The sequence below is a fragment of the Streptopelia decaocto genome (assembly GCF_964273445.1).
Source record: "Streptopelia decaocto genome assembly, chromosome: 3".
Classification (NCBI taxonomy): Eukaryota; Metazoa; Chordata; class Aves; order Columbiformes; family Columbidae; genus Streptopelia; species Streptopelia decaocto.
Genome location: NC_138656.1, coordinates 79,601,534 through 79,745,712, shown reverse-complemented (window position 1 = coordinate 79,745,712; position 144,179 = coordinate 79,601,534). Strand labels below are relative to the sequence as shown.

Below are 144,179 nucleotides of genomic sequence, written 5' to 3'. Positions count from 1 at the left end.
CAAACCAGCATATAATACATATATATATAAAATCCATCTAATTCTTATATTCAGTTGGCTCTTTTTTCAACTTTTACCACAATACAAGAGGTCAACATCACATTAAACCCATAATCTGCCAATAAAGCATAGTTTCTGGGTCAGAATTGGAAAAAAGAGAGACTGAATTAGATGCCAAGGAGGAACGATGTTATTGTCCAAGAGAAAAAGAAAGAAAATAGAAAGAGAGGGAGTGAAACCGTCTCCCAGTGGTGGTAATGATTCCATATGAAGAACAATGTGTGCTAACCTTGGATGGAAAATGTTAAGTGCATCTTCCTAGTTTATATTAAATTATCACATTATGAAGCTTTAAAAATTTGACTTTTCTGTCCCTGGAGTTACAGATACTCAGCTGTTTAAACATCTGGAAAGCTGTTTTCAAGAAAACTTAAACAGAATCCAGATGAAGGCATATTACTTGAGAGGAATATATTAGAGATAAGGATTCATCTCGCTATTCTGCTTTCGATGATCCTGAATGGCAAATCAAATTTGGGTCAAATTTGGTGCTAATTTCATATGGTTGGACATACCTTAAAAAATAAGGTTCTTTAGTTCATACCATGCTTGACACTACAGCAAGAATATCAGTAGGATATCTTTTTAAACATATACTTGAAAACTGTATTGAATTCAGTGTTATTAGCAATGAAAAACTCAATAAAAAGACAAACTGAAAATTTGCAAAACATCAACAACTTTAGCTTAGAAGAGAATGAGCCAACATATTCTTTGTGGCTGTTAATCATCCTTTTGCCTCAGCAATCTTTAATAGCAATCTGTCACTGGCGATACTTGGCATAGAAGAGTATACCACACAGTTGTACGAAGTTCTGACTATGCACACGCATACATCAGCATGCGTGGGCAGGTATCTCTTACCCTCAAACACACACACAGAGGTACTCTGAAGTGGTTTAGAAGACTGTAAATAGAGAAAGTGGCATTTTCATTTTCTTCCCAGGAAAGAAAGAGTGGGAGAGTTCCAGGCCCAGAAGAGTCTCTCTCATTGTGCTTTGTCTTTCGGTGAAAGTCTACCAAAGAGCAAAGGAAATGATATTTTCATCCACTTCTCAATTGCCTTTTTCTCACAGCATGCTTTGCAACCTGGGCTAGCCCATCCTCAGATTTCTCCTCTTTAGGCAGGTATTATCAGTTTCTTCCCGTCAAAGGTCTCATGATAATCATCACTCTGCTATTGCAATTATTCCCATCCTAATGATCTGTCTCTAAGAGTGGATTTTTCCTTTGCACCAAGATTCATCCATTTTTCAGCTTCATTTTCAGAGGAAAAGAGACTTATGTGATCTTGTCTCTTTGTGCCAATCCATGTATCTATCCTTGAAAGTATTTGAACTCAGAGGCCAGTTTCTACCAAACTTGACAAAGAGGTAAAAGCTCAAAGATACTTCTGACATGCTTGGGGGTTGGGTTGAAGACAAAGCCAGCAGAGAAGACATCTCCCTTTTGTGTTTCCACAGCAATGAAGCTCACCCTTTATTAAATGTCGAAACAAAGAAACAAATCCATAGGAAATTGTGACACGGTTCTCATGACAGAAGCTTCTGTCACCAGCAAAAGATAATTGATTTTTTTCACCATGGGGCAGAGGCTGTGACAATTTAGTGCTGAGTACGTAACAAAAGAGATATGTGAGATTGTAGCCTTTATCATCATGGTGATAAAACTTTGTTTATATTTTCCAACCTCTGCAACAGGAATCTCAAAGCATGAATTCTGCAAAAATCAAGGACCCTACAGTAAAATTCAAGTCCAGCCTTCTTTAGAGTGGTCAGGATTTTGTTTTATGAAGATACAGAAGATACTACATAAAGAAGTGGCTGGAAGACAGGAGTTCACTGCTTATTCCTTTGAAAGCTAACATTTCCTGGCTATATACCACTATATTTGTCAGTAATGTATTTTAGAAAATAGGAATAAAACCATATTTTGCATTGCATTACAGTTCATGTTTTTATATACGCAAGCAATGGCTTAACTATGGAGTGTACAGGTCCTGACAGAGAAATATGGGCTGGAAAAGTCTTGACAGAAAGGCAGGGACAGGTCAGAGGCAGCTGAAGAAAAACAAGATTTGGTTCATTCCCTGTACCAGCATGCAATGACAGTTCATAAGAAAGACTATGACTGGCTTTACATCGTATGTCAAATTCCCATGCCTGCTCAGTCTTTATTTGTGTCAAAATCTTATTGTTCAGACTGACAGACAATTGAACGTGACTTTAAAAGGTTAGGGCATTGTATTCTAGTGAAGTTCTAGCCAATGTAAATCGGGGAGTTGAAGTACCCCCTGATTCTCCAACTTGTCATCCCCCCAACCCTTACACTGGCATTCATGAAACCAAGGAGACAGATCAATGAGCTGTTCTAACTCAGCCTGTTTTTATATAGGTATATATTGTGGGGGAAAACCAGATATATACTCAGTTTAACACACAGCTTCACAAGCACCGGTGGCAGCAGAGGGAAATATGGGAACTACGTGCCTGCGGGCAGAAGACAGGGCCCTGGCATCGCTACTATGGCAAGTTGAAATTCTGGTGAAGGTACTTCCTGAGAGCATGTTCCAACACAGCTAAATACAACAGAAGAAAACTATATACAACATGCAAGGGCAATATTAGGCGCACAAGCAATTATGCTAAGCAGTGTTCGTGTCCACTGACCATGCTCGGAGAATAACTGCTTTCCATCACAGATTTTTTTTAAAGGGTGTCTTATTCTCTTCCTGCTATTAATATAGCCATGCTCCTGGTTGTACAACTGAGGTCTTTCCCTAAGAAACCCCTGCAATAGATCCTTTGTTCCTTTGTTCTATCTGCATGATCACAAGGTCTGGAAACAAGAGTGATACTCTTGTATTGCCAGTCACACTCAGAGGTACAGTGAAAAAGATTTTTCTTACATTTAAATGGAACCTCATGTGTTTTGGTTTGTGCCCATCACCTCTGATACTGTCATTGAGCACCACTGAGAAGAGTCTGGCTTTCCGTTCTTATGCTGTCCCATCAGGTATTTATACACACTCATCAGATTCCCTAGAGCGTTCCCTTCCTCAGGCTGAACAACCTCTGCTCCCTCAGCCTCTCCCCACTGGAAAGATGCTTCAGTCTCTTAATCATCTTCCTGGCCCCTTGCTGAACTCTCTCTTGTCTGTCCCTTGTAATGGAGAGTCCACACCTGGACCCAGCACTCCAGATATTTCACTGGTGCTAGGCAGAGAGGAAGGATTTCCTCCCTTGACCTGCTGGTAACCCAGGGGCTGTTGGTGCTCTTTGCTGCAAGGGTACATTGCTGTCTTGTGTTCAAGCTGTTATGCACCAGAACCCTCAGGTCCTTCTCTGTAGAGCTGCTTTCCAGCTGGTCAGCCTCCAGCATATACTGAGAGATGGGGTTATTCCTCCCCAGGTGCAGGACTTCGCATTTCCCATCAAAGCATGTAAAAGAACATTAGATGTGAAAATCACTCATATGGCTGCATTACGTATCTCAGAATATTAAGCATTTGAGTCGGCAGACACTTTCTGACCACGTGCTGATAATTTTCATACTTTTAAATAAATTTGAAGTTAAGTCTTTTTATGTGTCAGGACTTCTCACCTCTTGCAGAAAATCACAAGAAGGAGAAGAAATCAGAAGAAACTGGTAAAAGCTGCCTGTCTGGTCTGAGCTCTATTGCTTCCCTAATGTAAATCGGAAGGAAGGAAGGAAGGAAGGAAGGAAGGAAGGAAGGAAGGAAGGAAGGAAGGAAGGAAGGAAGGAAGGAAGGAAGGAAGGAAGGAAGGAAGGAAGGGCTGTGTGCCAAACTCCCAGTTGAGTTACACAGGTGAAAAAAAGTGATAATAGGTGCAAATAAAAAAAATTTAAAAAGGAAAAGAAAAAATGTTCTATTTATTGATAATTTCAGTTTCCAAGGCTTCTCCTTTAACAGAGCTAAATGAAAAGATAATTAAATAATTTTCCTGTTGCACTTTCCCAGAGTAAAAGAAGCAGAAACAAATACCTGATTTGCTGAGATGCTGAGTGCTCTCAACAACCCCTAAAATGAGCTTCAAACTAGGAGTCCTAATTGTTTTACATAAAACACCACAGAGGCAAGCCTAACACATTTTGCTTTCCATATGGGAAGCCACAGACAGGACACTGGAAGAATGTGATATACAGGATTCATGTGGCTTCAGTGTTTGTTTGGTTTTGGGATTTTTCAAAATGAGGATATGCACTTCCAGTCCTTGTAGATGTCTGCAGGCAGTTGCAGGGTTTTTTGGAGAGAAGCTTTAATTTCAACTCTATTTCCATCTCTGGTGCTTGATTTAGGAATGATATATCCACAGCTCTGTGTCATAGAGATGTGTAGTGTGCAAAGACTAGATAAGATAATATAGATGGGATAAAACACCTTGAAGGCTTTTCACTTTTATGTTGATGCCTGTACAACAAGCCTTGGAAAATCAGCTCTCAGCACCTTAGATCACAGCTGCTGAGCAACTGTCGTCCTCTTGGGCAGCTCGTGTGAAAGGTCTCAAGTTTAATCAGCCTTTTAAAATGACATAAGAAAGTTGTTTGTAACCATGGGGACCCCCTGTAGCATGGTGTTCTTGCCATACAGATCCATTCCTCCTTCCCCCCATAATACCAAGCCACTGACCAGGACATGCTACAAAACACTTGCTGCATCACTCCTTGGCCTCAGAGAATGCGGAACTTCTATGCAGTGATAACTCTATACAGCAATAACTTTATACAGCAAAATTTCTAACAGCTGTCCCAAAAATCTGAGTAGAATTTTACCAGCTCTTCCCATGTCATGACCAACATGAAGCGATAATGAGTAGATCTGAGCACCGTGGCTTCATCCCTGTCCTTGCACGAACCAACATGTCCTGAAAATGTGAATTCTGGTAAAAGCCTTTCCTGCTGTTAATTCCCACCTTCTTCTCCCATGCAGATCCTTTGGTGTCTTTAATAAAATTGATCTTTGGCTTTACCCTTTCCTTCAGTGGAAAACTAATCTGGTTCACTTTCTTCTTATCTATTTCAAGACAATTACAGGAAACAAATACCTTTCAGACCTTTACCCGTCTGTCAAATTTAGTTAAAAATTTGCCACTGAGATTACAATTTTGGTTTTGTGGGGGAGGCCAAGAACAGCTGACAGCTCAGCATTTCCTGTATGGAATCTGGATAGCAACACCTAAAAATACATAATACTCTCAGGAACTCTAAAGCTTTACATATGCTAGGTGATGGAATTAACTACATTTCAACTTTTTAAAATAGCATTAAGAAAAAAATCCTGCTCCAAATTCCATACAAAAATACAATTTCTCTTATATGATGCCTGAAACTTTTGAGTGAAGCCACAATGGTACACCAATTTTAAAGAGTTTTTCCCCTTCTTAACCCAAGCCATAGAAAGCTACTCTTGTCAGGCACCTCTATCTTTTTAACTTAAGGCCTGATCCAGCAGCCAAAACTGCAAATTGCAGTTCAGCTACAAAACCAGAACTGTAGACTACGCAAGTGTTGAGCTTTTTAATCTCTGCAATGTCACACTCTAGTTCATGTTACTATTCATTAAACAGGAGCCGTTAATGCTATTTGTTGACAGCAAGAGTTATCACTATTTGACAGTCATTATCCTGCAGCAAAGCTCTTCAGACCTTTTTGCACCCTTTCTCTGTGATTATGCTGTACTAAATTCTTTCTGTTTGGAGTAGCTCATTTATCATTTCAATTGGGAATTACCACAGAAGCCCAATTTCCCACCAAGAGTTATTGGTTAGGAAGCAAAAGGGAAGTAGTAGTTTTAAATTAAGTTTGGAAAAAAATTTATGTTCTCCATCTAGACTGGTAGTTTCCCTTAACAGTGTTTCAAATGTGGCTGTGTTATTTTCACTGACCAAATCTTTTTTGTAAAGGGAAGTAGGAAAGGAAGAAAGGCATGACTTCCATTGCCCGCAAAATTCATCACTTAAGCAGTAGGAGGAATATAATGAAAAAAAAAACAAAAAAAAAAAAGGAAAAAGGAAAAATAAAGATTTAGTGGGATGATAGAGAAGGAGGGAATAAGATGATCTAAGGGAGTCTGTGAGTCAGATTGCCCATTTAGTAGGATTTTGTAGCCCTTGGAGTATCACATTATACTGAGAAAAGTAATATAAGCAAAAGTTTGAATTTCTAATCCTTTGGAAAAGCATCTTCTCATTCCAAATCAATGTCAAAATATTGAGGTTTTTCTTTCATCAAAAAGTTCAGAAAATCTCTGATTCAGAAATATCTAAATATTTTGTTATGAGTCAGTTTGACATTAAATTGGATTATCTGCCATCCCACATGGTCTCACAGGAGCTGTATCATCACCACCTCATAATCTATTTAATAAGCAGTGCTCAATGTCAGGACTTCATTTTTCACAATGTACTGACACTTATGAATCTTCACATGTTTCAATCAAAAGGCTCCTATATGGCACCATGAGAGTTATAATCCATCTGGGGAACATAGATTAGAGACAGCCTAGAGGCAGGACTCTAAGAACCTAATCTACAGATGTTATGAAATTTCAGTGACAGGAGAAGATTCAGGTTAATGCTGAACTGAAGCTAACATATCAAATTCAGCAAAAAGGAGTGTCTAAGTATCCTAATTGAACTTTTTTTTCTTTTTAAATCACCAACATAAAAACATGTTATGAAAAGTTTATGTTGCATAGCAGTTGGCCTCCTTTACCTAATAGAAGCAAAACAAAAATTTCATGGCCATCTCCTGGCACAATGCGAGCTGATCATTTTAGACTTTGCAGGAGAATGGGACATAGTTATAAAGAAAGAAAGAAAGTACTTGTTCCCTTTGATTCTGGCACAAAATAATTGTGTACAGTTTCTACATGAAGCCCTGTCTCAGAAAGGCAGGAAGAGTGTTAATAGCCTGACTACTACAAAAAGTCAGGATGTAACACAACATGGCTGGTTTATTTTGATGCTTGATAACTCTGGAATTGGAATGACCTATTTCAGGCTTGATTACTGACTGAGATAAAGCAGCCAATTCATCTGAGCAATTAATTTATCTGAGCTATCCAGAATCACATCAGCAAAGCACTGTTAGTATCAAAGCATAATAAAACTGAGGTTATGTTGAGAATCAAAGGTCACTGAGGTGTTGCTTTATGATTTATCCCTGCTTAAAAAAAAAGCCATAGAAAGATAATCATCTAATCAGTCCAATATGAAAACTGGAGATGAGAGGTCTTTTTATCCTCTTTGGTACATTTCCTATGCATTTGCCTTTTCAACATCAGAGTTCTTTCTCAAAAATTAGATGATTCCTCAAAAACTTTCAACAATGTTCTAATTATTAAAAAATATACTTCACGGGATATTTTTTTGCTCATGGTTTGTTGTGGGTTTTGGTTTAGTTGTTTGTTTATTTGTTTTTGTTTGGGGTTTTCTGTGATCTTGTTTTGTAAGGAAGAGATAAAAGAGTCGTGTCCTTTTCTTAATCATGCTACTTGCCTTTGCTGTTACAAAGAGATTGGAACAAGATGCAGGTATTGCCACAAAATATTACACGGAGGCACCCCGAGGTTAATTTAAGGGACAACAGAGCCCACAACAACTTTTATTAAACCAGTGAGAAACAGGGTTTTAGCACTCCACAAGTGACTTAAATACAGGTTCGGATATCAGTTGAGGAAATAATTTGAAGGGGCAGCAACTAATACAACAGGCGGTCCACAGTGTGCATGCACGTGGCTGCACCAAAACAATGCCGGAGCCGTCCCTGGGTCCCGGAGAAGCACGCACTTGCCAAACACAGTGCAGGATTATTTTTTAAAAGAGATGCACGTACTCGTAGTGAGTACGGGAAGTGTGCACTCGCAATTCCGCGAGGGTAAATTTATAATACACTCGCAATTGTGCGAGGAAATAATTTGAAGTGCACGGAATCCTACACGTGCTTATGTGAAAGCACGGGAGGAAAATACACTCGCGATTGTGCGAGGGGCTCTCAGCGGCCACTCGCGACTGTGCGAGGATTAATTTAAAGTACCCGTGCAAATGTGCACGAAAAGTATAAATGTACTCTCAATCCTGCGAGACGTTTTACTTACACACGTGGCGGCAAGGCAAGCGGAGTCTCCATCCCGGGGAGCGGGGGGGGCCCGTGGCTCCCGGCGGCAGTGGCCAAGCTCATGCTCCGAGGGACCCGCACAATGGGCAGAGTCGCTGACGAGAATCCCGTTTTTATACTGGCTGATCAGATCTGACCTGTAGGCATTCTAGAAGCTTCTCTGCACCCCCACACTGGAGTGGGTGCCCCTGAAGCCTCCAAAACATCCCCCACACTGGCTCCTTGACACTCCCTTCTCATAATGGCCCTGACCAGGGTGCTCTGGGGCCAAACAAAAGAAGCTGTTAGCCTCAAGTACCAGAGAAAGAGGGAGATGTGCCCACTCCTTCCAAACTGAAGGAGGGAGGGGGGTTGCATTCCACCACAGGTATTAAAGAATTAAAGGATAAGAGTGCATTTAATGTTACTTGTTGTGACTAGACAGAATATAGGTCTTGTCAAACAAATAAGATTTCATTTTGGTTGAGATTACAGGTTTGATTGATAAAGATAACTGCAGAGGTATAACTGAATAGTTAATTATTGACATTTCAATACTGACTTAGAAATTATCTGTCTATATGATCAATGATCATATGATCATTTTTTCTCAATCCCCAAAAGTCAGTGGAGATCAGCACTTAGTGTTTTTACGGAGTAGAAAAGGCTTTGCCACCTCTGACAATCGTGATGTAAAAAGCATTAGTATTTTGTGGTAGGAACCCTTACAAAATTAGACAGAACTGTTCACCAGAGAGGACTTTCTCCCTCTCACACAGTGAATATTTAGCTAAATATATAAAGCAAAGAAGAGGTATTGAGACCCTCTAAGATATGTCAAGAGATTTCATTTGGGAGATGGGTAATCTGGGTAATCCAATCCTTAGACTGACTCAAGAAAAAGAGAAATCTGCACTTGGACTTTCCAAATTCCTAAGAGCTGTATTCCTCGTACTTCTGGAACAGAGTTCTGTTATCTTTAGCTTTGATTTCACATTCCTAAATCTGAGAAATCTCTCTGTAAAATTCTCATTGAAACCAGCACAATCTATGAAGGATTATTAATTCAAATATATTGACCTAATCCAGTGAAAAAGACCTTTAGGAATAACAGCTCAGGCCTATTTTCTGTGGAAATTCTGCAGGGTCATACAATACAGCTGACACTAATTAGTATCTTCTTCAGTGGTATGGAAATAACATAAAACCACTGCTGAAAAAATCATATCAAATGATGCAAAGATAAATAATGATGAAGAAACACCATCACACTGACTAAATCGCTCAGTAAACTGAGACCATTCAGGTGGGATATGTTACACTAACATGTAGGAGGTAGAATACACACAGTACAGAAGGAGGGAGTATTTTGTGGACACAGCAGCTGTGAACAGGGTTTAGGATTCCCACTAAGTCAACCACTGCAGCAGAGGGTGGACACAGATCCTATTTAGATGGCAGGTGACTATTTCAGGCTATATATGTGTTTCTGAATGATACTGATTACTAAAGATCTCTCAAATCTAACAGAAAGAGACAGTCACATTCAAATAAGAAAAAGACTTACATTTGTAACAATTGAAACACCAGGAGAATGATTAATTCATCTTCCTCCCCTTTCTTCAAGTGAGGAGTTGATGTCTTCAAGAGAAATAATGTTTTGGTCCAACAAATTACAAAGCTTTATTAGGTAACCTTGCTTCTGTGTTCATGATCTCATCTTCGATTACAATCCTGTAGCCTGGGAACAGTGACATAGATAAAAATAAGTTATTAGCCTTCAACATCGCCAGCAAAATGAAATGTATTAGTTTGTAAAATACAGAAGGTTTGATGAGGTTCGGTTCTTTGAAGTGTAACAGACATTTCGAGTATACCATGTGCTTTTGCAGTCAGTTCAAGGAACAAATGTAGCACCTCAAGCTGCTCCACACAATAGGTACTTTCCCATTACTGATATGTGTAATTCTTCCATGCTCCTTCATCAGTGTCAACTAAATTATGGATCAGTCTTATTACAAAGTAAAAAAAACCACCCCAAACAGGCATGTAGTTGCATGGGCTCCAGCACTGAGGAAACCTGGCTTCCCATGACCTTCTAAGCTACTGGAAATTCAATCTCCTTCCCACATGGATTGTCCAGTGGTTCCACTGGGTGAGCTCCCAGAGGTGCTTTTGGCTCACATGTTGCATATGCAAAGTATTTTTCCTTCATTTATCCACCTTTTCTCATGAAACTGGAGAAGTAGCCTGCAGCCAAGTCAAGCAAATTCAAACCTGCTATTTGCACCTCAGTTTATAGGTACCTAATGATGTTGTTTAAGCGCTTTAGCACAATAATCACTGAATGAAAAGAAGCAGGTGTTTCTGAAGGCTTATAGAAGCACTTCTTGTCCAAGTAACTTTCACGCTTAAACTAGGGTCATCAAGACCTCTCCTCATGGAGAGCTCTTAAGGCACCTACTCCTCTGTCTTTACAGGGAATTTAGCCAGCTGCTTTAAGAGCACTTCTTTGCTAGGAGTGAAAACATAAACATATTATGGGTCTTCAGTTGAGGAGACTTTACTCTGAATGCTAATCATTATCAACTATATAAAAAATTATCAGAGAAGAGCAGAATCCCAAAGGCTATATTAGCACACAAACATGAATATATTGTATGATACCAAGTCTTTTTTCCATAGAAAGCATATTGAACATAAAATGTTTGATTTTTAATTTATCTTTTATTTCTATCCCTAAAAGAAAAGCTTCATCATATTTTAAGGTAGCTGATATGCATTTTTTAACAAATTTCTACTGTAACTAAATTTGAATAAAAAGGTTTTCCCAAAGTCTAGCAATTTTTTTTTAATTATATGAGATTCTTATTGACATTTTTATTTTTGTACAAAGAACAGTGCTTTACAAACATCAACAGCACTCCATCACATTTTTCAAAGCTAACATTACCACTTACCATTATCATCAAGACAATGTTATAGCTGGCTGAGCTATCCAGCAAGAGTCTAACCAACCACTGAACTGGTCTTAAATACATCAGTAGAATTGCTAGCAGCAAAGTCTGTGTACTTAGAACATATAGATCTGCTACACACGCACTTTTGTGCATTGTAAAGCTCAAAATTTTCAGTTAGTGTACATGGAGAATTTTTTATCCTTGGGCTACCTGCAGTTTAGGATTTGACTTGGATATTTTTCCCTCCTTCCCTTCTCTGTGTGACAGCCCACAGGATAGTTCTTTGCTTCCTGACTTTTTTGTTGCTCTTTCCAGCATGCCTATGAGGGTTATTTTCTCCATTATTCTGTCTTTGTCTTATTTCTTGTCTTCCTTTAGTTTGATACACTTGTTCCAAACTGATGGCTATTTTACTTCAGTGCTCCCTCTGAAATTCAGTAGGAGACATTTTTATAGAGATAAAGCTGTCCCTCTCATAAATCTCCCTAGTAAGCTGGATTCACACACTCCACAAGATTCATCCTTTGATTAAGGATTCCTTTCTCTGAAATCATATGGGAAAGGAAACATTCTTAACTGCACAAGTTTTTGGAACATCTCTTGATGTGCAGTTTTTGTCTCAGAACTCCTCAAATTGCTCTCTCATGTGTTCAGACACCATTTCTAAAAATCATGTCCCATTTATTTGCTTTGTTTTTTCTCTCATCAATCTTTTCTCTCAAATCTTTTTTCTCAAATCTTTTTCATGGGAAGCTCTGTATACAGACTCAACTCTCGCATTCATTGCTTTTATGCATAGAGATTTGGTGGTACAGCCTGAAGCTGCCTTTTTTTTCCCCTCAGGACTGTAATGTTAATGTGTTAATCACAGTCTCTTCCTCAGTATGAGTATCACAAAACTGAATATTGCTACTGTTTTACTTGAATCACATGTTAAGTAATGAATAAGAAGATTTTTTTATCATTGCACATTCTCTGTTTACTTAGAGATATTCTTCAATTATATCCAGAAATCTAGCCACAGGTTGGCTTCTCAGCCTCCCTTTCAACAGCTTACTCTGCAAGCTGGATGGACTCTTTCTCTAAGAATTTTCCAGAATTTTTAGTTAATGTAAAGTTTACTAGAGAGTAAACAAGCAATGTTACCCATGTTCAGCAGCTCTGGTTCTCCTTCTGGACCAATATATTAAACCCCTGCACATTACCTGTACATGACTTCCCCTCTGTAGTAGCAGCTGAATAGCAGGTGATAGGAAAAAATTCGTTGAACCTTCCTGGAAATGCCACAAACCCATTTGGAACTATGAATCTCCAAAATAAGACATCTATGAAAATTATGATGTGAGAATCTACCACAAATCAGTCTCTCAATATCAGTTAGTGGATCTACAATTTCCTTTGCTATCTCTGCACTTGGGACACAGATATTATGGACTGATTCATAAACCAACTCTAAACCACAAAACAAGCAGAAGACATGAGAATACGATGATCTATGATTACAGCAAACAGTTGTGAGGTTGTTATGTGTAAGGTAATTAATTATCATACGAGTGTTTAAAACTCATGCGACTGTTTGAAACTGCCAACATTTTGAACCTTTACTATTTGTAGTGTCAATTAATAATTACAAGGTACCCCAAGCCACTATAAATAAGTGCAAGGCATTTTCAGTACTTTCTCAGTCCCTGTCTCAAACTGACAAAACAAAGCATTCAGATACATGAATAAAATAAACAGTAAGAACAAATGATTAGTAGTACCAAGCCACAATGGTACCAGAGATGAGTGGAAGAAGGTAAAATACTAAGAGTAGCTCAGGAACAGTGTTGTTTCTTTCAAAGATAGGATCTCATTCAAGCTCAAAAATTTGTACTCACAGTTAGGAGGAATATGCAGCTCCCATTGGCAAAAAAATGTTTCATTGAATGCAACAAGCAGTCATATGTGCAAATTGCTGCTTCAGCACATCAGTACCCTTCCTCATGCTGATGTCACCCATTTGGGTGTACAGCTGTGAGACAGCAATATATATCTTCAAATTGATCACTGAACTTTTAAAACACTAATGCAGCAAGTCCGTTCCTCAGCTGGGATGGGCCACTGATGGTCATTCTCTGAGATCCTGTTTTCAAACTAGTGGCTGGAAGGCCTGAAACTCTTCCATATCCAGAAGTTGAAAAATACTGGGCTTCTTTTCCATACCTCAACTTTACACACTCCCCTGTTTGAAGATGGGCAGAGTAGAGGTAGTGGCAAGAACTTGCCCCATCTCTTTTATTTCTGCCTTTACTCTCTTTAAGTTTGCTCAACAATTATATTTTTTGTTCAGTAAGTGAAACCACAACATGACCTTTGTTCAACAACAACCGCCAAACTTATTAGCACTGGTGACAGAAACAGAGCCTTAGATATAGGTTTTAGAAAAATATCAAGATGTATTGTTTGTTCGGTTTCTCTTTACTCCATTTTTTATCACGAAATTGTCACTTCATATGTCTTTCCTTAAAAATATTGCTTTTCGCCTCCAGCAACCCACAAATCACAAACATAGATTGCTAATGATGTTACTGTCTTCCTTTCTTCCCCTCAGAAGTAAACTTTTTGTATGATATTCTCCTTTCAAGATAAATGATCTTTTAACAAGTGTGGTATGTAATTATTCTGAGACAGTCTTATCCTATCATTCCACATCTCCCATGACTGATTTTCCACTTTGTTGACATTGGTTTTTTATGTCTTCTAGGACTTCCGTATGCTGATGGCAAGCATTAGGACTCTTGCATGAGCCGAGATTCTGGTGGCATAAATTACATTCAAATCCTCCCACCCTGCATTTTCTGTTCCCCATTGGTAGGTCCTCAAAGATGAGAAGCACTGTACAATGAGACTGAAGTGGAATTCAGGTTGTCAGAACCTGCATCTTTATCCTTACAAACCTGAAGTCTCAAGAAGACTTTCTTATGTCTGAATTGAGAGGGCTTTGTACTGAAATACAATAGCTACAATTCTTCAGATCTAAAGTTATCTTTACATGGGTTAGTAACATTCATTACACGCTATGCCTTTCCAGGTTTCTCAGGGCAGATTAGCAAGGAGGAGTAGACAACTGGCTGTCTTTTGTAATGTCAGTAACTCATCAAGGGCCAGTTCCATTACCACCACATAGACCTGTGTGCAGCATGCTGAAATCTTACAATTAAGCAGACATTTTGCATGCATTTGTTTAGAAATGTAAAATATAAATGTGGTCCAAGTAAGGCAGGGGTATGAATTTTTATTTACTGTCTTGTGCTCCTGACTGGACTTACTGCAACTTATAAAAAGAAGGTCAGGAATCCAGCCATATTTTTGGTTATCAAATCATCCCTAATAGTAGAACAAGTCATTTTCCTCAAGGGCTCTCAGCAAACCAGATTCTTTTACAACATTCTGGTTTTAAAGGATATTAGACTCACTGCAGCAGTTAAATTGGGTGGAATTTGTAGCTCAGGAAGCTTTGCAGAACTACAGACTGAGAGAAGACATAAAGAAGATACATTCTTTGGTAATTTTTTCTTTAGTCGTACACTACTGGATAGCAGAAACATGACTCCAGATAGCTGGTCCTTTGTTTTAACCACTACATTCATTGTTACTGTGAGCTACCTCTATACTTGGGCATCCTTTCAGCTTCTTAAAGCTTTCAATGTATGAACAGTGATGAAGCTATTCTGCTATGAACTGATTTAGTCAGGCTACTGACTACTATATGAATGTTTTGGGCAGGATTTACAATGGAAGAGAAACAGGGAGCAAATATTAATAGAAGAGTGCCAATTCTATCAGCTAGACACAGCAGGTGGTTGAATCTATTTTTGATACACAGCAGCGTACCTGTTGTTGGGATTTTTACTTTTCATTCCTTGATTGGTGAAAGAGAAGAAAGTAAACAGAAGAGTTTCAGTTAATGAAAGGACAGTGCATACATGAATACTTGTAAAATTAATGAAATTAGTGGGATCTACAAGACTTCACACATACTGGAGATTCCTCATTTCTCACTAATATTTAACACTTAACAAATATCAACACTTAACATTTTATTCTTTGAAGTATCTGTGACTTTCTTTTTAGAGGACCAGAAGGCAAATATATCTATCATTTCTGGGTAGAAGTCTCTTGTAACTCTTCCGAAATCCCTCACAACTACCAGCTTAGCTTAACCACAGAATCACAGAATGGCTGAGGTTGGAAGGGACCTCTGTAGATCATATTATCCAGCCGTCCTGCTCAAGCAGTGCCACCTAAAGCCAGTTGTCCAGGACAATGTCCAGATGGCTTTTGAATACTTCCAAGGATGAAGACTGCACAACTGCTTAGGGCAGTCTATGTCAGTGCTTGGTCATCCTCACAGTGGAAAAGTGTGTTTCCTGATGTTCAGGGGAAAACTCCTGTGTTTCTGTCTATGCTCATTGCCCCTGGTCTTGTCACTGGGCACCACAGAAAAGAGCCTGGCTCTGTCCTCTTTGCACTCTACCTACAGGTATTTATATCCATTGATAAGATCCCCCTGAGCCTACTCTGCTGGAGGCTGAACAGTCCCACCTCTCTCAGCTTTTCCTCATAGAAGAGAAGCTCCAGTCCCTCCATCATCTTAACAGAACTTCACTGGTTCCTCTCCAGTATGTCCATGTCTCTCTTTTAATGGGAAGACCAGAACTGGACACAGTACAGCAGATGTTGCTTCACCAGTGCTGAGTGGAAGGATCACCTCCTTTAACCTGCTGAAAATGTTCTGCCTACCACAGTACAGGACACAATTCACCTTCTTGTGTGCACGTACTGAGTAATACAGGAAGGGAATAAAGTCCTTGTGTTTTCTCCATAGAATACAAAGTGTCAGGTACTTAAATCTTCTTATAAAAGAGGAAGCATTAAGGAAAAACAGCTCATCAGTGGTCATTACAAGTGAATTAATCTTCTTTATTACCATCCATAAATATTGCTAATGCGTTAGTGTTTCACACATTGAACTCAGAGATGAGAAAATATAAATCATTAATACATCCAGTACCTTCCAGCCACTTCATAACACAAATCCTGATGTATCTGTTCAGTACCTTGTAAAAAGTGTGAGACTCTCCATGTCCTACAGAGCTGAGAGACCTATGTAAGGTTATTTGCAGCAGGCAGCTGGTTGTAGGAGTACTTCTTAGTAAATTCAGTTCTGAAAGTGTTCATAAGCCACCGGGCAACAAAAGCAGCCCAGTTTGCTCCTCTGTGCATGGTATGGATGTATGAATCTGAGATGTATTCTTAGGCATGGTACCACACAGGTGTGCTTAACAGGGACGCATGTCTCAGTCCTCCAGCAATGCCATGCAGCTATATATTTTGTACTTTCATCTGAGGTCTCACTCTGCTTCTGCCTTTGTTTTTCTTTCTATTCCCTTCTATAGCTTTCCAAAACACGACGTAATGCAGAAATCCGCTCTCCCTAGGAATTTTCAATGACTCCTTTACAGTGCTGTTTTCTTGCCTCTGTGCAGCTGATGCATGAGACAGATGCAGCAATCAAAGATCTAGCTCTCCATTTTGACTATAAGCAACACGCCAAAGGTCTGGAATTTATAAGAAATGAAACTTTATTAGGAACTCCTGCGTGTATTTCACACATATTCATAGTAACAGAGCTCACAGCAGATTTTTCATTTGGTCAGCTACCCTGACCATGGTTACTATGCATGTTTTTGTGATCTCTTTCTGACTACTTGGCAATTTAAATGTTTTGTAGAAACTGATATCTTGGAGAGTATATATTTTTCTGAGGTGAATTTCACATTTGACTAAATGCTTTGCTGGCATTCCTTTAAGTACTGCACAAATCATTGCGCATACAGACATACATAGGCACAAATCAAATAGCAGAACGTGTTTGTTTCACTCAGGATGCTTCCAGCACATAGTTAACAAAAACACTCCACATGCAGATAATAACCAAAAGTGAATATGGGCAGTCTAGTTCAATGTAATTGTGACCCTTCTTCACTGTAATCACTGTCTGCATGGCAACAAGGCATCATACAGTCTTTCAGTAGGTCAGAACGCAAACTATGCCTCTAAAGATTTTTTTTTAAAATGCTTATAGCATCTGATATCATTTCCACATTATTGTATAGCATAATGAGACATTTCGTGGCTTTTCATTCCAGCACCAAAATTAAACTGGGGAATGCTAGTACCAAGTGATGTGTTGCAGATTTGGAGCACATACAGATGAAAAACAGCCTGTGTGGCTTTTGGATGAAATGAAGCTGCAGAATACTATCACAAAAAGGTTGGTACGCTAACAGATTAATTAAAATTTGACTTTACAGGAAAGATACATTTTATTAGTTCAAACCTCACCTGTCTCTATTCACCTCTATGTATCCAATTAAAATAATATGAGCAATTCATATTAATCAAAGACTTGAATTACTCAGTCAAATAAATCTTCTGCTTTTTTCGTCCTTCTAGGAAGTTCCTTATATTATAGGTGCTCCAGCTGAAGAGCACAGGAATGAATTTGCATTCAACCTTTGTCTCACTTAAATGTCACGGGAAAAAGTGATTTTTTATAATAAATTTTTAAAATTACCATTCCCAGATAAACAAAAAGCAACAACCAGTCATTCACATTATTATGCAAATCAGATTATTTCCTCCAGATTTATCTTTTAATCATCCAAGAATAACTACAAACATATAGCACAATGGATACTTCGGACACAGAAGATATTTCCTGCAGAACCCAGGAATTTCATCATCTCTTGTATAAAGAGTAATAATGAAGATAATAAATAATTGCCAACTTCCATTTTTGGTTTCCATTATTGTACTCATCTTACTATCCTTCAGACACGTATTTACAAACCAGATATGGAACCCAGAGCACATGTAAAACACTCAGGGATGAAATTGAGATGTACTCTGTACCATCCACAGCCCATGCTGGAAGAGAGGCACACCGCTGGTATCAGCAGACAGGTATGGAATGGTTTCATTCATACTTGGAAATGAGAAAAAATATAAGGAAAAAAAAATTGCTTTGAGGAATCATTCAAATTGGAAAGTGTAAAAATGGTTATCATGTGAGTTAACAGATCCTAAATGGGGTGAAAGGTAATGGCCTAGTTATCAGCCTTGGAAATCAGTGAGTGCTGGTTTCAGGTAGCTCTTCAGGGATGATCAAGTAGGTAAAGTGAAAAGGACAGTAATTTGAAAACAGTCCTATTGAACGGAGCTGTGAAAAGCAATGAGTTAGATGACATGACACAAAGAAACCAAGAGAGACTAGAAATCTGTGCTAAAAGGAGCAAAAAGAGTTTCCTCTTCTGAAAAAGATGCAACCTAACATATCTGGGGAAATCCAATTAGAAAAGGATACAAAAATAGCCAGCCTGGTGGAGAGGTCTGGGTAAGATTAATAATACAAAAGTCCCAAGGGTAAAAGCTGAAAGTGAATGAGACACGGTTTGGAAATGTGACATGGCTGCAAAACCGACCTATACATTATAGGGTTGTATTCACAAATGCAGCACATTATGGAACAACAAGGCACAGGATTTTGATAGCACATGCTCCTCTCCGAGGACTCTACCAGAAGAGATGATGATAAACTTCAAGGAGTTCATAGAAAAGCAAGAGCATTTGAAATTAAATTAAAAATTTAAAGAGCATAAGGTATGTTGCTGTGGAAACAGGAAACTGTAAAGACCTTTGGCATTGGGGTTGAAAGGACAGCAGTGGCCATTCGTTCTTATTTAATGAGAGGTAACTCAACCTAAGAGAATTACATGCAGAACTTAACACTGTTAGGAGACAATGCTCCCACATGATCATGCAAGGTCCTTTTTTATGACAGTTCTCCAGCAAGTTTTAGAAACAGAAATAAATCATGAACTCTACTTGTGAACTATTATAACTTGATAAGTAACAAAAATACATTATTGTTGCTCAAATGTATGTTCATATGTGTACGTCATAGAAACATACAATACATACCTCTTGTGTAACAGGAGATAAGAATTTACGCCAAAGCCTTGTGACAAAAATTCTCTATACACATTCTTTGCAAATATAGCCCTCAAATGGGAATATATATATTTTTAATAGGTACAGAGGTATCATTGGAAATCTATTATCTAAAACTATTTAAGAATTCTAGTCATCTTATGTGTGAACTGTAACTCTACAAATATGATCTAATTAGTATTTCAGGACATGAAAAGCACAGTAAATATTACTATATGAACATAATTAGTGCCATAATTCCCCATATTCTGCCAGAAATTAAGAATTTACATCCATTTTGATGACTAAACCTTTTGTATTACCAGAAGTGACAGAATACAGGTAATTCAAATGTATAAAGTTATACCAATCTTTGGGAAAAATTGAGGATCAAAAGGGAATGTAGAGAAGGCTGAAATCCCCTTTTGCCACTTATAATAGTGATCTGTGCAAAAAGCATTTCACAAATATATTCTCAAATAAATTAAAATAAAGAAGCAAGCTTTCCCGAATGCAACCATTGCTAATCAAAAGCAGCTTAAGTCTTCATCTCCAGGTACTGCACAAAATTCATAGTGTAAATCTTTTATAACAAGTGTATGAATGTGCCACAGTGATATGGAAGTTTCATTAAAATGTTGAAACATTTTATAATCGGAAACAATATACAGTTCTAGTTCGTTTCCCTGAACAATGATTCAATAGACAGCAAGTTTTCATTAAGTTATTTCTATTCTGTGATGAAATCATAACTAATATCAAAAGTATCACAGCAAACATTCTGATGAAAGCATGAGATTGTCCCTGTTGTTTCTCAGGTTCTCAATTCAGTTTCTAAATAATCTTTGAGATAATTAAGAACACAGATATATGTGTTTTATTTTAAGTTAGATTTCATTTTCATTTGAAAATCCTTAAATAAGATGATATGCAAAAGTAACATGGAGAAAAGATAGACAGCATTCCCAGTTTCCAATGACAAAAGTACAGGTTTCTTTCACATTCCTTGAACTAGCTTTCTTCAGATAAACATTGAAATATTTTTCCATATTTCCTGTACCTGCTAACAAGGAAAAATCAACTCTGTTTTATCATAGTTGAGAAATTGTACACAGTGTATAGTACTTGCAAGGACTCAAAATAATCACCTCTGGCAAGAAGCTAACAGCACCTCGGAAGAATAACATGCATGAAAATATGCAGGTAGCCAAACAAGTTATCCAAGCTTAGGCATGGTGAAATGACAACTAATTTATAAGTCACCTCACAGCTCCTGAAATGCTGACTCTCTTACAACTCTGGCAGTGGAGCACTGCACTTCCAGGTAGAAAGATTGTATTTCGAAGGACTCTGAAGGGATAGGGATGAGATGGGGAAGAGACGCAGGAAAAGGGAAAATATTCCTTGTTTTAATTAGCTATATTTTCTTAAGGGTTTTGAACGAAAGAAGGCTCAAACACAGACAAAACAAAATCCTTTCTTCAGTAAATTTTAACTGAATGTTTTTCCTGCCACTGACTTTATCCAATGGTTAAAAGGAAAGTTTCTTCAAATATGCCATCTAGCACTGACAACAGCCACAGTCCAACCCAGATTTCTCTCATAAGCTTCAAAATAGTAATTTAAACAAATTATGACATTCTAGTTCATTATGTAGCAAAAGAATAAAAATAAAATGCAAATACTATCAATGAGGTGCCTAACCAGAGAAAAGTGCTTTGTATAACATTACTTCTATGCAGTTTAGAGGAAAAAAAAAATGTGTGGTTCTTTACTCCATAAAAAACTCATCCCCTCAAGTCAAATTGAAAATATCACAGATTCAAATTTATGGATACTTAATTTTGTTCTATAGTGACAGCCCTACAGGTCTGGACTTTCCTATGGATGTGCATGTAACTTGCTGGGAGTTAAATGAAAAATGCTATTAACCAATAACGTAGTGGAAAACTACTCATAAGCAGACAAAAAAAGAAGCAAAAAGAAAAGAACAGGTTTTTTATTGTAAGAAAAAAAATTTTGCATATTCTCTATGTGTATATCAAGGCAGCAAGTAGTGCTAATATTACTCAAAAAGTAGTATCACTTTCCACATCTCAAAGATGGTCCTTGAGAGTACTGTGGCATGCTGGCCTCACAACTGATGGATTTCAGGACCTGGCTGGAGCCACTGAGGTCCACCAAAACTCCCACATGCATGATCATCTATCTTATGGAGTACAGCCCATTGTGGAATTCAAAGATAGTTTTGCCTTATGGGCAAAGACACCAAAGCTAAACAGAAATCTATGCATCTCTCCCAAGTGTTCTTTTATCAGTCAGGTTTATTAATGACATACAATGCTGTGACAGAGCAATTTAAAACAGAAGTAACACCTTGAGAGAAAGGAACACTAAACACCTAGAGATAACACTGTAGGATGGTCAGCGGTGGGGCTGGAGAAAGCAATTACGAACACATATAGAATTCACAGCTACAAACACTGTACACAGGGACAGAACAAGCTCACTGGCTAGCTGGTACACACAAAAGAAAAATACAAAATAAGAAATTCTAGTTCAAGGAGTCTGGAAAGGAGCTGACAAAGAAAAGCATGATCTGCAAAGAGTTCTCTGTACTGAGAAATTTTTTCTGGACAAGGGTTGAATTTCCTTGCTTAAACTCTCTGCATTCTTAGGGTTATGGTTGGAGTTGAGACAAAGAGAACACTCAAAGCTACATTGGTAAGAAAAGAACCTGCAATTCAAAGTAAGAGCCAAGGCTGAACAGACACAACAGTCCTCAGATGAATAAAGCACCTGTGATGGGACTGATGTCTCTGTCCATAAGAGTGAGGAAAGAGACAAACAGAAACCCTAAAGGCACAGCTTTGAGGGCTCTGGAAAGGTTCCAGCAAACTAAAAAGGACAGATTATTGCAAGAATTCTGATTCTAATAGTTGAGTCTGGGATGGGAGTGCAAGCAGTGGCAAAAATGTCAGAACTTGGTGGGGCTGTAACTTGTGAGAAAGCTAATACTACCACCAAGTGCAAGAGGTTAGGTCTGAGAAAGAGAGGAAACCTAGAGCACTGGTTGTATTATAAAGAAGCTACAAAGAAAAAGCCAAGAGAAAAGGAGGGAAAGGGCAGAGTGGTAAAAGAATTAGTAAGTCCCCTGAAAACTTTCTCAGTTCAGCCTGGTCTGGGAATATGGATATAAAGCACAGCATGTGCCTAGGTTAGGATTTGGATTAGGATTCCCTTGGGTTTAGGGGAAAAGGAAAGCCTAGAGCTCCAGTTGGACTGAGGCTGCACACAGGTTGAAAAAGCGAGGGCAAAGCTGTAAAAAGTAGTGTCCCCTGAGAACCTGTCCCAGGGCACTGGGTCTTGGACAAAGGCTCAACTAAGGCCAGGACCACTATCAAGGGTCAGTGTATCAATTAGGAAAGGGACAAGCCTACAGCTGTGCTTAGAGAGAGGCTGCAGAGAGGCTGACAAAACATGACCGCCAAGACTGTCCAGTCATAACTTGCTCATCCCTGCTGTGGCACTAGGCACTGAGCTAGAGTTCAGCCAAGGATGAGGCCAAGGAAGAGAGTTAGGGTCAGGCAAGGGAGGAATCTTACAGCTGGAGCTGGAGTGGGGCTGCAAAGGGGCTGCCCCAGGAAGGTGTAGGTTGCAGATGGGGCCAAGGCCTAGGGCTAGGGTTAAGGTTCATGCTAGAAAAGAAACAAAGCCTTGAGCTGCACTTGCAGTAGGTCTACAGAGGCACTGCCAGGAAAAGGTGTATATTACATAAAAATTTCTCCCTAGATAACCTGCTCGATCTGGTCATGGCACTGGGCCTTGGCATAGAGTTCTTCTTAGCTGCATAGTATAGTTTTATTGTTTGTCTCTTTCCTAGCCCTAGTCCTAGTACCAGTTGAATCTTTGCTGAAGATCCTTCAAATGAGAAAGTTCTCTGAGACAACACTTTTACCAGCCCGTACCTTCCTTTGGCAGACCCTCTGCACCACACCAACCACAGAACTAAGTTTTCTCTTTCCTAACCATAACCCTAAGGTTAAGCCTTGACACTGGTCTTGCCTGGATCCTATCCCAAGCCAGAGTCCAGGTGAACAGCTTCCCAGAGCTGTTCAGCTGAACAGCTTCTGTTTGCAGCCTACACCTTCCTTGGGTAGACCCTTTGTAGCTGCACTCCAGCTGGGACTTTCTCCCCTTCCAAACCCTTGGCCTTGGCCTTTTTCTTGGCTGAGCCCCACCCCCAGAACAAGTGCCATGGCCTAGATGAAAAAGTATTCCAGGGGACAAGTCTATCTGCAACCTACATCTTTCTTGTGGCAGTCCCTTTGCAGCTCTGATCCACCTGGACGTCTGTGATTATTTTTCTTGAACCCTAAGAATCCCAAGTGATAGGCTGACTGCCCTAGCCTGGATTCTTGATTCCATCAGAGCCTCCACATTCCTGAAAGTAAAAGTCAATTATTAGCTGTTCCTTTTCTTAGAAGATTTTCCAGACTCCTAAACATAGTTATCCCACAGTTTCTCTTTTTCTCTTAACTATAATTTTATTCTTAAATAGCAACCATAAAATAAGCCTAGACACTGTCCTCCTTCATCTTACCCAGAAAAGGATTTACTCAAGGGGGAAATCTAGCCTACAGGATTTTTTTTCAGACAGCCCTTCTTCTGCACCACTTAAGCTGTAGCTCTAGGCTCTTTCTCTCAACCATTAGAGAGCTGTTAAAGGAACTGAATAGTACAAAAATAATTGTTTCCTTAGGAATTTTTCATCTCAACTGGCATGTTTTTCCTAAGTTTCATTTTAGGGTCTGGGTTAAGGTTATTTTTGACTGAAAGTCCACAGCCAAGTTTGTTTGCATCTGGACAGCAGCTGACAAAGAAATCTATGGGCATACTCCAATATCCTCCATGCAAGAACACTGAATCTTTGTGTGGAGCACCATCTTTGGCATATGCATCAGCCAAGTGTTTGTGTTAGAGCTAGAGGAGGTTTAGAGAAAAAGGGAACCCAGAGATGAAGTTGGTGTGGGGCTGCAACGTATCCTCCTCTGTCAAGTAAGAGCTGTTGCTACAACTGGAGAATTGCATTGCATTTATCGAAGCATACTTCTGAACGAAGAGGCTTTCCCCTCCTATGACCCAAGGTAGGCTTAGGGTACACAGTTAAGTTTAGGTTTGTTGAGGAAAAAGAGAAGCCCAGAGCTTCAGGGATACAAGGTCTGGCAAGAGGGTGCTTAAAAAACCTCAGAGTTCCAAAAAAAAGAATTATTTTGGCCAGTTTTCAGTATGGATAAAGTCCATCTGCCCTTTTGTGACACTCAGCTGAGGTGTAGGATTTGGTGTTAGGGCTTTGGTTACTGTTGTGAGAAAAAGAAATCCTAGAATGACAGTTTGGAGGCATCTTCTAAAGTTAAGACAAATGTGAAATTTATTTTCTTAGGAATAGTGATTCTTTTTGGTTGGAGTGTTAGCCCTGTCCTATAGATCAAATTAGAGTTACTGCCTGAGGCTGGGGCTGAGAGGAAGAAATTTCAAAACTGCCCTTGCAGGGTGACTGGGAATGGACCATCAAAAGAAACTGAAGTTCTCCCATTAGGAACTTTTTGTCATGATTGGGCTGGCATGCTTTGTTCTGAGGCTCACCTTGCATTAGGGTTTGTGTTGAAAGAAACATAATAATTTGTTTGAACATGTGAAATGATTCCATGCATACATTTTTACTAGCCTTAAATGACTTGCAGAGTAGTGATGCATTCATGTGCTTGCATGGTACCATCAGTAAGGATTCCTTGTGCTAACCACAAACTTGTAGAGTAGGCATATGTTCACTTAGGCTAAGTGCAAAAAGTGTGGAGGAGAAAGTTACAAGGTCCTTTGTAAAGGAATGGACATTTTTTTCCCATTTTCCAACATACAGCAGTGAATACTCTCATCTTGTTAACAGTATTTTGACAATGAAAAACCTACATGTTCTTGTTTTGTATGATACTGTTTTCTTGACCCTCTGTTGCACCTTCCAGTGGAAGGTGTCCCTACCCATGGCAGTGAATCTGGAACTAGATGATCTTTAAGGTGCCTTCCAACCCAAACCATTCTATGATTCTGTGATTATATGCATGCTCACACACACACAACTGTGCTCCAAAATTTTCTGTTGAGATCTGTAACAACTAAAAAGCCTTAGAACCAACAGCAGTGGTTAGAAGCAACTGAATGTTTTTTCTGTGACTTTCAAGGAAATAAATACATTCTCTAAATTATTCTACATAATTATTTAATTGTATAATTTTGTGCATGCTCACCGTCACAGTATCTATGTGTTTGTGTGTGTTATATGCTACAGCAAAGCATGAAAGCAACTGTAGGACTGTAAATCTAGCACACACGACATAGTTTATATTTGAGAGAACATAAATATAACTTTTATTTTTTTTCCTTTTGGCTGCATGGATAATCTTCCATAAACAAATCGAGGATGACAGAGCAATGTTAGCCTAAGCGTGTCTATTCAGGAGATCTTTTGTAATAAAACCCTCCTTTCTCAGGGAGAAGCTTATGCCTTAGGCTCTCCTCAGTGAGAATGAGAACCTAATTTTCATAACTTAAGAGAGCTCAGATTCAGATTTTGGTTTAGTTCATTAAGAACAACAGAGACCCATACCCAGATATGGCCAAACAGGTTAGTGCATTCATACTAGGACTTGATTGAGACCTATCTCACCTTCTGGTGTAAGCAAAATAAGGAACCTCTCTGAAAGGCTCTGATATAAATAAGGATGGCTATGGCAGTAACAGTTATGGGAATAATCCTAACAGTATTGCACTGACAGCTCGTATTTGGCTTGCTTCTTTGGACTAACTTCTTCCCGGGAAGCTGACCCAGTTTATGCCTCTGTTGCTCACTGCTTCCTTGAGCATAGCATCCATTTATTAAATCAGAATTCAGACCACTGGTTTGCATTCTGCATCAGGAATCAATTGAAATCTTCTTCTATCTTCTGCATGACAGTCTTTAGAGCTTGAAAACAATATTTTGAGTAAAGTACATGACCTCATTACTTCCTAAGAAATGACTGTTGTTAACCTCTCCATTTAACCTCTTTTTCATTATTATTTAAATGTCTGTATATGTGTATAAAAAATATTTAACATCCTTATAGCATAATGTATATATGCTGTGGTCCATGTAAAAAATAATCCTATCCTTGCATAGTATCACTGGCCATATCACTAATGATTACAATGAAGATATTACAGAACAAGAAAATCTGATTCTGCAGCATTCATCTTGGGTTGTCGGACACTGGAACAGGCTGCCCAGGGAAGTGCTTGAGTCACCATCCCCCATCCCTGGATATGCTTAAAAGACGCATACGTGAGGTTCTTAGGGACATGGTTTAGTGACAGTGTCAGCTAATGGTTGGACTCGATGATCTTGGGGGTGTCTTCCAACCAAAATGATTCAATTATTCTATTCTATGACACTGAAAAATTCTTCAGATTATTTGCTTATTGCCTAGAGTGTAAGACTGAAGCAAATGTAGGCATGTGGTAAATTTTGTTGTTCTTCCTGCATAGGAATCCTGGAGATTGTAGTCTGTAAATCGATGCACATGTAGCCATGTGGTAATCACAGAAGCAAGAGTACCACAATCGAAAGTCTAGACAGCTGTTAACAGCTGGAAAAAAAATATCTGTGCCATTTTCAGGTGCTTGCCTGTTCGATATTAATGAGAAGTAGAGATATATCCTGACATTTTTAAGGACAAATATGAATTTCAGCAGATGCTACGTTTCATATTTTATAGGTTACAGAGTAACTTTCTATTTACATAGATGTGGAGGAAGGTAAGCAGGAGTGTCAGCTCAGGGTAATCAAAGTTTAACAGATTTTTCTCCCATATCAAGCTCACTTCCTTCTCAGTGCCCATTCTGGAACATCAACCAACTAAATTTAATCCTCTGTTTTAATTTATGTGGCTGTATGTTCAGACTGGTGTCCTATCTACACCATTTTTTCCTTTTTTTTTTTTTTCCCCCTGAATGCCAGTAGCGCTGTGTAGTATTATAACACCAGATTGCTACAGAAAAGCTATTTTGGGGCTGTGCTTATTGCACCCAGGGATCCAATTGTCCAGGCCTAAGGCAATATCTGTACAAATGCGCTAAAGAAGTGATTTAATCACTACACAGTATCACTGGAAACAACCCAAAAGAGATTTATCCAGGTAGTGAGAGTGGTCATGTTTATACTATATCAGGGTACAGGCTTGTCCATGTATTTGTCCTATGGCCACAGGATTATAATTAGAGCTGTAGCTGCTGAAATGAAAGAGATGCTGTCACACTCAAACTCTTGCCATGGGCAAAAGGGACCATAACATATAAATTGAGCTAAAAAGGTATTTTTATTCCAGTTATAGTTTTAGTAGTCTAGCAGTCTGAATTAGATAATTGTCAGAGCCTTCAGTGCATCAACAGGATTTAATTGCCTTGACCTCCAGCCATGCCCATTGGTCCAGGAACTGCAGTCAAGCTCCTTGCCTGAATTATGCTGTAGATATGTTTGTGGTCAGTTCTGTTCCTGGCTTGGTTTTCTTGTTGCTTTGTGTACCTCAGATAATCACTAGACTGTAAATGGGTCTTCTAATTGTCACCATCCCTACACATATCAAGTCCATGCCCCTGTTGGAACAGATGCTGCTCCTCTTTGCACTGTTGTTCCTGGCCTGTTTTTCCTTGTGAAGAAGCCCCACTCTTGCTATTCCCCAGCTGTAATACATCAGCCTTTTTCATAATAGACCTAAAATTATTTTAGACAAAATAAATTTCTAGTATCTAATACTCTTCTCTTCTGCTATGCTCAGCCTTCTGATGGTATCCCAGAACCCGGAGGAAAGGAGTGAGTGACTGGATGAGTGCCCAGCTGCTGGCTGGGGTTGACCCGCAAAAGGCAGAAAGGGAAGGTCATGTACCCCAAGCACAATACATTAATACTGGTCTAGTTTCACCATGTGTCTTTAAAAGTGTTTCTCACCTCGTTTGTTAGTTGCTGATACACAAGTACACCTTCCACTAGTCAGACCTCGTTCTATATCAGATAAGACAGATAGAGAGCTAAGATAAATGGAGACTTTCTTCTCATCCCAGGAAAAGCTTTGCATACTGGATGGAAAGAATGAGCACAGAATAAGATCCTGGTTTCCACGGTGCCAATCAGCTTAATCCTTTCATATTCCCTAAGGCTCTTTCTTAGAGGAGATCAATATCTACCTGCCCAATCTGACATCAGGATGTAACTGTAGGTTATACTGTGCAAAAAAACAGTCTACAGACATTCTCTAACCCTCTTTCATTTCCACACTGGAACAAGGACATCTACAAAATCCCCTGAGTATTAGTTTGTGTGGAAGAAAAAGAGCTGTATAGCTATGCCCCCCAGACAAGGCATCGTCTGTTACAGCTACCGAAGAGTCACAGCACAGAGATGGACCTTGCCTTCTATGACAGCAGTAAAAATGGACATTTTCTACCCAAGCATTGTTCATTCTGTTCCTCGGATGGCTAGGATGGCTGCGTGCCCTGTGCTGCCCTCCCTCATCTGTGCCTCAAGTCACAGTAAAGAAGGGGAGTCTGCTCTGAACCATCATGAAAGCTCTGCTGACACACCAATCTGAACTCTTTTAATGATTCTACATTAAGTACATTACTAGGTTTTATAGCATGAAAATAAAGACTAAGAGGAGTAAAAAAATAAATGCTTTTAAGGAAGACTAGTCTACAATGGCTATCGATTGAGACAGGTTTGAAATCAGTAGTTTAGCGCAAACATCTAATATTCATTCATATATGCTGCCACCTAGGGCCCAACACTGTGACATTATGAAAACATGGATAATAGCTTTCAAGCAAAATTATTGTATTTGTGTGGTTATTTTAAGAAATAGAGGAAGGTGGAGGTGTTCATATTCAGGGGACTATGTCCAGGAAAAGGAGAAAGAGCAGACAAGCAAGCAGCTGGTAATCTCAAACATGAATTTTGTGTGTTCCTTATAAAATCTATAATGGACAAATTCAGATCTTACACTGAAAGATGGAATGGTGGAACTTAGCATGGGAAAGCAAGTCAGAGCTGCTATTCTGTACATTTACCAGAATATTTTAAAAACATATTTATTTCCAGTTCAATTTCAAGGTCTGCAAAATAATAGTCAGCAGACAGAGATGTTCTACTTGAGCAGCCTTGCCTTCAGTTTTGATGAAAAAGCCTGCCAGTTTTCAAGGAAATCTTAAAAAAAGCATATTTAAGCTTCTCTCTCTCCACCAGTAGAATATTGCAGAAGACAAAATATCCCCATGAGGTAGCCTAACTGGAAATCCAAGGCAGCCTGGAAAATGAGTTATCCTGCTATGCTTTAGAAATTGCAAACAGCAGCAATCCAGTTTCTCAGTTAACCTGAAGTAGCTGGCAGCATTTGCTACAAGATGCCTAATTCAGTGCCTGGACTCCCATACTGTGTGTAATTTGTTTAGAAATGACCTATGAACCTGGATCTCAATTTGCACAACAGGATATGGTTTGATTAAATGTGTCTGGATGCATTTGTAATGGGATTATAGATTTCAATTAGGAGTAAGCAATGATCATTACAAGGTAATACTTTCTCATACATGTTCTAACAAGCTGAATTGGGGCAAGAAATAGGAATATTATGGAAAAGCCTCCTATTTCTTTCTCCTTCACAGCACTGGTACTCCTGCTTCACACTCAAGGACTGTTTTTTTCCAACATAACCTTAACTTTCTTTGCTTTCCCTTTGCTGGTCTCTTGTCAAAACAATGGCTCTTATTTCCTCTGAGCTCTGAACGTGTCCGTGCTCCCACTAACAGGTTGATCTGCAACTCTTCTCCCTGCTAGTGAATGACAGTGACTAGATCTTTACTATATTTGATTGCTGAGCCAGGAGGGCTGAGCAAGCTGTTTCCAGGTTGTTACCATGTTGGGGTACTGTTTGACTGAACTAGCCACCATTCCTTTACCTGGGCTTCTGTCTATACTGTGGGGTAGAGAACAGGCTCGAAAAGAAAGTGTCTGTTTACTGAGTACTGTGATCCTCACAGTTGGTGGTAGGTGGAGAACTCCCAATACTTCCCGTTCAATAGGTGATTAAGCCTCACTCATACCTCCTCTTTTAAACTGCACCTAAAAGAGTCATTTTGCAGAACCACCCACAGTTGGATTCTCCAGGAAGCTCCAAAGCAGAGGTGTCAAATTCATTTTAACCAGGGGCCACATTGGCCTCTCAGTTGCCTTCAAAGGGCCCTTTGAAGGCAACCACAAGGCTGATGCTGAAAACAAGTTTGACACCCCTGTTTCTATACCTTGGATTGGTTTGGCCCCTTAGTGTAAAACAGTGGGTTTACAGCATGGATTGTTGTCAACTCTCTTCTAATGAGTGGACTCAAGCCTCTGTACCTGATCTAGATGAAGATGTTCCTGCTCATTGCAGGGAGGTTGGACTAGATGACCTTTGAAGGTCCCTTCCAACCCAAACCATTCTATGAATTCTTATGGGACCTGGGTGAAGAGGGAATGTCAGAGTTAGCAGTTATTCCTTTATCCCTTCTTCCTAAGATCTTGAAAAATTAAGCTCCTTAAGAATACTAAATGTAAGAAATCATACACTATGATATATACATATGTTTATATATACTTATACTCCTGACAAAAGCGATATTGCCACTGTCATTACAGTTACATCCCACTTTGAAGGATACATAAACCCCGAAGCGCAACAGATGTGTCTTCTCAGTTATATCGCTTACCTGAACCACTCTTCTCCTTGCTACCAGAAGGTGAGCAGCTAACTGTGTCATTTCCTTCCTTACAAAATGTATAAATACACATGAGAAACTTTAAAGGACATGACAAAGAGTCTTAGTCTAGCAGACTCCATCCTAAGTAATAGGCACCCCAGAGAATGGAGAGCAGACACAGTGAATGAAAACAGGTTTGACTGGGCAATGATTAATGCACATATCTGGGTAGAGTTATCTTTTTTCCTCCTGTATCACTGTGACGGCTGGTAATGTTTATTATTATATAGACACCTGGCCTGGTCATGACATAATCAGTCAACGGATTGCACATGCTTAGACTCTATTCCAACCTACAGAACCAGTCTGCATCATTTTGCAATGTACTGGAAAATGCCAGTTGTGTACACTGCCAATATATTGGTGCAAACAGTACGGAAATGACCCACAGATAATGCACCAGTTATATTTGTGCCAAATGGGGCAATGGATTGGCAATATTGTTGCATCTGACATAATATTCAGGACAGCTTTCTCTTCTGCAAAGTAAAGCAAACAGCCTTCCAGATCAGATTAATTTAAAAGGAAATACAACAAATTCTGCCCATTCATTCCATTCCCATATTTCTGTTCACTAGTTATACTGCGTTCAACACTATTTTATTTATATCCTGTAGACTAAGGGAAGATCTGGTGCCTGTTTGCAGCAGTGTTCTGGATAGCTATTACCAACCTACAGAATTGAGCAGACTACTAAGATCGAACCCCTTTTCTAAAAGAACAGCATAAAAATATGCAGTCACTTAGCCAGGACTGATCAGCTAGTCTCTTGTTAATCCTCTGTTTGATGGAGTCCTAGTCTGAGTATATATTTCATTCCTTGAAATGTACAGAAGAGCACTGGGAAAAAAAAAGTTGGAGTTTAGAGTATAGGTACAGAAATGGAAAGCCAAGTAAGGAAAGAAGAACAAGAGAAAGCGAGACACACAGGTAACATTTCCAAAGCCTCACAGCAGATTCACAGGAGGAATTATCATTAACCGTGGCAGGAAGGAACCAACTTTATCCCAGAGACATCTCTGATTACTTCAGCAAATAAGAAGATGGAAGGGAGGACAAAGGGCTGATAAGTTGCAGTGACAAGAGAGAGTGATGAGATTTACTTATCCTGAAACTTGGTCCATAGGGGAAATAAACTTTTAAAGATATAGATATATTTCTGAAAAGCACCTGCCCATACGCCATCTTCCAGGATCACAGCGTACATGATATTAAAGGTACTTGAGACGCGATTGTCAGAGGCCATATGCAAAACAAGTCTTAGTTATTTTTACAGTTATTAGACCAGATGATATCATTGGAGGTATTTCCTTCGGAGGATATTTCCTTCATGTCTGAAACTGAAACCGAACCTGCAGATCCCTCCATTCTACCCAACTTCCTGACCTCCCTGTAGCCCACTCTGCATCCTGCTGACCACTCAATGAAACCCTCCAGAAGGGTGTCAGACACTCATAGACCAGAAGCAAGGCTGAGTGTTTGATATGTAGTGTGGCAAATAAGTTCAGAGCACCTCAAGCAACCAGCAGACTGATAGAGAATGCCTTAAATAGCCTGTGAGGTGTTTCCATTCGATTAAAATTAAGCTGTCTGCCTTAGCACTGACACAACATCAGGCAAAGATGAGAGGCAGTGGAGCCAATGAAACAGTTTTGAAAGAGACCACTTTTCCACTCCCCTTCCTCTCCATCATCCCCCCAAACTCATATTTCCTATTTAGCATCTTCTGAAGACTTTAATTTATATTACAATACTGTTTATAACAGATGCTCTTGCACACTGTTTATAATGGATTCTCCATATATAAACCTTTTCTACAGAGTAAAAACTAAGAAACAGGGAAGTATAAATATGACGTAATACACACAGTGATAGAATTAACAGGTAAAATCCAAAAGGAAGCTGCCTGGGAGAACTAAATGCGAGCAGTCAAGAGCAGTGGTAAATTCTTAAAACATGCAGACAAGCTTTAATGCTTTAAATCAGAGTACACTGTAGTTTTAGGTGCCTGGGGGAGGGGGGACTTGGCAGGGGAAGGTATTTGTTTAAAGAAAATACAAAGTATTTATAAGATTGCATATCGGAAGGAATATTAATTTCCCTTCATCTTACAGGATCAGAGAAGAGAGTATTTGGTCTGTGTCCCCAGTAACTCATGTCTGCTTCCACTGAGCAATGCCAGTGCCAATATATTGCATGTGACAATATAATGAAGTTCTTTAGAAACTCAGATGGCCCATATTTATTTCAGCGCATCGTTTTTTTAGTGCTGTTCTAGATAACAGTTTTGATCTATAATTCCCTGTGTGGTTAAAAGCCATTGCTGTTCTCATATTTCTCACCAGCAGTTGAAATCATCTAAACCAACAGCCACTTTGGTGAGTTCATCTGGATGCACAACTGGGGTTTTTCAGCAGTTTGCCTTTGGAACTTGCCCTTGATTTGATGCAGCTGAAAGTCATCTGACTTTCAGTTAATAGGGTGAGGCAGAGAGCATTTTTCATGGGATTGGAAGGCAATTTCAGTGGGATAGCAAGTATACAACAAAAAAACATCGCTGTGTTTTCTGCAGAAGGATAATTAACACGTTATGTGAGAGGACATTTCATGGACATATACTCCCCCTGCACCTTATCCTCAAGGAAAGAGTTTCACTGCCCATCTGGCTAGAAAAGCAGAGGCAAATTCCGCTCTGGGTTTATAGAGCCATTAGCTCCCCAGTAAGTCTGCACCTGTAAGACTGTGCTTAACATGGGCATATTTAAACTAACTATAAAAAGGGCTGTTTTCTAAACATGTCCTTATTAAAGCATTTGAATTGCTCTTTACCTCATATGCCAGCTACTTCCAAAGGTTACAAGATTTTAGCATGCTTATTCTTTGTTCATATTCACCTTTGGTTTGATTTTTTTTTCAAGAGAGAACTAGAACAGTGTTAGTGCTTTTGGGGCTTGCCATAAGGGAATTGAGATGGTCAGTATAATATTCCTGATAAGCACTCTAAAGAACTGAAATACATAAAAAAGTATGACCAGCTTTCTGTTCTAGGTCAGCTGTGCCTGTTCAACACTCACAGCTTTGCTAATTCCGATAACTAACAGGAAACAAACAGCACTTACATGTGGAGCATCTCTTACACATCTTGGGTAACTGTAGACTGTAAGATCCAGACCAGTTCACTCCCACTAGGAAGCACGGACAAAATACACCATTGCAGGAATTACAAATTCTGAGTTTTGATCCAAAGAAACTTCCGTGACAGATCTTGCATTTTAAAAGATTAAAGAAAATTCTCAGCTGTTTTCTGGGGTTGTAAATCTTTCTGTCATATCAATATATGATTTTGTCCAACATCTGTGATGTCTCAGATTTCCCTTTCTATTCCTCTTATACAATGTTAGTCCACTTGATTTGCCAGTCATATTACTTATCTCCAAAGTCATTCTACTAAGGTAACTGGTTGGCTACAGAAAAGATACAAAAAATAAAAACGGCAAACAAAAACCTGGAAGGGTTCAGTACCTCAGGGAACTTCCATTTTATATAAATAACCAATGCAATTTAGATTCATAGAATGTGAGAATTCAAATTTGGCTCAAATTTGCAGAAGTTACTTCATGCAGAAAAGCAAACTTGTTTAAGTGCATAACTCTTGATTTGAAAAGTAACTTACAAATTTATAAATTGTGTCAATTTTCTTCTACTTTTAATCAGTCTTCTCTACTGTGAATTTATTTTCTACAATACAGATGTTTGAGTTTCTGAAAAGTTGTGGATAAAAAGCTGCACTATCAGTGTTGAGCTGCAACAACTCAAATTCCTTGGCATTTAAATTACAGCTTTCTTCTGTGAAAAATCCAGGAGAAAAATAGTGGAACTTGTTTATAAACCATCCAACCTGCCTTCGGTTGGATAGTTACAAACCATGCCTTTGATTTCTGTGCACTATGCTTTCCAGCCTTTTAAAAGATTATTACCTCAGCTATCTGCGAGCTGCATTCTTGTCATGTAACCTACACATCTCATAGCCCACTGTAGAATAATCGGTTTTATAAAAGCATATTTAATCCATCAGCACACTCATTTTCCTTCATTAGGTATTTCATAGTTTGTGCCATGAGGTTTTTTTTGCTATATGAAACTATAGTGCCTGCCCTAAAAAATGTCTGAATTCATTAAATAAAGTTTGTTAATAGGACAGGAAAAATGTTTTAAAGAAGCCACAGCTGACTTCTGAAATTTCAAAGAAGCAGTAAACAGATCTGGGTTTGTTATAGGGCACTTGAAGTGAAATATCATATTTTGCCTCTATAATTAGGCTTCTGTGAAATCCACTTCACTTTTTTTCCCTTCATTTATTTTTTTTAATTCCATTTCATAAGAGTTCTGCCACAAGATAGTTTTTGCCTCCATATATAGCTCCTTTTCCTACAGGAAAAGTTGCTACCAACACTACAGGAAATCTTGTGCTGTCTCAACAAGCTTTTCCTATTACTACATGGTGAGGCAGCTCAGGATAAGGAATAGAATAGGGAAAAGAAACACTGAGGACCTCGCTCCATCTCTTCACCTAAGATGGCCTGTTCCAGATTTGACTTGTGTAAGACAACTGTACAATGACATAAATGTCCCTCCTACTCAACCTCTACTCAACCTTGGTGCGGCCACACCTGAAATACTGTGTCCCATTCTGGGTTGCCCAGTACAAAAGATACGGAACTACTGGAAGTGAAAGGCCATGAAGATGATGAAGGGACTGGAACATCTGACATATGAAGAGAGGCTGAAAGAGCTGGGCTTTTTCAGCCTGGAGAAGGCTCAGAGAGGATCTAATCAGTGTACATAAATACCTGCAAGGTGGGAATGAAGAAGAGGGAACCAGGCTCTTCTCAGTGGTGCCCACTGACAGGATAGACTATTACAGAATACAAGGTATTCTATTTAAACAAAAGAAAAATCTTTTTACTCTGAGAGTGGTCAAACTATTATAGATGATCTCAAGAGGTCTCTTCCAACCTCAACTATTCTGTGATTTTGTGAAGACACCTGCCACTGAGATGGAAGAAGCTGTCTTTAAAAAGCAGTCAGGGAGTTCCTCTGTTGCTTCTGGTTTTAGAGTCCAGAATGATGAATTCCATGAAATCTGGCATCTTACCTAGACCTTAACTGTGTGAGTTTAAATTTTTATTCTTAGAAGAATATCTTAATAGCTCCAACCTCCAGAGCCTCCGAGAAAACACAAGGATTGAACTAAAAAGAACTGTAAATCAAGAAGGCAAATAAAGAACTCAAAAAACCCCCATTATTTTAATTAAAAAAAGAGAAAAATATAGATAGACAGTTAAAACTCATAATTTTGGGGCTAAGCTCAGTTTTTGCTGAACATCGTGGACAACTACTGCTCGCCTGTTTGCCAAGGAAGTTAACTGCCCAGGCTCTGTTTGTGGCTCCTGTCTGCAGCACCCCAGCAGGTCATTGCACTCCTGAAATTCCAGTTAAAAAGCAAACCACAGTCAGGCACAGGCAAGGCCTGTGCAAGGCCTCCCCTCAGCAAGTCCTTTCTTCTAAAATTAAATGTGCTGCCCACGTGCCTGCTGGCTATAGCTCACCTAGCTCATGGACACCATTACCACCACCACATGCTCCTGCCCATACTGACCTCACAGCAAACCCCAGTATAATAATATGGTATTTCAAAGGAACAAAGATATCAGTTATAAATTAAATGGACACTTCTCAATTTTACCTGGTGTGACAGTCTCAGTAAGTGTCAAATAGTCAAATGTGATATATATATATATATATATATTTTTTTTTCCAGAATGCATTTAAGCTGTTCTAAGCAGCTCTGTTATGGATTCTCATGGCTGAGTAATGGGCAACATGAATAATTTCCTGCGATACTGCTTTGGAGACAATACCAAAAGACCAATAGAAACATCTACCATCTGTAAGATAAACCTGAGTGTTCAGTGTCAGTGCAGTTTTGATGAAAAGCCCAAGAGCTTGTTAGCACATTCTCAGCTGGTGCACATTCCTATTACAAATGGGAAGATTAATATCATCAACTTCAGTCACAGGAAAGTTAGTTCACTACTTCAAAACAAGTAACCTTAAGCCCTATATGTATCAGGGGAATGAATAAGACACCTCCTGAGGGTAATTCATCTCATCCTAAATCTGGTGTTTTAGACAAGATGAATCTCTCCCTCCAGACACTTGATTCATTTCACTGACTACAAAACTCAAGAGTTTAAACTCAAAACGACTTCCAAGATTATAAGTCAGGTAGGATAAAGGTTGCATAAAATGTCTATTATCTGAACTCTGCTATATCAGACATCTACATAGGCGTTTTCACTGGGAATATAAATCCAGAAATACTGAAAAAAGCAGGTTCCATAATGACAGGCAGGTTCTGGGTACAAATCTTTCAGAATCCAGCACAGTTATTATACAGCCAGTAGCTACTAGTATCTGAAGACATTAAGTAATGCTATGTAATACATATGAGCCTTCAGTAAAAAAGCACAAGTTTGCAGAATTCTGCTACTGGAGTTTTCAGATATCCTGTTTCAGACACTACAAAATCAGCAAACATAAATTTCCAAGGAGAGGAATCGTTGACAAGGCTTCAGTAGTTATAGAAACTAAACAAAACACAAACTGTAAATTTAAAGCACCCAATTTATTTGTGGTTTTGTTATTCAAAATGCATTATTCATTTTAGTATCAAAATGCTTGGAATTCTGCATATACAAGGTAACACAAGGTAATTTCCCAGTTTTCTTACACAGCAAATGTCAAAAGTACTGATACCTGTGTCGTAAGAGAGGGAAGTAGCATGCAGCAGAACAAAAGAGCACAGAGGTGTTACAGAAATAGGGAGGTGGCTCATGAACACCTCAGATTTACATTAACAGGTGTTATCCTTTCTGTCAAAAGATGGACCATCCCTCCCAGTATTTTTTTCACTGCACACTGACAGGAACTGGAAATTTACTTCTGATTGCAATATTTTGGGTCCATCTTAGGAAACATTTTTCTTCTTGTCCCTGCATATAAAGTTGAGATAACAGCTGGGATTCAGCTTGAGGTCAAAAAAGCTGGAGGGGAATTCAGTTGCCCAAGTGCAGACATCTAGTGCATATACAATGCTTTCAGCTACTCTAAACATCTGCATAGCCCTGGTAAATATGACACAATGCTTCGTGAAGACACATGCTTTTACAGTGGCAGTGAGAGAGCAGAAGAAATATCCCACAGAGCCTAAATGACACTAGGGATCTACATAGATGCAACCGAATCCTTCCAAAAGGTCGGTGCCTACAAGCCTGCTGTTTCCTTAAGCTCTCATTGCAACCAATAAAGATCTAATCAGCATAATCAAAGGAGCCTAGCAAACATCTCACTGAGTAGATATTGACAGCTTGGTTTAGGTGCCCATCTGTAGACACCTAGTGTTATTTCAGATGTTGTAAGGTATTTTAAGACTCAGGGCTGCCAAACATGATACAGGACTTGAGGAAGATCACTTTCCTTCCGGAGTGGTGGCTGGAGGCCAGTCAGGTAGCTCTTTGGGATCTCAAATATCCCTAAATACCCATGCAGCCACCCCTCATGGCTGGTCACGTGAAGCTTGCTCTGGGTTCCACCAGCTGTATTGACTAGCTGCTCATTATAGTTGCATAAGCATAAGAACCTAGCACCAATTTAGATGTCTAAAGGTCTTCCATGTGACTTCCAGAAATGTTTAGGCCTCCCTTAGGCCTTCTGTCATACTTACCAGATTCATGCGTATAGTCTGGATACTTTATAGCATCTCTAATGGCTCTTCTTCCCCTTATTTAGGTAGCTGAATCAAGCCCTAGCTCTCCATTGACTATAGAAGTAGCTTGGCCATCTAGTATACCTACAGGTACCTGCACGTGACAAATTTAGGTATGTTAATCTCAAACTGAATCCTATGTAAGGCTCCTTTTCTAATACTTAAAATTAACTACCTCAAATGCTGTTAGAAGAGAGAAAAGAAAAAGCATCAAATGCTTGGGACCTTTCAGTTGAGGGCATTATGCAAGAATGTTGTGTTGTCACTAGTAAGAAGAGAGAAATTTGTACTTGTGTTGTGGAAGCCAACATTATGCATGGAGCTTCAATTGCACATAAATGTAACTGTTGACTCTTCCATAGACAAGAGTGCATTTGCATTCCTCCATTTCTGAAACCTGAGTAACACCACTTTGCTGCTTTGCACCATCACAGCTATTAGGTACTCTTTTCTCAGACTGAGCCTCCACTTTATTATGAGATACATATAGATATATAGATATAGTCAACAAAAGGACAAACCTCTGCCCTAGGAACTTACAATCTATTAATAAGACAGGAGATAGCAGATGGCGACTGGCTGGCACATAGAGGAAGCACAGTGAGACCATGACACAGCTTTACAATGTCAAGTTCTCTCTGTATACTGACAGTCTAACCATTAGGTTCTGTGAGAAAACATTATTTCTTTGAGAAGTTCTTAGTTCTTAAACTGATCTAAAAGCTTTTTCCTTATTTTAAAGTAAATTAAAAAAAACCAAACCACAACAAACAACACACATTCAGAAACAAAGACACAGAGTTAAACAGTTGTTTTTTTAATTGTAGATTTTATCTAGTTTGTACCAGAAAACCCACTACTCTTGACATGATTTCCCACTCCAGAATAAAGGAATAGGTAAAATGAACTCATGAATTATAAGATTTTTTTTTTCCCTTTGTTTTTGGCTTTTAATCCTCCTATCACCCTCCAGCAGCAGTTTCCTCTGTGCTCTTTCATTAGACTGACACTATAGTAAAAGAAGTAAGGGAAGAGTTAATAATGTAATATCCAAAATACTGCGAGGATGTGACATATGGAGAAAACAGAAGCAGAAAATCTCTACAAATTAATTTTCTGAGATTTAAAGTTTACATCAGTCCTAAAAAAAAAAATAATAATAATAATAAACATATTGTGCAGAAGACCAAAATCTAAGCGATATTTTTCCTACCTAAATATCTGACTCTTTAGCTTCAGTGATTATCATTTGAGTACTTAGGAAGAATTTTTTATTCTTACATTTAATAATTGCAGCTGCAAATTTAGTAGAAGAAGGTTTGGACTTATTTTTATTTCCCTTTTTTGCTGTGTTTATTTCTAATAAAAGGATGAATTTTCTTCTCAGCATGCATTGCCATTTCATAAAGATCCATCTTAAAGATACTGGAGTTTTTTTATCCTTGCACATCTGTGCTATTTGCAGTGTGTGCAACATGAAGGCATCCTCTAACAAAATGATACAGAATGGAATGGATTAATATGTTGAACTAAAATAGAACACAGTTGTTCTGCTTGAGCATGCCTATAATTTCAGAGGCTTGGTGCAGTACTGATTCGAAACAAAAAAAAATATGTGACATTCACATTAACCATTTGAATGCTTTCTCCACAAACTTTTTTACTTCTTTGAGTCTGTTTAAACAGTTTTCTAGAAAGATGTTAAAATTAACTTTTTTCAAAGAATTTTATTGTTCAGCTCATAAAAGATAAGCCAAAGAGTAGGACTGTTTAATTAACTTGAAAATGTAAATGAAATTTTGCTAAGACCAGTTATGAAATGGATTTACAAATCGTATGAAAGAACACAATCAAGAGCATTTGGGCTACAGCAACTTGGCAAGTTACCACACATTAGCTGAGATCTAATGATTGACCACTGCAAGCTCTTGGCCTGTCCCAACTGCAACATAAGATACAGTTGCTCTAACTCTTAGTTTGCTTTATTTCAGTTGGAGAGAGTGGGAGCACATTCATCTTCAGATATTATAAGGCTTTTTGACTGTGTCTCCACTCATAGAACATGATTTAAATATAGCATGAATCTATGTAACTTATTAATGTCATTAGACTGATTTACTAGGGAGTTCAGAGTCACATACATTTCAAATCATCGTATTAGGTCAGATCTGGAAATGTGTTGATCACCTTCAATTTCCTTCACTCACACTTACAAAATTACCAGCTCTCTGAATCAACTGAGCTCTGAATCATTTGTGATTTCATTTTTCCTACAAAACCAGATAACCACATATAAGAACACATGTAAGAGAGGGATCTCCAACAGTGATCCAGACCTGGGTATTTTAGATAACCAAGTCTCATAATTCTCCCTTAGAAAATTCCAACTGAAAACCAGTTCAGTTGTTTGCCTCATAACTCACATCTTGAGGTAGTTCCAGAACCTCATTGCACCAATTTTGTCTCTATCTTAATTATAGCTCTTCTCTCTATCTCAGTTGTTTACCTTCTGATTAAAGGCCCAACCATATTTCAGCCTTTTTAAATTCAACAAGACAGATCCTTCTTGTAAAACAGACCCTCCATTGCTCCTGTCCTCATAAACTGTATTATACTTAGAGATCTTATAAGCTATTTTTTTTTTCTTTGTAACTTGGACACTTAGAACTGTACATGATTCTGATAACCAGTGTTCCCATCTCTAGCAGAAATATCTTACCCCAAGCATCCTTGCATCATCCTTTTCACAAATATTACACATCTTTAGCCCACACTGAATCTGTGATTGACTAATTCAACTAAAGTGCTATGGTGACATGAACACAAATGCTTATTAATTAATTCAGTGTGGAAATTAGATTATTTCTAACCATCTAGATAGACTGACTCCAAAACAGCTTTCCAGAGGGAAGAGAGCATGAGAGAACAACCCAGTTACTATTTGTACTTTGAAATTAGAAGCATACCATGGTCACCTATGAAGTGATAAGAGAGAAGGCAAACCACTGATCTGAAGTCCCCATTCTCATTCCTCCCAAGGAGGACAGAAGCTGCAGTCAATATCCTGCTCCTTTGTAAAGTGATGGAAACTACATGGTTCAAAGAGGCAATTTCAGAGGTCAGGAGGTGACAGAGAGGCAGACAGGCTTGAAACCTGGTTCTTCCCTTCCCATTAAAATTCTCCCCCCAACAAGAAATTCAGAATGCTCTACCTGTATGAAGTGCTCTTTTATCTTACAGCAATGGACCTCCTGCACCTCTAGTCCTTGAACACACACTGTGCCCTGAGGTGGCATCTCTGCTGATGCTTCAGTGCCTGCCACAAATACGCAAAACCCCTGTTCACTGCCTTAGGATGGGACTGATGACATCTCAGCTGCAACATAAGCTTAATACAGAGGAAGTATTTGAAAATATACCACAGTGAAAAAATTATTCCGAGAATGAAAATATCATGTTTCATTTTCATTTGCATGTTTGTTAATACTGAATTTTGAAATTATATTAAAATAAAATCTGTACTTCCCTTCTATCTTTAAGTGCTTTTAATTTATTTCTCCAATCTTAATTGCTACTCATGTCTTTGGATTTTGAGAATTTCTGTAGACAGACCCCTTAAAAGTTTCTCTGTTGCCTTTGATAGTATAAATGCTTGTTTATTTATGCAACAGCATATATTTTATATTGCTTGCAATATTTTACAAGTGCTTCTGGCTTACTATGAATAAAAATTTTATATACTACTTCAATGCTCTGTTCCATGACAGCTCAGTATATCAGAGTAAGATACACTTGATGTTTGCAGTGCAGTAGCTCATTATGACATGCTACGCTATACAGACAAATTGGTCTTCTAGTTAGCATTAATCAAGATATTCAGTTGAATAACAAAATATGGGTACTTACAGTGGCTTTTGTTCTTTTCCATTTGTTCTACAAACATAGCAGTACGTTGGATTTTTAAGTGGACATATGGCTGAAAACCTGCAGAAATATGTTTCTCTTCCCCTAAATATTCTGTGTTATGTTTGAAGACAAAGTGAAACAAACAGTTACTCTAAATTCTGTATATTATGTTTAAACATTCCTCAAAAAAAGATCAAACAATGTGGGAATTTGCTCCTTTAAACACTTCTGTACATTTAGTCTTCTAATCAAAATTGAGAAAACAACCTTGCCAAACAAGGAACTCCACTTAATATTTTGAGGCTGATAAAATTTCATTAGCTCTACACATACCATAACAAAAAGAAAACAGTTACTTAAAATACCTCTGTATCTATATGAATACAATTTTCTGAACATGTCTGAACCACATGCACTAATTATATGAACAAGGCAGCTGCTGATGCATTTAGTATTCAGTTTTACTTGTGGGGCTTTCCACATACATGTGCTGTTTCATGCTCTGTACGTCTATAAATATTTTACTCAGGGAAAGCTTCGTTATTGATATGAACATTCACTGCAAAAGAAGAACCAAATGAATACCAAATTTCTCCTATCTACAGTTAGGTAGGTAGTCACACTAATTAACTGAAAGTATGGTGTTTCATAACTAAACCAATTATGTAGAAAAGGCTGCCTGAGATTGAACTAAGCACCCTCCCATTAGCAAACAGCCACTGTGCAACAGGACAGGAAATGAGAAAAGAGGACGGTGAAAAGCAAAACACTATGTTATTTATAACTGTGCATTAGAGGACTGTGAAAAAGAAAAAAGACAAAAATCCCCATGGCATACGCAGCCAAGAGGTGAAAACCCTGCCCTTCTAATATATGTCTAATATCCAGTTATTTTTAAAAAGTTTGTGCTTTATCTTGCCAGCTTGCACTGATAAAAGGAACAGCTTGTGAGGCACCTGTTCCCTCATCGGAGTAATCCCTCTGAATCACCATATCAAAATTGTTACTTAAATGTTGTATACCAGCACAATGAAACCCAAACGAGATGTGATCTTTTCAGTTTCTAAAATCTAAGTAAGTACATGAATGAGCAAAATCTGACAGCAAAACCTTTTAAGTTCACAAACTCAGCTGTTTGGCAGGAAAAGATGACCAGCAAGTGACGAAGATAATGTGATGACATTTGTGGAATGAAAGAACCATTTAATAAAATTCTAATTTATACTCCATTTCATCCAGTTTGTAAACTATTTTTAGACATTCTGGTAGACAATTATTTACTCATTTCCACTTGCATTATTTCTACTTTTTCATCATTACAGTGGTTATACTGTTATCTCCTGTCTTCACAGGTATCTTAACAAAATGCCCCATATCGAAAACATATGGTCTTATCACAGTCCAGTCTACCAAATAACCACATCTTTATGCTTTATTCCCCTTGTTTAACATGGGAGACCTGACTACACCTTTACATTCTCTTTTTTCCTAAATAAATACTAACAATTTCAGACGGGATCATCAAAGTTTGAAGAATCTGCTTTGCAGTAAAGGAAGATCTACCGGGGGCATTTTTGCTGGATCAGTAATTACTTCACACAGGCACTGTATTAATGTCTGCGTTCATTTTTTTCTTTAAATTAATTGAACTCTTTTTCAGGATAATTGCTATAAAACAACAGACAGATACCAAAAAATATGCAACCAAAGTATGTGTGCACACAGAAATCACAATGGAAAATAGAAAACCACAGATTTTTCAGAGCTCTTGTGTTCTTCCAGGAAGGCTTCTAGAGTTGAAAGGTGAGTTCTCAAAAAATTAAAGGACACTCCTATTCAACCTTAGGAGCCAACGCTACAGACAATGGAAATACATGTGCCTGGAGTCTTTTGATTCTGAAGCAGAACTAGGTGTTTCTACACAAAGAATAACAGAAGTTTGTGTACTTGAATGTCATGATTGTCTCCTGCTCTAAATATTGCAATGATAGTATGAACCTTTACTGGTCTTTTAGCTGAAAGATGGTATCTTCAGCTGACAGGAATGGGGAACCATTAGATCTAACTTTCTGTAATACCTGGCAGTGATTCAGTCCATTTGTTCAAGTTTTGCTCTTTTGGTGGTTAATGCATCCGCAACTAGGAGTAACCACAAAACAGAAAACCCATTCCTTTAACTCATGCACCTTCAGTGGTGCATGGTAGAAATTCCAGGTTTCCCAAGAAGAGTTCAGAATAGTATGTTTGAAGATACATGAATATTAAAATATGGACTTTTATAATGTACTTTATGTCATACAGACAGCATTGATTCATTTTGACAGGACTAATAACCTCACAATTTTCTTTTATTGTCCCCAATTAAGACAGGGTAATTGATACTCCCAGAGTGAATCAATGCAATGTTGTACATGGCCTTCATAAGAAATTATTTGCTTTATTTTGTGTTAACGAAATGGGGCCATCAATCCATATTATAATTGTTATATAAATGTTTATTTAAACCTTTGCTGTCATTAGAAAATCTTCGCACTTAGTCTATATACCTGCAACAACAAAAGAAGAACATTTTTGTTACCTTGATGGCTCTGGAATCAGTAAACTTTGGTGTACTATACTAATATAAATTGTATCAACTTAATTTATAAGCAACATACTTATTGCATAAAATATATGCTAATAACAGTTAACAGTTAACTGTGCATTTATAGTAAAATGAATCAGTTACTATATTTTTAACAGATTTAATTTATAAATTGTCTAAAGAAAACACTGATTTCTACAGAAAAAAATCTGAATTATTACTTGAATAACAATTAGGTAGAAAATAGTAACACACACACATCTGTATGTGTACCTACCTCTCAAAAGAAATGGGTCCTTATAAAGTCTCTTTGATGATAGACTCAAAACAGAATCTGCAATTCAGAAATAGTCATATACTTATCTGTTGTGTCTTTATATGATCCATCTGCCCCTTTGCACACTGGTAAAACACAACTCTAAACTTTAAAATAAACCCAAACAAAAACAAACAAAACCCAAACAAAAACAAACAAGACAAAAAACACACACACAAAAAAAACACAAAGAAAAAATCAAACACACACACACAAAAAAAAAAACCACCAAAAACAAAAACAAAACAAAACAAAACAAACAACCCAGTTCTATTTACACATTACTACTTCCACAGATATTGCAACTGCAGCTTTTCCTCTTTCCTTGTTTTGTTTTCATAATTCCCACGGGTGCGGCGAGCCCCGGCAGCACAGGGACGCCTCCCGCCCGACAGGCGGCGCTTGTGGGCGACGGCCGCGGCGAGGCTGTTTGTCCCCACGCGCTGCCCGTAGCGCGCCCGGCAGGGCTGACGTGTAGCGGCGCTTCGGCCATGGCGGCCGCCTGGGAGGAGATCCGGCGCCTGGCGGCCGATTTCCAGCGGGCGCAGTTTGCTGAGGTGGCTCACAGGTGAGCAGGGCGGCGCCGGTACCCGCCGCGGCCTCCGCAGCCCCGCGCCAGCCGCTGCGGACCCGCCTGTTGGTGCCCTCTCCCCGAGCCGGGGCCAGTCCTGCCCCCCTCTACCGCGGGCTGTGCCGCGGCCCTCGGTCGTGACAGGCCCGGGGGGTTCAGCCAGACCCTGCCCCGAGCCCTGCCCCAGGCCCTGCCCCCCTGCTGCCCCCCGTTGCGTGGCGCTGGCCGGTGTGTCGGTGCATCTGGAGTCTCCAGAGAGTGTATGGGGGTGCATGAAAGTGCCTGGGTGTGTAGTCACCGTTCAGATCAAGCTGCTGTACGTTGGCTCCAGTGCTGTCTGTTTGTTTCCATATGTGTTATGTGTTGTTGAGCACTTGAGGCTGTTGCCCAGAACTTTTTTCTGTTAAAAAAAAAAAAAATCCCAAACCAACAAAAAACACCACGTAAAATAAAGAAGTAAATAAAGAAGTACAGAAGGATCAGAGACACAAATTCTGTAAGCACAACTGTTCCTAAATTCGCAGGCAGGTGCATTCTTAGAGCAAAAGGGGCTGACAGCTGTTAAGGAGAAGAGTAAAAGTCATTTTAGAGAGATGACCCACATAAGCAAAGCCATATGGATGATTCAGGGGACTATGAGAAAAGTAGGATCCTGAAATTATTTTTTTGTTGCTAAAAGTATTTACACAGAACAGCAAGTAATTTTCATTTTATTTCCTGTGTTTATTATTTTGTAACATCAATTTAAAGATCATTTTAGCAAGTACTTGCTTAGAATAACTGATTATTCTGTATGCTGTTGATAGATTGTCAGAACGGAACTGTATAGAAATTGTCACTAAACTGATTGCAGAAAAGCAATTGGAAGTAGTGCACACTCTTGATGGAAAAGAGTATGTCACTCCAGCACAGATTTGTAAGGAGATCCGGGATGAGCTTCAAGTTTGTGGTGGTAAGTGTGGCATTTGCTTTCTTTTTCTGGATTTGGAAGTTAATTTTGAAGACTACAGAAATAATTTAAGTTTTCTTCAGTGCCCTTAATCTTGCAAAAAGACTGAGCTTGCTTACTATTGCTTCATCTAGATATGAATTCATGTACTATAATTTTATTTTCAGATCTCTCTATTAAGCTTTTAGATAAGCATGTCAATATATGTTATGTGGTTCATTTTTACCCATGCAGAATTTCTGAGGTAGAAGTGGTCTCAATCCTTTTGAAGGAAATTTGGTATTTTAGTATGGTTAAGTATCTTGCTCAGATGTTTGGCCTTAACTCAGAATTTCAAAATGATTGTCCTTTCACATCGTTAATTATAATAATATTTTTTAATTGTTATTGACAGATCTTTTATTGTACCAGTATGAAGAGCCATTAGCTTTCTAAAATCTGACTTAGATATATAAGGAAGCAAATATGGTTCAAACTGCTTTTTGTAAATGGTTTTAATGAGGAGACAGTATATTGAACTTTTAGTTATATTTAACGGTGAATTTCATGGCATCGTATGTTTTGGAAAATTAACTTCCTTACCATGTTCATACAGACTAGTCATTTTATTACGATTACCACAAGTATGCTTCAGTTTGTGTTATACCATCGTATATCATATCAGTATGATAGCTTGAAATGAATTTAAAGTTGCTGCGTTTTGTTAGTAGCATTGTGCAAAAGTAGAAGGTTTTGGCAATCTTTGTTTTAATACTCACGGGCAAGTGGTCAAATCCAGATCAGCATCAAGGCAAAAACTAATTGGGAGGGAGTTTGAAGAATGATTTTTCCTTCTATGGTTTCTGTATTGGATTGTCCACAAGGCCATAGGGTAGAACAATATGGGGTTTCTTGCACTGACCACCTGTGATTTCTGTAATTTGACAATATATAAATCTGAAGTTGGTTTACAATACAAAAAAGTAATGAAGAAATATTTTGTACACGGTGCACTATGCTATATTCTAAATCTGTTCAAACATGTTTTATATACTAAAAGTGTATTTGTACTTTTTTTGAAGGTCGAATAAACATTGTTGACTTACAACAGGTAACTTTTTAGTAATGAAAAAAATATATACTTCTTTCTTTCCTTCACCATGTATATTGTAAATATGGAGTCCATGAGCTATACTCCAGCAAAGTTATCTATTTAAAAGAGGCCAGTGTTTATGATGAGCTGGTAGCTCATGTCAGAGTACTGCCCATTACTTAATCTGTCCGTTTATTGCTTTATGGAAAGCTTCTCTCTGCTTAATGATGATCTAGGACCTCTGCAATCACCACTGAAATATACTGATTTTCTTTATTAAGTATTTCTTTGTAAACTAAGGAAAACAGAAAATAAATACGTTTTCCATTTAAATTAAAAGCTGCAGGAGCATGCATAATTAACTTCGCATGCCTCTCTGGATCTTCCCTCTTCTTTCATCTATCTCTTGTCTCCACTAATCTTTATCCTCCAGTAGTCTTCCTCTGTGACTAATGTTCACTTCTGGCTTGAGGAAAATTACTTGGAATCAGAAAACCTTTCTGAAACACAATTTAGTATTTTCTGCTCTTAGCTTTCTGGAATTTTTTACGATATATGTTTCTTTTAACCTTGTCACAGCTGCAGAGAGCTTTTTCGTCCTAAAGCATCGCTATTTTATTCTAAAGCACAGACTAACTGCCTATCTCTGCAATAGTAGAAAAAAATAAAAGCAGCTTTCCTCAAGGCATAAGAATGTGTAACTATAATATCTTTATGTTTGAGGATTAATTTAAATTTAAAGTTCCAATAATAGATTTCATTGGGGGTTTTTTTTAGGTAATAAATGTGGACCTTCTGCACATTGAAAACAGAGCTAACGACATTGTTAAATCTGAAAAAACTATTCAGCTTGTACTGGGACAGCTTATAAATGAGTGAGTACTTTGAGGAGCAATATGTATAATTCACATCTCTCTTGTTTTTTAAAATGCAGACTAAAACTGGCGAGTGAGGCCTCTCAGCAGAGCATCCAGTGAATCTGTGGGGCAAAGGCCTTACTGAATGTCTCAGCCCAGTATCCTGCACTTAAGAGGCTTCATTTCTTACCCAGTGTCTTTGTGTACAGTTGCCAGATCTCATTTGCTCTGTGGCTTTACTATCTGCCTCAGCTATTGACAAACATCATTTTTTCCTACCTCTTGCTTTACCTACCTCAGAAACCCAAGATGTATGAGCAAGTTATTTCATGGTATTCAGCACACTAACGGCCACTGAAGTAATACTCTTATGGGGTTGTCTCTGTTATTGATTGTGCTGCAAGATATATTCTTGGCAAAGAATGTGAATTTCCTGGCTCTCTTGAAATAATTAAGACCTATCTAAAGCACTTTTCTAAGTCTCATTGACATATAATGTTTTCCTGTTCCTGCTTTTTGACAGCTTAATACAAGCAGATAAATGGCCAGTTTTATTACTAGCTACCTGGTTAGCAGGCTTTTAAAAAAACTCCACATTTTCACTGGCATTGTTCTCCTTTATGAATTTCAAATAACTTTACGTTTAATTTTGCAAAGATGCAACAGAAGGACGCATAGTGCCAGGTCAGTTAGTAATTCAGCACGTAGCTAACAGGTTGATCTTGAATTTAGCACTTAATGTGTTGGGGTTTTTTTTCTTATTTTTAAATAAGGACTTACCTGGATCAATTGGCAGAAGAAATAAATGATAAACTACAGGAAACGGGCCAGGTGACAATATCGGAACTCTGCAAGGCATACGACCTTCCAGGAGACTTCCTGATACAGGTGATGCAAGACACCAATCCAGCAAATGTAGAATTGTGTTCACCTTCTTTTGTCATCTTTGCAATATCCATGGCTTTAATTGTGATGAGCTGCTTGTCGTTCTAAGATGAGAAGTCTTAGATCCCTGAAGGCTGCAGTATAATGGCTATTCACAGATTGAGGTTGATGTTCACCTTTTCACTTTTGGGCAAAATTTCTTCAGAATCTTTATGACTTTTAGGAACAGATTAGGATTAGGAATGTTAGCAACATGTTAGATTAGTGGAAGATCTGAAAACAACTTTGAAATATTAGAGAAAAGATGTAATGATAATTTCATCAGTCTCATTAGCTACCCAGGAAGCAGAAATACAATGATAGAGACCTTTCATTTTATTCAGAAAAGGTAATATAAGCATTCATTTCTAGAAACCAAAGCCAGACATTGAGAGTTGAAACAAAAAAATGTTTGCCTTTGTTAGTGACTATTGTAGTGTTTAAAAGAATTAGAGAGAATTATCTTATCATTGTTGACCTTCTGTCAAGGTTGGATTTTGTTCTGAAGATACTTTTTTCAAAGGGTAATCCTGTGGAGTGTGTTAGGTGAACAATCAAATCTGGTACTGCAGACAATTTTATTGACTCTCAATTTATGAATTTCCTGTAATATTTGCTGCATGATCAGCTTCTACAAAAAAAAAAATACATACAAATATTATTACATGGTTTCTCTTTGTTTCCTGGGCAATATTTCCTGAGTTTAGTTCGCTTTGCAAGGATGCACATTTATAAACCATTTTCACCTCTTCCTTTTGTGTTTATTGTTGCTAATTTTTGTCTTGATTGTTTAAAAAAATGGATAGTGAATTCCTTTGCCACTGTTTCATATTAAATTAATACAAAGATTAAATCTTAGTTTTCATACTTATTTCTTTTGCAGTTTTCTTTCATCATTAGACACAGATATATCTGATAAAAGTGACTATTGTTAGGAAAGCTGAATTCTCTGTGTGGGCCATGATGGCACCAACTCGCATTAGTAAGACACATTCTCAGTATACCTAAATATTAGTTTTCACTTGTAGTCCTCATTTCTGAATATTTTGTTTGTCCTAGCAAAACTAATTTGCTGATCTGCTAATAGATATTTTTAAAATTAATTTTTGTTTAATATTTTAAATATACAATTTTAGCAGTCATCCCAGCTTTTATTTACAGGCATTATCCAGGCGTTTGGGTAGAATTATTCATGGACAACTAGACCAGGAAAACCGTGGGGTGATTTTTACAGAAGCATTTGTGTCCCGCCATCGAGCACGCATTCGTGGTCTCTTCACTGCAATTACTCGGTAAATTGTGACACCTGCAACCACATATTAAAATATTTTTACATAGGCCTTTCTGGACTAAATTCACTCATGACTTAGAAGGAAAATAAAGACCTCTGAATTGATTTCTTTAAGTGTAGTTCAGTTCCTGGGCTGAAATACCTAGTTATATTAAACTCACTTTTTTAAATGGGAACCTTCTATTGGAAAGGAGAACAACGAAAGTGTTAATGGTACAATATACAGCATACTTTCATTTTTTGGCTGAAGAAAATGTTAATCAGCAGTTCCTGTATTTGTCTGGAGATTATCTGTCTTCAGTGTCATTCCACTTCTCCCCAGTCAATTACATATTGATGTCTACCCACTGCATGTGATTACAGAGAATTTTTTCTTACTAAATCAATAATATTCCATGTCAATTTGTATGAAGAGAAAAACTTGGGACAGCAAAAGTTTCCTTATGATAATTATTGTAGCTTTGTTGTAAGATATTATTTCATAGTAATTAAAAATTAAAACTTTGTGAGGAATGTTAAACATCAGTGTAGCACCCCAGGACTAAGATGTTATGTAGTTTTGTCAGTCTGGAGTAACCTCTTATTTCTATATTCTACATATCAATTTCAGATCATTAACTTCTTTGTTATGTTGTTTGTTTGTTTTTCTCCAAGGCCTACACCTGTGAGTAACTTGATCACTCGGTATGGATTTCAAGAACATTTACTTTACTGTGAGTTTCATTCAGACTGGTTTGTATTTATATTAGTTAAATCATAGATTCTTCATTGCTAGAAGTATGCTTTCAAATAAGTATTTTAGTATATAGCCTTAATTCTGGAATAAAGAACAATATGTTTCTCTCTAGTGTATAAAGTGTTAAACCTTTTGTGCTATACATAACTGAAGAGATGGTCTCTGTATCTAAAGCAATGAAAGCATATGTTGATGAAATGCCTCTGGAGGCAGAGTGATGCAAGAAGTACAGTACTCATTTTGTCATCTGTTTCGTTACTTGCCCTTAGCTACTGGCAGTTTTATCAGTGAAGCACACAAAAGGGGACAGATTTTATGTATCCAAATGGCATTAACGGCTCTGGATTTTATTTATTGACTTTGCTCTGTGATAGCAGAGGCAGAGCTTTTGTTACACTCCTGGTTAAATGTCTTTATATGCTGAGAGAGAAAGCATATCCCTAAACTGTTTGCTTTTATTTTCTGCAGTTCCTTTTTTAAATAGAAATACATAAATATTTCCTATCCAACTGCTGCGACTTGTTGGCAATACTTAATTGTTTCTCACTTCTAATGCTGCAGCTTTTCTCTGAATCCCCTCCTATCTGTCCAAAATGCTGCTTCAAGCATCATTAGTCTTGTATGCTGGCTGCACAAGTGCTGCTGGTCCTCAGAATCCTTTAATGGTTTTCGATCTCTTCTCATCAAGTTAATATTTCTCTCTTGTTTGATCTGGTCTTTTTGCCTTCAGGGTATTGCACACTTTAGCTCCACTATAGTATCCTTCTGCTTCCCTTCTTGTTCTTTGCAGCAAACTTATTCGTTAAAAATGAAAATCTTAGCATTGAAGTAAAGTCATATAAAAACTCTACTTTCACATAATCAATATAAGGTTTCCTCTTTTTTTGAAATGTGTTATCCAGGTATTCATAGATTAAAATGAAAATCTACCCAACAAATTTCAGTATGCAGTTACAGTCTTTTTCAAACAGGTCCTCCAAGTACTTGATCATGTATTGCTCGTGTACAATGTTAATGTGAATTGAAGTTCTAGTCACCAGTAATCATCACGATGGCTAAGTGTATTTCTAGCACTTTCTTCTTCTTGAGGTTTCTTTGTTTGGTTCGTTTTGTTTTGTTTGGTTGGTTTTTTGAGTTTGTTAATCTTTTTCTTTTCATTTTCCTTACTGTGTTTCATTTGCTCTGCAGTTTCATAAGTTTCAAAGAGGTTTTTACTCGCTGCCAAAGTGCATTTGATTTTATTTTGTCTGTTATCCGAGATACCATTTCAATTCCACAAATGCTGAAAACTTGAAAAATGTGGTTTTTAGTTATGTTAGTTATGCTCTTCGCTTTTTACGTTCATTATTAGCAATGTGTTTTAAAGTGGTCTTTGTCAGTTTTGTGTCTCTTCCAGAAAAGAACGAAAGTTCAGTGTACTGTTTGTATAATTTGCAAGCAGGTACTTATTTAATCTACACTTCCTATTAGAGAAGAGAAACAATAGTCTTTGGTTCTGTCACATAGCTGGGCTGCTATTCATGTTAAGCTGATGTGAATTTATGATAGAAAATAAATAATTTTAGAAATGAGAAGCTGGTTAAGTTATAACGCTAATTACAAAGCCTAATGAAAGCACAGACGTTCTTCACTTCTAAATATTGTGTTGCTGACATAGGACAGACATAGAGGGATGCTTATTGTCTTGCCAGACTTTGACAGAGACCTAATAGGACACTACAAACTACTCAGTCACCTTTAAAAATACATGTGAGATTACACTAGTTCTGCAAAGGTTGTGTTTTCTTTTAAAACAAAAGACTGTCAAGGCCAGGGGTGTCAAATTCATTTTCACCGGGGGCCACATCACCTTCGTGGTTGCCTTCAAAGGGCCGAATGTAATTTTAGGACTGTATAAATGTAAACAGTCCTACTACCGGTGAAAATGAGTTTGACACCCCTGATCTAGGCATAATTGTAGTAGGGGCTGTGAAACTCCTCGGAAAGCACCTTCTCTTCCCTGGAGTTTTAGAACTGGCATTTGAAATAATACAAAAATTAATTGTTATCTTCATTTCTCCCTCTTTGTTTAGAAAGAATCTGGTTTATTGCTAGTGCTCCATAATATGATTTAAAATACCTATAAAAGGTTTACTCGTTTTTCCAAAAACTTTGAATAAAAAACAGTTGAGATTGCAAACTGTATTGTCTGACGATTGTTTAAGTAGAATTGACTCTATTTTCTAGTGTAACTAAACTATTCGTAAGTATAAAAATATAATTTCATTTTCTGAATCTGTCTTATAAGTTCCATTTTACATAAGGTAACTGAACCATGGCAGAACCTAATTTCTAGCTCTTAGATTACATAAAACTATATCTTCTTTGAATGAGTTTCTTCTTCATTTTTTTCAGTGTAACTGCTGTTCAGCTTTGTTAGTGGCAGTCGTGTTCAATAGGTGCTAGCTTATAGAAATTTATCTACACCATGGACATATCTGATAAAAAAAAGAAAAAAAAAAGTAATAATTTAAAATGTAGTATTTCTTCTGGAACCAGGTTTTCCTGTGTGAGCTAAATTTCCATATGCTGTACTAAGCATGTTGAAATGTTGAGTACTCCTCGTGTTTCATGAGTAAAGAGCCATACCATGTGATACCATTTAGTGTTTTGTTCCAGGGTAAAATCTGTGTTTTAGTTAAATAGAAATCAACACCAACTGAAGGTAGAAAAAACATTTAGCAAAGCTGTGGAAGTCAGCAGAGCGTGGCAGGTGATGTCACTGATTTTTTCTAATGTATCTAGTGACTTACGAAAGCACAAAAGCAGAACATAAAAGGCAAATTGGATATTCCCGTGCACCTTTAATGGGTTGAAAATAACTTACTTAGCTTCAGGAAAGGCTTAGTACTTTGGTACTACCAGTGACCAATACATTCTTTGTCAGCAATAATTGTGCATTATCGGGAGGTTATTACTGGCAAGTGTGAACATTGTAGAGCATGATGATGGTCACCAGTAGGAGGTGCTCACATTTATACAGCCTAGGTAGCAATTTTTCATGTGATTTTAGTGCGTTCAAATCTCTCTTTTTTCCGTTTTGATTATCACGCAAGCAGTGTATTCAAAAATAACATTATTAACAAAATGATCATATATTTTATTGTCTGGCCAAAGAAAGATTCTGTTATGACTACCTTTTTTAAATTGTCCAGGTATATGTTCAATAAAGTGGTTTGACCCTGCCATTGTGGCTCTATCTTTTAAAACATTGTATGATTTCCAGAGCTTTTATCAAGACATTCTCAAAAGTGTTAAAAATTATTGATAGAATTCAGAAATGTTTCACTAGAACAAGCACTTGTAGTTTGGTCTTCAGTTTCTTTTAATTAATAGGAAAAAGAATCAATAGGTGGGAAAAAAAGAAGGAAAAAAACAGGGAAAATAATTTCTATGTTTTGATTAATGCATATATCAAAGTGGGAAATGTTGCTTCATTTATTTTCTTCTTGTAGCTGTGCTAGAAGAACTTGTTAACTCTGGTCGTCTAAAAGGCACCGTGGTTGGTGGGAGACAAGATAAGGCTGTGTTTGTTCCAGACATCTATGCTAGAACGCAGAGCAACTGGGTGGATTCATTTTTCAAGCAGAATGGTTACTTAGGTAATTAATCTTTAATCTTGTAGATAACATATCTTTCTAAAACAAGTTTAGGTAGTTGGTCACAGCCTAATATAGCTGGTGTCTAGAGTGAAGCCTCACAAGAATAAGTGGAAATCAATACAATAGTTGTTACTTTGTCACAAAGAACCATATTTCAGCAGAGAGAACCATACTGCTAAACAGTAACTTTATTTCTCACAGTCAGAGTTACAAATACTAGTTTTATTACTGTTCTGAAAACATTTCTTAGCCTACTTATTGTGGGCTTTTCTGATGATCATGTTTGACCCATATGGTTGGCATTTCAGACCCAGAGTCCAGATTACAACCACACTTTGGCTGTTAATAGTCCAGATAGCCAAGTGTACAGTACACAGGAAGAACCTTTTCCAAAGTAAGAACTGGAGTGGGTAGCACTAATGTCCTGATTTGAATCCAAACAAGTCTGCCTTACTTAAAGCTGAGTGATGCAGACGATGGTGTTTTAAAACAGGAGCTATGGGAAAATGTGGACCTGAATAAACAGAGGAATGTACCCTTATGGTCCTAAAAGACCAGTTCCTAAATAACAGTTAGTCTTGCAGTTTGAAAAGGTTCAGCATAAGTTACTGTAGTAGTATTGTTTCTGTAATCTTGCTTGACTGATACAGTATCTGTCGAAGTCTTTGAACCTTTTCAGAATGTCTAAGTATAAACTGCCAAACAGTAGAAATGCTTTGCTTGTGAGGTATTGCATGGTACTCCGAGTATCTTGGAGTAACTTTTGAAAACAAAAGATTTTAACATTGTACGTATTGTAAATATTGTTCATGTTCTGTTAGAATACTTCAGAAAGGTACTTGCAAAGATAAACTTAATGGTATAAGAATCTGAAAAAAAACCATTTTTTTCCAGAACTCAGACCAAAGTCATGTCCTTGATTTATTCTTAATATTTCTATTAACTATGTTTAGATGTAGCTTGAACTAAGTTTTAGGTCAGCATCAGCTTAAGGCTGCATTTACTTGTTGAAAAATTATATGTAATTCTTCATCTCCTGCTTTCAAAAAAAAGTTAACACATAATTTCCTGTATATATATGAAGGTACTTACATGTAAAAGACATATAACTATTTTTATAGAATTTGATGCATTGTCCAGACTTGGCATCCCTGACCCAACAGGCTACATTAAAAAAAGATACAAGTCCACACAGCTCTTATTTCTAAGAGCAGCTTGTGTTGGTCAAGAAATTGTGGATCAAGTTGAAGCCTCTGTAGAAGAAGCCATCAGCTCGGGAACCTGGATAGATGTAGCAGTAAGCAATCCTTTCCATTGTTGTTGTTGTTGTATTTGTTTATTTTGTCTTATTTTTGTGTCAAATGATACCTTTTTGAAACTACATATATGTATAATGGAAATTCCATGTTGTCAAAGAAGAATATTCAGTTTAAGTAAAATAACAAGGAAAAGGGCATTATTTCACTTTAAGTTGGTCTGAACAAAAACAGATGAAGGACATAGCACAGAATCTCAGAATAGCTGGGGTTGGAAGGGACCTCTGGAGATCATCTAGTCCAACCCACTTGCTAAAGCAGGTTCACCCAGAACAGATCACACAGGAATGTGTCCAGGTGGGTTTTGAATGTCTCCAGAGGATGAGACTCCACAGCCACCCTGGGCAGCCTGTTCCAGTACTCTGGCACCCTCAAAGCAAAGAAGTTTCTCCTCATGTTTGGATGGGACCTCCTATGCTTCAGTCTCTGCCCGTTACCCCTCATCCTATCATTGGCACCACTGAAGGGAGTCTGGTCCCACCCTTGAGATATTTATAAGCATTGATAAGATCCCCACTCAGCCTTGTGTTCTCCAGATACTTAAGACTAACTTTCAAAATTAGTGCTAATGAATTCTGCTAGAGAGCAAAATATTTCTGTGGGGTTTTTTTTGGAAACAAGTTTAAAACTCACATGACAGTTTTGGTAGGCAGGGGAATATTAGCCATTTTGTACTGGCTAAATCCTAAGTTTAAGCCTTACAGCACTACTTTGTCACTTGTCAGGAGTCCTAATATTGTTGAAGGTGCCATGTGTTTTCCCAAAGGTAACACATATTCTAGAGCAATATTGATTTGGGGTGTTAGAAGATGTAAAATAGTGTTTACTCTCAAATTACTAGTTTAATTTTAAAAGTGCAATTTAATTTAAAAATGCAAAATATATCAAATGGAGTGTCTGGATTCTTTTTATCCACATACAAGTATGTCCATTCTAGAACAGATTATTGTATGTAAATTATTTTTGTTTTCTTTCCCCTAGACTCTTCTGCCCAGTTCATTGTCAGTAGAAGATGTTGGGATTTTGCTTCAGCAAGTGATGAGATCTTTAAACAAAAATTCTTCAGGTTTAGTCTTCAGTGACACCATTGTGGTCAGTGAGAAATTCCTGAGCAGCTGTGCTGACCTGTTCTCTGATATGATGCAACAGAAAGCTGAAAAGGTACGATATTTTTTATTTGTCAAGATGCGATATACATTGAGTGTTGGAGTATAGTTAACATTACTTTCTATTTGCTGTTACCATCTCTTTACATCTCATCTGAAATACATCTTGAGGAGAAGGGCAGAAAAATTTTATATGTATAATCAGTGTAATTTAATATATATTCAGCTGCAGTCAGGGAACAACATCTTACAATATGATCAGGTGCTGAATTTTGAAGTAAAGAATAAATATATTTTCATGTGTTGGACTTGGAAAACATGTTGTCAGATTAGTATACTTAAAAATGGCTTAAATGTTTTGTATGTTTCTTTTCTTGCTGTGTGTATCTTTTTGCTATTAAGTGCATATTCTTCATTTTAGGAAATGAAAAATAACCCTGTTAATTTAATCACTGAAGAAGACTTAAAACAGGCTTCTGGTTTAGAGAATGCATTTGCTAATAAAAAAGACAAAAAGGATGAAAGAAGAAAAAAAGCAACAGGTAAGGCATCAATAGTTAGCTGAAGGAAAAAAAACAAACAAAACCCTCTTGAGGCTTGTTTAGCCTTGGAAACATTTTAATATAAAGTTATTATATTTTGTGGTCCACTAGTTGCCTCCAATCCATTGCTGAAGATGCTTAAGAAATAATACAACCACTTTTCGTCATTATACTGTAGGTCTAGATGTATCTGAGATATGTCCATGAGAACTAATTTCAGATTAAGTTGCACAATGAAGACTGAGCAAACCAGTATTAGCTTGAGGACCTCTGCACCCTTTTTTATTACACAGTGTAGATACAGTCTTACTCTGCACTTTTCAGGGATCCAGGAAAATGAAAGTATTTCTTAATGGTCTTTAGAACTTATTTCCAAAATCACTCTAAGTTGAGAAATGAGGTATTAAGATGGGTTTTTTTGAGAATATAGTACATCTTTTCTGAGAATCCCATGCCAGACAATTTTCTGTTGTTTGCACACATAAAAATTATTTGGAGATTCACACAATTTAACATATATTCCGGGATAAATTAATCCCAAGCCTTTCTCTATTTGTGTGGTCACTGTTTGGAATAGATCTTAATCCAAGGACAAAAAAAAATGTGTGGGTTTAACGCTTTCAAGTCTTTCTGGTTTTTTAAACATTATTCAGATGAAAGACTGTATTTTCAGTCCCCAAAACTTTATGTTGCTCTTGTACTGCTACAGCACAGCTGAGAAACCTATGTTGAATTCATGTACAGAGTTTCATGTGCTGCAGAAAGTAACAGAATTAGAGCACTGATGCATCTAGCTTAATTAAATATACTCATCTGAAAAATAAAACATTATATTCTACTCTTGAAAAGGCCACAACTGAGTTAGTACGGAATCTAAACTTATTCAAGCCACAAGAGACAGCAGATTTTTCTAGGCCAAAGCTGAAGCAGAGAAGCTTAAACTTTAATTGAACTGTTGTAAATAGAATTACTTCAGTTTTGTAGCCTTCTGAGGAGTGAGACTCTACTGAGCATGTACCACGTGTCTAGACACATTCATATCCACAGGTAACCTGGGCTGCACCATCAATAGGCGCTACCCTGAAGTATATATTTTATGGACTGTTGGATGTATTGCCTTAAAGCAGTCAACATCACAGTTTAAGGGTTAGATGTTGTTATTGCATAATGGCGGAACGTGGCCACGTTGCACATCTTAAGGTCTGCCTGTGTCTGTATCAAAATCTACTGTGTAAGTGTAACTAGACGTGGTGTAGTGTTAGTGCAGTCCATACAAATATGGATTCTGTCATGTATTGGATTAATGGAAATTTTCAAGATAAATTTTGTATTGTCTATTTCTAACAACATTTGCAATGGTCTGTTACAAACAAATATCTGTAGAGGCATGCACTCTTGTAATCCTTTCTGTACATTACAGTCCATGTATCCTATTGTCATAAAATACTGCTTTTCTGGCAGTCATCTCTCCTGCTTTATCCTCTCTGGATAAGATCTTGACTGCAGATTGCAGCTTTTCTTGTATGGCTGGGGTTTTTTTCGTTTGGTTTTTTTTTTGAGAGGTGACAAACTCAAAATGTCTCACAAGTACACCATCCACTGCTACTTGCAAGTGAGCTAGTTTGCTGTTCCTGCAAACTAATGCTTAAAAATCCATCTATAGCAGTTACCTCTGAGTAGTAGCATCTTGTCTTCATTGTTTCCTTTTCTTAAATGATAGTACTGTTACATGATGTTACTTGAAATCTTGGACCTTATATTTAAATGGAGAAATAACTACTTTCTCAAGACTTGGTGCATGTGTAGAACCAATTATTCAGCTTAACTTGTGGAGAGGGACTCTATTGCAAATTCTCTGCAGTGTGAATACATGGATAATGGGACCTGCGAACTAAGTAATTTGTTATTTTTGTCAGAATTGGAACATTTCATTGCTTTATAGTCATCTAGGAATAGTTGAAAAAGAATTAGTGTTCTAGTTAATTGAATGCATGCTTCCAAGAATATTTTGGATAAATGCCTACTACATAGGATTCCTTCTCTGAAAGTTAGCGAAGTTATATTATCTGGAATATTTTTGAGTAGCTCAGTTATTCAGCGTCACTGAATAAAAACACTTACTAAGATGTTATTTTCAGATGACAGAAACTCACCCATTACATTATGGACACAGATATCTCCTCTCTTTTCACCTGGAAAAAGAAAAGGCTATTTTTTCTAATGATATGTACATTTGATGTGATGAGTATTTGTGTTTATTAATGACATAAACTTCAACAAATCTTTAACTCAGTTGCTTTTTTGTCTTAAGAATTAAACTATGGCCCTAATATTGTGGTAAATGTATTTTAGGTTATGTTTAGAATCAGGCTGTGTTTTTTTTAATTCAGAATTAACAAGTAATGCAAATAAATTACTATAATACTATACACTTCTAAGTGCCAGAACTTTAGTGTGCAAATAATTCTCCACCAGAGGGCAGTGGAAGCGTGAGAGGAGGAGGAGGTGGTAACGCTAGAGAGATCAAGATCAAGAAAACCAAGAAGAAAGGAAGAAAGGATGCTGACAGCGATGAAGAGTCGCAAGCAACTAGCACAGGTTTGTCATTTTATTTTGGGCACTATCTACTCATACTGACATGTTTTTGTCACTTGCTTTTCCACGTCTCTGGTTTTCCCCATTGTATTGGTGAAGGTAAGTGAGATATCAAAGAATTTGAGAATATTGTTATGTTAGAATTGTGCCAATGGATACGATATCTAAATGAATGGACATGCCATAATAACTTGGTCTTTAAAAAAGAAATTTAAGTGAGGGAAATGAGAGCAGGTGGTTTGTTTTTTGTTTGATTTCTTATTTGATTTTATGCAGGAAATGCCTTAGACTTTGGGGCAAATGTTATACTTGTTTTCTTAACACCTGCTGAACAGTGTATGAGAAATGGAGAAGTTCTCATCCAGTTCCAAAGTGTAATTACCTTAAATTAACACATCCTAGCAATGAAATAGTACATAGATGTTTTTCCTCATAAGGATTAAAATATATATTCAAAATAAAGTTTTAATATTTTAAATAAGATTCATCTTGCTTAACTGAGACTTCTACTTAAGAGCTCTTTACCTTTATAACTATTGACTTTGTGATGGAGAAAATTAAGTACTTTGAAGGCCTAGTCTGTCTCGCTTGTGTTAAATGTGTATTACAGGATGAGTTCCAATGGCGCCCATTTCTCTACTGTTAGGAGAAAGAGCATGGATAGCTTCCTCAGACTTTTAGCAAACAGTGGTTGCAAATAAAACTGTGTGAAATCTCTCACCAAAAATGCATGTCCTCATATGTTACTTAAGTTTTGTATTACAGAGAGTGACTTCTAAGTAATCAAAAAGAGAAATTTTGTCAGTTTTTCGTTTGTGTAAAATTTAACAGTTGTGTGTAGCCATCCCTTTTTTTGCATTGTTTGTAATGGAATTGCATTGGAGGTTTGAACTTTGAGGCATTTCAGTGTCTCATGTCACAGAGTAACTGCAGCAAAACTAAATATAATGTTTTCTCAATGAATGTCGCTCATGGCTGCTACAGGTAGGAATAAACAGCCGGAGTTCCATTTCATGTCACAAGAGGAAATTCAGGATGTTTTAAAGACCCACATGCAGGATTGCCCTGAAGAGCTTATTACAGAACTTGCTGAATATCTAATAAGGTAATTTCAGTAATTCAACTGGAGTTAGAAAGTCAGTGATTCATGTTAGATGGATCTTCTCTTCAATCTGTTTACTTGCTTAGAAAAAATGTTTTGTTGTTGTGGGAAGTGAACCACAATATTCTTTTTCTATACAGCTCCATGTTACATACTTGCTTATGTATTAGAATGCCATGCTGACATGGTAATGAGAAATAATGCTTCTGCTTAGCAGTAGGTGGTTCTGCGTCCTTTGTCAGCAGGCATATTTTCAGGTTCAAGGATGTATTTCCAATGTGTTAGCTGATCCCTTTTGGGGTTTCACCAGTTCCAACTTCTGTATGGCCCTTGGTGTGATAATATGTGTTAATGTTCCCTGTCTTTTCTGGCTCTGCTGGTACCTGTGTGGACTGGCTAGTAAGCCAGGTCACCAAACTGATCTAAGCAAAGAGGAATAACTTCTTTTAAAAGACACCTCATACAAGAAAGAGGCTGTGAATATGTGTGTTCAGGGCAAAAAGGAGATAATAGGACTATAGTAGCCCAAGCTTGAATAAACTTGGAGTGCAGTGGTCACTGCATCTTTAGAAGGTCCTGTGCTATTTTAATGCAACTTAAGTTTTCCCCTCTTCCAGCTCTCATTGATCTGAAATTTGTCTACAGACCCCTGGCACAGTTTGTGAATAGTGTTACTTCTGGGAATCTTTTATCTTTCATCTTGTTCCCATTTAGGAGTCGTTATGAGTTAAAACCTTGGCAAGCACTTACATACCATGCAAACTGTAACCAATATTACTACAGCAATTACAAAAGTACATTTTAATTTCCTAGTGCTTTTTTTCTTATTTCAATTATTTGCTTTTTATTTATCTCACCGTTCTGTGGCATTCATGTCCCATTCATTTACTGTGTAATGAGGCATCTTTCTCTATTGCAAATATATTGGAAAAACCTTCTACAGTTTTACACTTTTCTTAATGTTCCATTTTTCTCCTCTCTTCTTCCCTGTTCTAAGACCTTTAACAAAAACTTATCAGGAAGTTGTGCGTTCTGTTTTTACATCTTCAACATCTTCCTCTGGAGCTAGCAGAAGACAGACTATGAAGGACTTGCAGGAGGAATTCTCAAACTTGTACAACAACATTCGGTTATTTGAAAAGGGAATAAAGCATTTCACAGGTACAATAGATATATACTTTAAAAAATGAATATGATTCTTCAAGGATGTTGAATTTATTACAGAGTCTGCATTCAACGTCAAAGAAGATCAGCAGTTTAATAAGGAAGAACTTAGAGATGTGTTTACACTGCCTAACACTGACCTTATGCTGGAGTGCATTGGTCTGCACACAATGAAATCCATTCTTTTTATTTCATGTCCGTGGTCTGTCATATCTTCTGTCAAGATAACTGTGGGTTCCTCTCCTTCCTTTCAAAGTGTTTGCATCTCTTCACATTTTCTATCGTTTGGGGAAAAAGAAAGGAAAACAAAACAAACCACAACAAGTAGAGTAGGAAATGGAGGGGAGGGAAAAAAAAAAAAAGAGGGGGGGAAATATTAGTAAGCTTACTTCTTTCTGTCACCTGTGCCACTAATGAAAGAATTGAACTCTACCTGATTCTAAGAAGCCCTTGAAAACCTCTGTTAGGTTTGAAACTGCAAGTTTCTACCTTGAGGGTAGATTTTCAAAAAGGTGTAGATGAATTTTGCAGTGGGTTACTTTGTAAGATGGCATCTTTAGCTAACTGTATGTTGTGACGGAAAAGTACCATTAGGAAAATACTGTAGATATTTCCAAGATTCTCTGCTGTATTCAGCTTTCTTACAGAAATTTTCTCCAGAAAACTTATAACAAAAGCAAACACTAGCAAAAAACTCCAATATTCCTATGTTTGGAAACAAATGGAGTTATTTCACATTAGCCTCTGCTCTTGTACATGTGCGCTGTAGTCTCTTTTTTCTAAAATTCTACTGTTTCAGTCTTATGTCATGTACCTGCTCTTCTTTTTAGCTGGTTATTCTGTAGACTTTACCTGTACATACTTTTTACTTCTTGATGAATAGCAGTGTTTTTTTCATAAGTGGTTTGGGAGGATTGTACAGGGACTAGTTTACTACTCATACAGATACAACTTTGAAATACTACTAGTGCATTTAAATGCACTTACAGACCTCAGGGCTCACATTTTTTACTGTAGAATGTTCCATAAGCAACTGCATACTACTCATGGTTGATAGAGTCCAGAATTAAAGAACTGCTGTGTTAACTGTCATAGGAGTCAGATAACTATAGTAAGTTACTTTTAATCACTTATTTCTTTTGACAGATGAGACTCAGACTAACCTTGCCAAACATCTGTTGAAGACTGTCTGCACAGACATTGCAAATCTTATTTTCAACTTCCTAGCATCTGATTCAATGATGACAACAGAAAATCATTCTACTATGACAAGTGAGGTACACAGATAACACTTCTTTTTAGCAGTCTCAAGTAATTCAGTGATGTTTATTTAATATTTAATTACCTTGTATTTAAATATGCCTACAGCTAAAATGGTAGGTTATTAATAGTACAGATTATTTCCCTTTTTGTCTTATACAGGTCCGGACTAAGATTTTAGGTAAATTGCCGGAAGACACCAAAGGTCCTTTAGCTAAACTACATACTTCTCTGAATGGCAAGGTAGAGTGATCCAAAAATCTTTGAGTTCAGATTTTCTGTTCTCTGATACAATGCTAATAAATAGCTGACATACATAATAGTACATAAGTGCTGCTGCTGTGAAACCTGAAGGCAAAGTAATCTTTTGAATTTGTGTAGGTCAGTGAAAATAAGTGTATTTTCATATCTATGAATTATAAGAGATGAAAAGGTGATCTTACATTTTGATACTGATAGTCACCTAGCTCTTTGCTTCCAGATGAGAGAGAATCTGCAGTTTAAATTGGTTGATGTTTCTTGTATTTCATTCCTGAAGTTTCTGATTATTCTCCCATGTATTTCTTACCTGGTAAAATCCTGGATATTAAAAAAAAAAAAAAACGAAACTTCAGATTGTGACAGTGTGAGTACAAAGGAAAGTAATTTACTAATTCTTTTATGCAAAAGGCCACACTGATATGATTCTTAAGGAAAAAAAAACGTAAATAATTGTAGAACAGGTATTCGTCTGTTTAATTCCATTTTTAAGACTAACAATGAGTTTTAGTATTTAAGTATATGAGCTATTGAAACATGAATTAAGTTAATTTCTACTAAATACTTTTTATTTTCTTCCATAGTTTATTCCACATGGTTTTTGCAGTTGTCTGTTTATGTGTTTATTTGTGAACAGTAGTTAACCTTTTTTATAATCTGTTAACACAGATAAAATATTTATATAATTTTTTAATAGACTGTGGAAGATTTTCTTTCATGCCTTGATTCTGCAGTGGATGTTTGTGGTATTATGGTGAAAAAAGGAGACAAAAAGAAGGAAAGGTACCTTAATTTCGTTTATTCTATGCACAGTATGTGAAATGTAGCTCTGTTGCTGCACAGGTATCAGATGGTTAGTTTGGTAGCAGTCATACAGAATGTGTAAGTATGAGGCAGTCTTTCTTTCCAAACTCTTTAACTTAAGAAAACCAAAGCCAAGCAGCCCTAATTCCATGGGGGGAGGAGGAGGAGAGGAGGGTTCCTACTTAGCTAATTTTAGCTGCTACTTTTTTTTTTTTTCTTAATGTGGAGTTTCACATAAAGAGCTGGTCAGTCAGAGGAGAAAACTAAGATTAATTTAAGTTAGGTATGTCTTAGAGTCTGTTATCAACTACTGTAAGACAGAACAAGAAACATATTTTTATATAACATATTCTTGTTCCTTAGGCAAGTCCTATTTCAGCATAGACAAGCTCTGATTGAACAGCTAAAAGTCACAGAAGATCCAGCTCTTGTTCTGCACCTGACATCAGTACTGTTATTTCAGTTTTCAACCCACTGTATGCTCCATGCACCAGGAAGATCAGTACCACAGATCATTAGTTTCCTAAGCAGCAAGATCCCAGAGGTATTCCTTTCTAGCTTTTTAAGGGGAAAGTACCTTTTTTATAAGACAACATGAAAGTTGTGCTGCATGAGCTGCCACCTTTGTGTTTCATGTCTAATCATTATTTTATGGACACAATATACGATTTCTCTGGTCTGTATTGTATTTCAAACCTATCATTTCAGGGATCTGTCTTCGGAGGCTTTTAATAAAATTAAAAATCAATCTGTTATTAGTAATGCAGCTTTTGCCTTTATCCATAGAGGCAGCTGTATATTGGGGTTATGTTGTAAGATAATTCTTGTAACTGAAATTTTTTGCACTCTTTTACCTCCCAGCTAGAGCACGGTTGCTTTTTAAACTTCCTAATTCAGTTTTAAAGAAATATGCCTCTTCAAAAATAAAGATATTGAAATTCTATATTATAATCTGCCAAAACTGATGTTGTTTACTAATTGCATTGCTTTCCTGTTTCAGTGGTGAATTTTCCTGTTCTTGCAAGATGGATGCACTTTCATTTTTCTGCTTATTTGATTGTCTCTCAGAATTTAGATTACAAAATACTTCAATGGAAATATTTATGTATCACTAACCCTCTTTAGACAAGAAAGGGAGAATACTTTTTAAAAAATTTAATCTTTAATTAAAGATCTGTATACCTTCTCTGTAACATTGACGTTCCTTTGTTGTTTTCCCTCAGGATCAGCATTCTCTGTTAGTCAAATACCAGGGATTAGTAGTGAAACAATTGATCAGCCAGACTAAGAAAACTGAACGGGGAGACAGCGACACAACAGATAACGTGGAAGAAGAGGAAGGAGCAGATGCCATTCGAAAAGAGCTCCAGGAAATCACTGCCTCTGTCAAGGATCTTGTTCTCAGACCTAGGAAATCTTCTGTAACAGAGGAATAAAATTATTATTCAGTGTATCCTCATCCATGATACAGTCAGAATTATTTTTTTTTTTATCCTGAAGGGAAGGATAGCAGAAAATGCTTGACAGACCTTAAAATTTGGCTTTTAACAATTGCAAATCACAACCAGGGAGCACAGTTGTTGTGTGATTGGGGGCAAATGGAGTTTTGTTATGCACTACTACAGTGTATGTGCAGAACACATTAAATGTAGATGTCACAGAGCACAATTGCAGACACTTTAGGTATGCAATCGGTGGTTTTTAATAGCCATCTTTGTGTGAGGCCTCAAGAAACGGTTATTCTTCAAATATCAAAGTATTCTGTTCCATACATGCACAGGCTTACGGTTTTACTTTTCTGATTCGGATTTATAGTGATCTAAGGATTGCTTATAGCTGTATTTAAGCCTGTATATCTTCATTTCAAAGAGCAGTTTTGAAACATACACTGATACCTAATAATATACCAATGAGAGGCCATCTTTGCTTTTTAATATCATTAGTGGATGTTTTCAGCTTCTCTTCACTGGACCACAACAGTAAAAACATTGAGTACAAGTGTATATTGCTGAACTTAAGGAAAGTGACCCAGTACTAATGTGAGTTTCTGAATGTACTGAAAGCTTATGAAAATCAGCAGACCCATGCTATTATTGTGTTCTCTTAATGTCCATAATGGCGGTTCATTTAAAACTTGACAAGACAGAGGAGGTGATACCCTTTTGCACTGGTATTTTGGGAGTGGATGAATACTGTTTCACCTGCTGTGTTTGATGTTCTGTATGTTCATTCTGTATGTTCATTCAGCACGCTTGTTGAGTTCTTAGTCCAGTTCCCACAGCAGTCAGAAGGGCTTGCATTCCGTCGGCTCCTTGAGAGAACTTCTGGTATTCTGTTTATCCTGAGTTTCTTGAAAAGAATTTAGTTTATGATCTTTCTGCATAAACTTTATAGACTGAAATATTGGCTAAAGTATTTCCTGCAAGTTTTTTACCAGCCTTATTTTTACATGTCTTCAGGAAAGTGGAAAAATGTGTGAAGTAGAGTTCTGCCACTGTTAGTGACATAATTATTGTTTGTCAAATATAACTTCTAACTTATTTTTCATACAGTATATACAAATATACTTCTAAGTATTTTTGCAGATAATTTTCAAAACGGAAATATTTTAATTGTATTACTTCAGTAGTGCCCATTGATTTCATGTGTGTAATTTCAGGTTTTTCCATAAAAATTAAGTTCGAATAGTAAGACAAGAAATGGAGTTCTTTTCACTAAAAATGTCATGCAGCCATTCTTGCCAAAATTTTTTGATGCTGAAAGAAGGTAAATACTCTGCAAGCCCTATGCTGTTCAAGTATTTCTGTTTTCCAACAGTTCACATATTCTGTAAGCTTAATCACAAATTTACACAAGCCTGCAATTGCAACAAATGAAAGTTGAAGAGGCCAAGTACAGAAGCTCAGTAACAGATTAACCAAGGTTAAGTTAATTTTGGTAAGATAAAAAAAGGAGTTTTATACATATATAAAAGGCAGTAATGTTTAATAGTGTTCACATTAATGCTGGTCGTTTACCAACCGTAAGGCAAAACGGTTTGCCAGTTGTAAGGCAGAAGCAAAGGTAGTTGTTTTTATAGCTGAAAATAAAGAATAATGAGGAGTAAGAGCTTAAAAATATTCAGGCTGTTTAACTTTATTAAAGAAAGTTTGCATACAGGGAATATGTTTGATTTCTTGTTATTTAGCCAGAATAATGAAGTTCCTATACTGAATGTAAACATTTTTATGTGACACTGAGCTATTTTGTAAATAATACTCCATATGACATTCTGTATGCAAATATGAAATTATTTTAATAACATTAAATGATTAAGTATTTAAAATGCATTCTGTTGACAACCAATGGTTGATTGTCTTGCAACTCGCTGCTTTCAAACAGCAATTTGATTTTTTTTTGATTTCTCAGTATTTTTGTTTGATACTGTTTTATGGTGGAATAATAATGAACTTACTATGAAATTTACTATGTTGTATGTTGAACTTGCTATATTGTAGCCAATGTTAAGGATAAAAAAAAACTTTCTTCAAAGTAGATACAAGGGAAACACTACAATGCCGATACATCTGCTGGCTACTAATAGAATTCAAGGAGAAACTGGTTGGAAAACCTTTGCCGATATTTTTGTTGTCTCTTACATGTGGAAAATCAGTCTTTAGTTTATGAAGTATTTTGAAAGAAAAAGAATATCCACAATTTCCTGAATATTTTGCTAATTCTTGGATTTTCTCCTCTCCCTGCGAGGAATATATGCAGGAGGAAGAGTAATCTTGTAGAAATCAGAGGTTCATTGTACAAAACAAAACTTCCCTTTGGAATATCTGGGAAAATAAAAGGCAAAAGTATACATATTATTAATAACACTTTTACTATGGTTTTAAGTATTTAGTGTCAGCCCCTCACACCCTTCACCTATGGTATTTAAAGATCCCCCATTAGATTTTTATAGACATAAAAGCTGAAGTGTGTGTAGGCATGTATGTATATATTCACAAATATTTATAAATATGCATCTCACAGTCTCATTTGCTGCTACTGTCAGCAAATTGGAATGGGTGCATCAACCATCAGTGGAAAAACCTTTCTCAGCAAGAACCTTTCCCTGTCTTTAAGTGGCGAAATGTGACTTTTGGAGCTGGTTATTTGCAGGTCTGCTGGAAATAAGCAAAATGTTGCTTTGTTAGAACTTGGAGCCCTCTTTGGAATTCTTAAAAAAAAAAAAACAAAAAACACTTGGCACAAGTTTCTAAGTAATAGCACTGGGATTTGTTGTCTGCTTGAATCCATCTTACAGCTTGTTCAGATAAAACTACAGGATTTCTGTCCTCTGTAGGCTCATGAGTAGGCTACTTGTGCAGTGGTGGCTCCTTGAATTTGATTTCTTTTTTCTTTTTAATAAGTAACAGTTACATATTCCATAGGCCAGGAAAATGAAAATTTCTGTAAAACTGGATAGATTTTGCTGGTGGTTTTTGTTGTTGGTTTTGTTGGGGTTTTTTTAATAGGAAGTTCAGTACTCTTGCAGAAGACACAAGAGTGTACTGAGTCGCATCAAGGTCTACGTAGCTCAATGTTGTGTCTCCAGCAGGGGCCAAAAGTTGGTGCCTGGGGAGGAATAGAAGAACAAGGCATGTAGTGGTTTTTCCCTTGAGTGCTTTTTGAGCCTCCAAATATGTGCTGCTCAAACTTTTGGAATGATGATTGTACTTTAAACATAGAAAATCGTAATTATCTGAAGCTTTTGGATAAACAGGATAGCTGTGAGAGCAGAATTCCTTTCTCTGTTGACCCAAATAACATATTCAGTTAATGCCAAGGATGTTTTCTCAGGAAAAAGGAGTTATTTATTTATATATATGTATATTTAGGAATTGTTAAGGAATGACTTTTTTTTTTTAATTGATGAACAACAACAAAATCCAAAGTAGGAAGAGCAATTTGAGAAGTTTAAAGAGAAACACGATTTTGTTGCTGAATTTCCCAAATCCTCAATGTGAAGAGGAAGACAGGTCAAGACAGGTCATGTCTGGGGACAGATGAAATAAGCTGTTTTCTATTTCAGGAAATTCAGGAAGAGATGTGGGAGCTGTTAGAGCTTCAGAGGATCTAACTGATAACTCTGAAGAGGCAACAAAGTTTTTTTGTCCTCTTCGGTTGTACTCAGTTCGCACCCACTGACAAAAACTATTGCCTCCGTTTTAAGTGCTTCTCTGGGCATGTCTGCTAACATAGTTGTGAACTCTGTCTACAGTTAGACAAATTTAAGGATAGCCTTTGAAGTTTAAAGAAGGTGATGTGCTAGAGGAGAGGTGTCTTCACAGCCTTTCTGGAAATAATGTATGAATAACTATTTCTAGTTGTCAGTAGCACCTTTGACAGATGCACTTGGATAATGCTTTTGTCTTGCTCTGTCTTATGAGCTTCAAAAGGTTCTTAGTCAAGAACTGTACTTCCATTTTTATTTCTAGAAGTAAAGGCAAGAGGAAACTATTAATGATTCTCATTCTGGACTCAAATTCAAACCTAACTTGTTCTCTGTCTTCTCTATCTGCAAAAGATGGCAGGCTTGAAAAATCAGTATAAAAGTGCTTGGTATAAATAAAGCTTATAGTTCATTTAATAATAGAAGGAACTAATTCAATCTCATTTGAGTAGAAGACAAAATAAGTGTCTGCAGAAGTTTAATAAAGCAGTCATCTACAAACAGAGATGATGAATTCTCAGCAATAATAATCAAATGATCAGTCTGATGTAGTATCTTGCAAGACACTACCTAGGCACAGATAACCTCTGGACATGTCGTCCCAATCTGGCAATTTTAGCGAAGTCTTATATAGCGTGATACATCTTCAAACCATTTAAACATTTTCTGCTTTCTTCAATCTGTGGTATAAAACAGCTCCCACCCACTTGACATTGTAGACTAAATGATTCAGATCAACTGGCTCTTGGTTGTGGAAAAATCTGCCTGGAGGTCAGTCGTGGTTCATCCCACAAGCAGCCACCCTTTTTTTCACTCTGCTTAACTTCATCCTGCATTTTTAAATGAACACAGTATCCTTCATTTCAGCTGTGATTGATTAAAGATCTTTGCATAAAGACTTATGCAAAGCACTTCTTTATGTTGTGTGCATGCAGTAGGCTGTTTGTGAAAGTTTGCTGGCCCCTTCTCCATCCAAACTTTTGTTTTTTTGTAGAAGAGATGACTGCAACTCAAAGGCCAGAACTGGGAAATACTGATGAGTGAGAACCTAGAGGAGACCGTCACTGCCACTCTGGTGGTAAGGCTGGGAGAGCAGCAAATTGTTCCAGCCCAGAAATTGCTTTGGTAGCATCAAAGCAGCTCTACTACTGGGTCCACAAAAGTCTTTTCTGAAATTGGAAAAGCGATTCCCGCTGCCCCCATTTCCTGTACACAACAGTCATAGTTTAGCAATCAGGACTTTTCTATTTCTTTTCTGCTTTACAAAGCCACATGACATCTTTTGGATTAATTAAGCATGGACCATAATGTACCTGGGAATGAATGATGATCCATCTTTTTTTTTTTTTCTTTTTCTTTTTCTTTTATTCTTTTTTTTTTTTTAATTATTATTTTTCTTTTTTCCTTGTACTAAACAGTTTGGGGCTCGGGGGGGGCTTTGATTCTTTAGGTTTTTAGCAGAAGTGCCTTTTCCCTTTTGACAACTCTCTGAAATATGTTCCTTTAAGAACGTCCTGCATGGTATGTATTTGCAGTTTGTAAACACAATATGTCAAAGAATGATTTGATTCGGTGGTGAGGCAGCCAGCTATTTGCATGTCATGAGGTCTAAGGGAAACAAACTGACCCTCAGCCTTCCTCTGTCCAGCCAAATTCTGATGGGACCCTCAAATAGCTCTGGCAAAGTGTTCTGTTTCTTTTGGACTTGATGAATGCTTGTTTCTGCAAAGACGCATAATTGTTTCTTCCTTTACTTTGCTGCAAAAGTTACCAGGAGAAGCAGCTTAAAACCAAATGTGAGTATTGAGGCTCTTTTCCTTAATTCCTTTATCTGATAATTTTTAAATGTGGTAGTATACGAGGTACCTAATTTAGCATTTTGAGCAAGTAAGCAGGGACTTCTTTCTTCACACATAAAACTGCTAATTAAATTAGATCCAGAATTCTACACATCTAGCAATTTGTTTTTAATTTTGTGTATGAGAAGAAATGCCACACTTTATTTGGATGCAATTGTTTTCATTTTAGTAATTGGCTCACTCATTAATTTACAGGAAGATTGTTTGGGGTTTCCTTTGTAATGAGATGAGAATTAATTTTGTTTACTTCAAAGAAGAAGCCAACAAAAAAAAAGTGTATCCTGTTTGCTATGACATTTGAATCACTGTTTTTATCTCTTAGCAACCTTTCATAGCTATTTGCTATTGCAAGAAAACTTTCTAAATAGTGTATTTTCTGATAAGGTAAGTCACTTGTTTCTAGCATAACTAATTTTAACACCTAATGTGGATTGTTCTTGCCTTTTTTTTTTTTTTTTGAAGTAAAACCAGTTTCCAAACTGGTATTTATAGCACTATTTTGACTTGTTATAAAAATCAAGTATCAACCCCAAATTATCTCTCCATAAGACACTTCGTTTTATCTTTTAGCTATCACATATTTAAGATCATAATTTTGGTTTAGAATTTGAAGGGAAAGTGATGGAAAGGATATACTACTGTTTACTGAAATGGTGCTGGAAATGTTTGCCTATATTGCAGAATAAAAAAAGAAGTATGGGTAATGATGGAAATATTTCTTAAGTGAAAGTCTATATATATTAATTGTACTGCTACTTGATTTCATAATGAGAGTCTTTTTGATAATGAGGTTGCAATTCAATTTGGACAAAAGTATCAAATACAGTTTCTATTTCAATAATATGAATGAAAATTTTTTTTAATTATCCCTGTTTTCAAAAGATCTGCTTTTATATCTGGACCTGGGCACAAAATCTCTCACATTTAGAAAACCAGTTTCAGATGCCTTTTTTTGTTTGTGGTTAATATTTTCACCTGTATTTTTCTTCCATTTGTGTAGTGAGTTGACATTTGTAGAGTATTTCAGCAGAACAGGCTGTAACGGATTTCACATATTAACATTTCAACAGATTGCTGATGCTCTTGCCATGTAATTTTATCGCAGTTTCAGAAAAGTCAGTTTGATTTGAAGCTGTGTAATTGGTAGCAACTTAAGATGGCATACTAACCTTCCTGTAAGATCAGAGCAAAATGGAGTCAAAAGCTGCTTGAAAGAGATTCTGATTAGTTGTGATCTATGGTATCTCCAGGTTATTTGCAGGATGTCATATTTTACGAACTGTTTGGTTTTGGTTGACTTGGTAAGACATATGTTCCGTGGGCTTTATACCAATACGTTCAGAGTGCTTTATGTTCTTCTTTTTCTGTGTTTATTTCTCAAAAAAAAAAACCAAAAAAAACAAAACAAAACAAAAAAAAAGTTTAAAACTTTCAGTATTACCTAACCATGGCAGACAGAAAGAAATGTGAAAATTTTAACTTTCAAATGACAAGTCCCAAATCAGAGGGTGAAATTCTGACCCTGTTTGAATGAGCAGCCCTCTTGATGATAAAATAAGCTCTAGAGCAGGGGTGTCAAACTCATTTTCACTGGAGGTTGCATCAGCCCTGCAGTTGCCTTGAAAGGGCTGAATGTAATTTTAGGACTGTATAAATGCAGGAGTAGTTGCATTTAGACAGACCTGAAATTCCATTCAGCCCTTTCAAGGCAACCACGAGGTCGATACAACCCCCGGTGAAAATGAGTTTGACACCCCTGGCCTAGATGTTCTTCAGGCTTTTAGATCACCTGGGTAATAAAGCTGACCTGAGTTTTTCTGCACGCTTCCCTGCCAGCTAAGGGTAAGGTGATGTCTTATGACTAATTCTAGGGTGCTTGTAATATTAATAATTTCCAGTTTTACTGTTTGATTGAAGTCTGTAGAGCCCCAAGTTTGGAAGAATGTGTTGCAAAATGCTGCTAATGCTCTGCTTAGGCTCCTGCAGCCAATTTCATTCTTCTGGGATCAGGGCACACAGCTCTAGTGAGAAAGGAGGTTGTGAACTCCTTGATTCATATATTTGTATTTTCCCGTAAGATAGAAGTGGAATGAAATAAGGATGGGTTTGTAGAAACATGCAAACATTACTCCAAAAACACTGAGCTGATGTATTAAAAATACATTAATAAAATTCTATAGCAGAGATACAGTGAGGGACAAGACTGATACAAAGGCTAACTAATCTCCCTTGATTGCTTCTAAAATGATGGTTAAGTTTCTGCTAGAGAGGAATTTATCTCTTTTAACTATAAAAGTTGCCTTGTTCGTTAGCCTCAGTAGGCCTAGCTTAGATTTTGTGAATATCGCCATTCTTCTCTGATTCTGTACAGTATACACCAGCTACCATCTTTTCTTGTTCCCCTTTCTTAGATTAAGAGTTTCCTTTGATTCTACTTCATTCATGCCAGTAGGTTACTTTTCTTCTCAGATGTGGTTGCCTTTGAGTTTGAATTTTTCTAAATCCATATATGAGGACTGGTAAATTCTCGTACCTCTCAGCATGTTATGGATATGATCAGGTTGCCGTGGTTCCTCTCTGGCCTTCAAAAAAATACTCATAACTGTCTTTGTGCTGAGACAACAGAACTGATAGAAATAACCTAGTGAAGGAGCATGGTGTAGCTGTCAACAGAGCACACATACACACACACAAAGGAGACCAGAATTAGGTCTAGAGTGACCTCCATCAGGTTGTTCCATGCCTCAGCTCCCTATCTGTAAACCGAGTTGGTTACATTGGGGAGAAAAAAAATGAGCTCAAAACCATGTTATCCAAAACTGTCTGGAAACAACCCCTCATAATTAGGAACTCTCTCAACCACTGTGGCCCTAAGAGGTTTGACACGAAACTGGAAAAATTCCACCCAGAACATTTTGCTTAAGAATATTAATCATTACCTCAGAGGCATTAAGGACAATTGCCAAGTTCACAACTGGAACGTTTTATTGCTTCAGCTAATTTTGGAAGTGCTTCTTACCTCTGGCACTGGAAGTTGATAATCCAGCAACCTTTGTATGGTGCTTTTAACCATCCCAGGCCAGTGGCGTGGACACAGCCTGATGAGAAGACCCATCTAGTGGCAAAGGCATTGTGACTGGCTTCTTCCCACTCCTCCAGGTTTGCTCTCTGACCTTGAGCAAGTCAATTACTTTGCTTCGATGATTGTTAACCTTTTCTGTAGACAATCATCTCACAACTGGGTTTTACTTTATTACTGTTGTTAGAAAAGCATTCTGAAACCTTTGAAAGGAAGGCTGTAAAATACTTCAGAGTAGGAGGTTATAGTTCTATTTATCAAAACCCAGAACAGTATTAGGCTGTAAATCTATTTATCAGGAGCCCAGCCTTCCTCAAGTGAGCTCTTCAAGTTTTGGATTCAGCTACATGGTGAGTCATTTATGTATTATAACATGCAAAATTGTGGCATAATTAGAGTTCTGTGAGTCTGGGATTTGCATGGGGGAAAAAAAGGAAAAACATTAGAGGAAAAACTGTTTCATGCTGATCTTCTAATTGTCAATCTTCGTTTAGTTTGGTGACTGAAAACTGAAGACTGCAGAGAAGCATTTTGAATTAAAAACTCAAAATATTTTTTTAACATAGTAGCAGAATTCTTAATTTGTTTAATCATTTGCTTAGACTTTTTACTGAAAATATTTACCAAATTTAACATAAATTAGCAAAAAGGACTTAAATTGTATTTGTTCCTTAATGTAGTTGCTGCTGCTGCTTACCACTTTCCTCCTGCTCAGACTGACTTTATCCCCCACAGTTGGTCAGAGTTAAGGCCTCTGAGCATCATCCTGTACTGAAACCAGTCGATTCAGTTCTTCATTTGCAATATTGGTTGCTACGTGTCAGGCTTCACCTTGTCACTTCAGTAGACTTTACAGGTTTCACTGGACTCATTGTTCCACAATATCCTTGAGTTAAATGGCATGTTCTTAAAATGTTCAAAATCTTAGAAAGGAATTTTTTTATTCTTTCCAAATTTCTTCCAGAACTTCAAGATTTTACTGATGGTTTTTAATTGTCTGAGAAAAGTGTTTACTGTCTTGAATTTTCAGATAAACATTAGCCTTAAATTTCTTTCAGTCAGAATAGGGCAATCCTACACTGGAACCAACTTTTAGATAGCCTATGTTTATAATAATAGAAGAAATCCGCTCTGAAAGTCAAAGTACCAAAACCAAAAAAAAGGACCTTTTCACATGCCAGGACATTACAAAAATCCCAGCAGAGCAGTAACTGAAGGGTCAGTAACCTCACATCATAATAAAGACAGAATACCATGGCCTACTCATTGCAGGGTCTAATTTTAAATCATAGCCACTTTTAGGAAGATGGACTCTACTAAAATAGAAAGAAATATGTTTGATGTCTGGCACAGAGATTTTAAGGCTTAAGGGAAATGTTAGGATACCCAGTCACATAATTGTTCAGCAGACCTTATCTCCTAAGTAGGCAGAACAGGTAAAATAAGAGGCACAAAGATTTCAAGTGTATGTCAAAGGGCACTGGCAGGACATGAACAGAACCCAGGGCTGAGTCTCTTTAAAGACTGGTCAGTGTTGCTGCTCACTGGATATGAAGATTGAAGTTATAACACAGTTGATGCCATGATATACTCTGTCTTGTTTGACAAGACATTATCTGTAAAACTTCTCAAGAGGTCTTCAATAAACGTGGGGTTTTTTCTGATTAATGGATAGTGCACAAAGCCATGAATTTAAAGAAAAGGAAAAAAAAAACAACACCACACCCAACATTTTTCTTCAAAAGTCCTGTTTTCAGTTCTCTTCTAGAACTGAGTTTTTACATTGTGAGTCATATGTCCTTTTGCTGTGTTGGAATTAAATGTGCTGGTTTACTATCAATGGTTAATATAGAACATGTCATAAAAGAATGTGTATATCTGAATATTTTTTCTTTTTTCCCCCCAGCCCAAAGACCAGCAGCCTGGCTTTGATGCACCCATGTAGTTTAACTAATAAGGTTTTCCAGCTTTATAGCATGTTTAAAACAAATACAGGGCAGAGAATAAAAGGAAAAAATAACTCTGCCGTAATTACGCATCTTTGGTGAAACACACGCATATGAATTGTACAAGTTTATTACGGCGACCTTTGTGCAGATGTTGAGACTCCTTAAGTGAATTATGTCTAGTGTTCCCCAGTAGATATGAGGACACCAGCTCTAATATGCAGAGTTAAAAACCTATTCCAGAAAATATTAAATCATTGATTGGACATCCATGAACTGAGTGAAATTATTCAGCTGCATTAATTAGCATACACATGCAAATGTTGCTCGGGTCCTGTTCTATGAGAAGACAAAGGCGGCATTTGTGTAACACTTAGAGGGAAGCAGAAGGATGCTCAATAAGTCTGCTTAAGAATACCCACAGTGTATTTTCATGTTGGTCATTTGTTGTGTGCTCCCCTGGAAACCTTTCTTGCCCTCTGTCTGAATTATAATATATAACCAGTTCATTACTGTAAAAGTAGTAGAATACAAAGAGTATCACATCTTTCCGGTTTTCTCCACCAGATTAGACCTTTCATGGTCTATTCACCTAGCAGATGCAAAGTATGTGTATGTATTTTAATAATGCTGTGTGGATCCCTGTATTTCAAAGACATTGCAATTGCAGGGGATTGTTACTGCTAGTTCTTGTAATGATGCCTACTATGTTAATTGTCAGTAAAAATCCAGACTGTGTAGATAGCCCTTCCTTTGAGATCAGCCTGTTATTGGCTCTACTCAGTGTTTCTGCCCCATTTGAACCTGGCCCTTGGGACTGCCCATCTCGAAGCCTGCTTTCCCTTGGGAGGGTCCATGGAGGCACATCATGGAGTTCCTCTCTGAGGAGAGGAGACTGCCTCAGCAAAGGTCACCTAAACAGCTCACGTATAATGTGAGGAGAGGGTCCTATATGCTATGTTTGCAGTTGCCAGCATTTCTTAGACTGTGCACCACAGTGGCCTCACAAACTATGATTCCTGTGGGCATAATAAGCAGTCCAGGGCTTGTCTGCAGAACCACATCATCTCCATTTTCAGTGTAAAGTTTGATAAGAAAATGTCAGCCAAGACTGGTGGAGCTCTGCAAGCAGCAAAACTGGCCATTCATCATGCATAAAAATCTAAATCCCTGGGAACAATAACTGAGGTAGTGATCTCGCATACCAATACTCCTTGCAGTAGCCTTTGCTTTTCCTAAGCTGTAATGCCACCTAGCTCACAACAATCTTTCAACAGAGCTGAGATCAGGCATCATTAGATTTGGTTCATTTTGATAAGGTGTCATCTTTTTATTGCAAAAGTGCCACAGCTCGGTTTATTTTTTCCTCAGAAAACTAGGTCAGGCTGGCACAGTGCAGTTGGGAGAGGAAAGGAAAAGGCTGTGCCACTGCAGCAGATGCTTTGTTGCCACTTGGGGGTTTTAGGTTTGGTTTTGGGGGAAGGAGGTCTTTTTTTTTTTTTTTTTTTTTAAATAGGGTAATGAAAATCCTTTATGCTTTTAGCTTGCTGCCAACATTACTGCTGCTGCTCATCTTTTTATTATTGCTCATTTTATTTCTTAAAGCAGTTCTAAAGTGGGTCACAGGCTTTTAAAGAACCCAGCTAGAAAAAGTTGTACTGTGTAATCAGTTGTAGTTATTTATTTTGAAGGATTTTATTTCGTGTGATGTTCCCATTCTTATGCGACACAGTGCTCTTCATCCACCTTTCTGTCTCTGAAATAAAATGTAAGGGTGGAGGAAATCCAGTCTCTGTAGTTGATGCATCTGCAAAGACAATAAATGACCTATTTTTCTATTAAGTTCTTAAAAATTGCAGTCAGCATCGACACTGCTTATTGAAGCTCTGTTACCTCTTGTTGGCGGCGAGGCTGTTTCATTTCACGGCATGTGAGCGCTTCGTTCCCAGCTGTATCACAGGTGTCATTTCCAATTGCTGCTGTTTCCCCAAGGAAAGCTTCCAGTCCCAAAGGCATGCTTGTGTCGCTCCTGGTAGATGTGCTCCTGCCTGGTGGTGTTGGTGTATTTCTAAGATGCCGCTGTTTCCTTGGTGGCCTTCTGCCCAGCTGTGCAGGCATTTTGACTTCAGTGCATCGTATAGAGGGGAATCAGGAGGCAGGTACTAGATGTGCAGATGCTCTTGTAGCAGAGATTGCTCAGAAGTGCTGCTCTGATTTGCACACTGTGGATGAACTTACAGATAAAAGTCTCAGATTGGGACTTCAGCAGATGCCTTCATTGGTAACTTTCAATTTCTTTTTATTTGAGCACTTTTTGAAGTATTTTCCATGATTAGGGGGTTGTAGGTGAAGGTGGAGGCAGGAAAGAGGATGGGAAAAAAACAGGCAGAAAGGGTAGTGGCAAATACTTTGTATTCATTGCCAGAGATCAGCTGAGACCTCAGTGATCAGTTCTCATCTTGACCAGTTCAGCCCCAAATATTTGATGTTTCTTTTTCTCTTTCAAAGAGATTTAGTACTTGCTGGGTTGTAGGTTGATAGGAGGAAGATATTAATATTTCCATGCAAGTACCATATGTTATTCTATACATTCCCAGCATTTTAATTGAAGAAACTATAACCCAGGATAAATGCCCTGTTGCTACCAAATTTTTTCTTTCAAAATGAGATCACCGTAACTCAGATTCACATCTTTTTCCTCGAATAAAATGTAGTTAGCTAAAAAATTGCTTCTTCAAATGAAATTTTTACTTTACATCAGCTTTATATAAAAAATGAAATTGAAGTTTTTACTAGAAATTTTTCAGTTGTGAATTTATTAAGCATTTTAGATCAATATTTTTCAGTCTAATTTTAGTTTTTTGAATCCTACTTTTCTAAAGCAAACCGACATTTTCCATGAAGTGGTTTTGTGTTAACAAATATTTTCTACTAAAGTACCTCAAGATTTTAAAAATAAAAATGTTCAAATATTTTGGATCAAGCTTAGTGCAAAACTCCTTTTTCTTTCAGAAATACTCTGATGCAATAACTTTTAATTTATTTTAGTTTTGGAAGTATGTAAATGCTTAAGTTTCAGAGCATGAATTTAATCCTCTAAAAGGGATTAGGAAGCTTTCCTCACGAGGATAGTTCATAGTTGTTGCCTAGCCATCTCTTGTAGGGCTTCTTGCATCTTTCTTAGGATGGTTTTGCCTGCTGAACTGAAAAAATATAGATATATATGGGCAGTTACAGACCTTTTCCTTCCCACAGTCTTGAAGTCATTGCAAAATAATTTTTAGATCTGCTTTCTCTGCTGAGTCCTGGTAAGGAGTATATTTAGTGTAGATGTCAGTGCCCAAAATTCTCCTTTTTTCCTCTGTACAGGGCAGTGGTTGAGTGGCAGAGCCCTGCTTATGTTTCCTTCTAATCCAAGACATCAAAGTAGCCAAGATTACTGAAGGCATCCAGATCTCTTCTGCAGCCTGGTCTGCAACAATTAACACTAGCTTAAAATTTAAAATGATCAGTGAGGAAAAGGAGTTTTGACTTGCACCAGCCTGCAACAACAAAAATAACAAAATCTTCTTTACTGTGGTAAATCAGATAAATCCAGTAACTCCTTTCCATGAACAAGGGACCAGATTTTGGACAGTACCCACATCTAAGTATCTGAATGGTTGACGAAGGACATGTTGGTCATGTTTCGCACTCAATGACCACACAGAAAATAATGTGGGTCTCTCAGTTTCACACACGGCTGGGACTTGACAATGTTGAAAGTTATTTTTTACCTGTAGAAATGCTGAATTTACTGAAACTGTTTTTTTTTTTTTTTTCTTCAACTGAAACTATCTAGGATCACTAGTTTCCTTTGCTCTTTCATCTGTGACCAAATTTGTGCAATTCCACCGGATGTATTGTAATTGAGAAGGATTTCAAAACTATGTTTACCAAATTGGAAATATCAGGAAACATTGAAGTTAATTATAATGAAGAACCTAATTGCTTATATACTTTATAAAATTTCACTTTTTTACTATCTTTGAAAATATCTCTCAAAATCTGTGCTCCAGGGATATAGGCAGCAAAGCTGCTTCAAGCCTGTAAACATTACAGCTGAAAGCAATAGCATTTCACATGTGTTTAGACTACACATGTCTAGCTTAGATGTGGAATCACAGTAAGTCGCCTACAGAAGACCTGTTTTCTTGTTATGGGAGTGATCCCACTCCTGCTCAAATGCTGAGGTTTTGTGGACTCTTCCACCCTCTGTCTTTCATCACTCTGCAGTGATAAACTTTCTGTGGTCCATCACAGAATGGTCGAGGTAGCATGGGACCCATGGAGGTCACCTAGTCTAACCCTCTGCTTAAGCAGTGTCACCTAAAGCATGGCTGTGTCCACTTGGGGTTTGAATATCTCCAAGGATGAAGACTCCACAGCCTCCCTCTGGGAACCTGTGCCAGTGTTCAAACACTCTCACAGCAAGAGGTTTTTTTCTTCTGTTTAAATGGAATGCCTTCTATTTTAGTGTGTGCCTGTTACATTTTCTCCTGTCAGTGGGCACCACTGAAAAGAGCCTGGCTCCCTTTTCTTCATTCCTTCCCTTCAGGTATTTGTATACATTGATGAGAACCTCTCTGAATTTTCCTTGCTCCAGGCTGAACAGTCCCAGCTCCTTCAGCCTTTCCTCATAGGAGACATGCTCCAGTCCCTTATCACCTCTGTGGCCTTTTGCTGGACTCTTTCTAGTAGCTCCATATCTCTCTTGTGCTGGGAATCCCAGAAGTAGATCCAGCACTCCAGGTATGTCTCACCAGTGCTGAGTAGAAAGATCACTTCCCTTGACCTGCTGGCAATGGTCTTCCTAATGCCCTGTGTGGATGATGTTGGCCTTCTTACCCACAAGGGCATATTGGTGGTTCATGTCAACCTGGTGTCCGCCAGTCCACCAGGACCCCCAGGTTCTTGTCTGAAAAGCTGCTTTCCATCTGTTTGGCCCCCAGCATGTGCTGATACCTGCAGTTATTCCTCCCCAGGGGCACGACTTTGCATCTCCCCTTGTTGAAATTCATGAGATCCCTGCCACCCGACTTCTGCTGGCAAGGTCTCTTCAGATGGCAGCACACCCATCTGATGTATCGGTTGCTCCTCCCAGTTTTGCATTGTCTGCCGATTTGCAGTAGGTGCTCTCTGTCCCATCGTCCATGTCATTAATGAAGATGTTGAACTGTATTGCTCCTGGTATCAAACCCTGGGGTACCCCACTAATGTCATTACTTTGAATTGTCTCCTTTAACATTGTACCTAGGATTCACTAATGATTTCTCATCCACATTTTAGGCTCGTGTCTGCTTGGCTTTTGGAACTTGGGCAGCTGAAGCTAATCGATTTAAAACTGTCTAAATGTCTTATAAGTACATAACTCACCAGCTCATTTGGGTGTACTCAATCACATGGCCGCTTTGTGCCTGATGCAATCCTCAAACCTGTTTTATGGTTGAATATAGAAAGTATGACTGAGAATACTCCCAGGATTTTATAGGAAAAGGTACACTAATGCACAGCTACAATATTTCATGGCTTCATTTTATTCTATAAATTTCACTGTACTCAGAAAGAAATGAGCTCCATAATGAAGACAGGAGAAAATTCTAGCTCTACCAGACTATGTGAAAACCTGTAAAAAATGTCAGCAAGAACATTTTCAGAAAAATAAAATAAATTATCTAAGCCTTTGCATTTACCCTACCTTTTTCATGTACTGCTGCTGGTGAAGGTATTGGCAGCACCCAGGGATCTGAGGAGATGAAAAGGATTTGTGTTTCTGGGTAATAGCATCGGAGAGACTTGAATTGCTTCCGAGCACTGCACAGACAGTTTGTCTCTAGACATGGAGCTGCATTACTGACCAGCAATACTGCTGATCAGCCAGGTTTGGTGTGTTTGGAATAACAGGGTCAGTTATCCTGGACTGGAATCTCTGAGCACCAACGTGTTACTTGTATTAAATCATGAATTGCACTCTGTAACTCTCCCGTGTTGATTAGGTTAAAAAAAAAAAAAAAGAGTCTACGTTTAGTTCTGTAGCCAGCTAGCAACTTTTCTGCCTTCCTCTTCAAAAAAAACCCCTGCATTCAGGTACTACATTTGACATGCTTATTTCCAACCTCTATTTTCTCTGAACATTTGGTTTACTGTGATGGTAGTTCTTGAGCTTCGCTAGCAAGGCTCAAAATAGAGAAAGAATATCCACTAGGAGAGATGCATACAGAGCCATTAATTTGAATTTTGCCAACTAATCACTCAGGCTGACCTCAGTAGCAAGTATCAGTTGTATTGGACAAGCTGGATGCTGCTGGTGAAAGTTCTTTGACTGAATTAAAGGAAAAGCATAACTTGCCATAGAGGCAATGGTTCTAGGCTATTCCAACCCACTCTGTAGCTAGTGAAGAGAGTTTGAGGGACAGAGGCTGGTCAGGTCTCTTCTGCAACAGCATTTCTGTTTGTCTGCACCACTGTTATCACTTAGTCGAGGTACTTTCACTGCTCTTATTTGTCCTAGTTTGAAGTTTAGGTAAGTAACAAAGGAAGAATTTGAATGACTACACCAGTGTTTTAGTTTGCATGGTGCAAGCAAAGCAGACAGCAATACCAATTAAGGCAAAACAGAATTCCTGGGATGCTCGATCCCCTAGTTAAGCCAGAGCTCTTGCTCGTTTTGCTCATGGTCGTGCGGTGTGTAAATGCCTTACAATGCAGTGTGGTGCAGTTACCAGATCAACCTCTAAATGGGCTGCTTTGCCCAGACAGTCCATCAAAACCAGGTCACTCATGGGCCTTGAAGCAGTATAGTCATATTGTCACAGCACCGTCCTTAGCAAGAGGATGTCCTCAGCTCCACACCCTCTCAGCTGCTCCCAGGACCTGACTTTCCATTACTGTGCTGCACCATTGTCAAGGTTTTGATTGTGCTATGTCAATAAAACCATGGCAGATGTATTGTTAGTCCCCTCTCCCCCCTCTTTACTTTTCAGCCCCTCCCTCTCCCCACTTCCCACTAAGGACAGGCAGGGAAAGAAGGACAGAAAGAAGAGAGTTGGAAAAATGAAAAATGTTTTACTAATGCTATCAATAAAAATAGAGAAAATAATACAAAATATACAAAACCAATCTTGAAAGTCCCAGCAGCTGCAGAGCTGGCACCCAAAGTCCTGGACTGGACTCTGCAGCCAACTGGAGCTGGATTCAGTCTGTCACTAGGCCTCAGTTCACAGGAACAATTAGCAAGGTCCTCTCCTAATGTCGGCCATAAGAAAAAGGGACAAGATCCGTCTGGTCTCCCACTTTTATATGAAGTGTTCACGTGAATGGGATGTTATACTCTGTTGATCAGTTTCTTGCTCACCTGTTTCTTGTTGCCCCTCTCATGAGATGTGCATCCATTCTTATCAATAAGCTCACATTCCATTGCTATGCTTACCAAAACATGCATCTGGTTCTCCAGGAAAATGCAGCTAATATGAAGGCTTTAGCTGACAGGCAAATTCACTAAAAGAGAAACTTGTTTTTTTAACAAAACCAGGACAGCCATGAAGATAAAACAGATTGTTCAAAGTTAACCCCTGTGTTTCTGCTTTCCTGTAGGTGCTTGTTTTGACTTGATCTGCAACATATGCCATTGGTTCCTATTGCTTCTCTAGCCATTTTCAGAAGAGCAAAAATTCAAGCAAAACTTAAACTTATCACTGGGAAAACTGCAGTTACACTAAGGGAGGGAAGACACGAAGCAAGGATATTGCCACTGTTTTGAAAATACAGCGTATGTATGTATGTCTTGTGAGTTCATTTTTCCTGAGGATTCAGGTCTTTTAGTTGGTCTGGTCACTATAACAAAGTAACAGATTTCAGAGCCGGGGCAGGGAGAGCAAGGTATCAGGCATCCAGAGAAATCAAGAAACTCTGATCTCTGGAATGAGGGAAAATTTCCCTGTAGAACCTTGTCAGAAACTTCTATTTATAAAATAATGATACTGTTAGAAATTTTTCCTTATAACGATATTGTTAGATTTACAATGCAGTTGTAACCTTGAGTCAGTAGTGTATTTTGCAAATACATGTGACTTATTTTTCTGCAGCTCTTACAAAAAAATAAAAAGCGGGGGGAGGGAAATGTAATCAGAAAATTAATGTAAAACCATGTTCCAAGGTTAAAAAAAAAAAAACTTAACTGAATATAAAATTATCTGGGACAGGTTGCACAGGTGTCCCCCTCATAATAGACCAGGTTTTTTTTATTATCCTTCAGTGTTGTTGTGACGATTTATTTTGCTATCATTTTTCTTCATGCCTTCCTATTAGACAGCCTTGTTCTTTCATTGTATATTCTTAAGGAAGAAGATGATGTAGTTCAATAGCAAGCTTATTTAGGTCGGGAAATAGTCCATTAGAATTGCCATAAAGCAAAAGGTTTGGGTTTTTTACTCATATGTATATACTTACATGCCCATATATGTATTCATTCCCATCTAAGTAGGATAATGTTTCTGAGCTTTTTTATATTTATATAAACTAAGGGAGATCAACATATATTTATAGAAAACATCAAGACAAATTTTTAAGAGACATACTAACATTGTGGCTGTGCCTTTTAGCTCCAGTGTGAAAACAAGCATTCCTTTACTGACGGTTCCACATTTATCACAACTTCACAACCATTTTCTTATGGCTTTCTTCACTGGAAATCTTCTAGTGCTCTGCATCTTATAGGAAACCATTTGACTCTACAGAAAGTCCCTCTCTTAGTTTGCTGTAGCTGAATTCTATCTCAGTTTGCTGAAACCCTGGGCAGACCAGCCAGCTCTGCTCTTTTATTTTCATCTGCTTTATAATTCATACCATGAGAATGCTGCATTCTTGAATGTGACCCCAGGGACTTCAGTTGCAATATCCTCGCATCTTTGGCAACGTCTCTCTGCTCCCCTTTGGAATATTCTAATACTACAAATGGTATCATGTATCTGTGCCTACTAGATATATAAAAATCAACAGTATTTAGTTTTGTTCCAATTTAGATAACAAAATCCCCTTTTCCCAAGGAATGAAGAAATCACAGTCTTTCTCTGTGCCTAGGACATGAGTTAGCAGCTGGAATGCTGGAGTCAGCCTTTCATTCCATGAGAGTGAATAGCATCAGACCTCCAGAGATTTTTTAACTGACCTTCAAAACTCAAAGTCTAGCTTCCAGCAAACTTAAAGTAAACATATTTCTCTAGAGATTAGGATCAAAGCACAAGAAAAACATTCTACTTAACTACATGGTGCTCCTACCATTACTTATTTATTGGAGCAAGGGTAAGTGGTGCTGAGGGAAATGAGATTCACGTTTTTTGTTGCATTGTCTAGTGGTAAAAGTAGTTCACAAAGGTTACCCAGACCTTTGCCAAGAGATTTGTAGAAATCATCATTCCTTTTCATACAATCACTGCTTCATTTCCAAGTATGGTCTTATATCATGGTCAAACCCTGAGGATTTTCTCTGAAGGAAAGCCTTGGGCAACTTGAGCATTTTACTGGAGGAGCAGCTCAGGAATACCCCCAGGCTTTGGCTCTGGTCTTGTAGGTACTCTTTTATGTTCTCAAGCAACTACTGTCATATGTAAAACAGGAGTAATAGCACTTTGCTCCCATATCCATATGTGCTTTTAGGGGGATAATTCAGAACGTCTGAGGTATTACAACAGTGGGTCTTGTTTGTGCATATAACTTGAGCTTCCCAGAACAGATTGGCTTCCTTGGGAAAAACAAAAATAATAATAAAGAGAATGACTTTTTAAAGAATATTGTTGGGTATGCAGAGTTTTCCATAACTTAAAAAATCTATCACCATTCATTAGAATGGAAACCAGAGATGTATCTTCTGCAGATGTCTGAAGCTATTTGTTGGTGAGCTGTGTGCAGCAAAAAGCACTGTAAGTAACATAAGTTCTTTCATGCATGCCCTGTTAGGATTTTGCTGTTGCCACTGATGAAACTGTGAGGAAGCTGGGGTACTGATTCTGCAGGAAGGAGATCAGAAAAACAGTTCCCTCAGGTTTATCCTCAGAGTCAGTTCATAACTCTAATTCCCACAAAAAAAAAAAAAAAAAAAAAAAAAGGAATGAAAATTCCTCTGAAACTCAGTTTCAACTCTATCCTATGACCTTGAATATGGAGCCCAGTCAACCACAAACATTCCTTGGTTGTCCCTCTAGCCACCAGTTTGTATTGCTTCCTCAATATTTCTATATACGAGCATGACTATGTAGTGATTGTGCTCTAAATGCACTGCTCTATGTCTGGTTTTTATATGTCATGTTGTGTAAATGTATATGCTAATGAATGTCATTTTCTCATATACCTGGGCTCATTCATTTCACATTCACACCTCTGTTTGATCTTAAGGAAATGGAAGTACAGTTGCAAGCACTCTTTTACTACTATTCCAAGGATATAACATAAAACACATCTGTAATATTTTTAAGCAAGCATGTTTCCCACTGATCTGAATTACAGATTATTTTATTTCCTTACTACACCCTTTCTTGGCTAGCACAAAGATTTAGGGCAGTCAAAAATATGGTAAATCAATTCAACTCAAAAGATTTTCAATTTACAGGAACAACAAGTTTTCCATAACTTGTGCCAAATGATCAAGTCATTACTTTTGATCTGTAATAAGCATTATTGCTTCTCTCCCTGCCGTCTTTCCACTGTCTTACTCCTATCCCTTCAGGAATAAATTAATAAACCTCATACATAGATGCCAGTGGATACCTGCAGTAATTGTTCTTTCTCATAGTTCAAACAATCATTTTGGATTACATTGCACAAAGTAGAAACCCAGAAAACCATGAAAGACCTTTTTAAAACTGAACCATGGATATAATACAGGGAGTGAGTATATAAAAACAAGTATGAGAAGTAACTCTAAACAGACTAGATATAAGCTCTGTGATGGTTAACTGCTCCCTGGAATCTTGTTCTTCATATGCTTCTCTTCCTCACTTGCAGGCTTTGCATCTGGTTAAAATAAACTAATTTGCACTGTTTTTCACAGTGCAAATATGTCAGCTGCCCGAAGTCACTGATCTGTAAATATTTTAGGAGACTTTCCCCAGTTGTTCTCAAGTCTCCTAAAATTTATGGTTGCTGGCGCTGGCTGCAGCTACACTCAACAAGTTTAATGAAGACTGCAATGCAACGAGTCCAGCAGATGTTTCTGGGTTTGCTTCACTGGGAACTTTCTGGATTCTTCTTCCTTCATTCCCAGGAATGAAGACCCAATTTTAGCAAAGTTCTGATCACCCAACCAGCAAAAAGAAGACTGAAATATGTCTTCATCTCCATAATCCTTAAAATGTTCAGTATTGCAGATCTACAAGCAGGATGCTTGTCTAAGCTTCTTTTGCCTGGAAAGAAAAAAAGGATGGGAAATTCGTACAATTGCCTCTCAATAGATTTGTGGTATTTCCTGCACTTGTCTGGCACAGAAATATAATCTATCTCCGAGTATTTTGGCACTGCCAACATGGAACCTGGCAATAAAGAAATAAGTAAGAAAAGACAATCTTTTCCAATAACAACAAGGGAAACTTTCTTTGAGTTATGATTTTGTTTGAGTTATGATTTAGTTTATTTCTTTTTATATTTTGCTCTTTTGCTATCCTGAGGTATTTGTGTCACCAAATGTTAGGAGCACAGCTAGGATTACGCAAAAAAACACCGTATAGCTTGGAGTCCCTTGTCTTCCTTCTGCTCAGTCAGGTAGAGATGCGGTTATTTTGAAAAGGAAGGAACAAGCAAAAAGGCAGAAATGGCAAGTGAAAGCCAGGAACACACTACAAAAGTGCTTGCCACTTCCCTTTGTACTTTTAACTCCGCAGCTGGTTTAATTTTTGAAGTATGGCTTCTATCTCCATTCCCTGACTTCTGGATAAACCACACCTCACGATCCAGTACAAAATGTTCCTAGTGCCAGTAGTTGTACATAGAGAATGTGAATGCAGCTTCATTTTTAGGTATCTGACCTATCAGTGTAAGTACCATTAGATTAAGCTGAAGCAATCTTCTTGCTCCCCTTCCTATAGGTAACAGAATACACCATATATGTTGTTAAAGACTAACATTTCATTTTAGAGCAACCCAGCATTAGAAATCCAGGGCACCGCAAATGGCCAAGAAACACCTGTCCTAACTTTCACAGGTAAAGCAGCATTACTTACTATTTGAGGAAGCAAACGGTCATCCACTGAATTACATGTTTGTCCATTTTTCCAGATCACAAAGGAGAACCCCACCAGGATGACCAGCAGTCACACAGACTGTCATTACTGCCTGCAGTCTCTTCGTGGAAAGAAGTATACATTAAGAGAAGAAAACGCTTATTGCGTTAGATGTTATGACAGCCTGTTTGCCAACCCCTGTGAAGAATGCAAGCAACCTATTGGGTGTGATTCCAAGGTAAAGATTTAGCTTTCACTTCTCATTCTTTGGCAGACTCTGTATCCAGCCCTCTGCATTTTCCTGTGCTGGTGAAGAGACCCAAGCATAGCCATTGTGTATCGACACACAGCATAGAGGAACAGTGCTATTTTCTCAGAACAGGAAAGTTTGAGGCTAAAGATCAGGAGATCTGCACAAACAGCAAGGCTGTGGTGTATGTGTGGACCACAAGTAGACTCCATCCTTCACCTCCAGTCAATCACCGGCTGCAAAGACTGCACAGTGACTGAGGGATGGTAGAGTCCTGGTGTAATTCAGTGGATCAGATTGAACTAAACTTTGGAATTTCTGAGAGATGTCCATTGAAAAAAATATTCTGAGTACTGGATAAATTACTTTTACTGTAGGTATTAACAGGCAGATGCCAAGCTGAAAAGAAACCATGTTTATACTTGGCTTTCCTTTCACAGGGTTTTCCTTTGACAGGGTTTCCAGTGCCCCATACTACAATATAAAGGCTGTACACTTGACTTTGGATTTTAAGTTCAGATGAAACCAATCAAAATGCCTTTGTTTTGCCAAGTTCAGTATGTAGTGCTCACCTTCTCCTCCTGCTTGCTTTGCCTAAATTCTTTTGAAATAAGAGGTCAGAATGTTATTAAAACAAGCTTCTCAGGAGATCTCCCTAGCCAGAGCACTTCATGGTTTTCAAGGCACATTGTCTGACCACAGCTCAGTCCTGAAAAGGAATCATTCAAGGAAAATGCCGATTTAGATGAAGACACTTCTCAAACTCTGATCAGCATTTCCAACAGCAAACTTGTACATGTAGCACCAGTCTGGGTCACCTGGAGAACACATGCTCTGAACTCACTAATTTCACTTTTAAAATTGAAAATTAAGTAAATGGCAGGACTACTGATGTCAAAGATCATTAACAAAAAGTCACATCTTTGGACTGAGTGAAAGGAAAAACTGGGAGAAAAAAGCAGGAGTGACAAGAAAGGAGTGCAACAGGCCAGAGAGCTAGAAAAGAGGCCCACAGAGATCTACAGCTGGTTGTCCCACCTCTGACAAGGTGGCAGAGCTTGGCTCTCTTCCTCTCCTTCTTACCCAGTCTTTGCCTCAGACCGCTCTGGAGTGATTGCCTGCTTTTTACAAGGTTCAGAGCATTAACTAAAGCAAATGAAAGCAGTAAGCACTCAGCTCCTCTCAAAATGAAGCATGGTATTTATTTAATTTCTAACACTTTAAAGAGTGGGGATTTGACAAAGGAGAAGAAATGAGTTTAGATTTGTGCCCTACTGTGCTTCTTACTTATAAAGGTGAGCTGAAGGGTCTGCTTTATTTTTAATGGGGCTGGGGATGTGGGGATTGGAGGTGCATTTTTCCCTTGTTTGTTTAACCTTGGACAACATCTGCTGTTTGCTCTGTTTTTTTGAATTCTTAGTTAAGGTCTCATACATATGCTGTTAGCTTTTTCATCCCCTAAACCTGCTGAGTCTTAAACATTTTTCTGCCAAGATTCTAGGAAGAGTTATATTAGGTGTAAACAAAAGCAATGATTTTTTAATAATCTTCCTAAGAATCATTCTGTTCTCAACGAGATTTTAATTGCCTATTTTCTGCAATAATAATATGATCTTTCTTTAGTGTTGTGTAGTGTCAGCTGGAAGAAAAAGTAGTAATGTTAAAAAATACATGAAGTTCATTTTGAAGTCCATAGAGAAAGCCCTTCTTGTCAGGTGGCCTGCGCACATTAAAAATGTTGATCACTTGTTTCCCCTTGAAGGCCAACTGTAAAATATAAAATGATTCTTCCAATAAAAACATATCTCTGATGTTACATAAAGAAGGACAATTATCTGTTCCAAAGCAGCTCCAAATGGCCTCTGCAAGAGATCTACAAAATATATCAATACAGTGATACTGAGTACTTATATCACCCCTGAGCACACCTCCCGCCAGAGGCACATGTCATCTCTTCAAGTCGCCATTGCGATGCTCTCCATTTTCACTTTCTGGGAGGAGCTAAGGGATAAAAACACTGTAAAGAAATATCTTCATTAACATATACTTACTTTCTCCAAGGATCTGGCCTACAAAGGCCGCCACTGGCATGAGAGGTGCTTCAAGTGTGCCAAATGCAGTCGCTCACTGGTGGAGAAACCTTTTGCTGCCAAGGATGAGCTCTTACTGTGTACTGAATGCTACTCTGATGAGTATTCATCTAAGTGTTTCCACTGCCAGAAGACCATCATGCCTGGTAAGACAACAGGGACCCTTTGGTCAAAAATAGAGCTGCATTTTTAATTGTAACCTCAAATAATCAAGCTACAAGGTCCTTGACTTTCAGAACAGCTTTCAGGTGAATACTACTTCATTGTGTGCAGTACACTCCCAGCATTGAAGAGAGGGCAGGCAGATACCTCTGGTCTAGCACTGACAGAGTTTATGAATCCTTACAAAGAATATTGGAGTTTGAGATAGAATAAAATGTGTCCCTCTTGAGTCCTTGATTCTGATGCAGTTCTTAGGAAGCATATCCCACTGTGAGTGTGGGTAGACAAACAGAGCTATCATTAGCAGGAGTGCCAGATTAGACAAGACATCTGCATTTTTGTCTGCCACACTGACCAGTCCTTGAGCTCACATTCTTTATACCATTTCTTTCACTCAGAAATATTTTTTGTTTAAATTGTCAAAACATGACATTCTGTGCTCAAATCATTATCAGCATGTTTACTGGAAACAACAGAACTACATTTGTGTTTACAATAAGTTTACTTCCTGCCGTTAGCAACCTTGAAAATCCTGCACTTTCCACTAAACTGCTTCTCAGCTTTTGATCGTGTCTGTTCAGGACATCCTCTAGGCCAGGGGTATCAGACTCATTTTCACATTTATACAGTCCTAAAATTACATTTGGCTCTTTGAAGGCAACTGCAAGGCTGATGTGGCCCCTGATGAAAATTAGTTTGACACACCTGCTCTAGACCTGTCATTTCTACCACACGAGTAAAGCTCATACAGGAGAGAGATTTCCTAAAGGCTAGCTCTTCAGACACATCTAAGAGAAGCAACAGCACCATATGTGGCAAATTGAAGTAGTTTGCTTAGGAAAGTGGGTCACTAGCTTTTGGAGCAGTGAATTACCCGCAACGCTTGAATTTTTTTACAGATCATGTGTGTAACTCCAAAAACAAGCTGCAAAATATCTGCCATGGCCTCATGGATTACTGGGTTTGGAACCTTTGGCCAAGGACATCAATAAATTTGGCAGTAATATAGGAGTTTTATTTTTCAGTAGATCTTAATGCCAAACAATAAGATCTGGGCTGTGCAGAATTATTGTCTTAGTATAAATACAAGTTTACCAATTTGTGGTACAACCTGTAGCTTTCTTGCAACTATGTACTTTTACAGTATCTTTTCTTTTCATTGCAGGTAAAAGCTGTATTAGAGGTAATAAATGTTGTAGGAATATAGTTGTGTTCAGTTTAAGGATTATATGCTGTTCAAATTTGATGTAGTTTAAAACATGTTGCCTAATAGGAACACCTTAGTGAATGTGATGAGAATAGCTCCAGAATGTAGTTTGCATTCTTTTCCTCTGATGTATATCCGCCTTGCAGATTTTGCCCTACAGTCTAGAAGACTAAATCCTTGCAGCAAGTGCCAAGGGTGGGAGTAACAGTGCAAACAGAGAACTGAAGTGGCACGATGATGCCAATCAGCTTCTAATAATTAACTTTGTCATCAGCTTGCTAGCTCTGTGTCAAAAAGACCCAGTAGGTAAAGACAGTGAAGTCAGCATTCTGATCACTGGGAGGAAGCTGCAAATCTTTTATGTTGAAGTACAACCAGAAGTTTCTTTCTCTGCTATGTCCACAGTCCAGGAAACAGGTACTGTGGGATTAATATATCAGCAATTCTCTTATTTGTGTGGAAAGGATGATAAAGCACCTGGCACCTTTCTTCACAGTCTGATGCTGCCAGCAGGAGAGAAGGTTATGGTGAAGAGTCACTGGAAAAATAATTCTCAGATATATATGCATATCTTGGACTTACAGATCTACATTAAGTTGTACAGGACACAGAATTAAGAGCTCTGAAAGTCCTGTGACAGACTTTTAACAGAGTGACTTTCTTTTACATTTGCATCTGTCCTTATGCTGGATTAAAAGCATCTAGTCGAACGTGATGAAAACAACTGTCAATCTAGGATGGAAATTATGAGCTATAAGAAGAGGCAGAATAGCATGCTTTATCACAGAAAGGGTACTTACTTTTTTAAAAATTGCCAGCTTAAGATGAATAAGATAAATACTGCATTTATAAATAAAGGAGCCTTAGTTTAAGGAAGACAAAATACAGGACATGGATAGATGTACTAAACATCCAACAAATTCCTCTTTAATTTATAAAAGTACTTTTTACCTGAACATTATCACTGAGTTGACTGACCTGAGCATATCACAGAGAAGTTATCATAAACATTTCATATAAGGACAGACTCTGCAAAATCACAGCTTAGGGAACTTAGTACGTCTTTTGCCAGGTGATCATATGGCACTGTGTTCTTGAAATTTCAAGTACATACTTATTATAGAAGCTCTATTACATTGAGAATAAGTGCTTCCTTAGGTAATACAATACAATGCAATCCAATACAATACTGAGATAAAAGATTAAGGAGTCTTCTCAACATTTAAAACTTATGCAACAAGGCTATATCTGGGGGTTGTTTTTTGCTTTGTGTTTTTGCAGGTTCCCGTAAAACGGAATTTAAGGGAAGTTCCTGGCATGAATCCTGTTTTGTTTGCCAGTATTGCCGGCAACCATTGGGAACAAAACCGTTGATCACCAAAGACAATGAGAATTACTGTGTGCCCTGTTTTGAGAAGCAATTTGCTCACCATTGCTATTCTTGTAAAAAGGTAATCAAATATATAATTCAAATATGGCCCTAACGAGGCAGTATCACTCACAGCAGAAGGGGTTGGATTGTGTAAAACGTCTGGTGAACTAGGAGTAAGAGTAGTCTGCCTTTTGGCATCAGCCTTGGATGCCAAAAGCTAACTGTGACAGTGTCTGCTGTCCCCTTCTAGTTAATATTATTCTAAGCCTTATTATATTTGAAATAATTTTATTGACCAACACAAACACTTTAAGGTTCTTTTGTTATTGATTGTGATTTTTAATGAAGGTTGAAATTTCACTGAAAATTATGTAAATCCCTTCTTTCCTGGTAACAGCTGTTTTTGCCTTGATAAACATGCCTCCCTTTCCAAGGTTTTTCAGATATATTCATGTACATAATAAGCCACCTAAGCTGAGCAAAGCATTCACAGTCTTGCCTGTTTGTCTCTTGAAATGTATCAGGCAATAATCAGATTAAGTAATATTCAGTTGTGATAACACTGGTCAAGAGTCCCACTGTTTCAGTGTATGATGTTTCCCCTGTGGGTACCAAAAAAACTTTATTTCAGATGTTGGTTTTGTTTGGTTTTTTTCCCAAAATACAAATAATTCAATTCATCCTTCTCTCAGTTTCTTATGTTTTAAAATTCTCTCTGGTTGATGAAAACACTCAAAGTACCACACTATTCTAGTGTGATACTCCTCTCTAAAGAAATATTTTAAGCTGCTTTTTATGGCAGAATTTAACTTCTTCTTTAATACCTGTATCACTCTGGAAGCAAACATGTTGTGTTGGGTTTTTTTTTCACTTTGTCAAATAACGTATAATTTCTGAAGTTATTTAATGTTTAGCTGTAAACTTCTATCTCTAACAAAAGCTTTTAATTTACAAAAAATTTGCTGCCTGTTTTTTTTCTTCAGTAGTTAAACTTTAGAAAGTACTTTTATATATTCCCAAGTCTCGACAGCTACATCTTTAATTTGCATTAAATGATTGCATGGCAAATATATTCATTCTGCTCTATATTTATTAGATTAATTAAAGTTAGCAACACTTATGTGAAATAATCAGAATTTGCTTCTTAAAAATTCTAGGAATGCAAAGAATCCCTCTATACCATGAATAAAACAATTTCACTACTTAACCTTGCATCAGGTCCCATAAATAAGAATTGAGCCCAAAGAGATTAAGTTGAATTTTGTGCCAGAAATGTTGAAATTTTAATGAAAAAGCAAATGGTAGCTAGAACTATCCCAATACTGGAATGCAAAGGAGAACAGGAATTTTTATTTTAGTTGCCTGACATTGCCCAGTATTATTCTTTATTTCCGTGAAACTGCATTATCCAGGCAAATTCAGTGGTGCCACTATTTTTACTTAATTGTTTCCAACTTCTTTTCCTCGTCTTCCAACTATATTCATTCATTCATTCTTTCACTAACTGTTGTGTATGTGATTTCCCAGTAGAAACACTGTCTTACAGCTCATCTTTATCTCTACAGAAATCTCTCTATACAGTCTCTCACAGCTTCTGTGAAACCAGCTCTTTACCACATATATGGAAGCCATAGAGAAACTGGAAATTTCCCTCTTCAGAAATAACCAGTGGAGAGCTGTGAGTGAGTTGCAGGGAATGAGAAGTTTGATAACATTGAGAAGCACCATATTTTCTTCTTATGACAGTGTAGATCGCCTTTCTGTCTCACTTCTGCTTCTTCAGTGTTTCTTTCTTCTTACTTAAAATACTGTTTCAGTTGTGAGACAGCAAAATGCCAGTTCCAGTTAGAGATTAGCCATAATCTCAGCATCAGTTCACTCATCCACTGTACATTGCTGAGAATTGCTCTTCTGAGAGCATGTCTGATGCTAGACTTTAATCCACATGTATAAAACAAACTTCATAAGAAACTAACTTGTTTTTTTAAAAACTACAAGGTTATTCTGTGACAGAAAACCGAGGATAACAAACCAGTGGCATGTTCAGCTCAGCTGCAGTTAGTCAAGTTGATATTCCAGATGAAAAATAGTTCACATGACCGTACTCTCTTGGTCACATAGAAAGAGAGAAAACAAGGGGAACAACTTAAGAAGTATTGGATAATTCTTCTCTATTCACACCTTTATTTAATTGTTTCGTCCTTTTTGTCAATGCATTAGGTAATAACTTCTGGGGGAGTGACCTACCGTGACCAGCCTTGGCATAAAGAATGCTTTGTATGTGCTGGGTGTAAAACCCAGCTGTCTGGACAAAGGTTTATTTCCAAAGATGAGAATCCATACTGTGTAGACTGTTTCAGCAACTTGTATGCTAAGAAGTGTGCTGCTTGCAAGAAACCTATTACAGGTGAGTCTCGTGTTCTAAAAGGGACTAGACACTAATGAATCATCAGTCTCCTCTCAAAGTAGACCTTTACTTGAGAAAACGGAATTTAAAACAGTCCCATCATAAAGAAAGGCTGAAGGACTTACTTAACTACAAGAGAGACAATCTCTCCATCAGATGTAACGTATCTTGCTAGGTTATACTAATCACACATTTCCTAACTGCAGTGCCAAAAGGTGTTCCTCCATTGTTTGATTTAGTGCTTTCTACACTAAAATTCAACCTTGAGAATACAAGAAAAGGCACTTCTTGGTCCTTCCCAGAAGAGTACACACAAGTGCCTCATGTTTGTACTTTCTTCAGCTTTGTTTTTAAATGCAAATGTGATCAAATTGGAAATGAATTAACTGCCTGCTGGTAAGGCACACCTGTCAAATTAGAAATCTTGCCAAATACAACTAAGTTCTATTGGATGTACCCTTGTGCACTTAGATGATTTATAATTAGTCATATATGTCACTAGGCTATGATATATCTAGTTTTCTGAGAGCATTTGCTGGTGTTCTGCATTGTAATTCTATATTGTGTGGACTCGACAGTTGAAAAGTACTGCCTGATTGTTACAGGTGCATGCTGCATATGTAAGTGGAAAAAATTAGGCATACCAAATCAAATGGGTGTGATTTTACAAAAAAAAAAAAAAAAAAATCAGATCCTCATGCTAGGAACTTCATGACCTGGTAATTTTCAAAAGACTCCATTTTGAAGAAACTTAGATGAAATAATTGCATTTCACTCAGTGTCATAAAGAAACTATGAGTAACAACACTAACACATTGCACATATTCATGAGAGTTTGTTGGGAAAAACATGAATGGACATTCTGATAAACCCATTCTGTTCAGAGTTCATAACAAGATACGGAAACAAGCAAGGTTTGCTTAAAATATTTCTCACCATATTCAATTTTAAAGGGTTTTTTTTCAATTCAGCCAACAAAGACTATGCATTTTTGTTAATTTGTTTATTTGTTGCATGAATGACAACCTGTTCACACATTAGGAAACAATCTTCTGCATTTCTGAACCATCTCAGAAATACTGGATTCACATCTTCTTTCTCATAATTCCTTTCAGCTCTTGGAAGTGCCAAATTCGTCTCATTTGAAGAGCGCCAGTGGCATGGGGAATGCTTTAACTGCACAAAATGCTCCGTCTCACTGGTGGGCCGAGGATTCCTCACTTGGCAAGATGGTGTCTTTTGTCATGAATGTGGCTCTGCTTCATAGTTCTGTGGAGATCTGTACAGCTGCATTATTCTTGTTCTGTAACCATGTACTTCATTACTGTACAGTAAGAAAATCATCTAAAAGGTGTAAGAATTATTCAGTCATTCAAGTAACTTCCCAATGGCAGTTTGATTCTATCATAGTTCTCAACTGCTTGTAAAAAAGGAATTTGAACAGCCCCATACTGGCTAAGAAAATAATGCAGAAAAGATTCATATATATTTTAAATATAACTACAGCATGTTTCTCCTTGTAACACACTGCACTCTGCTGTTAGAAGCTTAAAAATTCATATTTCATCTCCCACGAACCAAAGAGGATTGTGAAAAGTTTATATGGCGTATGAGTAATGATGAGGCATTAGCACTGCTTCACAGATGCAGACCTTAGTGTGGAAAGATGATGCATTTTTTCCATTGGATGATATTGATGAGAACAACTTGTAAATATCAACTTCCTTCATACTTTGGGCAAAAAAGCTGCTGACAAAACAGGCAGGAATTGGAAGGAGAGGTTACTTTTACACAGAGGGCCACTGAGTCAGAGAGGCCCATTCCAGGGCCAGAAAAAGGAAAAAAAAGGTCATTTTCCTCACCTTACTGAGATGATTGCTCCACAGAAACACAGATTTTAGTCATCAGAAAAAAGCTGAGAGGCAGGTCCTTTCCCACAACTGGTTAACTGTACTTAATTTTTCAGGCGTAACTGCTTTAGAACATAAATAAACCCATATTTTGAGCTACTGTAACAGATAAGGATTAGCCAAGATTGCATAGTGCTGATGTACAGCTTGCCATAGCTAATAAACCTTAACAATCTCTCTTTGTCATCTTCACAAGACCTTCAAATACATGCATAAAATATGTATTTTTTTATTATTAGAGACAAAAGCCCACTCTTACTTGACCCTTTAAGCTTGTACTTTCCTCCTCTCAGAGCCCATTTGTCAGCAATCAAAACACTGTTAGTGGCCTTACCACTTCCACCCTGCTAGGTCTTCAATTCACAGCCTACCCCTTTTCTTTTAAATGCCTGCTTTTCTATAGCAGGCTATAAGCTCTTCAGAACCAATACCTGATTCTTTTTGCCATGTACAATGTGCATTTGCCAATAGTACGTCAATAAGTGGTAATGTTGTCATTGCAAGCTAGGCAGTCCTTGCTTGCAGTACAAGGTATGAGTTTCTAGGTAGCTGGCTTTGGGAAGGTTACATTTGCTTGCTGAGCTTCAGTGCTCAAGTGTCTATTATTAAAGGTCATCCAGAGCTATGTTACAAGAATTTATCTTCTTACTTCATCCATATTGTATGTTACAATGGCCTGATTCATGTTACAGTGTCTGTACCACGCTGCCATGAATGACGCAATGATATTAAGGATGATAGATTCTGCACTGCTCAGCAATATTTTAGTCCTCGTTAGACTCTGACCTTAAGTACATAGAGGTATTTGACTGACTCGAGTGGGCTTTATTCATACTGAAGCCAGCCATCACTTTAGGCAGAAAAAAATGAAAAAAAAAAAAAAAAGAGGAAAAAAAATAAAAAATGCGTGCATAGCTAAGCTAGAGCTGAACTGCAGTGGCATAAAATCAATACGGATAATGACTGACCAACAAGTACATAGCGGTCTGTTTTCCAGTCAATAAGATATTGATCTTTTGCTCTGTCTGGTGTTCATTTTGTTTTTTCAGTTTCTTCTTTCATGGCAGCTTTTATTGCAGTCTGGAGTTTGATTAGTTTATACCTTTTCACTTTATCCCAGCTGCCTCCTGTTCTATTTTCACATTTCACATGGCTGATACAGGTTCTTCGTAAGACTTGGATTCTCATAAATAGAAGTATGTTTCATTGCCTCAAATACGTACATATATATATATATATACACACACAGAGGGTGGTTCACAGTTATGTATGATGTACTAAAAATGTTCACTGAGGTATCAGAAATTAGCCCATTAGTAAATGTTTATTGTCTTAACTTTTTTAATGAAAATGATGAATCACCAGATGCAGGCTTGTCTATGGGGTGAACCTTTTGTTTGTGTTGTGTGAAATAACATTCAGCAAATTACAAGAATTTGGTTTGGGCCCTTTATTCAGTCTTGTCTGAACAATCTTCCAGTTTAATTACAAACTGACGCAAGAATTACCAGGCAGAATCCTAAGACATGACAGAGTAACAGGTCAGACACACTGATCAAGATAATCTCAATCTTCAAGCCTTAACATTTAGGAAAAATTAAATTCTTCTCTGACTCACCAACTAAATATATTTTTAGAAATGCCAACTGAATTATTTATTTCTCCTGCAATAAATACACTACAGGCAAATCTGAAACTGAGCATTTTCACTTGAGTAATAATAAGACTGCTATAAATAGTTCGCATAAAAGTTATGCTAGATATCAGATTGATATTTCCTAGTCTCAGTCGCCATCTGTCAATGTATAAACATAAATACAGTAATAGTATGCACATTTTGGGTCAGCCATGCTCATGTAGACAAAAGGCAACATGAACAGGTGCAGAGAAGGGCTGCAAGGAGGAATAGTGTGTCTCTGTGGAGGACTGTAGATCATGGAGGGGATTACCCAGCTGCTGTAAGCCAAGATACAACATTTGATTCAAGAACAAAGGTGAGTAAACTCCTCAGGACTGGGAAATGGAAACTATAAGGCTGCTGCTGAGCAGTGATGCTTCAGGAGAGCCTCTTTCTAGAACCAAAAGGTTCTGGAACAGCTATGAGATCAGTTTTAAAGTGGCGCTTGATTAGTGTATTAAATGGTGTTTATAACACGATTACCTGGGATAGCAAAGCACTGGGCAAAATGAACCAGATGGTCAGCTTCAGTCTTCGTTGCTAACTTTGGATTTACTGCAGGATGATCATTGTAGTTCAATTTGATTTTCTTGAATAAACTTCGGAGGACGGAAGTTTGAAAGGTTTATTTTTAAGTCATTTTTTTAACGTCATGTGCTTTCTTTAATATTGCACTGTTTTATTTTAAAATATATCTAGTTTATCCCTGTGCATAAGATGCCCAGCTCTAAGTTAATCACATTGCTTTTGGTATGGTCAAGCACTATTATCCTAATGTGCAGTGATGTCTCTAATTTCCTGATCACATCTCCGCTGTAGTCATAGTTATTCCGGGGGGGCAGGAGGAATGCTGTCATTTGAGACTAACTTCGAGGAGTGAAGTAGATGCCCTATTACCTCCCTCAATGCTTAAAGTGTAAGTTTAAATTATTCAGCCTCTGCCTAGTCACTAGAAAACTCACAGAGGTAACATGCTTAAAATACAAAGTCATGCAGTATTGGCACCAAGTGACCTTTCTCTATCAATATTTCAGATTTTTCACTCTGAGACAGGTTTATATAGTAAGAGCAAGATATCAGCCTTTCCCTGTATTACTACTTTAAAAATCCAGTCATGTTTTCAGTAGATGTAGCAGGCAGCAGCAGTAATTCAGAAACTCAGGATCAATTCCCAGCATTTCATAGGTGGAGGTGCATGCTTCAGACCCATTACTTAGATCTAGGCTGAAACCCAGACATCTTCCACTCTCTCTCCTTATCCCCTGATTTTCAGGAAAGAAAATCTGTGAGTTTAGGCTGGGAAAGAGCTAGGGTGTAGTCTGGCCATATCAGTGAAGTGGGTGTCACATCACAGTGTAGTTTTTCTGTAGTAACTCAGCACATGCAAGTTCAACTCGTTCTTGTACTCTACTGGTGGATATCATTCCAGGCTTTCCTCATGGTAGCAGTGTCTCAATGCAACCACAGGAGCATTAGGAAGGGAGCAGTAAGGTTTTGCAAGGCCCTCTAGACCTGTGGTTTCAGACATTTGACAAGCCCCATCATGAGAGAGGAGGTACCTGTTTATACCCCACTGAATTGACCAGCAGTTTCAGCACTTGGTCTAAGTTTTTACTAATCTCACTTGATTTAAGAGCATGGATGTAGAACAGTGTATTGTATTTCAGGAAGACAAGTAAAAACACAGTGACTTTTGTACAATGACAAATATCCATAGCTGAAGGAAAGTAATGTTAAATTAATGCATAAGTAAAAGCTGGGAGATCATTTTTGTAAACAAAAAGTTGGATGGGATTCAAGCTTATAGCCAAAACAAACTTGTTTACCAATCAAGCAGGAATGCTGCAATAAATCCTCTACATTCTTGTTAATAATATCTCCAATAAAACGTGTGGGTGTGTGTGCATGTATGCTTGTTCACCCTCAAGTTGCCAAAACTTGAATGGACTGAGTCACAGGAAACCTGGCAACTTAAACCAAAGTTCAAAACACTTAGAATGATTATAGGCTGCTATTTCCAAACAGAAGCTTCTGTTCATCATATTCAGAAGTACAAGTACTTGGATATGAAAAGAGGGCAATAAGACCTTTGGAGGACAGATATGGCTGTATTTTTGTAACATAAGTATGTTACCCAATTCGCAATACAGAGCTGCAGTGGAGAGTCTAGTGATACCAGATTTGTCCTGAATCAGGAAGGTTCTCTTAGCTTGCTAGAGAGAATCTTTGTCCAACAATGTCCATTTAAACATTTCTGTAGACTTTCATCCTTCATTTTCACCCAAGTCCTTACTGGGGCTGCTTGAAGACGAGACCAAACAGAGATGAGGCATTTTGACAGTACAGTCACACAGACATCCACAATGGTAAGCAAATACAGCATGTAAGAACCTGGATTTGCCCAGAGAAAACCAATGTCAGAAGAAAAACATTTTACAGCATTACATCCAAGCTAATAGGCCCTATATCTGCTTCAGATATAATCCAGTATCATTTTACATCAGCTTATGCCTCTGCTGTATGTCTTTTATTGTCCTCTCCAGTAAGATATTCAAGACCGTAGGTGCTCACCTGACTCACTGCAGATTTTTTTAACACTAACTGGATTAATAAGTTACAAGAGACTGTACTACCATCACATCTCTGAAAAAAAGTGAGCCACAAGTCCCTTTCATGCATAGTCTGTGTGAAGCTTTGAGAACGAATCACATTAAAACAGCAAAGAAACATCCATCTCCTGCCTGTAGCCTGGGCACAGTTATGAAGGTGATCACCAAAATACACAAGATCAGTTATGGAGCAAGCAAAGGAGAATGTCCTCAGATGTTTGAGGAACTGAGTCAAGCAGAAAACTACCCAGCAAAATCAAGAAAAAAAATGAGCAAGTTTTTGAGGGTTCAGATGTTTCATTCCAATATCTCAGCTCCCTCTTCAGTCACTTCTGAGCTCTCTCCATACACTTCATGCCCTGATCATTATCAGGTGCATTCCACCTGTGACAGGTAGAGCAGTTTGCTGGGAAAGGAGCTCAGTCTGGCACCACGGCCCAGCCCCAGAATTCTCCTGGGTGATTTATGTAAATTGAGGATTGGCCTATCAGAAAGTAACAGAATCCAAACAGCCTTTTACAGTTGCTCACATTTGAACTCCAGTGTTCACCTTACAGTATTTTTATAGCAAAGACATACCCAAGTTAGGCATATCCACCTTGTTTCTGGATGAAGATTCTCGTTTGACCATCTCTGTTTTCACTTTAGACTTTAGATTAGATTTTGCTAGACGAGTTATCAAATAAAGAAACAAACAAACAAACAAAAAAATCTTTTCCACCTGAGCAAAGCTTTCCTTGACTTAAAAAAAATGCAAAATAATGTAAACAGTTTATCCAGTTCTGCTAAATTTCATTTTTTTGTTGTTCTTATTTCCCAAAGGAGAAAAAAAAAAAAAAAGAAAAAAAAAAAGACTACTTATTTCTTGAGAACAAGCTCTTTATTTATTAAAAACCAAATCAAGCCCTTAGTCAAATATTTTCATTGGAAGGACAGCAATCCGAGTAGAAATTTCTGGCTATGAAAGCAGATAGCCATAAAAGGCTGCTAATACAAGGAATAGAACTTACCTCAAAAAATAGAAAAATTGATAATAAATCTGTAACAGAAATGGTAGCCCAGCCTGTACTTTGTGAGCCTGTGACAGAGGACCAACCTCAGGACACCAATCTCCCGTTGAGGGTCAGCCTGTTCTCATATGGCACTGGAGAAGTGACAAGTTGGGTGATCTTAATGTCACATTCCAATGTTTTTAAATGTTTGGATTTCTTTAACCTTTAACTGTTGAACTTCCTGGCTTTCTCATAATAGCCATCTTATTCCTTGTTAGCTTGATTTTTTTTTTTTTATTACCACAAAATCCTTATTGTAATCTTAACTCACTGGAAAGTAAACGCGCCCTGACTGTTTTGTTGTTTTGTTTTTGTTTTTTTTGGGGGGGAAGAAGGGATGGGGAGCGCATCTCATTTATCTTTTACCAAGATTTTTGATTTAAAGTGTTTTTTCTCTTACCGATAAAACACTGTCAAAGTCAGATGCTTTGAGCTGAGCTCTGTGCCAAACTTTCTCAGGCAAGTTTCTGCTTTCCTCTTCTCCTTTTTCCTTTTCATCTCCAGAAGATTTCCCTCAAAACCATCTTACCATTTCACAAAACAAAACACAGGAAAAAATACAATGTTTGACCTATACTAAAGAGCCCTGAACCTTTCCTTTGAGGATTCTAGATGCTTCACTTGATTTTGGCTCAGGAACCTGATCAACAAGAAAAAGGAAAACTTTCTCTCATGGAGATTTCTCCTGCCATCCCCACAAAAATCCGCTTTTCTCAATTACATCTCTTCTGCATTAAGGAACTGCAGATGCATTTTCCACAGATAGTACATGCTTGGTGACAAACGTCTGTAGGCATTTTAATTTGGGTACATGTTTCAGTTCCTCAGCTGTAAAATGGAGATAATTCTCCATGTTGGAGGAATCAAGTTAGACAACAGTGAAAACTGATCCATCTAAAGCACTGTCATACCAGATTGCAGGTGACCAACCTGACAAGGCCAGCCTCTCAGTAAAGCTCCCAATTCTGTCTTCAGAATAGCTTTCAGCATAGAGCAGCATCATGAGCAGTGCTGAGAGTCCCAAGTGCAGGATGGTGCTCACTGTAAGAGAACATTCCCTCTGCATGGATGATGGGGAATGGGTTCCCTAGGAAAATAATTATTATGGGCTGTTTCACCTTAAGGTTGTACTTTGCAGGAGAGTTAAGGGCACTGCCAAAGCAGCTCTAATTCCAGTGCTTGCTCAGTGGGATCAGAGAGAAGCTCCAAAAAGTTTAACCCAAATTAGCCAGGATTAGTCACTTTTATTTTTGTTTAATATTTTTGGCAACCTGCTAAAGCCCACAAGGCTTTTCAGATGAGGGCTTTAGTGGTATTACTGCCCTTTGCCTGTGCCATGGAGGGAGCAGAGGCCTGGCCACAGCACCCAAGCAGCTCTTCCCACCAGCCCCCTGTAGACAGCATGGTATGGTGGCCTCCTGGACCATAGCCACTCCAATGCAAACCTGATACTGACTGCAAAACTTCATAAACCCTTACAGTTTCATGAATGCAAACAAGTTTCCCTCCCTTCTGAGGCAGGGAGGTGCTCTGCAGACTAAGGCTTGTTATACGTTTAGAGCACACTGCCTTGGAAATGCGGTGGTACTTATTTTCTGGATTTATGAATACTTGCCTGCTCCTCCTGTTGACGTTCTGCTGTCAGACACAGACAGGAGAGGTGCGCTGGACATGGCTGTCTCTCTCCTCCTACCTGATTTCCACAGAACTGTTTCCCATCAGAAAGCAAACCACAGGGCTGTTGACTACAAAGCAAAGAGTCAGTCAGAACATAAGACTGCAATACTGCTCTTTATGGGCAACTAATTGGTTCTCATTACTGAAATTAATGACACTCTGTGTGACAAAAAGCAACAGCCAAGTGTGAAAATTCAGCTGCTACTACAGTCTGACAGTTAAACAGGAGTAACTGAGACCTGCCAGAAGTATTAAAGAGGAATGTAGGCTTAACGAGATTCCCACCTTGCTTACCTTTTGCCCAGAGGCTTAGGTAGTCTGCTGCTTTCCTGGTACAGAAACAATTCCCATTTTTCCCTCGTAGGAGGGAAGCAAGGTCACATCCCTGGTCCACCCTTCACACTTTCTGGCTTACTGCAGGAGATTTCAGCAAGCTGGGATTTGCACTCTGTACCAAACAGAGAACTCACACCCAGGGAAGGTAGCTGGTAGGCATCTTACTGTCTTACACCTCTTTTTTACTGCCTGAAACAAGAACGTACCATCTAGCACATGCTTTCTTTTCAAGCACTATATCCCACAAATGGGTAGTGCAATGGTAAAGGACTGCTATATAGCCTGCCATCTGCATTGGATGGGATGGAAAACTATACCACTGAGACAGGTGTTTGCTTCCAGCCACCTTATCTAGGTTTATAAGGTCTGTGTTGCAGGAACCTCACTGGCCTAAGGAATCACAATAGGCTTCCTTCTAGGAGGTGCAGTGAGGCTACATGATAAAAAAGAAAAAATCAGGATTCACAAAAGCCATTGGTCTGACTGTGGGAATGTCTTGATTATCCAAAAGATAATATTGCTGGGAAGGTTACAGGTTAAGTCACACCACTCACTTCCAGGCAATTAATGAAGGGCAGGAAAGCAACAAATGTCTCCCACACCCCAGGATTTAAAAGTGTGAAAGCTCTGCAAAGATACTTCAACACTTTACTGAACAAACCAGTCTTGACAGAAGGACATTTGTACATTATCACTCTTCTAGACGCGTCAGCTCAGCAGTGAGCACAGTCACCAGGAATGCGAAAAACTCATCTTCAACTCTCTTCTTTATCCAATTTGGATTAAAGATTTAAGTTTCCTCAATAAAGCGTCCTGTCCTGAGCACTGATTACTTTTGCATTCTGGAATCAAGAAAAGTGCCATATTTCTTGCTGAAGCAATTTTTGTATTACATAGTATAATTAAATATTGGTTCAAACATGTGAGAAGAGCTCTATAACACTGCTCAGCTGGGAAAACCGAAGCAACAATTTCCAGCTGCAACAGATGACAACAGTCACGATGAGAATATATCAACTAGTCCCAAGTCAGACACTGGTTTTTTTGGGATGCAGCTTTTCCAAAGGCAAGGCTGCTTCTGTAGACATTCACATGATAGGGTAAAGGCATTATTAGCTGGCAAACCTTTCAAACTTATCTGCTTTCTGCCTCTTGTTCTCTGTGGCCAGATGGGAATTTTAAAATTTCATAGAAAGGAAACAGTCAAGAATAACTCTCAATTGGTCCATTCCAAGAGGAATTGCTGGGTTAAAAAGTATTACTTTTACTCTACCATATGATTGGATAAAATAGAAATAGACTGTACTTAACAATATCACTGGTGGGTACTAAGGCGGATATAACTAGTAAAAGCTGGATGAAAACTTCCAAAATACAAGGGTGTGGTGTAAGCTAGGAAATAAGCATGTACTAATGGAAAAAGAAACCCAGTAATAACTAAGAAAATGAGACAGGAAATAAATAGGTCTGTTGTAGCTAGTTCCAGCTTATCAGAATAATCCTTGTAAGTACCAAACCAAAACCATATATGTAATTCCTCTGATTATCAAATATTAAACATGCACACCATGTTCTAAGAGTGACAAGCATAGTAACAGAAAAGTGAAAGGGGGCAAATGAAATCTAGGAAAATAACAGTAATGCATCAATCAGTATTAAAAGCAAACTTCCTTATACTAAGATGATGTAGCAGTTTAGTCATGGAAAGATGATGTTAAATCTAAAGACTTGCCACATGAATCAGTCAGGTACTAAAAGCAGTAATCTTTGGTCCAAAAAACCCAGGAAATAAATATCTAAAAAATGAAGTAATTTATCTTATATAACTATTCTGTATTTCATTTCATTGTTTATTGTATTGTCACAACAGTTGCTGGGTGACAAGTTAATGCCATAAAATGCTCTAACAATTTAAAATGCATTTTTCCCTATAAATCACTGATGTATTATCAGCATACTTAGTATTTTCATCACTTAGGCCGCATATAGTGGAGTCTGTGTAGATGCTTATCATTATAATCCAGGCTAGCTAAGATTATTTTCACTTGATGAAAACATTTTGTGTTACCACACAGATTTCCTTATCTTGTTAACTGGAAATATAGGTAAGTGTGTGTGTGCATTTATTGCTCACTTGTCCCATAGCCTTCTTAAGCAAAGAAGAGAGTTTTCTTTGTTTCAGTGAACCTATGAAAACAAAGTCCTTCAATTTCTTTTTTAGTCCTGTGCCCAGCAGAAAGGTGACAAAATTTTAAAGAGAGTTTGGCTACCCCGCCTTGCCGCCATACTCACAGATACAAACTCTGTCCTCAGTGACATGAACAAAGTCAGGAGAACTGGTTTTGCACCCACACAATTTAGAGGAACTGGCTTCTTTGTTCATGTCCAGAAGATCTCAATCAGAGAGCAATAAGCCTGTCTTACCTCATTGTATGCAAGTATGGCTAGTCAGGATGCAGGCAGCTTGTACAGCTTCTCTGCAGTTATACAGCACACAGAGAAGCCCAAAAGTCACTCCTAATCCACCAGGTCACAATCTATCCTCTACTGTGTTCGAAGGACTCTATAGCAAATCATCTACCACTGAGGCTACATATATGGTCTGTCACACAGTGTGCGCCAGCCGCATGAGGTGGCCCAGAGGTGAGTGCACCCATCTTGACCTGGTCTTACAAAGCTTGCAAAGCAGCCCCCCCACTGTCCTGCACATCAAGCTGCTGCTGTACAAGCCTTCTAGAGTGCATTCTGCAGTGAACTCAAAAACCTGTTCTGTCAGGTCACGAAAGAGAGGTGGCTGCTCTGACAGGTTTAATGGAAAAACCACGCAAGTGGCTTTTACGCTTTTCACATCAGCCCTCAGGAAAGACCAGAAACTCACCTTTCAGCATGAAGAAGCAGAAATGCAGGTCATTTGCCATTATCCTTTAAAAATTCAAAACTCAGTAAAGAAAACTCTTCAGAGAATGGTTTATTAGAGTTGGTTAAACGTCACCTGCAGTGCACTAATATTCTCTCCTACCACAGGAATCTGTCGTTCATGTGTCAGTCAGATCAGCTATGGTACCCCTCACAAAGAGCTCTTCATAGACCTCATCATTTACATCCAGATAACTGCATCTGTCATTAAGTTCATCAATAATTTCATCACAATACACACGCCACTTCCTTGGAGACAAAAAGTACTTAATGTGACACACTTTTGACTTTTCTACATTTTGGGGCTTGAAAAGTCAGCTCTCTTTCGAAACAGAGTTGTCTAATGTTACTTGGCAGACAGCCTGTCAGAGCAAGTCCATCACCCCAAGACCACCTATAATCTCAGGACATAACCAGTTACCTGAAGGTTTACCACATGATATGGTGTAAAGAAAAAAACCAAAAATATTTTTCTCATTTCCCTACCAATTGTCACGCAAACCAGTAATTCATCATAGATTCCAATACTACTTGGTAAGTAACATTCACTGTCTTTAATGCCAAAATCAAATATAAAACCATCCTGAGCCAGGAGCTCCTGCTTTGCATGCGGGTAAGGTGCTGCTAATAGTGACTAGGAGCACATCTCTTTTACATTGAAGTCTCACTGATAGTCTATCAGCACACCTGAGTTCTGTTTGTGGGTTCTGCTTGGGAAGGAAAAAATACAGTTCGAAGCTATCCTCAAAAGCTGCAGACTTGTGGTCATGTCATAAGAACTACTCAAGGTAACTTCTACTTTAGGTCTGTCAGTGCTGCCTAGCTGGCCTGGGCTTGTTTTTGAAGATTATCAGGAGCAAATGTTCATCAATCAGTTTAACAACTGGGATGGGAAAAAGAATGGTTTATTAGAACCATCATAAGAGAGAAAATGGAGGCTTTTCTGACAATAATGCATTCAGAATTGGAGCTATATTGATAAACATAATTCTTTAACTGGCATTTTCCTTTTTATATCTGAGATGTTAGGCTTTTATTTTTATACTCCAGAAGCACAAGTCTTTATTTAACGATATTGGGCAGTTTATCAGTGCAGCACTTCACAGTGTTTTGGAAACATTAACTACATTTTAAAGGTACAGAATAACAGCTAAATAAAATGATTGATATAGAGTCATGGACAGCTGGGAAGAGGGGAGATATGGGCACATAGCTGCAATTCTTTACTCTGTGGTGAAACAGAAGTCTCACATTCTTAAAAACCTCTGCAAACAACATAAACAAAACCAACACCTTTAGAAGCACAGTGGGAATAAGACAAAACACAAAAATACAGTTCTCTTCGCTATGTAGAACATATTTTGAGGCACTTACTAAAACCGGTATTGCTTAACCTTGCTAATGACCTAGGTAGCAGGAATGTACTCCCAGCAACCTGTAGACCATACCAAATTGTAGGGAGTAATTTGTATACCAGGGGGCTGAGTTGCCATTCAGAGAGCCTATATGGGCTGGAAAAATGGGCCAACAGGAACCTCATGATATTCAACAATGTGAAATGTAGAATAGGACAGAACAATCTCATGCACCAGTACAGGCTGGGGTCTAGACAATTACTTTGTAGAAGACCCTGGAGTCTGGGTGGATGACAAGCCTGACATGAGCCAGCAATACACCCTTGCAGGGAAGGATGCCAAGCACATCTTGGCCTGCGTTAGGAAGACAGGTCAAGGGATGTGATGTTTGCCCTCTCTTCAGCACTTTTGATACTATATCCAGAGTCCTGTGTCCAGTTTTCGGCTTCCCAGTACGAGACCTTGCTACCCTGGAGCGAGTTCAGCAGGCAGAGGGCCAGCAAGTCAGGGGCTGGAGCACTTGTCCTGTGAGGAGAGGGTGGTGAGGGAGGTCAGCTTGTTGACCCTGGCAAAGAGACAGACAAGAGATCTCACAACTGTCCAGAACCACCAAAAGGGAGAGTGTACAGAAGACTGAGCCAGACTGCTCAGAGTGCACAGTGACAGGATCAGAGGTAACAGACACGTTGCAATGAGAAAAACTGAAAGTTCATATAGTAATTTCCTTTGTTTGGTTGTTTACCATGAGGGTGGTCAAACCCTGGCACAGGATGGAGCATCCGTCCCTGGAGGTGCTCAGAGCTCAGCTGGGCACAGCCCTGAGCAACCTGATCTACCTGGCCCCGCTCTGAGCAGGGTGTTGAACTGGACAGCTTCTGGAGACCCCTTCTAACCAGCACAGACTCTGTGTCTGTTAGCAATCTTGTGATCCTCACAGCACCTCTTTGAGAGAAATGAATGTGTACATCATACCATGGGGGCTGAGGGAAACTGTGAAACACAATGGTGATGTATTCAGTATTAACACTGTTCCATGGTTGTTCTGAAGGAGTCACAAACATGTAGCTAATTAATTTTAAGAAGACACAAACATGCAATTAACTAATTCTAAGCGCAAAAAACCTTAGAAGATTCAAAACTTGTTAGTAAATCTTTACTTAAAAATAAACAAGGACTACTCTATATGTTCTTGAAAAGAAAGTACAAGAGCTAGGATTTTTTTCTGTAAAGCGTATACATCCAAATGCCAACAAGAATTAACCAAATTAATTATAACACCCTTGTAATATTTATTTTCATTTCAAAACGGGGGGGGGGGGAGGGGAGGGGGGAAACATTTAGTTTTCTTTTCATCTGTCACAGACTACAACAAATATTTTTTTATGCACAAGTTCTGTGTGAGGCCATTGTGTTTTAAGACATTATTACCTCTCCATTTAACTGTCCATATTTCTGTTTGTGGTTACCTTAGCTAACTGAAAGCATCTTGGACATGGTAGAGAGATTTGTTCTAAGAGACCATGCTGTGATGCATCAGTGGTTTTGCTGGACGAAGCACCAATAATGATCATAACCACTTCCCACTCAGACAACAATGTTCTCCAGAACCTTCCTGTTATGTCTTCTGCTGTGCCCCAAATTCCTGTTACTATAGGAAAGCTTTGACAAATCAACGAATGTCACACAACACTCCGCTTGCAGACAGGATTAATAATTTCCTCCAGTAGCTCATTCCAGATACACCTCAGAGGCAGTGGCCTCCCATTGTAGACATTTAATTAAGTCAGCTTGAGGCTGATTCATTCATGAGAATCCATTCAGAAAGGCAGGAGTACATGACCCCCAACAAGCTGTGCACAAAGCCCAGATTTTGAGAAATGGCTTCTATGTGGTCAGCCCAGCTGTGCTCAGTTTTCTGCCAGACAGCGTGACACTGACCCAGATAAACAATTGTACATATGCTTTTGGTTATATGCAACGTGTTAACATGCTAGCAGCTGTCTTATAACCCTCTTTTATAGATTATATTAGACCTTGCAGACTGCTGCATTACTTTCCCATATTTTTTTTCAATATTTTGCTCCTATATATGTTTATGAAGCTTGTCAGTTGCTCTTCAGTTCAGACATGCATTTGAACTCACAGGGTTAAAATTGTTAGTATACCTCTAACTTCTAAACTAGACCACAAAAACTGCTTCTGTGCTGAACTTAATCTACAGTCTCTTGTCTCCAGAATACTTGCTTGCATACAAGTAGATGCATGCACAATATAGAGTTCCAAGAGCTGCTGCTGCAAAGCTAACTCAGCCAACATAATCTGAAACCATACTTGCAGTCTTTGATCATAAAAATTTCCTTAACACCACTGATACAGCTGAAGCTATGCCAGTGGGTGCCCGTTAATACGGTCATTTCTTTCTTCAGTGTTTAAACTTTTCTCATTTATTTCTACTGACATATAGGGAATATCCTTGTCTTTTATCTGCACAGTAAAAAGTTCACCTTGAATGGGAGCTCAAGCTTGTATTCCAACATATTTCATATAACCTTTCAGACAGTGATTCAGCAAGGCAATGTAACTTTCTGGATTTGTTTGATCTGTATCTTTGAAGCAAACAGTTATGCTGCCTGTCTCAGAACGAAAATAAATCACTTGAACTCTTGCCTTGGTCCTAATTTAGAGTTCTGTTTGCGTGTTTGGTTTAGCATCTTCTGGGAAAATTCTGTCTCCTCAAGAGCTATTCTACCAACGTAGAAACACAATTTGATTGGGTATTTTTTCATAGGCTTTGGCAACTTGATTTTATTTTAAATATGCAAAATTCAAGGATATAAATTATGCTTGGCATTATAAACACATATGGCCATAAACAGAAAAATCTCAGCAACTATTCTGCTGCCACTATATGTGAATACAGTATTTGGCAACTAAATGGGTTGTAAACTAGCAATTTTTTTTTAAACAAGCTAAAAAGAAATGCGGTTTCCACTTCCTTAATCATTTTTCTACAAAACATCTAAATGCCGTGAGACATAATAACTAAGTGCAAGATCACATTTTTATAGCCCTCTCACTTCTATATGTCAAAATCACATTTTTATGGACTTCTCATTTCTGTGTGTATGAGTGTTAATCATGCCTCATTGAACTTAATGGTAGTTTACCTTCCTAAATTACTGCTACAAAAGGGCAAAGGGAGCAGTTCTTTGAGTTTTGATAGTCTCATCAGTAGGCAGAGAATCAACTTAAAGCAAGTTCAGTGAGCTGTAGCATTATAGTGACATCAGAGTACTTTATAGCATGCAAGAATTTTGTCCTTATTGATGTTATGGACACAGCAAATGTCTGCCAGCACTGGAAGCACAAATCTGCATACACTAGCATATTTGTTACACTGCAGAATCACATAAAACCTCATTGAAGGGCAAGACAGTTGCACAAATATGTGGGAGAAAACAACTCATTACCAAAGGCTTAAACTTCAGACAAGAGGCTGCTTCTGACAACAAAAATGGGATGGAAGTACAATAGGATTGACTGAAGAAGGGAGCAAGCTCCAAAGTAAATCCATTTGGATCATCGCAGCATGTTTGCATTGGATGTTCTCAGATGTGATCCTCAGGGTAATCTCAGCAATAGCCAGCCTGTCAATATGAAGTCTTTGCTTTGCAGCTGTGCCAGCCTCAGAGGCTGATCTTCTACACCAGCCCAGCACGTCAATACTGTATTTGCACTACTGCACCAGAGCTTACGTAGTTTTAACCACTTGTTTTCTCGTGGCTGAACAGCACTTACTGGTCTCTTGAATTTAATGTTAATTTTGGAGTAATTAAAAAAAAAAAAAAAAGCAAAAGCAGTTTAGTTATTTCCTTTCTGTTGTGGTAGAACAACTGGCTGAAGCAATCTCAGCACTCAATATCTTCTTTTAGGTGACGACTAAAGAATATTCATGTGCAAGATAATGGTAAATTGGGATAGGGCAGAAAGCTTGAGTGTTTCACAGGTGACAAATTGCCTTTGTGAAAAAGCACAGCTGGTTCTCTCAGCAGGCGATAGTCTGGCTCATTCCAAGTTCTACAACATCACAGACCTGATCAAGTACCACATACCAAGAAACAAATGACAGTTTTCTATGCAGGGGATGGCAGCAACAATGTGTACCCATGGAAAAAGCAAGCAGAAGTGGTAGCTGCCATTGTGAGTGTTGAGGGAGGAGAGGGAGGTTTGCAACATAAACAGCTCTTTCAAACAAAGTCACCAAGATCTAAATGTAGTAAAAATATGAAAAGTACAAGGATCATGTCTTAGGCACCCCAGAATACAATGTATTTTAGGACTGCATAAACAACAACAACCAAAAATAAACCTCAACACAATCCTATTTAGTAAATATATTTTTTTAATAATTTGTTTTAAAAAAATAAATTTTCTTGTGGTTAGAAGTCTGTTGATGTAAAGAAATGGCAAGGCATTTAGACCCAACATATGAGCTTGAAGCTGACTTACCACCAATAAGCTTGTCTTCCCTTCTTTCTTATTAGATAAGATAACCTGGGTGAAAGATCCATGCTTGTTCACCAGTCTACTCTGTTGGTGGAAACAAGCCAGTCACACTTCTCTTACCTTTGTAGGTGTGAGGACTGCAACAGCTGACAGAACCAGCTGTTCTCCATTCCTCTCTTCTCATAGGTTTTACCTGGCAGAGTAATCTGATTATTTTGCTTGGATGCAGTTTATGTGGTATTGAGCAAACAAACCCATGTATCTACTGAAGTGAAAGAAAAGTCCCGTTGTCTGGTTGGATCATACTGCTTCAATCACCTCTTGGTGCCATCACTATAACCCATGTAAAATTACAGAGAAATAAACATCTTGAGGAACTAACACTACAAAGTACATGAACTTAGCCAAAATAAAGCAACATATTGGAAAAGTGGATGAGAAAGATGAATCCTCAGTGGCTATGAGCATTCACTAAAGGAAAGTCTGGACTACACCATCACCAAAATAACTGTTAAAGTCTTGTGTGATTAATGCTGTGATTACTAGGACAGCAAGTCCAGTGTCTCTCATTAAGCCCATAGCACAGATGTCTGGGAAGAAAAGCAGAAAAGCTTTAAAGCAGGCAAGGGAACATCCTCTAACTGAACTGTCAGTTTATTGCTAATATAGTGGAAAAGGCCTTTTTTAGAGCCAGTGGGACCAACTCAAAATTTCACATTTGAAAATCTGTCATTCTCATCAAGAAGAAGAAAGATTAAGTGAACAAAAAAAACCTGCTGGCAATGTGGTAGTTATTTATCACAAAATTTGAGGTCTATGTTTTTCCCTTTCAAAGTCTGATATAATTAATGCTTTTCTGGCATGCAGGGAAACAACACAAAACAAAACAGGTAATGATAATAATAGGAAAATAGCAACAACTGAAAAGTGGTGACTATTGCCTGAAAATTAAAAAAAAAAAAAAAAACAAGTTTTAATATACTCAAAGAGAAAATATGTAAGACAAGAACCTCCACTTTCAAGTCACTTATTCAGAGAGTTGTACCTTTTAACCTACAATGACATTAAGTACAGAATTTTTATTATAAATTTCCTTGAACATGCAACAAAATGCAATAATAAAATGTATTTAAAATACATCTGAACTAAAATGAAAAACAATTTTTTGTGTCCATTTGTAGATAAGAACATTTGTTCCTGGCGGTGTTTTCCCAGTTACTTAGCTGGATTCTAATTTTGGAATGGAGTAATATCATTTCTTCACATTTGTTTCCACTCTATCCAAACACTAATATGGGCAACAAAATGAGGCTTTTGCTGTCACTACCTTTCTAGGCAAAAGCCTAAGTAGAACATAAAATCAAATATTTCATGCACCTTGTTGAGCTCTACTGAACAAATACACATGCTTCCAGATTATATTGGCTTCCTAAAAAGTCCAGACAAATTGAAGAATAATCCAGTTCAGTTACACCAAATGCTTCATATCATACTAAACACTTTCAAGTAAATATGTTCAACCTAAAGCCTTGACAGTTCTGATTATCCACAAGAGTTCTCTGTCCCTCCTCCTACATCTTCCTTCAGTCTCAGTTTAATTGCTCTCAGCTGTTATTAAGCTTCCTGTAACTTTTCATAACTGACCATCTCTCATTTCTCCTGCAGCTTATTGCAATGCTCTCCAGGCCATGTACAACCCAACTTCCAAACAGGTTTTAACAAATTTCAGAGCTAGCTGATTTCAACACACCTGAAGCATTCAGTTCTTTGCCAAACTGGGTTTCTTTTTTTTAAACAGGTTGTACAACAATCAGAAATCACATTGCAGAATAAACAGTTTATAAAAGCCCCATGTTTGCTGATGCATTGGTTTTAAGAGTTCAGTGTTGTGAGTGACTGGATGCTTAGCAGATGTGTCTGATTATGGAGTTCTACCTCCCCACATTTCAGCTTTATTATTGTTCTTGGGAACAAACATATATTAGAACACATCTAAAATTTACACTAATTTACAGCATATTATTGTTGGCAATCTAAGGTTGCCATCACAGGTATTATGCATAGGTCCTCATTCACCAATATCTTGGGGATCTTATGCATATGCCCTAAGAGGATTGCACTGTCTGGCACCTGAAGTGAAGGCATGAGTGGGGCACCAAATTTAGGCAGACGATATCCCTCTCTTAATTCCCTCCCTTCTGTTGACATGGCTTTGTTTAGCCCAGTCACCAAACCACTCAGTGGACCTAAACAGTTCTACTTAATGAGCAGATTCAAGCAGTGCCCTAAACTTCTCAGTCTGGGCAAGCCCCATAGGCACATCCATACCCAGCCCCGCATCAGGACAACATCCAGACACGTGCATCATCTTTCTTCCCACCTTCCCCTTTCTTCTTGAACTTTCATCTCCACCATAAGGGAATCCACGTACTCAAGTCAGACAGCTCACACTCATCACTCAGCTTGGGTGCAGGCAGGGGAACTTGACCTGTACCATATTAGGTCTTTTCCTGAAGCACAGGACACACCGGTGTTGCCTAGTCAAGACTTGAATGGCTTTTTAGATCTTTCTTAGCACAGTGCTCTTCTGTAGCAGGTCTTTTGCTTCTTGAATACATACCAACCCCTCTTCTTTTTTCCTCCCCTTCAGATTATGAGGTGTAGCTGCAGTTAACAGAGCTGCACAGAGTATGGCCTTTTTTATACTGTTTGTGGGTAGAAACAAATTATGAATATTATAATAAACAGCTTCTGTTACAAATTGGTTGCTACATACAGAGAGACAGTATCAGAGGCAGTGTTGAAAGAGCGTGAAGGGCAGTTTTATGAATGGTTTCTGTTGCCTTCTCCCTTTCCAGTGTGGACATTTTGCTCTCATTGTCTCCCTGCTGTTGGCAGTAAAGTAATGCAGTTCTGTAGTAAGACACATCAACTGATTGTTTTTTTTAAAAAAAGTTTATTTCCAGCCAGATCAGCAAGATGATCTGATTCCCTCTGTCATAACACCAGCACAAGGAAGGTGGATAAACAGGAAATCTTTATTCATGAAATCAGTAAACTATTAACAAAAATATTTCCTGAGCAGCATTTCAAATGAGTCTTAGTTAGAGTTTTAGAATTTGTTGCACGTTTTCTGCAGAGTAAATTAGGCTCCTTCATGGGCAAGCGTTCTACCTCAGGCTACATCGCAATCTGTTTGATTGCCGGGATCGGAGCAGACTCAGGTAATAGGCAGTATGGACTGCAGATGTTCAGGTAATTGGCAATTATTTTTAAAGAAAGAAAAAAGACAACATCTGTTCAACCTGTACAACTTCAGAAAGCAAATGCCAAAAAGAAGAGTTTTCTAATATAGATAGAATAAAGATGAAAATAAGTCCAAGACTGTAAACAGTGCCAGTTTTTAATGCAGACACTGGTTCAGGTGAAACCGTGCAATCGTGAAAAGTATGAGGAGGGGAGAGATGCAGGTAGGGAATATTTTTAAATTTGTATATTTCAAATTATCTGAAAATCCTGAAAATGTGCCTAAATTTTAAATACCAGGTGTTTGCTGTTGTTCATCCTGTGTTACTTGCCCTCTGAGAGCACTCTCAGTCCATCTAAAGCAGAAAGAACATTAGAGTATCCTGACAGGAGCACTGAGCACTCTGTAGTTTGGATACCTACACAGCATATTTGACTTGATATTTGTGAAACTGTCGGTCATTGATTATTTGCAAAAGCACAGTTCTACTTCTTCCAGTGTGTTATGCTTTCAGACTTAAGTATCTTCTGACAAGGATTTTTAACCTAAAATTTGCAAATGGACAAGGCACCCTAAATTGGTGGTAGTTCACCCAGTTTTGCAGAACACTGTTAAGCCCATTCCACCTCAGCAAGACACTTTGGTCTGAATTGATTTACCATTCCCTTCTGCGGGAGTATGCCCTCATCAAAACTAGTGTATATAACACATAAAATAAAACTGTTCAGATAGAATATCTCAGCTTCTTCACTATTTTCAAGCATTCACTGGGACTTGAACTTCATCTCCCAGGACAGTACTTCCCTTCAGTCTGTTAATAATCCCTTCCCACCTCAATTTGTAAGTTCTGCCTAGGATGACAGGAGGTGCTTTGTACTTCACTTGACATTTCTAGCAACTCTCAGGTTAAGAAATGATGATCTGAAGCAGCCAGGACATAGTCCACACCCCAATCCTTTATCTTATTGAACATTTCTCTCACTCCTGTTTCCCCCTTACATAAGTAGTAAAATAGTCATTTTACGAACCTTTGTATAGCTGATTTCCCATGCAATGTCTTCATAATCCTCATCAAGTGCAGAAAGCTTCTTCTATGTGACCTCTTAGTTTCCTTCCTAATAGTCTTTATTAATTGATCATTTTCCTTGTGGTTTCCTATGTAGTTAGATGTTAAAGTCTATACTGCTCCAACAGAAGGCCCAAACCCACATTCTTGCCTTTTTTCCTTTTACCAAAATTAACACCCCATTGGTTGTCAGGCAGCTATATCTTGGACCACATCCACCTTAAATCATTGCAAGAAGGAAAAGGAAAAAAAAATTAAATTTGGCTTCATAAGCTCTGATGGACTACCCTTTATGAGCAAATGTCCATGAGAAAAAGGCCAGCACAAGAAAAAAACAGATCCAAAATAGAAACATCCAAGTGGACAGGTCCAAGTCAGAGTCAATTTTGCATTCCTGAAATCTTAGGGGTTGTCATGGTTCCTGACAAAGTTTATAATCACCTGCTCACTGCTAATTTATATTCTGTGCACAGAGCTACCATTAACCACACTTGTGTAAGCCCTACCTGAAATCTCTGGTTTCAGTTAAACTGCACCCAGTAATCTAAGTTTTACCAAATTTTTAACTTTCCTACTCACAGAGTACGTGGCTCTCAAAACCAAAAAGATCTATTTGCAAATTGTCATTTGTCTCACCTTTTCATATGTGCAGTGTTAATTAATTTAGAGTTATAGTGCAATTATTATAAATATAGCACTCTCAAGAGATTTCTTAGGGCTCCAGGCAGATTTATGTATACACACAAAAATATTAAAAGAGAGTGAAAGTTTTTGGGGAGGGGATGAACTGCAGCTGACTCTGACAGAAGAGGTTTCAGAATCGCTTTATCCTCCCCAATCTATTTGTCCACTTGCCAAGGAACTTTGAAAAATATAAGCTTAGGGAGTATAGCCAATGGCAAAGAGTCCAAAATTGTAAGATCTCACTTGTGAGATTAAAAAAAAGTAAAAAAACACAGCATCAATGAAAAGATCTTTTTGTTATTGTTGCAGCTTTTGTTAGTATTCAGCTTTCAAAGTCTGCAGTGGTTTGGTTCAAGTGGGGGGGGGGATGCTTCTCTACAGCACAGAGAAACTGAAATATGCTTTCTATTTTGTAAAATATCTGGTATCCTAATATCAGATAAAGACTTGGTTATTAAGAAAAAAATCTACATCACTAGCTAGGCAGGGAAATGGAGAATAGTGGCAGTGCTGCACAGCTTTTCTTTCTCATATCTCCCAGAACAGCAGAGAAATACTGGTGATTCAGTTGACAGTGAAGACACAAAGGAAAAAGACCAAGACCTGCAAAGAGCTGCTCCTGTTTAAGTCCTCTGGAAGTTACAAAAATGGTCCGAAGGCTTGATTTGGTACCAAAAAGCAAACTTTTGCTATTTACATATTTTTGTGGTCCTCTGAATATCAGTGAAACTCCCTCAAAGTTGTGGAAGCTTTTGAGATGGGTCAGTCTAGGCTTAAACATGAACATCTGTTATTAGGATGGCAGTTTCTGTAGGGTCACCCACTCGCCTTACAAACAGTTGTCTTTGGAGTGCCAAAGAGCAATCCAACATCCAGGCTGGGTGGCCTCATTAAAAGCATCCTGAGATTCCTCTCCATGTTTGTATGCTGATTACCCACGTCTGTGCTAGGTATTATGTCTAATCCTCAAAACTAGTAAGGTCTATCTCCAGATCCGAAGCAGGGTCATGGTTCTCACTCTTCCTGAACTGACAAATCTCCCAGGGACATAGCATGAGAGAGCTTGCTGGAATAACTAACAAACGTGTCAAACATTACTATAGCAACTGGAGAAAAACAGAGGCTCAGTATATATATATCTCAGCTATGTTCTCTATTACTTTTATCATCATACTCAATCTTTACGCAACTATATTGCATTCCTTTGGCACCATAAGCCTTTATATTTATTACAAATAAAGTAAAACAATGTTACTCAACACAATTGTATTTACTTCCCTGGAGATTCATCTCGCACATTCTTTGACAGGCTAACTCCCTTTCTATGTCAACAGAGAAAATTAAACCTTTCTGGCCTAAAGTGAACTAAAGAAGAGTAGGAAGCAGCATGACAGAATGTATAAGGAAAACATTCTTTGAAATGTATTAATCACATAACTTCTTATTTTTTTTTAATGAATTTTCATGGTTTTTTACTGTAACTCTCACAGCATTGTAAGAGGCATGAGAGAGACCTGAACACTGAATTTTTCTGATTTTCCAGCTTTAACAGTCCTCTGGTAGGCGTTTGACAGAGCACAGGATATGGAGTGCTACTTGACTGCATGACAATTTTTACATGCTAAATTCCCACTCTTTTATTTCTTCTTTCATTCTTTTATTCAGCTAAGCGCACTATCCTCACTGAAAATAATTTGGTCTGTCGAAGAGTGTACTACAATACCTGGGACTCCAAAACTGTCTGGGACTAGGGACCAGATGCCAGATTTGCCCGTTATGTGACAGAGAGTTCTGACAAAAATTGCAGAAAAAAAAAAAACATTTCTGTTTTTTCTATTACTCTTGTATGGATTTCAGCACTGGATTCAACTCACTGTTCTGGCAAGTCCCTCTAGCTTCATAATACTCTGGTGAACTAGACCATAAAAAATAGAAATAAGGTCCAACTGCTTTCTAGCAATATGAACCAGGTGTTTGGCTTTTTGTGTTGGACTTCAGATCTCAGCAGGAGAAGCTTCGCATTGGTCCTGCCCAATGACTCCTTATTCTGTAAAAAAAATAAAGTAATACTTTTTATAGAGAATGTTTTGTGGAAGTGGGTGTACTTCTCTCACATGCCCTTTGATGAAATAATTCCCATTTTATATCATACATTTTGTCTGAGTTTTGGCATAGTTCTAACAATTTTCAGACAACTCAGACTAGGTTTACATTTTAAAGGGAATTTGAAAATTTATCTTTAAAATTAATAATCTTTTAATCTCATATTTGGAGTCATCAGCATTTGCTCGACTCTGCAGAATTTTTTTTTTCACTTTTGCTTAAGGTGATTATTTTAATAATAATCCTAATAATGTGCTACCCCACTTAATAGTTCTCATATTTGAGCAAGCAATTTGTTAAGCAGAATCAGAAACAAAGAAGACTAATTTTCATAAGTTTTGACTCTTTTATAATTAATAACTGGCAAGGTGTGTCTAATTTATTTAATAAAGGCAATGCAATAATTCATATTCACTGAATAAAGTGTAAATCCAGAAAAAGACATAATGGGCTCAGCACATTTTTCAAAAATACAATCTTAGCAACTGGAAATGGGTCATAAAAACTAATATACCATAACTATCTCTGAAAAACGTCAGAATTGTTCTCTTTTATAGGCATATGTGTGGTGTATGTCAGGCCAAAGATACTTCAGAGAGTACTAAGAATAACTGTGCTATTACCTAGAAAAACTCTAAGCCTGCCTTCCTAGTCAAGCTGCTCCTGCATGATCTGCACTTTTGAGAGGAGATTTACAGTTTAAATAATGGAAAATATCCATTGTTTATAAGTAAATATGGTATAATCAGGGAGAGAGAAAATGTATGAGTAAACATGAAAGTAATTGGTTGAAGCAAAACCAAAATAAAATGCTGCATGGGCAGAGAAACAAAGAGGCCTGGAAACATGAATTTATGCTGTGTCTCTTAGCCCTGTCCTGCTTTTCACCCCAGTTTGTCCACTTGGGCTTATAATACACCTGCTGGGAAAAAAGAAATCAGTGACCATGACTCATCTGGAGCTGGGTCCATGTGGATAGGCCAACCTGTTGTGTGCAAGCCTTATTAGCCAGGAGATTGCTATGAAAGAAGATTACAATGACTGAGCTGTGCCTTCTTCAGAGGAGTCAAATTTCTCATTTATCCTGATATTTATTTCCATTAGACAAGGAAAACATCTTTGAGCAATTTACCCGTTTTCACACCTGGCTAAAATTAGCTGGCATCATAGATAACAGGGGGAAGGGACTTGGCAAAGGGATCAAAGTGAAAATTATACAACAATTTATTAAATTTATTTCACCCATCCCAAATTCAACAAAATGAAATGTTCATTAATTTGCAAAGTGAACGAAACTTTCACAGCTCATAACTCAGCCCTGATCTTGCAACGCGTGCTGAGTCTGCTGCAAGCCCAATGGGATTCAGTGGGCCTGAAATGTCCTGGATAGGGATGTGGAGCTGCCTACCTAGGTTGTTTTAATGACAATGTTTAGTTAGCCCAATATCCTTGGTAGCTCAGCATCTCATAACTTGCAAGTTATTTTCACCTCTGTAGAGTATGGAGGCCCCTAGTTTACACCTAAGGTTCCTCCTAAAGTTACCTTCACCAAAGTAGATGGCTTAAAAACATTTAGCAGTCTTGCAGTAAATTTTCAGATGCCAGACTCCCAAGTAGAATGCAGGATTCTTCATCAGGTCGTTGATTTCCTTTATTGGAAAGAAGAGCAATTTAGGTGTCCAAACACAGGCAGACAGCACGTATTTAGATGCCTTAGGGTAACCCATCTTGCCTACAGATGCCACACCAGGAAGACACACATCTCCACACATACTGTGTTGTATCTATCTGCTCCACATTGATGACTTGGTAACCAAGGGCATCTCCAGTGGCACTAGGCAGCTATGTTTATGTATCTAAGTCCCAATGTAGATGGGGAATTCACAACAACCAGCACCCTCTGCACAGATAAGACTGAAACATCTTAAAAAAAAAAAAAAAAAAGTACAGAAATAAGAAGGAGCATTAGACAAAATACTGAAGAACTCCAAATTTGTGAAATCTTTCGGAGTGTGGGCATGAAGTGGGTTTGTACCACCCAGAATTCACCAGAAAGATACTGCCCACACTGGGAGATGTAGACACAAAGAATTTTGTAAGACTTTATAGTCACTGCCAGGCTAAGAAACATCTGATCTTCAGGATCTAGATTCTGAACTTGGTAGCTTAAATACCAGACCTAAATGATATTTTAGGCCTTAACATCATTTGTATGATTGAGCTGAAATGATCTGATCTGTCATAAAGTTTGGAGGACAGGGAGAAATTGGACCTCTTTCTCCCATCACCTGAAGCACTGGCCCATCCACCCTTAGAGCACATCAGCTTGCAAACTGATAACATAACAATCCCAACTTAGTCCCTATTTGCTTGATTCTTTATCCTGTTGTCACATTTTCTGTCCTAAAAATGATCCTCAGAGAAGTCTAACATGGCATTATGAGAGATGTTTAAAGAGGACAAAGGGGATACAGTCTTTCTGGGAAGTGAAAGACAAAGCCACTGGAAGATTGGAGGAGGCCAAACAAGACTCATTTGTGCAATTGCCAAGTATCACTCAAGAAAGGTTTTCATTTTGATACTAAGACTGACAACTGTTAAATGCACTGGCATTGCAGGATGATTACCAAAAAAAACTGAAAAGCAAAATAAATGGCAGTCCTTACTCTCCCTAATTAAAGAGATTAGTTACAGCAATTTACTGTCAGGATTAATACAGCATCATCCAGGCAGATGTGATCTGTTAAATAGCTCTGCTTTTGCCAAAAGAAATTCATTCAGTACAGCTGGATTTTATAAAATCTTCATGCCTTTAAACATCTACTTCTAAATCTTTACAGCTTTATGGCATTTTTTTTACGTTCCCTTGTCTAAATGTTTTATTACCAGAGGGTATTATAGGCTTTGACAGAGGTATAAATATGCATTCCTTTATCTGTGTCCTCTACTGAGAACACAGATACACTGTAAAGCTTTGTCTAGATCACCATGGCAGTAATTTCAACCTCACCACTATTAGGAAGAATCAAGAAAGCTACAGTTTTCATGGCACTGGACCTCCATCTAGTGAGAAGAAGAATAGTGCATGTTTCTGGGGCATACAACAACACAGGTTTTGTTTCCATGTTACAAAATGTTTTCATAAGGGGAATTGTGCTTAGCTGCCAGAAGAGATGCAGACATATTTACATAAAATACAAAGGAAAATGTGATTTCATATTGTGAAAAACCTCACAAAATTCAGAGTCTCCATTTCTCCATTTCACTTAAATGTCAGTGATTGCTCACAAATCTCAATAGAGGAAACAGAGCTTGAGAAAATTCTGCTGCAGTCAGAGATATTTAACAGCTGATATTGTATTGCAATGTCATGTTCCATTGTTTATCCAACTTAAAGACTGAGAAGGCCAGTCTAAAGGCCTCCTTCTGAGGTGGAGAGGTGTTATCACCCCCATCTCTTAGGGAGGGAAGAAACACACAGACCAAAGGCTGGATATTAAAGCTTTAAAGGTGTAGAGATAGGCACCTTCTGAGCTTTCCAGATATGCCTTAAAGCTTTTTTTTTAAGTCAAGGTGTTAAGTGCCTCACTCCTCTTAAGCATCATGGCAGATGCCTGTCTGCATCAATTGCCACAGAAGTAAAACTCATCCTGATGTGCCGCACTGATACACTGCTCTTCTTCCCATCTGGAGGGTGACAGAACTGCAGAGTTAGTCTCTGCTACATTGATGAACCTCTCATGATGACAGTTCAGTATCTCCCTCCCAGGAGCTTGCATGGAGGAAATCCTCAGAGCATGTTTCATGAGGCTGCTCTCAAAATTTCTGCAACCTTCTTACACAAAGGACAAAGCCACCACAGGCATCTGAATGATCAGTTTTCTCTGATGCCTTAACTTTGAAAGTGTTAGTTTGCAATTTTTTTCAGCTGTTTTTTCCAGATCCAGGTATCTGGATCATTGCTGTGAGACACTATACTATAGAAACACCTTTTTCAAGCTAGAAAAAGAAATCTTTGCAACCACCTGCCTCAGTGTTTGCAGGTCATAGACCACCAACAAAAAACTATTATTTTTTAAGAGGTATAAGTTAAAGTTAAATTATAATTAAAATTATAAGTTAAATTTGGCTCGTCTAGTGCTACTGAAGACCATGTTTCAGATGTAACCTCCAACACATGTGGTCTTTCAGTTGCTGGTACCAACAACTTGGAGCATACAAACAGGAAGGATTATTTTATGCATGCTCTCCACTTAATATTTTTCATGAAGAAATTCTCCCCAGCTGGGAAATGTAGACCTAAAGAAGGAAAGCGGGTCTATTTGTGCAGTAACAGAAAACCTTAACAGCTGATTTGACAGAGCAGAAGATTTCAGCAAGAGAGAGTCCTCCATTTGTGATACCGCTCCTGCCAGAGGACCCAAATGACAAGCACACCAGCATCAGGCACATTGAATAGTCTTTGCCGCAAATAGCAAACAGACCTGGAAGATCAAGTATGGATATAATTCAACACTGATATCATTTCCTGCATTTTGCAGAAAGAGGAACTAATCCAAAGATGATGAATATCCTGTCAGTTTGGAGTTAGAGAGCTCTCAGCCTCTCTTTCCTACCTACTAAACTTCAGAAAGTATTCATGACTGTAGGCTAAATCAAATGCAACAGACAGTTCATCACCTGGACTCTGCAGCAAAGGAAATCCCTCCAGAAGGTATTACTTTAAAAACCAGGATGTACTGAAGTAATTACAACTTTAATTGCTGTTTTTTTCTGGAAGTTTATGGGGTGGCATTTGCTTCTCTGCAGGCAGTTTCAGAGATGTAACCTGAGGATTAATTGAGACAGTTCTGTGAAAAATGCTCATGGTTCTTCTGCCCACAAGCATTTAAAATACTTCTCTATGCAGGTTGTGTATGCAGCTCTTGTATACTGCAGCTATGAGTAAAAATAGTACAATGAATGAAACTGCTGGAGTTGTATAACGTTGATCTAAACCTCCTGCATTCTCTTTCACTTTTCGCATGGCATAGTTCACTTTCCTCTGAGTTTAGCAGTCCTGTTGTTTTCCATTTTCAGATTAGCAATGCAGGCCTCATCATGCCATTTCTTTGTAAGAACATGAACCCTAAGGTTTTCTGGTTTATCTTCTTAAGATAAATCAGCTATACAGTCTTGCATTTCTGAAGGAAACTATATAACATGGCTACCCAGGATAGCAGAGTGCTGGACTTAACAACTTAAGAGATGTTTTCCTGCCCTGTGTTACTGATATCTTTTTCAGTCAGCCTGGAACAACTTCAGCCTAAAAGTCATTATGCTCACACCACACTACCCTTATGTTCCTTCTAGAAGCTCAGATTGCTTTCTGAGTGTGACATTTGGCCTCTACAGTAATGGCAGGATGGCAGCTATGCTGTCCTTCCTCCCCTAGATTATCCTCTCTTCATCCCTTCTCCAGTCCAAGGGGAGAAAAGAGCTCCATAGAGTGGATTTTTCAAGGTAAAAATGGATGAAAGAAAATCAGACTTTGGGGTCAGTGTCGCTGTTCTTGAAGGGAGTGGGACTTCATTAAGCACTGGCAATCTTCTCATCTTGGGGTGAAGGAGGCACTTCCCATGGTGTCTAGCAGGCAAGTGGATTGCAAAAACTGGTTCCTGTGTGAGATTGCAAGAAAACTCCAAGGCTTTTGAGAGCAACATTGTCATGTTTAGGGCTGGGAATTGAAGACAGGCACAAGTCCAACAGACTGCCAACAGAAAACTGAAATGTCATTCAGGAACATCAAAGCTTGGCCCCACCTTTGTTCCTTCGTTTTCTTGTGCCTTTCTTGTGTTGGAGGAGGTGGAAGAGCTTCACATGTCTTGGGGGTGACATACGCCCTGGCAAGGAACCCACCAAGTGGGTTCTCCTTGTAAGGACCACACAACAACAGCCAATCCTTGTGACAACAGGCTGAACTCTTCACAGGAGGGACACGGAGCAAGAAGAAGGACTTTATGGGGGGTCGACCAGGCTCACCATGTCCCCCAAGTATAGCTTGATTTCCTCCACCACGCTCTCACTGGAACACCACCTGCATTTAGGGTATGCTTATTTTATAATCGTGTAAGTACTTTTCCAGAGCAATGGTATTAGTTCTGCTTCACCCCCACATTCCTGATGTTTGAAATAAAGTCCAGCTGCACTTCATTAGATTCTGGTTAGCATCAGTTTCCATTTTGAAGACCAATATCATAAGAAAAAAGCTGTAAATCTTAATTCGGAGGAAAAGCAAGCTGACATTCTTCTTTCTGACTCTGAGGTTTCCTCAGTTATCCTGGGATTTAAGGAGCTTTTGCAACCCTGATGCAGTTCAGGACCAAACCACAAACATGCAGCATAAACAGACCAGCTCCAGTCAGCTTTATACAGTTCTTTCAGGTGTTATAATCTGAAGTGTTTATAATACAAGCAAGAGAAATTCATAGGATCTATTTATGTAAAATAAAAGTGTATAAGATATGTACGTATATGTCATTAAAAGTACCTATTTAACTAAATAATGACAAGAAGATGAAGCGCTATTAAATGAGTACTGATCTTAGCTGCATGTGAACTGGACATAGGAATGCATAAACAAATGTCAGATGCGTCATTAACATCATGGTAATTTTTTCTCTTTCTCTCTTAACTCCCTGGACCCTATGAAGCCCACATAAGCATTAAGAAACTTCCTACATTATTGTCAGTCAGAGACTTGACAGCCTCCCTCAAAATAAACCCATTAAGTGTTATGTTCCTCTTGGCTGAAAAAACTCTCTGTGTTAGCGGGACTTTCACACCACCAGAGTTGTGCTACCAGTTGCTGTTTATACCTTCCCCACTATCATAATTTAAAACATTACTTTTGAAGGCTGCACAGAGGTACTAGATTGAGAGAAGTTTATTAATTGGCATAACGCACAAGAAATCCAAGGCTGGAAACAATGGAAATGAGATGGAAATGCTGCAAGAACACAAAAACTGGGTACATGAAACCATTGATTTCCTGAGGTTCTTTGCACCTTGCTGTCATTCCCTTTAATGTGACTTGGAATGTTTGCAACCATCACTAGCAGCACATAACAATATTCATGTAGATTTAACAGAAGAAAGATATACTAAATCCTGAGTGCCTTACATTTAAAAAAATAAATAAAAAAAAATAAAAATCAAACTTTATCTTGAAACACAAAAGTCTATGACTGCAAAGAATCACTTCTCATAGAAATGGTATCTGAAACACAACCATAAGGTCACAAGGTTCTCCAGCCACATATATGATGATATTTTGTCTTCCTCTAGGTATGTTTTCCCATTCAAAGTTATCTCATTGCTTTCTTACTGGTTGTAAATTCACACACACACATACACACACACACTTATAGCAGGTGTACATATATATATATATATATCATTTTTATTCTCTGGTGTTCACCCATTTCTAGTACAGCTGTCACACTTCAGTACTTCTTAAAGTCAAAATAAAATAAATTATTATTCCTTTGCTCTAGTCTTCATATTTATTTATTTATTTGTTTGCATTTATTCGATGTGAATGTATTATTCCATGTCACTATTATTTACTATTTTATTTAAATGTTTTAATTGTTATGCATCTGTGTATTTACTTAAGGCAGAAAAACATGGCGGGGTGGTCCAAATATGCTATTACCTTGTTCCCAGCATATGCAGTAATTTCTTATCATTTGTTTTTAAATTCCTCACTAGATTTCCCTTGTCCCATTCAGGAAAGCCACTTATACATACAGCAGACTCAGGTGTGGATTCCTCAGAAATATATTTAGGATACGCTCGCACTAAGATTTATACCATTCTCTGGAGGCGTTTGTCTTTCTACGCTGATTAAATTGGCAGGCTGTGTGACTAAGCTTCTAATTTAGGCATCTCGAGGCTGGTTTTAGGCACAGGCTGTTCTCTAGAATCCTGGCCACATCACCTGCATATCTGGTACCTTTAAGAAAAGCGGCTCCTTTCTTACCAAAAATCTTCACCAACACCGCACAGTCAGGAAGTGACAGGTCATTTTGTTCTTGGCCAGGAGACAGCAAAATTCAGCACTGCCTGCCCTTCATGAGAAGACCTTGGTCACTTTGAGTAGACATCTCAAATAGACTGCCTGGGATTTTCTGAGTCCCAGATCAGCATCTCCACCCACAGCTTGAGTTCAGCCTAGGAGACTCTGCATATATGAAGAATGAACCTGTACAAAGCCCGCCACGTAACACAAGGCTCCCCTTCAGGCGCTATGAGTCAAGAGGATGTTATTGCCAAGCACTGTCAGGAGCTATTCTGTGTTCTTCTTCACTGCTTTTATCTAGATCTTAATAGAAGTCCCATCCATCAATTTTCTCAGCTTATTCCTCGTTACTGTGAAATTTGTCATGGATTTGCATCCTGCATCTCTTAGATGATTGTAAAATATTGTGGAATTTTATTATAGGGATGGAGAATTTTTAATCTTTTTCTGTTTTAAACATGAAAAGAAAAACACTTCTGACTCCTTGTTTCTTGACTATTGATTCCTTTCACAATATACCAGCTTACATTCCAAAACCCACCAGTTTTCACTTTTGGAGGAAAGTATGTATTTTCACATTGGTTTCTTCTCATAGCTGTCTAAGAAAAAAATAACAGAAAAACATGACTTCATAGTTAGTTAAAATGCTGGTTTCAGTACCCCAACCATAAGGAAAACATGGAAGTAGAAGAATCTTTGGTCTATAAGTGATATCCCTGCTGTATTTTGTGCTATTCAAGTATTTATACTATACATGCTGCTGCAACTGCTAAACTTCTTGTCAGGGCAACTCCTCTGATTTCTTTTTACAGCTGATTTGGAAGATTCTCTGGATTCTAAGAGGAAGGATCTACTGGCCTGGAAATCTTCTACTGCATGTAGTTGCAACAATAACTTCCTTCTCTTTTTTTCCCTTTTTTTTTTAAACCTATTTCTCTGAGTTTCTATTCCCCTCTTTGCTCATCTTCAAAAGATCTATGGGAACAACAATCCAGCATTATAGCAATTACCAGTTGCCCTTATGCCTTAATGGCAAAATGATCTGTTGAAAGTGATACAGCCTTTCCCACGTGTTGGACAACCTGCATACTGACTTCAAGTTCAGGTGTTGTGAGGCCAGTCAGAGGCAGGGTCAGGTAAGTTCTGTGGAACTCACATGTACCTCAAAAAGCCTTCAGAAAATAGTGAGGCTTGAGATTTTTTTCATTGGTTTGAATGAGGAGGTCCCCCAAGACATCAGTGACCTCCAGTATGATTTCTGGGGACTTGGACATTTTGTAAGTGAAAATGAGGCCAGCATTTGCTTCTGTTCTGATTTAGGTTTCTAAAAGTATGAATCCAGGAGACAAGATCTCCTTTGGAGGAGAAGGCAACATTTTCCTTCTGTGTGGTTCTCTCCAATATGTCTTTTCTTGGCACATGTGATGAAGTTGTGCTGTAACTATTACAGTGTAAGAAATGAGCAGGGAAAGTTCAAATTAACATCAGTCAGATCAGCCTGATGTGTTTCAACCTGGTGTTAGAGGTTCACAGAAATGAGGGCCTCAGGACAAATAAATATGTGGATTTCTCTGACATGAAGAACAGTTGCAAATTTTTTTTTTAAAAGCCTCACATGATGAATCTGAATGAATCACGCACGGAACTACATGAACAGCATATTCACAACCATGAAATGCGTTCTTAATACAGCCCCTTGCAGACTCCTATAAACATTATTATTATTTCTGCAACTTAAAGCTACAAAAAGCTAGTACAAGCTGAAAACTCTTGTATCATTCTACTCCCCCGCTGAAGCTTAAAGTTCTCTAAATTTGGATAATCTTTAGATTTATACTATGTTAGATTACAGCATATTTTGAAAACTAAAGCCTTAGGAGAAAATCAATGGCTGTGAAGGCTAAAAAAGCCTTGAAATAATAAACCCAGTTCCTGCTGGAACACGGAGATTCAGCACTGCAACTGTACAAAAGCAAATCAAATAGTCAGTTTGGATTGCCAGCAGATCAGGACTCCTCAGCAGCTGCCTTTTCAGTTTCTCAATGGAGACCAACAGATGGAAAAAAGCTGAAGAGAGCAGGCTTGCTTTCTCTGCCCACTGAATAATTTCCTCCTTATGCCTTTTTGTCTATCCATAGCTTATAGCTCTATTTACCCAAAATGATTAGAGCTTTCTGTGAAACAGAAGCTCAGAGGAACAACAGAAGGTCGTGTATATTCTTGCTGATACAGCCACCTGTTGTCTTGCCACATACCCAATTTATTTACTACTGACTCACTCAACCTTTCTCCCTAAGCCCTGTGATGCCAAATGGGACCCAGGTTTCTCCTTTGCAGTTTTACTGTAGCAAGTGAAAATGCTAAAAGCTGTCTGCCCAAATTTGTAGCCTTTCTGTAGTGAAATCTGCCCTACCTTAACCAAAAATCTTCATGGTTTTGCCTCCTACCACATTCTCTATCATACAAGAGACATGATGCTGACATGGGAAATAATTTGGAGTCAAGTGCACAGCCAGAAAGGCTGAGAAGGGGAGCAAGGCAGGTTATAATTGCTGAAGATGCTTGACAATGGCAAATCATCTAAGCCCCTGGATTATTTTCTGAAACAATTTGGCTCTGCTAGAGATTAATTTTCTCCACAGGACTTTTGGTGATGTTGTTAAAGCCTGCTGAGACACTCTGCACTGCCAAAATCCACACTAGCAAGAATCTCCAATATATTGACATTTCTAGGTCAAGCTGGTTCTGAGATAAGATTTTTATAGAAAATATCACAAGGTATTTCAAAAAATGAAACACCTAGAGGGTTTTAGAGTCTCTTTTCTGTAAAATGGGCATTGTCCAATTACATTGAACATTTTCCAGAAAAATGTACCTCTGGCTACAGCTCTGCTCTACCTGCCAATTTCAGATGGAAAATACTTTAAAAAACAAGGAAAAAAAAAAAAAAAAAGCTATCATTTGTTGATTGCGTGGGGATGAAGCAGTCAGAATTAGACTTATAACAGAAAGTGATTCACATTTTATCTTTGGACTTACTGTACGGTATCTGTAATTTCACTCGCTCTGATTTTGAAGGAAAGTGAGGAGCAGAAAAAAAGTACCATAGATTGCACTGGAGATAAGCTGAAGGGGCCATGAGCACATGGCTCTGACTTTCAGAAGAGCCCAGGGCAAACATAAATAACTATTGCAGTGACCTTTTGCCACAGTCACTATCTCCTGCTTCTCAGAGGGGCCTGATGAACTGAGGCATGTCTTTAAAAGATTTTCCCAATTGTTTTCAAACTCTAACTGACTAATCTTCAGACAGGTAATCTCCCTACTGGACTTCTTCCATGAAGAAGCCATGTTTATTTTAATTTCCAATCACAGAGGTGTTTGTTTAGTGTTTTTAAATGTTTGTGGGAGGATACAGCCTTTAAGTTGCAAATCTTCTTTTGTTACTGCTATGTTTTGGTTTCTACTGAAACCAGTTAGCTGCCTGACTTGAAAGAGCAACAGAGCACGCACCACTTGTTTGTGGTAAACCTCGTTAATAGTACTTGCACTGAGAAGGATTATAATGGCTTTAGTCAGCATCAGCGTTTTAGTTCAGAAAATCTGTTATACGATCTGTCAGATTATATCCACTATTTGAAGGGTTTTTTTAGGAAAAAAAAACCACTCAAATTTTACTTACAAATATTGCAAAGCACTGAGATAAGCTGAAGAGAAACCCAGGAAAAAAAGATTCCACAGAAAAGAGGTCCAGGAGAGCTCAGATGCAGTATGTTTTATGGGCTGGTAGTAGCCACCTGCCCAACCAGCCCATGCACAGCTCTAGCTTAGCCAGGGTATGTTCTGGCTGGCATTTAGACCCAACACTTCAAACGAAGGGGAGGCTTCAGCACCCAAATGGCTTGAGCTGGCTCAAGAAAGCCTCATGGTTTCACATGTACTTGATCCCAACTCCCTGCTACTTGAGGAGAGCCACAGAATAACACTCATAAATTCTCCCATACTATACCATTTGCCAACAAGGAACCCATCAAGAACACTTTTTCTGCTCAGAAAGTGTCTGGAAGGCAGTATGGGGTCACAGATGGGATAAATCCAGGTGGGACACACCAGAACAGAGCGGCAAAGATTTAAGTTGTAAAAACATCAATACCTCCTATCTGAAGGGCTCAATACCTCTTATCTCAAGGGCTAGGATTACATTTCCCATTCTGAGGTTAACACCATATCTACCCTCCCACTGAAAACTTTATGAGGTTTCTGACAGGAAATCCACTTCTCTCAGTTACAAGATCCCTTTAAATCTCCTGCTAGGGAGCCAGGTTTTGGTCACTGCAGCCCCTCTGGACACCAGCAAAGCTCCTTTCCCCCAGCCAGACCTGAAATTCATAAAAGGTGCCCAGCAAGGAGATATTTAGGTGCTTGTTTCCACCAGCCCTCTGTCACAGACTTCTTCTGTGCCCCAGAATGTAGGTCCTAAACAGACATTTCTATGGGCATGATATGTGGAAGGCAGAGAGTAAAAAAGATGAAGAGACCTTTGAGTACTGCTGTCCATGATACCAGTCAGTATCATGTCTGGGAGCACAGACAAGAGAGTAGCCTTGCCCTTGAGGGATACAGACATAAAGGACCCTCATGGCATACAAGGTGTCCTGTGCCCACGAGCTGGCTCTGTGGTGGCTCTGGGGACCAGAGCAGCTCTGATGTCCAGAGCAGCTCTGACTGCCCTGTCCTGTTCATCCCAAGGCTTCACAAAGGTCATGGCAGAGTGTGTACTGTTCATGGCAGAGGCAGCCAGACCATTAGGAAAAATCCACCAAAAGGCAGGAAAGCATCCAACTGCATGTTTCACACTCAGGACCTGATACCCAGGCAGAGAGCCTGTTGTTACAATAGAAAACTAGGGAAAAAGGACGAGGAACTGTGTGGCACTTGCCACATCACAAGCTGATAGCTGGGTATTATCAGTGTCTCTTTGCTGGTAGGAAGAGGTTCTTAGTCTGGCACCGATTATGTGAAGATGGGACTCTCCTGTTTGGCCAAGGGACGTTAGTGCTCATAAGACACGTCAGTCCTGATGTTTCTCCAGCTCCACTGTCACAACAGTTCTTTCTGCTTGCATAATGAGGGACCCACCCACCCAAGGAGACTGGTCTATAATGGTATCTGTGGCCCCTGCTCATCTAGGGAAACTTTATTTGACAAGGACTCTTTTGCTTAGCCTGAGGGGATAGGTGCTGAGATGAAGACAATGAGGGCAGGCTCCTGGAAGTTTGAATGGATGCCCCAAGGTTGGCCACAGCCTTTTTGCCTTGTTGCTTTGGTACCAGCCCCCTTAACAGTGTGTCAAAGACAAGAGGATTTTGCAGCCCTTGCCAGCAAGTGTAGGCAGAGTTGATACAAGAAGTGTCAGGGAGGTGATGCAGACAAGCTGGGGGAGAAACGTGGGCAGAGAAACCAGCGTTGGTGAGACATGAAAAGCCAGTTAAACAGCAAGATGGAATTTACTTCTGCCAAGTTTTGCACTCAGCTGAAGCAAACTGGAGATGAATGACTGTGTCTAAAGCAAGTTGAGACCAGAACGAAAGCCAGGCAACCCGTAGTGCCCCCTTCAAAGAAAGAAGGCTTTTTAAGGTTTATATCTAATCCCACTGCTAGAATAGCAAAGCACTCAAGCTTCCCAGAAGGAAGGGAAGGGAAATTGAAAAATTCGAACTGTACTGTAATGAAATGCTTTTTCCACCTACTTAGATTTAAGATTGTGATTCAGTACTGCATTTATGCAGTTTCGGGGATGGAAGGGCAATGCAGTGCATCTAAATCAGATTTCTGAGCCAGTGGCAGCAGATGGACCTCGAGAGAAAAAACACATGGTCAAATAGCTAAAATAAGCAGATATTTTTCACCACCTCTATTTCAGTGATGGTGTCACCCTCTGTCAGTGCCAATTCTAGCAAGACTAGTAACCTCTTTAAAAAATGTGACACATGGAAGATAAAAATATCAAGAGCATAGGTTAGCTAATTTTGTAGTGTCACAGTTTTTGCACAATTTGCATCATCTGTCTGACACTTTGACACACACTGTATACAGACACTGTATTGGCAATCCAGGAAATCAACCATTAAAGGCTATCTCATTAATATTATCATGAAAGACTACATTAGTAGAAATCCATCAAAAATCAGTGGCAGCCCCACTTAATAATGAACTCAATTTTAAGGAAAAATTATAACAGTTTATAAATAAGCAAATGAGGCATTGGAAAATCTTTTATACATAGCAACCTATTATACATAGCAATCTTAACAGAGAAAAGTTTCATAATCTTTGAAAGCTGCTCAGCCTTCCTGTAAATTTTGTGCAATATTTTCCTATCAAATCAGCATCCGTTTTTCTCATTCCTTCATTAGAAAGTTCTGCACTCTCACTTGCCATAAGAATTTAAAAAAAAAAAAAAAACACAAACACCAACTTTCAGGACAGAATGACTGCTCCTTATTTGATTGAGATGCTAGTGACAACCCAGTGTTCACCCAAAGTATGCAGTTTAATCTGAGGGAGATAAATCACTTCAGCATAATGCCAAACATTGCCTGTGGTTTCAAGCAGAAGAATAATTAGCCCTTTCCAAGTCTAGCCTAGCTGGTGATATTAATAAAAAGTAAATTTAGAGTTGCATGTAAAACAGAAAAGTTCAGTCCTCAAGAGGCAAACCAGAATAGCTTATAAACTAGGAAAAGATATGTACTGATTTAACATTTTTTTTTTATTTCTGAGACTTCCAGTTAGAGAAATTGTTGTAGTTAAAGACGTCATTACCATTTTATTCAATGCCTAAGATAAAACGTGGCAAAAAGCATCCATCTGTTCATCTTTAGCACCCACCCAGACAGAATCTATAGCGTCAATTTCTGTTCAGAAGTACATCAAGGTAAACCAGTAATAACTACTTTGACAGTAATGTATTCACTCCATGTTTCATATAGAACAAATTTTGTTTCATATTTGGCAGTTCTCAGAATGAGAAGAAAATCTCCCTAGAGCCCTACCTCATACTTCTGAAAAAAAACAATGCTCCTTATCTACAATGGTGTTTAAGTCATTGTTTGGCAGATGTGTCAACAGTTTGACTGCTGTGCAAACTGATTTAAGGTATCATAATTTAGAAAAGCATCATACAATGTCTACACACACAGTCTCCTGAATATGTATGAAAAAATATAGGTATTTAATATCTGGTTCTCTAATTAGAAAATAAATCTTCTGGATGTTATAGGAATGCTCGGGTCTTTTCTGCAAACATCCAGTTTCACCCTACATGAAGCTACACAGAGTTAAGGTTACATCAGTCTTGTGAACCTGCCTATTACCAGTGTCCTAATGGCTAGCTGACTGAATATTTTATCTGAACTGTAAACCTTGGCAAAAGCTCTAAAAGCCCTACTTCTTCACTTCAAATCAATCCAGCTTGTGTCTCAACTGGCTTCATCAGCACACAAAACCTCACATTAGGCTTGCATTACATGTCAGATTTTATCAAGAAGAAATGCTTAAGAAAGCTTGTTTTCACCCATCTTCTAAGAATATGCAGAGCTTTCTTGCTCCATAATGGTAGCTACTGCTTTGCTTCACAGAGTTGCCAATAGGTATTGATGTTAGGTTAAATTTTCCTGGACCTTTTGAAAGAATGGAGGTCATTTCCTGCACAAAGCCTAAAGACAGAATCTTGCCTGCCCACCTCCACTCTTTTTACAAAATCCTGTAAAGCTCCTTCGTTCCTATCTCAAAGATGGCCCAGCACATTCCCAGTAAGGTAACATGCAGCTCTGTTCTCAATATGAATAGATTATGTTAACTAAAGGCAACGAATGATATTACAACTCAGTGAAAGATTTAAAAAAAAATATATATAGTCTAAACTCTTCTACCCTCATTTATGCTTTTCCAGAAGAATTCAAAAGGCAAGATGTTAAATGATGATGTGCTGCCTACTACACCTCTTATGTTCAATGGAGACCACAAGAGCAGCAGTGCTGAGACCTTACAGTACAGCTAAGCAATCTGTGATCATTTGCAAGGACCAGGCAAGGCCCGTGATAAGTATGTTCTGTAGCAGAAACATATTAAAGGGTGGTAACAGCACGAGCACACATCAAGTTCTGAGAAAAACCCTGAGGAAACTCCACTTGAGGGTTTTTCTGATACGGGCAGCTGGATCTTACTATCAGTTTCTGAGAACATTAGTGGTTGCTGAAGGCCCTCCTAACCTTGGACTTTGACATCTCTAATCAGTAGTAGAGTCTGTAGTAAAGTAGTTCATCTCAAGTTAACCACTATGTTTTCTACTTAGCTTAATAGCAGCGATATATGAAATTAATATAAAAAAATTGATTGATGTTAAGTTTTGAAGAATCACCTGTTATTTGATAACTTCAGAAATATACTTTGAAACCATGAAACAAATCCACTCCAATTAATGGAAATTATTAAATTGTCTTAAGCCTGACTATTACAAGCATACAGAAGCACAGTCAGCCTTTATGGATGAAACTGTAATGAATGGCAATGTATGCCATGACACAGTGCAATAACTGAGGTTAAAATGGCAGTGCGGTTGGCTGATGAGGTGCTTTGGGTTCCTCATACCTGGAAGCAAAATACTAGGCAAAATACTTCTCCTCTATCTGTAGGTTTCCAGTGCCGGTTACTTAGGTTAGCTAGGATGAAGAAATAGCTGTCAAAAAAGTTCGCAAACAAGTCACTGGTGCTACCTTATGAAAAACAGAAAGACAGCCTTAGGAAGAGGTGGAATACATGGAAAGGAAGCTGAGAGCACTCTCTCTCTTTTGCCTACTGTTTTGCTATTTCTGGGGTGAGCTGCCCACCCAGAGACAAGCCAAGATCGCCACAGCAGCCAGCCTGGCTCCCAGGGCCAGCCATGGGCCATGAATATTTCACTGGCTCTGTCTGTCACCTCACCAGTGCCCTTATCTTTTTCTCTCCCCCTGGAGGTGCAGCAGACCCTGGACGTGGTGCTGTTGAGGCTTTTACTCAGATGCAACAGCTTGCTTAGGAATTTAGCAAAACTTTCCTCACTGCATTCCTGCAGTGGGGGTACGAATTTAGCTCTGTGACTTTGGTGGCTTTAGTGGGAGTTATGCAGCTATATCTGAGCACAAATTAGCTCATTTACACAATATGGCTGACGTTCATGAATAGGATTGTGTTCACAGAAACACAGTAATCCTTTCCATTGTGATTCTTCCATATAACAGGATAAGATAACATTTGTCTGTATTTCTGTCCCCTTTCACCTTTGCTGAAAGAGTAAAGCTACTTTGAAAGAATAGAAACTGCCTCTTCATGCACAAGCAGTTTTTAGAAAAAAAATTGCTTTTTGCAGCTCAAACAATTTTCAAACAAATTTACCAGTTGGTGCATGAGCTAAAAAAAAGCTTAGCCCTTTAGCATCTCTGGCAAGGAAGAAGTTCCTGAGTCCTTACTCCTGCCTGGTTAGTGACTCGCATTTCAACCTGTAATCAACAGATGAAGAACCATTTCAGTGCCCTGGACAGACCTTGCAGAAAAACCTTCTTGATGAGACTGCAAACGTGAATGCCAGTTAGTGCCAGTGTGGATGGCAGCTTGTTAAAGCTTGGGAAGAGCTCTTAGAAATTCATCTCACCTAGCCCACAGGCTTGCTGAGAATAACACCATATGCTATGACATTTGACAGGATTTCTTTAGCCTATTTAACACAGCACTAGGTTAAAGCAACCTGGGCTGTGTACCGCAGTCCCGTAGTACATTACAGTAACTATTACAGTAATCATGAACCACAGTACATTACAAGCTGTGTTGTACCTATATTTAGGTCTCAGACTGTGAGGACAATTCTCTGTAGGTGGAATTGAAAGGCTGATTTACTGAAGGTATTAAAAATATTCTCAGAGAGGATGGATGAAAGAGAGAAATGCTGCTGGAGGCAGCTTGGAGTGAAGAGAAAAACCTTTAGATAAGCTTTTCTATGTGCTGTATTTTGTTTTATTAATCTAAAAAAAATAGCCAAAATAATATAATATACCCATAACAAGGAGTGATATAAAGCAGTACAATACTAACTAAATAACATTAACAATACAAGTAATAAATTCAGAATTTGATGGTAGCAACACATAATAATAATCAGACTGGAATATCTACCTTAAAAAAAGCTTTGACTTATTTTTTCAACATTTGAAAGTCAAAATCTTATGGTAATGATGCAAACATACGGTAAGTTAGCTACAGGCAAAATTATTGGAGCAAATTACTGAAAGCAACTAAAATGTGATGAGTCCCAATAAGAGGGTGAGGGTGAGTGTGTGCAGTGCCATTCATAAGAATCACACTGGAGAGTCTGAGAACAGTCACCTGAAAACTTGGAGGTCATCTGCAAGCTTTAAGTAATGTCATACAGAGAGGAACAAGGTGCTCATTTGTTCTGTTGTTCACACACTTAACGAGAAGCAAGAAGGAAGCAAGAAGAGACAACTCTGGCCAGTCAAAACTCAAACTAAAGCAATCTACTGCCACTTGATATCTCTGAGTAGAGAAGATCATTGCGTATATTCAAAACACAGCAGGAATGCCATATGAGATATCTCATTTCCCTGCTCACATAGGATTCAATTCAGCAAAACTGTAGAATAAGTGCCATGGAATAATCATAGTATAACTCTGTGCTTCTCTCTTTTTAAAACAAACATGACCATGGCGATAAGGAGGTCATAGCTGGAAGGGGAAGGAAAAAATGAGCTTCATCTTACCACACTTTAGAAATGCAAAAGTTAGCACCCCCGGTCTAAGCTTGTCCTCTTTGAGAGATGCTGGAAGCAGGTGGGCATTTCTGGAGAATGACTCATTCTCCCAAAATACACTTCTTGCATAGAAAGGGTGATTCACCACCTGAGGGTACCTAGAGAGCACATGGGAGTATCTTAAATTAGATGCCTAATTTATCAATGCAGAAAGTAAGGTAAAATGAATCTCTAATACAGGAACTATCTGATATTTCTTAGAATCCAGAAAAAAAATACAAAAGAAGATGCATTAATTTCCCTCACTCTGATAGACTTACATTGCTTTTCAAAAGCTGACAAACAGTTATAGCTTATTCTTGACAGAATTCAAAGTAAATGCCATTAAAAGACATGTACCAAGCAGGTAAGAGCAGTAACTAAGTCCTGTTTTGCAGTTCCTTTTGTTTTTCACATTACTGTTACAGAAAGGAGACACAAAGCGATCTTGAAGTGTAGTTATGTTCAAGAAACCATAATGGGTCCCATTATTACCTTTCAAATACAAACCTGTTAAAGCAATGTGCATTTCACTACAAGACATAAAAAACCCACACAAAATCACATTGATCCATGACACTGACACCAAGAATATTAAGAAACATCCCGTCTGTTTCCTTTACAACCCACCAGCCTAGATTGGAGACAACAGCAACAAAAACAAACCAAACCAAACAAACAAAACCCACAAGCTCAATTCACTTCACTGCCTTGTTAATGGGTGTTTCAGCGCAACAGAACTGGATATAACTCCAGCAGATTGCACAACAATGGATGATGGAACCAGATGAACTCTAAGGTCCCTTCCAACCCAAACCATTCTATGATTCTGTTTCCCAGTTCCTAATCTCTACTGGAGCTGGAGTGCCTCTATCTTTCCAAAATATCTCAGGGTATAATACATAGAAATTGGAAGTAATAGGCTGTTATTATCAAAATGAAGCCTCCTCTGTATTACTTTCACATTAGTATACTTCGTAGCAATATATGTCTTTAATTTTATTTTCTTCGGCTGAAAGAGGTTTCAGTTCACATAGGCATGCAAGTCTTTCAGTGGAATGGGAGTGAATGAACAGCCAGCGAGGGGCTGTCACAGTCCTTGTGCTGTATTAGTCCTGGTGGTAAGGAAAAGTCTGCTACATACAAAATTTGCACGTTTCTTGTTTTCAGTATTCCTTTTAAACAAAATATTCCCAATTTCTGGCAAATGTATTTAAAGTAATTCCTCAGGCACAGGGGAATATTAGTGAATGGCATGAAACTCTGGGCAACAGCATGTTCTGACAGGCGTATTTAGAAAATAGTTTCTTTTTTCAGAGGTTCAAGCACATTATTGCCTAAGCCATAACTGCACTTCCTCTGCATTTGCAGTGATTGATTGCATTACTAGTACTGAATGAAAGGGTCAGAAAAGCAATATAAAACCAGGTTTTGCTATACACACACACACACACTGGTTTTGAGTTAAGTAAACCAAAGTTTTCTATTGCACTATGAACTCAGCAGGGTATCTTAGTGTTTGAAGCACGGCTCATATGGAAGCCTATGATTAAATATCCCTGACTGGAAATGAGATAAATTAAAATACCACTGGCTCAGGTGAGTTCATTGGAAAAAATGTCAAAATTTGATTTCTCAAGACTTGCTTGCTAAGTAATTTTAATGAATTCTGGAAAAGAAAAATAACATACAGGTCATCAACACATTAGAAATACAAGAACTTGGTGCTCTACAAGAGCCATTATACTTCCTTGTCTGAAAAATTCACCCAGGTTTATGTTGCAAGCATGCTTGTTCTACTCCCTCTGTCTAGATCAGCCCTCAATCAGAAGACTGGCTCTAGGGGCCCAAAGACCATCGTCTCTGTCGTGATATTATATGATAATGATTGATACGACATAATGATTAAGACTGCTTCACCTTCCACCCCAAAATAACTCAAGTTTTGAAAACCAGGTCATTTGAAAATGGTACCATCTTGTCTGGGACAAGATACACACTTTCCAGCACCACAAATGACAGCTTTGTCCTTTACCACTCCACCAGGGAGGAAGGCAAGTACAAAGGGTTGCAGCCATCTCATTGTCACTACTTGAAATGCAGTAAGAAATGTGCAGCAGCAGAGCCTTCCCTTTTCTGCTGTGGTTGTATCTATCTTTGAAGAGCAATTCCAAACTACACCATTCATTACATGGAACTTTGTGTGGATAGGTCTGTAAGCATACATGGATGATAGTGATGATGACTATGATAATAATGATATGTAAGTACACATACACCAATGATAAATTCCTCCCAAAAGTACACACATGCAAAAAAATATTTAATTCTGGACAAAGGAGAGTTTAATACTTTTAATATTGGTGTCTGCAAAAGCCCACAGAAAACACTAATGGATACCTGCTCTTCAACTGTGTACACAGAATTTACTTCT

The 144,179-nt window shown here is 38.2% G+C and overlaps 2 protein-coding genes across 8 annotated transcripts; both read left to right on the top strand.

Annotated features, from left to right (window-relative positions):
* Positions 1-46,146: 46,146 nt before the first annotated feature.
* Positions 46,147-69,740, top strand: UFL1 (UFM1 specific ligase 1). The gene is made up of 19 exons (XM_082048358.1): positions 46,147-46,257; positions 47,067-47,212; positions 48,271-48,299; positions 49,059-49,156; positions 49,912-50,026; positions 51,224-51,354; positions 52,008-52,066; positions 55,584-55,730; positions 56,852-57,027; positions 58,028-58,207; positions 58,574-58,694; positions 61,170-61,292; positions 62,274-62,394; positions 63,389-63,552; positions 64,702-64,832; positions 64,978-65,058; positions 65,771-65,856; positions 66,241-66,421; positions 67,101-69,740. Exons 1-19 carry the CDS (start codon positions 46,181-46,183, stop codon positions 67,311-67,313), a joined length of 2,379 nt encoding a protein of 792 aa, XP_081904484.1. The 5' UTR covers positions 46,147-46,180; the 3' UTR covers positions 67,314-69,740.
* Positions 69,741-72,074: 2,334 nt separating this feature from the next.
* FHL5 (four and a half LIM domains 5) lies at positions 72,075-105,246 on the top strand. Of its 7 annotated transcripts, none has more exons than XM_082049924.1 (7): positions 72,075-72,158; positions 72,848-72,876; positions 90,268-90,450; positions 92,524-92,698; positions 95,203-95,372; positions 97,514-97,700; positions 98,816-105,246. In XM_082049924.1, exons 3-7 carry the CDS (start codon positions 90,292-90,294, stop codon positions 98,965-98,967), a joined length of 843 nt encoding a protein of 280 aa, XP_081906050.1. In that variant the 5' UTR covers positions 72,075-72,158; positions 72,848-72,876; positions 90,268-90,291; the 3' UTR covers positions 98,968-105,246. The 7 variants fall into 7 exon arrangements, with proteins under 7 accessions (XP_081906050.1, XP_081906049.1, XP_081906052.1 ...); XM_082049926.1 differs by lacking the exons at positions 72,075-72,158; positions 72,848-72,876 and adding exons at positions 73,160-73,323; positions 87,846-87,920; XM_082049927.1 differs by lacking the exons at positions 72,075-72,158; positions 72,848-72,876 and adding exons at positions 85,629-85,771; positions 87,875-87,920.
* The last annotated feature ends 38,933 nt before the right edge of the window (positions 105,247-144,179 follow it).

Excerpts from the sequence above, each read along its gene's own strand:
- UFL1 (XM_082048358.1), top strand. The coding sequence starts at position 46,181 with ATGGCGGCCGCCTGGGAGGAGATCCGGCGCCTGGCGGCCGATTTCCAG. Across the intron at positions 46,258-47,066 it reads TTTGCTGAGGTGGCTCACAG|ATTGTCAGAACGGAACTGTA; the intron begins GTGAGCAGGGCG and ends TGCTGTTGATAG. Across the intron at positions 55,731-56,851 it reads CAAGCAGAATGGTTACTTAG|AATTTGATGCATTGTCCAGA; the intron begins GTAATTAATCTT and ends CTATTTTTATAG.
- FHL5 (XM_082049923.1), top strand. The coding sequence starts at position 72,793 with ATGCTTGTTTCTGCAAAGACGCATAATTGTTTCTTCCTTTACTTTGCT. Across the intron at positions 95,373-97,513 it reads ATTGCTATTCTTGTAAAAAG|GTAATAACTTCTGGGGGAGT; the intron begins GTAATCAAATAT and ends TCAATGCATTAG. Across the intron at positions 97,701-98,815 it reads TTGCAAGAAACCTATTACAG|CTCTTGGAAGTGCCAAATTC; the intron begins GTGAGTCTCGTG and ends AATTCCTTTCAG.